Raw genomic sequence first — 144,179 nt, forward strand, 5'->3', positions numbered from 1 at the left:
AATTTCTTGAAGTATGTTCCACCATAAAATATATGGACATGCCAGAAGAGGTCTTAAGACTCAAACTTTTTCGATTCACCTTAAAGGACAAAGCAAAATATTGGTTTAACAATCTTAGGCCTTTTTCAATCACTTCTTGGGCAGAAATGCAACAAGAGTTTTTAAAGAAGTACTATCCGGTTTCTAAGACGAATGCCATGAGAACCTCAATTCGAGAATTTTCACATGGGGATGGAGAAACATTTCATGAGGCATGGGAATGCTTCAATGAATTGCTTAGGAAGTGTCCACATCATGACATGCCCAAATAGCAATTAGTTCAATATTTCTTTGAGAGCTTATCGGACAACTATAAGGGTATGGTTGATGCTTCCATGGGTGGCTCTTACATTAATAGGCATGAGGATGACGTGTGGCGTCTTTATGAAAGCATGAGTGAAAATTCTTTGCATAGAACACTATCATCCAAGAATAGTAGAAATTCACGAGGTAGGACGAGTGTAGGCTTACATCAAGTCGACCATTCAAATGAAATAGCCGTCAAAATGAAGTCTTTAGCTCAAAGGTTTGATCAATTTTTTATTAACCAAAACTCGGCGAACCAAGTATCTTCCTTTCCTGACCATTCTCATCGTGCATCAAATGAAATATGTATGACTTGTTCTAGTGTTCTTCATTCTACTTCTCATTGTCCTCATGGACAAGTGCATAATGAACCTAATGAACAAGTCAATACGAATTTTGTAAACCAAGGGAACAATCCTTATGGTACTCATTATAATCCAAGTTGGAGGAATCATCCGAATTTCTCTTAGAAAAACCAAGGAGAAGGCTTAAACCCTTCCCAAGGCAGTTTCCAAGGGAAATACATTCCACCTCCACTTCAAAACCAAGGATCCTAAGGTAATAGAACTTATCAATCACAAGGGAATTAATTTGCTAATTCTCATTTTCCCAACCAATCTTATTTCCAAGGAAACACTAGAAGTCCCGCCTTTGAAGAAAAAGTTTTAAATGCTTTGGGGACTCTTGAGGCTAACACACAATTACTTTATTCTCACTCTCAATCCATTGCTAAGCTAGAAACCCAAGTAGGGCAAATAACAAGCACTCTTAATGCAAGAGAGAAGGGAAAAATGCCCATTAATGCCCCACTTAAACAACAATGTGTTGTGGAAACCCATTCTTCATCGGAAGGGCATACCATTGAACATGTTAATGCGGTGACTACCTTGCGGAGTGGTAGAGTTGTGGACAATCAAGTTGAAATATCCAATGAAGAGAGTGAACCGGTGTAACCTCAAGTTGCCACCCGTCCCCGTTTCACATCCCATTCCTCCTTCATTGCATACACATGATCTTGCAAATGAGAAAGTTTTGAAAAATGTGTTTGAAAAAGAAGTTTTGAAAAATGATGTTGAAAAGGTTTTATTGAAAAATGATTTGAAAACTTCTTGTGTTAAAGAGAGTTCAAAAGAAAATTCTGAAAAAGTGTTTGAACCAAAGGTTCCATTTCCGAATGCCTTAAAATGATCCATTTCAAAAGACAAGTAAAAGGCAAAAACCAATGAAATCATGGAAATGTTTAGGCAAGTGAAAGTTAACCTTCCACTATTGGATGCAATCAAGCAAATTCTGGCTTATGCCAAATTCTTGAAAGACTTATGCACCAAAAAGCGGAAGAACAAGAGCCAAGCACCAAGATAAGTGGTTTTGACCGAGCAAGTAAGCTCAATTTTGCAACATAACACTCTTCCAAAGTTTAAGGACCCCGGTTCACCCACTACATCATGCATCATTGGTGATCATATCATTAATCGGGCACTTCTTGACTAAGGAGCAAGTGTTAACCTTCTTCCATATTCGGTCTATGTTAAATTGGGCCTAGGTGAATTAAAACCGACATCGGTAGTTTTGCAACTTGCCGACCGATCCATTAAGAAGCCTAGGGGTGTCATTGAGGATGTTTTGATCAAGATTGATAAATTCTTCTTCCCGGTTGATTTGGTTGTCATTGACACGGAACTGGTTTCCAATCTTAAGAGCCAAATTCCTGTTATCCTTGGCAGTCCTTTCTTGGCAACCGCTAATGCCAACATCTATTGTAGGACGGGGTTAATGAAGATTTCATTTAGCCACATGAAGGTGAAGTTGAATATCTTTAATCCCACACCCAATTCATTTGACAAATATGAAGGAGAAGTCAATGTTGTAGAAAAATGTCATGATCTTCATTGCCAAGGAAATGAGCTTTTGTGTAAAACCAAAACTTCCAAAGGATCATCTTCAACCTTGCATTCTAAAATTCTTGTTTCAAACTCTTGCTTTGAAAGGGCATGGAAGCCCAAAGGTTTTAATTGCATAGACAAAGGATCAAAAGCTTCTTTTGAGCTTAATCCAACAAGTTCTTCAAAGGACCATTTGTTGGGAGGAGTTCAAAGCATTTATTACCCCAACAAAGAGGGGATGCATCACAAGATCTTTGACCCGGGCTAAAAGAGCCCAACATCTTGCTAGAGACATTAAAGACTAGCAAAGGCATTCGTAGGGTGTCAAAACCCTATTCCCCCCCCCCCCCCCCCATCCATTTCTATCTTTCATTTTGTTTCTTGCGAAGTCTAGATACTTGTTTTAGGTTCACATGCATTGAAAGGAACTTTGGTGAGGATTGCATAAGCTTTTATGTCATAATTGAGCATTTAGCAAAGTTCGATCGATCTCACATTGGAGTTCGATCTATCGAACTGTGGATTGCACTCAACACTTAGAAAAATTTTCGACCTGCATCCACCTGTATCCAAAATCAGCTCTCAGTCCCATCGTTCGAACTCATTCTTAAATCGATCAGATATCTTCAATCGATCTCAAGACTCAACACTTAGAAAAAAATTTGAGCCTGCATAAACCTGCATATTTCAGCTCTCTGTCCCATCATTAGAATTCAATTCAAGATCGATCTGAAAATTTTCGATCGATCCAACATTAAGGTTGGATTGATCTCAAGTTCCAGCACTTAGCCAATTTTTGAACCAACAACCTGTGTATTATTACCTCTGTCTGATCGATCGAAGGCTTGTTCCGATCGATCATATTTCTTTCATTTCACAATTTTGACTTTAATTTGACTTTTCAACTTTTCAAAAATCCAAAAATATTTTCCTTTTTATTTTATTCTATTTTCACTCTCATTTTATTTTGTTTTAATTTTTAACAAGTTTTCAAAAATTCAAAAACTATTTTAATTTATTTAGTTTTTAATTAATTAAATTCAAAAAAAAAAATCCAAAAATGCTTTGAACGGAGTTCATCAAAGTTCGATCGATCACAACTCATCTTCGATCGATCGAACTAGTCGGGAAATGTTTTTAAAAACATATCCAAGGGTCTTAAGATCGATCTCACTCACCAAACCCTAGCCTCTCGTCCCTCTTCACTGTGAATCATCTCTCCTAGCTCCGACAACTCCTCCAGCGAGATCCAAACATCTCGAATCTCAGTTCATCTCCATCCTCTTCATCTCAATTCATCTCAGTTCATTCTCCATTCTCTCGCTCTCTTGAGGTAAGATCCGAGACATCCTTCCCTAGATTGGAACTCTCGTGTATCAATACTCATTTTAAATGTCGTAATCATGTTGAATCTTCCATTCTCAAAGCTTTAGCATCCATGTCTATATATATATGTGTGTGTGTGTGTGTGTATGTGTGCATAGATTTTGAAGATTTTGTTAGATTTGGGTTTTTGGGCCACGTTTGGAGTGCATTTAGGCTTGATTTGTGTTGTTGGAGGGCCCACGAACTCACTCGTGTGGGCCCCATGCTTCAAAAGTCACAGATATGTGACTGTTAGGTTTCATCGTCGCACTGTTCGATCGATCGAATAAATTTATGATCGATCGAATATTTGTGATCGATCCAACTCAACCTTCGATCGATCCAACTTTTGTGATCGATCTTATTTCTTTTTCTGATCAATCGAATTTCACAGATCTCATATGCACACTCCATTCATCTTATCTTATGTTCATGCTACCTTATATATGCCCAATGCCTGTGATATTCCACATTGGATGCATTTTATACTCACATTGTTTAGCATAATTTATATTCTGCCACTTGCATAGGATCATGCAATATTTTGTTTTGTCTATCTTACATGACATACATGTTTCTATATTGTGCTTTATATTCTATATGTGCAGGCACTAACTTTTCAATTTCTATTTGCAAACTATGGCTCGCGTTAAGACTGTAGCGCGTAGACACCATTACAGCACCAGACGCAGACTTGACGACGGGGCCAGTCCATCTCATGTCCGTGATCCTAGTCCCGACCACACACAGAGGAGAGTTCGACAGCAGACTGGGGAGATTGCGCAACCCTCTCATATAGAGGAGCCATTACACCCTACTCCACCCCAGTCGCCAGCTCATCCAGCATTCACTCCATCACCATCTCCACCGCATAGAGGCGCTGAGCAGCCAGCTCCACCTGTTCAGCCAGCTCATCTATAGCGCGATAGGCTCGCGCCTAGATATGCACACATAACTATCGAGCATGAGTCAGTATTCTACACCGCATTCTTCTCCAGATCAGTGCTGACTTGATCTGTCTATCAGGACATCATTCAACGGGGCCTCTCAGCTATTCTTGCCCCAGTCACAGAGCTGATCTACCCGCGACTGGTACAGTTGTTCTACCAGAACCTCCGACCATCGCCGCGCACTACAACCGAGCTCATCACCTCTATCGATGGCCATAAGATCACCATTACAGTGGATACTCTGGCCCGTTCGACTCGCTGTCCACATCGGTGCATGCCAGAGCTTCAGGAGACCTATCCCAGGCTCCACAAGCCTTCTTACGCCGATATGGCGATTTTTCTCATAGGTCACCATGCAGGTGGCGAGAACTTCGCCACCCAGACATTCTTGCTGGATGATTGTGGTTTACAGATTCGGTGCTCTACCGAAACATATACATGGCGGGACACAAGATTCAGAGACGGGGCGACTATTTAGCAGCCCTGTACGCCTTCTATACCGACCACTGGGTATCTATTCCTGCACTTATCTGAAGCATGATGAGGAAGCTCTACGATGAATACGTCAACAAGAAGGCGCCCGAAAGGGCCAAATCTCTTCCATTCAGCCACCTCATCACCCAGATTCTCATTGACAAGCGCTATCCCATCCACCCGCAGGAGGATCCCGAGAGAGGTTCCTGTCACTTCCGCAAGAAGGACTGGGACAAGAGCTACAAAGCTATTATCACTCGCCTGCAGATCCATGCCTTACTGGCGGCTGCAGAGCTGGAGTTAGAGGAGGAGGCGGCAGCACAGGCAGCCCCGACACCAACAGAGCCAGCAACAGCAGCTCCCGCAGCAGACGATGCACCAGTCGATCCAGCTGCCGAGCATGATGACATTAATATAGACATTGACTTAGAGCACTCAGCGGATGATGCAGCTCAGCATTCTCCAGCCGGGTCACCTATCCACGAGCAGGAGCAAACCCAGGAGCTGTCTTCTGACTCATCCATACCAAACTTGACTCCCGGCTTTAGAGTGCGTCTGCAGACGCTCGAGGACGCTGTTGTTGCCATCAGAGCTGACCTCACTGCCCACAGAGCGGAGTTCGCTACCTTCTGCACGGATGTCACAGCTATGTTCAGAGATCTATCCCGAGTCATCCGCAGCGCCAGACCTGCCCGTCCTACCTCATCTTCCTGAGCTCCCACTCCTTTCTATCTTATGACCCCTCTCTCCTTTTGATACTTTATTATTGTCACTGTATTATTTTTACAGCCGGTCTGTCGGCTTTGATATTTTTGTTGTAACTGCACTTTCTCTATTTTATATATCTATTTTTGCTATGGATATCATATGATTGTATTCTCATATCTGTATGTTTGACTCCATCAGGTGCATCACAGTGACTTCAGTGAGAGAGTGCTACCCAATTTTTAGGACCACCCTTATACCTCTCTAATTTCGTTATCTGTTTATCCCATTTACACTTACATGTTCACTGTACACTGATTATCCCATTTTGTTATCTGATAAGTTTATCCAAGTGCCAATTTTCAGGACCACAGTTCATCCCAAGTTTGGGGGGGCCAAGCCACCCACTTCGGATACTTCAGTCCCGATCATTCTTGTTTAGTTGCACTGGTATACTCTTTCTTTTATTCTCTTGCACATTGAGGACATTGTGCCATTTAAGTTTGGGGGGAATGGTGCTCTACAGTGATATTTTTAAATTCAAACTTTTAGCATGACTCGTGTATTTGAGGGATATTTCTATGATTGGTCCATACCTAGCTATGATTTTAATCTTTTGAGGACTATATTGCTTAAAATTTAAAAATTGCTTGACTTGAGAGTCCAATACTCCTTGTATGCCTTATGAATGCCATTTAGGAGTAAATTTTTTGAAGGATTGATATCTTGCTTGCACTTGTGGTCTACATCATCCTGATTTTGTGATTGTTTTGAGATTCATTCTAGGATTCTACACTAGCACAAGCGCACACTAGCATTCATTTGTGGGGTATACGCTTTGTTGATTATTGAATTGGCTATATCCCAATTGGGCTAGTAGTGCATTGAAAACTTTCATTCTTGATAAAGGTGGATAACAACCCCTTTTCACTAAGTAGCCGGGATTCTAGCCTCATCAAGCACTGAACTTCTCGCGCCGAAAGGTGGAGGGCCCAAACTCTAGGTTAATAATTGAATTTGTTTAATAAAAAAAACAAAAAAAAAAAAGTAAAAGCAATAAAAAGTGAGGACTTCTCCCAAAAGGTGAGAAGTGGGAAATGATTAGATGGTTGTTGTCTTGATTTGAGCTTGTAAGTTCGTAGGGGTATTTGAACACCTAGTGCCCTAAAGCCATCTGGTTTGGGAGTCACTGACCTAATGCTCAATCTCATGAATCGCTAGAAAGCTTAATAGATCAATACATTACACTATGCTTCCATCTTTGATCCTCTAAAAAAAAAAATTTGAGTGAAAAGAATAAGCACGCCTAGAACAATAAAGCTTTAATAAAAGGTCCACTTTTTGTCTTGATGATTGGTACTAGATTTGTATGCTAATTTGAGGGTAAGGATGTGATTAATTCTTTAGTTGGCTAAGATAGCAACACATTGATGCCGGTCCACTCAAGAGTTGTTTTGATTTGCATAATCATTTTCTTGATGTGTGAAGGACCATACTTGCTTGCTTGATGTTGAGATTTTGGGGGATTGCTTGGAAAGGGTTGAAAAATTGCATACTTGAGGTAGTTTTCTCCCAATGCTTGTTTGTAATATTGGTACCTCTTTTGAAAAAATGAGCTTAATGTTTGTGGATAGCATTTCTGGAAACCCTCACGAGACTTCACTCGTCCACTAGGGGTAACCTAGGGGTTTAAAAGGCTTGTTGCATATGCTAAATGTAATCGTGTTCCCTACGAAAGTGGCATTATCCATTTATTGTTTTCTAGATTCATACTTGTATAGTTGTTCATTTCATTCCTTTACTTCCTAGTTCATTGCTAGGGACTAGCAATATTTAAGTTTGGGGGTGTGATAAGCACTGAAAAGTGCGTATTTAAACCCCTTAAGCTTAGGCATTCTAGTAACTTTATCTATCTTACTTTACCGTTTTAGATTGATTTCGTATTATTTTCATTTTCAGGCACTTATCCCGAAAATAAGCTAACTCAGCCAAATAAGAGCTTAATTGATGCAATTCTGAGATTAAACAAACAAATGAGCAAAGTAGAGGAAGAAAGAAGCAAAATGAAGTAAAGCAGCAAGTTCAATTGATCCAAGTCCAAGGTTCGATTGATCGAACATAGATCGATCTCAGCACTTCAAGATAGATCTAAACCTTGACCCAAAGCACTTAAGTCCAAAAGTTCAATCGATCCAACATCATTCTTCGATTGATCGAACACCTTTGTCATTATCCAAATGATTGATCTTATCCATAGTTGTCCACCCACTAACCACCTTTGTCCTTTTTCCAAAAATATCTCCCAAAATATCTCAGATTTATCTTTTTCCCAAAAAAGCTCAGCCAGTTGGATTGATCCAGCCTCAGTTTGATCGATCTCAGCCAATTCGATCGATCCAAGTCCAAGGTTCGATCGATCGAACTTCCTCCAAGTGCAAAAAGTTAAAATTCCAGCTCATTGAAAGTTGTCCTTTATCCAATCATTAGAGAATATTGTGTGCACGACCCTAGCTCATTTGGGGAGTGATTTTAACCTACCTATATAAGGATAAGGATTGCATTTTAGTGAAGGGATAAATAGAGACACATAGAGGAGATAGAGACCAAGACTTGAATTTTTTTTACCATCTCTAAGGAAGCTTGGAGAAGAAGGCTAGAGACACCATTGGAGATCTTCATCAACAAGGACCAAACCTCTTCCATGGAGTTAGCCCTTGAGGGTTGGAGCATCCTCACCATGAGTGGCTAGACATCCTCTTGGGGCTAGAGTTAGCCCCAAGCATGCTTTCTATATCTTAATCTTGTGTATTATTGAGGGATTAGGGTTGTAATTAATGTTTTGACACATTGATATATATAGATCTTGTTTAATCAATGATTTGTGTGGTTTAATGCTTCCAATTGATCATTTCATTCTATTCATATGTCTATGTATGCTAAAATTGATGTTCATGTTATTGTCTCTAGATTTTGTGTTGTTGATGCATGTCTATGTGTATTGATGCCATGGATTTAGAGATTGTCAAAACATAGTGCTTAAAGGAATGCTATTATGATTCTCTTGATGGTTCATACTTATTCCTTGATGGATTGTGCCTCTTCCGTAGTTTACTTTCATACTAGTAGTTTAGATATAGTGTAGTTGTAGTGTGAGGACAATCCATGCTTGTTGTTTGATGTTCCAAGCTTTTGAATACAAGTAGTATATGTCTCTAATCTTGTGTTGTACTTGGATTGTGAGCCTAATGAAAGGATTAATGACTTGTTTTGATTTATTGTGCCTTTCATATGTTTTTTAGACAATATATGCTTCATTACTTAGATATATTGTGCCTTTCACATGACGTTTAGACAATACATGCTTAAATAGTCATCCTTGCTTGTTGAATCAACCAAATACACACACCAATATTACAACACTCTAATTGCCCTCATTAATCACTTGTCAATAATATAGAAATGCATTACTTGGTGGTGATCTCTAAACCCCAAGACTCTTCTCTCTCTTACTTACTCTCCATTACATTCAATCACTTAGTCTAATTTAGTTGCTCTCTAATCTAATCAACCAACCAATCAATTATTTGATCACTCGACCTACTAACCCTAATAGCGATTCCACAATCAACTCCGACATTGCTCAATCCCCACAATCCCTTGGGACGATCCCTAATCACTCTTGCTACATTAGTAGTAGTGTTGGTAGTGGTTTTTATAAATTTAAACTTGACCCAAAAGGCTTTCCTTGAACCGCACATTCACTACATCAATTTTGGCGTGTATCGAGCGGCCACAAACAAGTCGTCAGTTTCCTTTCATCCACGGTCTTGAAAATAAAGTTCATAATGAGCGGCCTTGCACTTGACAAGGTAATGTATTTCAAAGACTTAGTTGGATTATTATGAAACTCAATCTCTTTATCCTTTTTGTCAACTTCCACATTGATCACTCTCTTCTCATTTGCTAAGGTTGCCGCAATGACTTCATGCTCAATATTACAAGGAATGTCCTCATAAATTGGAATGGCCATTAGCGAACTTGCCACTTCTTCTGCTTCTTGATAAGAAAGAGTACTTGCGATTGGAGGAAGAGGTTCTTTTGAATTTTTTCATAGCGGGAAGTCTAAGATGGCCACGGAATCCATTAGAGAATTCACTTCATATATGGAGCTTTCAATGTCAAATGCATCCATATTGAAGTGAGAGAGGCATGCCTCAAAAGGATCTTTGGAAAGAATGGAAGGAATGGCTTCTTCAATAAGTTCATCAAAGACATTCACCATAAAACACTCGCCTTCATCAATGGGATGTTGGTTCGTGTTGAACACATTAAGCTTAACCATTATATTGCCAAAAGAGATGTCCATAATGCCGGACCTAAAATTGATTGTCGCATTAGCAGTGGCAAGGAATGGTCTTCCTAAGATTATTGGAATGTAAGTGGTAGGATTGGGAACCGACTCAGTGTCAAGCACAACAAAATCAACCGAAAAATAGAATTTGTCAACTTTGATGAGGATGTCCTCAACAATTCCCTTTGGTTGTTTTGTAGACCTATCGGCGATTTGAATAACTACTGAAGTTGGCTTAAGGTTTCCCAAACCTAATTGAAGATACATGGAGTAAAGAATAACGTTAACACTAGCCCTTAAGTCAAGAAGAGCCCTTTTGACCTCATGGTTCCCTATGGTACAAGAGATGGTTGGCGCGTAAGGGTCTTTGAACTTAGGTGGGGTGTTAAGCTTAATGATAGAGCTCACTTGCTCCGTGAGAAGCACTTTCTTTGGGCTTGGTCCCTTGTTCTTCCTCTTTTGAGTACACAAGTCCTTCAAGAACTTGGCATATGGTGGAATTTGTTGAATAACATCAAGAAGAGGAAGGTTGATTTTAACTTGTTTAAAAACTTCCATCATGTTATAGATTTTTCCTTCTTGCCTCGAAAATAGAGTAGAGTTTAAAGCTTGAGGAAATAGAGCTTTTGGTTCATAAGGCTTCTCTACATGGGAGGAAGATGATGATGATGGAATTTACTCATTAATGTGACCATTTGTCCCTAGTGAAGTAGGAATGGAATTGGGAATGGTAAATGGGCTAACACTTGGTTGTATCGGAACGCTTACTTCACTAGGTCTCTCAACTTTGTTATCAATTTTTCTCCCACTCCTCAAGGTGGAAATGGAATATGCCTTTTGGTTAAGCTTGGGTTGAATAGGTCATTTCCCTTTCATTGATTAAGCCATATACCCTATTTGGGCTTCAAGTTTTGCAATTGATTGGGAATACGAATGAAACACTTGATTTTCCTTTCGAAGAGCACCCAAAGCTTCTAAAACCTTGCCCTCAAAAGTGGGATTTCTAGGAGGCTCTTGAGGTGGATGAGAGTAAAATTGATGATTTGAAGATTGAGGATTGGAGTATTGATTCACATTTGGAGGAGGATAAGATGGAGAGAGGTATGCTTAAGAGTTTGTATTTCGGAGGTGGGGAGGCACATACTTTTCTTGAGAATTTTTATGAAGAGGTGGAATGATCCTTCATTTCTCCAAGAAAAGCTAGGATCACTCCATCCGGAATTGTAGGAATCAGAATTTGGATTACTCCCTTGATGAATGAAAGCGGCATTGACTTGTTCTTGCTCGAAAAACTTTGTCCAAGAGGACAATTGGAAGTATTGTGAGTATCACTAAAGCAAGTCATGCACATCACACTTTGAGAATGGAAAAAATTGGATGTTTGAATTGTCGGGTTTTGGCTTGAAAGGAATTTATCAAACCTTTGAGTCAAATTTTTTACCTCGGCGGCAATTCCCATGGAACTCTCTACTTGAGAAAGATTGGAGGTTTTCTTCCCTTTGCTATTCAAATTTTGGCCCAATCGAGACGATAAAGAACGATGCATTGAATTTTCGCTCATGTGATCAAAAAGATGCCACACATCATCTTCATTTTTGTCCAAATAGGCTCCTCCACATGAAGCATCAACCGTATCTTTTTGGGTATCGGATAAGCTTTCATAGAAGCAGCAAACTAATTGCCACTTTGGAATGTCGTGATGTAGACACTTCCTTAGCAAATCGTTTAAACGCTCCCATGCTTCATGCAAAGGTTCTCCCTCTTTTTGGGAGAATTCACGGATAGAAATACTCATAGCATCGGTTCTACTTGCGGGGTAAAAAAATTTTAGGAATTCACATTGCAGTTGAGTCCAAGATGTGATTGAATTTACCCTCAAGTTATTGAACCAATATTTAGCCTTTTCCCGAAGAGTGAAAGACAAAAGCTTCATTTTTAAGACTTCTTCCAGAAGGTCCGTGATTTTTACGGTTGAACAAACTTCCAAAAACTCATCCAAATGTTTATGTGGTTCTTCATTGTTCACCCCATAGAAAACGGGGCACATTTGAATGGTTGCGGGCTTGATTTCATAATGGGTTACCCGAAAGTTTTGCAACCGGATGCATGTTGGTGCATTGTATTCATTGGGAGTGTAGTGATCTCGAAGAGATAATTAAGGATTTGGGGGATACACTACATGATCTTGAGGATGGATTTGTATTATTGGATGTTGTTGCATTTGATTGGGTTGTGGAAACACATTAGGATGGGGAATTCTTAAGGGTGGATGCACACCTTGAAGATGATGCCCATTAAGAGAGTGATACTCACCTAGATTATCCATATGCCCTAGATCTTAGAATTAGTTTCCCATTAAGTGTGGGATAGTTAAGAATAGGAAGAATTCTCCTAGAAACAACAAACCACAACAACAATTCACCACCTCCACATACGATGTTCCCATACTCCCATGTTATATCAATGCACAAAATTAAATTGCCTCCACACGGGCTGATGCTTTCTATTAAGAAAGTAATAGCCTCCTTTTGGGCTTATGCTTGGACAAGAATTTAAACAATGTGATAGCCTTGACAAGGACTATCTCACAAGCATGTAGAGAATTAAACAATTATAGTAAAAGGAATTCAAGGAAGCTCACGAAAGTCTATAGCAACAACGTCACAATGGTGCCAAGACCCAATGATTGCTCCTCTTCCTTTCAAGTACCTAATTAAACAAGAGGGATTTGTAAGAAAATAGTAATTTAAAGAAAAAAATCAAATTAGCCCTAATGCCTAATTCAATTCCAACTAAACCGTCAATCCTCGGCAACGGCACCAAAATTATGATGCGACCCGAGCGTGTGCACAAAATAATGCACAACACTTTGGTTTTCGAAATGGTATCAAGCGGGCATCATAGTTTACATTTATAAACCACTAGACACTTATACTACGTAGTATGAAGTGATAAGAGATCGTCCCAAGAGATTGAACACGTGTTGGAATTAAACTTGATTTTAGTGCTAATGAGATTGCACAAGAGATAAAGAGAGAAAGAGAGAGTTGAGAGAAAAAGAGTTTGGTGAAGTGATTAAATAAATTGCAATGCTAGTAAATTAAATTAAATTAAACTAAGAATTAAAGAGATAGAAAGAGAGTCTTAGGGTTAGGATTCACCACTAAACTCATGCAATTAACCATATGCTTTCAATTAATGGGGAATTCATTAGTGTAATTAAAGATGTGGTCACATTATCATCACAAATCACAATTGTAAGCATAGATTATAAACATCAAGAATGAATTGTCGACCTAATGACAATTAAACTAAAGTGTAGAACCAATTCAAGACTACGTCATAACCCACCATACACATTCACAAATGTATCCTATAAGAGCACACATCATTCAAGAAGATAATACTAATTGTAATTAGAAGTATGGATTAACATAATCAAGCACAAATTGCCTACTTTACTATAGTTAACTAATGACAATAAGCTAATTTGTAGAATAACCCATCAAGATTAAGCCTTTATCCATCAAATTAATTGACAATTGTATCAACTAAGCATCATGCTATGGCCATCACTAAACACAACTAAAAGGAGTATCTAGTGTAGAATATAATTCTAAAGTAATCACACATAGATATGCAATTTTCATATCGAATCAATGGAAGAATTAATTTCCAATCATCTAATGAAGACTAAAATACCTAATTAATCATATATAGACATACAATCAACTAGAGATTTTAATGGAAGAATTTATCAATACAAGCCCAAATTTATCAAATCAAGCATGTATATATAAAGAAATCACAAAGCCATACAGTTAATTACAACATATTAATTCCCCAAGAAAAGAAATACAAAAGTTTAGGTTACATGAATTTAGGGCTCATCCAAGCCCTAAGTGAAGAACTAGCTCATGGAGGACATGATCATGGTGTCAACAAGCTCCATCTCCATCTTTTGGCTCCTTCTTCTTCTTCTTTCCATTGTAGACAGAGAGTCTGTAAAACTTCTTGAAACCCTAACTTTTTCTTTTTCCAGAGAGAACGTAATATCACGGTACAGAAAATAAAACTTAATAATCAAATCATCAAAAACTCCCTCTACAATGGGTCTTTGTTTTTCCTTTAATACTCACATTATTGGAGGCCCATAGTTCACAAATAAGCCCTCACAAGAAAATCCCGTAGCCAAGTAAAAGCTAAATCCCACAATACTGCCAGGGGCTGGGGGATCGATCCCCCAGCCTTGGGGATCGATCCTTAGGGGGTATTTTTTTGCACCTTTCTGCCAATAGTGGGGGATCCATCCTCTATCGATCCCCCAGTGCTAGAAATCTCTTTTAAGCTCCGTTTAACTCTATTTTGGCCCCAGCCTTAATCGGTTTGTTTCTTGATCGTTGGGAACATCCTCAAAGGCCTGAAAAAAGGTAGAATTGACCGCTTTTGAAGGATAAGTGCACTATACGAATAATGGGCTGCGGCCTCTTTTTGCCATTTTCTAAGCTTTTTCCGATTGTCTTTGCTTGTCTCCAAAAAGGCTTTAATGAACCAAAATTAGTCCGTTTGAACTTTATTGACCTGAAAATGACAAAAATATATATTAAAACTAAAATATGAAAATAAGATAGATATAAGGACTAAAATACCCTAGTTTAGGTGCTGAAATATGCAACATTTAAGCACTCATCACGCCCCCAAACTTAGATATTGCTAGTCCCTAGCAATGAACTACAGTATGAAAATGAAACAAACATATATACAACTATGAACTAATGAAGCAAATAAAGATAACACCTCTTTCGTAGGGATCACGGTTGTATTTAGCATATGCAATAAGCCTTTTAAACCCCTAGGTTACCCCTAGTGAACGAGTGAAGTCTCGTGAGGGTTTCCAGAAATGGTACCCACAAACATCAACAGCTCTTTCTTACTTGAGAAGCAACGACACATATCAAACAAGTGTTGAAAATAGACTACTTCAAGTATGCAAATTTCTGCCATTTCTAAGCTACTCTCAACATTTCAACATTATGTAAGCAAAAGTGGTACTCCACACATCAAGCAAGTTAATCATGCAAATTGAATCAATTCTATCATCCTTTTTGAGTGAACCGGCATCAAAATGTGTTGCTATCATAGCAAATCAAAGTAACGGCATAGCCTTACCCTCAAACTAGCATACAGATATAGTACCAATCATCAAGACATTGAATGAACCTTGTTATTCAATCAAACATTTCTTTTTTTTTTTATTGATGTCATTTTTTTTTTTTTAATATGTATGACCATGTGCAATGTCCAAGTTTATTAAGCTCTCTAATCACCCCATGTAACAAGCGTTGAGCCAACGACTCCCAAACCAGATGGTCTTAGGGCGTTAAGTGTAAAGACACTCCTAAGGGCGTAATGACTCGAAATGCCTAGGCTATGAACTCAAACTAATCATACATCTTACATTTTTTCCTTCTCTTCCTTTTTAATCAGTTGACATATTGAAAGAATGCAGTTTTAATCAGTGGGCACCCCTCCTGAGTTCAATGGAGGTGACCAACCTAGACCATCGGCCTCATTAATCACCCATAGATCTCGTCCAGGTAAGTATGTTATACCATATGCCTTCAACTCATTATATACACCTCTCCAAATAACTCCCACTTATGTTTTCCCGATGTGGGACAAGTGAAAACATTACAATTTGCAACAATCGATTTATGCCACATGGAGAGTTGTGGGAGCCTAGTTTTGTGGTTGGTCTAATTGTCTCCCACTTCTGAGAATTTTTGGATGCTTAGAGCCAATTTCTATCAAGTTTTTTCAGCACATGAATGACTATGTTTATTGTTCTAGTGTAGAGACTTTGAATAAGGTGGTTGTGACTCTGTGTGGGTCTAAGCTTGTTATTGAGACTCAGCACATAGTTACCAAGTTGAAAGAATGGTTTCAACCAAGTGGGGTTACTTAAAAGTACTTGATTTTTGGGTTTTGTGAAGTGGGTGATTTCATTGAGGGCTTCTAAAGTTTGGAATTTGATGGTTGATGAAGGGTTCGGGGTTGATATTGAGATGCTTGAGAAAATGATGGAGACCCTTTTCAACAAAGCATTGAAGCTTATGACGACCAAATTGTGATCAATTGGATGTGTAAAAAATTAAGGTCGAGCAAGCTCGTTTGGTGTTCGAAGAAATGCATAAGAGAGGGATTGAAGCTAATAATTTGACATTGGGGTCATTTTGATGTAGTTTGAATGAGTATGTCGAAACAACGGCCTATAGTTGTAAGGTCATTCTTGAGCTCAAATCAAGGATTTTTTGTCATCTTTCCATTTATACCAATTTCATTTTCAGATCCTTATCCTACTAGGACGTATTTACATCATTTTAGTAAGACGGTGTCGGAAATCGATAATCAACTTTCTATCCTTCAAGAGTAAGAAAACAGCTTAAATGGAGCAATGTTGAACAAAAGACAATTTTCTTTTTACAAAAATAACAAATATGAAAACTTAAATATCAATTGAAAGTATTTCTAAATTAAGTTTCATTTCCTCATAAAAATGCATTTTGACAAAATAAATAAATAAATCTAGTTAGTAATAATAATTGATGGATTTCAGTCCATGACACCATGATCACATTTATATTTGATTGGAGGCCGAAATATCCATACTGGGCCTTATATATTTATAGCCCCACCCATTAACAATATATAATAAACTTGGACTTTAACTATTTGGGCAGGCGCAGGCCCCAACTACCATAAATTAAAATTATGACGTAGGCTCCACTACTTGAGTAGACCTTAGGCAGGCACCCTTCTTGAGTGCAATGGAGGTCACCAACCTAGACCATAGGCCTTATTGATCACCCATTGATCCCATTCAGGTAAGTATGTTGTCACATAGGCTTTCAACTTAATATATAAGTCTCTTTAAACACCTCACATTTATGTTTTCCCGATGTAAGACTTCAGAACCAATCATTATCCCACGAGTGTTTGTTTCCAATGCATAGGTTAGTCTGGTTATATCTCAGAAGGCATACTTTATTGTAAACATAATTGGGTAGACGGTTGAAACAATGATGGAGACCCTTTTGTGATACCCCTAGACTCCGAGACTGAGTTGATTAGGCCAAGGCCCAAACCCGAGGGAATATCAAACAACTAATATTTTAAAACGAACACAGAATATAATAATGAAAGAATTAAATAACAAAGCTGAAAGAATTATTAATTATAAATCCTCCAATTGATAATGAAAAATAATAATCCGATTCTCTAAAACCTCTAAAAGTACAGGACCCCTAAACAAAAGTCCCAACTGAACTGAATAATTGAAAATAAATATAACTAGAACATAAAGAGAAGTCCTATGTAAGTAGATGAATGAGAGACTGTCCCCCACAAGCACGATCAAGCTCTAAGGCTGGAACTAACCTGTACTTGAAAAGAATAAAAAAGTGGGTCAGGCCCACGAACAACTTCTAATTTAACTGCAATCCATACAGTGACCCGATACGCAGATACACCCTAGATACCTCATAATATCTATCTAGTCCATACATATATATATATATATCCACACTAAGGGACATTCACTGGACTACAATAGGGGTCTCAACCTGAATAGAAGACAACATTCAAAAACGCACCCAAAGGTGGGCATGAGTACCTAGACCTAACAGGGTACTCCTCAACCTATCATAGCCAGCTACGCATCCACTGCATATACGCACCCTAACCAACGAGCCTGAGACTTAACCATATCTCGTGGTACCATAACCATATATCTAAAGTCCATCCAAAACCACAGTATGTTATTCAATTATTCATTGAGTAGACATACAACATGCAATCCAGTTAGTTACTCAACTTATTCAGTTGATATGACTTAACTACAACCAACAAATCCACGAGGTTATTCAACTTAGTCAGTTGATCTGACTTAAACACAAATAGGATTCAATATTTTACAATCCATTCCTTTAATCCGATAGGTCAGGTCTTAGCGTTTTGAGCTAAACCATCCCTAGTATGCCACCGTCCCATACCAGTGCATACAGTCCTCCACATCCATGTAAATTATACAACATAAATAATAGTTCAACAATTTACAATCCAAAACCATTATCTAGATAATTGCATAATAGTGTTTAAATATTTTAGCAATTAAAATTTCAGCGTTAATCCATGTAATTGCATAAAAGAATTTAATATTTCAACAATTAACATCCAGAGCATGCATAGATCAAATCTAACAAATAAATAACCCTATCATGCATTCAATATAAGATTTATAATCATACTATATCCCATTAAATTGCTAAAAGTAAATTAAGCAATTAATTTCCTTCCTTCCGTTAACAGCATGCACAGTTATATATTTTTCTACTGTTCCATCCTTTAGCATAGAGACATAAACTATGCAATAAGAGGATTTAATAACACTTGAAATTGGAATTAAGAACTCCAGTATACTCACAACATAGTTCAAAAAAAATTAAAATCATCCAAACAACGCCCAGAAAAGTCCAGAAAACATCATCGTGAGAAAGCCTGCTCTTAAACTTGTAGAGCAGGCTCCAAACAAGAATGGAGCAGGCTCCAAAACTTCTTGGATCTGACTCTAGAGGGGTGGAGCCGGCTCTACATCCTCTAGAGCCAGCTCTACTCTTGGGGGGAGTTGGCTCCCACTTCCATGGAGCCGGTTCTTTCCCTTTCTGAGAGCCTGAACCTCCTCTGGCCTTCTGCTTCGTCTCTGGCCGCTTCCACCCCTTCTGTTCTTGGTAAAAACTGAACCTAAGGGTCTAAATTTCATCTTATATCATCCTAGTTATTTATTTAAAATGGTTTGCATTAAAAAGAACCATACAAACTATTACTAATTTAACATGCTTACGATTAAACACTGAGATACAATTTTAACAACAGATTCCAGTCAAAACTAAACACATACCGGCTAATATTCTAACATATATTAAACATGCAAAATATATTTAATGTCCAATTAAAGTCCTAGAGATCATCTAGGTGTGCACAGAACACAAGCCAACGAGAGAGAGAAAGAAAAGAACTTACCTCTGATTTCAGTTATGAAATCCCAGCGTCGTCTCTAAATTTTCGGCAACCACTGAATACCTTCAAGCCTCCCATGGTTCTAGTTTAATCCACAACAACACTCTCTTGGTCCTCTCTGTTTTTCTCCTTGACAACCCTTACGGTGCCTCCGTTCTCTCAACCCTCTATTTTATGTGAATAGAACTATGTTTATGTTTATAAAACCCTAAACCATCGTAATATTATATTTATAGGCTTAGAACATTAAAACCCTAATCCACGTATAATTTGAGACAGAGCCCTAATGTAAATCCTAGTCGGCCACAACATGCATTCTAAAAGAAAAAAAATCCTACTGTTTAACACTATTACTATTACTAATTTAATACATTATAACTGTTACTAATTTAATCTAATTACACAAATTAAATCCAATAAAATATTTAATTAAACTAAGTTACAAATTAAAATTAATAACACTAAAGTAATCCAATCAAAGAAAATACAAAAGACACTTAAATCAAACAATTCAATCAAAGAAAACAAGAAATCAATTAATGCAATTTAAATACATAATTAAACAACTAAAACAAATAAATAATTAAAGCCATTAAACAATTAAACTAATAAGCAACTAGTCACACAAAAATGCAATAAAACAATAATTAAAATGCTGAGACTATCCTGAAACTCCAAAGCACGTGTGCGACGATCAACATAACTCTTCTGCCGACTCTGCGTAGTGCGCATGAAATTCCAAATAAAAGCAATCTTCTCAGAAGCATCCTTGATGAACTCTGGACCCAAGAATCTGCTCTCACCAACCTCCATCCAACAAACAGGCAATCGACACAATCAACCGTACAATGCCTCAAATGGTGCTATCCCAATAGTCTTCTGAAAACTATTATTATATACAAACTCCATAAGTGGCAATAATCCTCCCAGTGCCCTTGAAATCAATAACACACGATCGAAGCATATCCTCCATGATCTGATTAACTCTCTCAGTCTGCCCATCAGTTTGAGGATGATAAGCAGTGCTAAGATACAATTCTATACCCAAAGCCTGCTGAAAGCTCTTCCAAAATCCGGACACAAAGCTCAAATCCCTGCCCAATATAATAGACAACGAAATTCCATGCAGCTTTACAATCTCGGTAATGTAAAGTGTAACAACTCGAACCCGGAGGCCCGAACCGTTAGCCGGGTCCTGACTCAAACCCGAGGTCACCTAGGTCAAACTCATCATTTCTAGCATCAAGCGTCACCTTTTGGGTCATCATTAAGTTTTCATAAGGGCTTAAAACAAATCCCCAAGAGTCGAGAGTAGATAACCAAAGAGGAAGAAGCAAAGTGGACCAAACAGGTGCACTTCGGTCGACCGAAGTAGAGCTTCGATCGGCCGAAGCAAGCCTTCCAGAACCGATCAACCGAAACCCCATTTCGGTCGACCAAAAAGAGAGATCCTAAGAGTACAAAGATGGTTCGGTCGACCGAACCCTATTTCGGTCGACCGAAATAAGAGATCCCGAGAGTATAAAGAAGAATCGGTCGACCAAAGTGCCATTTTGGTAGACCGAAATGTCTCCGCCGAGCCTGGAACCTGCTTCTATGACACTGCACTTGTGCAGCTATGGAGGAACTTGAATGGGAACTTTAAAATGATCTAAACTTGCTTTAAACATTCAGAAAATGCATCATAATCTAATCATGGATAAAATACCAACCCTTGATCCATTTACAACATCATTCAATTCAATTACATGGAATTTATAGATAGTCTTTGCAAATGACTTAATTTATAGCAATTAAGAAATCTAGGTGCATAGCAAATTTTTGAGGCCAAGACGGCTAGCTTAGAATACATTTCTCAAAATGGAGCTTTTACAAAAGAATGGCCTATCCCAAAAGTAACGAAATGATCTTCTAGCAACTCTTAAGCTTGCGGTGGATTGTCATCTGCCAACCCTTTGCCATTTTTGGAAAAATGTTAAGTATAATGGGGTGAGCAATTTGCTCAGTAGGTGGTACCTAAGACACACCTCTTGTGTCCCCGTGAATCCATACAAAGAAAGGAGCAATAGGGATAGGGATCATAGTATGTCGGGAAATAAAACATGATATCCAGTTTCAACATGGACAATATGGTGCAATGAAGTGCAATGCATGTCGATATCGCTCCCCATTTTCGTCATTCAAATCCATCACTTTTCAAAACGCTAATGTAACCCCCTTTGGTACCCTCTCAGCGCCGAGAGAAGGATTGGCTACTGTCCCTAACCGTTGTACCTCCGCAGCATCATTATGGGGCCCAGATAGCTCAACCACACTAGGGCAATCTCTCTAGTTCTCTCTAGGTTACATTAACCTTCTAGCCCTTTGGTGACTCCGCGGCGACCGGGTTTTTCATAAAAACATTTCAATAAAAACTTCATTCCAAAAATTCCCCTTTTCTTTTCAAAGCACTTATTCCCATTTTCTTCCCAATGCTATGCATGAATGCTACATGCCATGAGATTCTCCATTCTACAGCATGTTCAAAATTGAAACTTTACAATATGTTATACAAGAACTTCTAAAGAAATTACCACATCTTTACATTCAATCCTAGTCTAGCATAGTAAGCATAGACAACTAGAATTTATCACATACAAGTAAGCAATTGCAAGTATTATCAATTAAGCACATGGTCACATACCTCATTTACAACACATTATTCATCTTGGAAGAATATTAACAAAATCAACATGCAAATCAACAAATTGAGAGGAAAATTCACAAAAGAACAAGAAGTTCTATGGATTAGAAACCCGTACCTCAAAATTAAGCAAAACCCTTGAAATGGGTTAAGAATTTTGAAATTCAAAGGGAGCACCAAATCTGAAATTATTGGTACTTACGCGTAGAGCTCGTCGTGCTCTCCGTTTTGCCGCAAACGACCCTCAAAAATTCAAAGTATTGAAGATGGGATCTAACTTCAAAGTTTTAATTGAAAAAGAAAAAGAAAAAACAAGCTTGAGAGAAGGAAAGAAAGACTAGCGGGAGAGAGAGGAAAAAATGAGAGACCAACATGGTCTCTTGGCCTTAAGTGGCTTAGTGGTAGGTTCCACCCATTTTCTTTTCTTTCCCCTTTTTCTTTTGTGTCAATTTTACACCACATACATCTATAAATGCACATTTAACATGAAATCACTTAAAACATAATAAATAAAAATAATTACGATGTAAATGGACCCAACCAAAATACCCGTACGCGACAATACCGGTAACGGGTCCCACACGGGATCGTTTGGCCCGAAAAACGGAAAAAATGCAAAAATAATCAACCCTGTGTTCCCAAGAGTCTTGGACTCAATGGAATGCCCCAACCAACCATCCGACATACCCGGCACACCACCCGATGTCCGGTACTCGAAACGTAAAAGGACAAAAATACCCTTGCATCAACGAAAAATTCCAAAAATTAGAAAATGGAAAAAATTGAAACAATCACATAAAGTCTCGCCAACTGCTCCAAAGTGAAGTCAGTGCGAATAGGCAAAAAATGAGCTGATTTAGTCAACCTATCCACGATGACCCAAATGGAATTGTGATCCTTGAATGAATTAGGCAATCCCTCCACAAAATCCATAGAAATGCTCTCCCATATCCACTTTGGTATAGGTAGTGGCTGTAGAGCTCCTGGCGGCCGCTGATGATCAATCTTGACCATCTGACAAGTACTACATCGAGAGACAAAAATGGCAATGTCCTTTTACATACCTGCCCACCAAAACTGTCGCTTCATATCCTGATACATTTTGTCGCCCCCTGAATGAACAGAAAAGTCTGAGTGGTGAGTCTCAGTCATCACATCCTTCCTCAAATCATCAGCAAAAGGTACCATTAACTGTCCTTTGTACCTCAAACCTCCATCTGTCCCAACATAGTAAAAAGGAACCTCCCCGGAAGCTATCTCTGCAACTTTATCAATACACTGCTGATCCGTGAGTTGTGACTTCAAAACCTTGTGAATGATAAAAGGTGTAACTACCATACAAGCCATAAAATCATTCAATAACTCATCCACCATCCTCAAAGCATTCCACTCAGTAGTGAATAGAGCAGAAAGACTAGCGACGGGTCACCACATTCGCTTTTCCTCTGTATAGAGAAGTGATAGTCTTTCACAAACTCTAACCATCTATGTTGTCTCATATTCAGCTCCCGCTAAGTGAATAAATACTGCAAACTCTTGTGATCACTAAATAATCTGAAGGACTCGCCCAACAAATAATGCCTCCAAATACATAAGGCAAAGACCACAGCTGCCAACTCCAAATCATGTTTTGGATAATTAAACTCGTGAGGCTTAAGCCTACGAGATCCATACAAAATCGGTCACTTCTCCTGCATCAAAACACATCCAAGACCCTGCAATGAAGCATCTGTGTAGATAAGATACTCTATCCCGCTCTGTGGGGTAGACAAAACCGATGCAGAAGTTAATTTAGTCTTCAACTCATCAAAAGCTTTCTGACAATGATCATCCCATACGAACCGTACACCCTTTTTAGTCTAATGAGTGAGTGGTCCGGCTATCTTTGAGAACCCCTGGATGAACCTCCAATAATATCCTATCAATCCGAGGAAACTTCGAATCTCGATAGGTGAAGTAGAATGTCCCCACTCAACCACTGCAAAAACCTTGGTTGGATTTACCGCTATTTCTCTTTCTAATAACACGTGACCCAGAAACTTCACTTCCCACTGCCAAAATTCACATTTTTCAACTTTGGAGTATAATTGGCGCTCACGAAGCGTCTGCAAGACAATCCGAAGATGTCTAGCCTGATCGTCCTCCGACTTAGAATAAATCAAAATGTCATCTATGAAGACAATGACAAATTGATCTATCATAACAATTAACTTGGGTATGGTAGTGCGATAACCAATCCATCCCAAGTATCACGTCATAAGTGTGCATGTCTAGAACCAAAAGATTGGCTAAAAATCTGAGTCTACCAATATCTAGTGTCACAGGCCCATCACTCTCATATAGAATGGTTGTACTGCCTAAAGGCGTAGAAATACCCTGAGGTCTACTACATACCCGCGTCGTTATCCCAGATACAGCAATAAAAGATCTAGCTACAAATGAGTGTGTAGCACCCATATTAAATAAAACACGACCTTTTGAACCATGAATAAGAAACATACCCTCAACAGCCTGAGGTGCCTAAATATCCTGCAGCATGGGGCTGAAAACCCTACCGTAATACAACTATTGCAGTGCCTGTCCATGAGGCTACGGCAGCACTGGTAAAGCCAGATATGTCTATCCCTGAATCTGTGGAACCTGTGAAGTGGGTAAAGGTACCGATGCCCTCTGTCCCTGCTGCACATGATGTCCCTGTCCCTGTCTTGCTTTAAGACACTACCTGGAAATGTGACTATACTCTCCACAAGCATAGCAACTACCCTAGAAAGTACCAAATGGCTTCCTCTATCGGTTAGCCTGTGGCTGACCCTGTCTTGCCTGTGGTCTCCCATTCTGCTGTCACTGAATAGGTGCCCCATCCCTGTAAGCATCCGAACCACCCTTATGCTTCTTCCAAGACTGATGTCCTTGGAATTTGCCTTTATCATTCTATTGGTGTTCGTTGCTATTCCCTTTCTCAGCTAACTGATTAGCAGAGTCTCTGTCACCCCGCTTCTCACCCTTGGCCTGTCTGAAGTCCACGGTCAACTGATACTGCTGTAGAGTAGCGTCTACCACCAGAGCATATGTAGTATAAGCTGGATTACCTGTAATAGCTCTTCTGATAGACCACGTCAGTCCCTTAATGAAATTATTTTGCTTCTTCTCCTCTGTATCCACCTCCTCTAGAGCAAAAAGAGATAAGCGCGTGAACTGCTGCTCATACTCTACCACTGTCAGGTTCCCCTGCTGCAAATTAAGAAACTCAGTCTTTATAGCTGCCCTGACTGCATAAGGAAAGTACTTCTCATCAAAGCGAGTACTGAACTAATCATAAGTTAATGGCATCCTCTCCTCTACGGTGGTAACTGACTCCCACCACTATAGTTCATCCCCAACCAACTTGAAGGTAGCAAGCATCTGCTTCTGAACCTACGTGCACTGAACCAGGTGAAGATGTCGCTCCATATCCTTTTTTCACTGATGAGCTACTTTTGCATCGACGGAGCCTGAAAAATCAGGTGGGCTCCCCTTTGTGAAAGAACTCCTAGCCTTCTCCCAAGTATCAGTCTGAAAAACCGGTGCGGTATCGGTGTCGGCTGTACCGGAGGCTAATTCTGAAGTGCAGCCGTTACCCCTGCTTCTATAGCCCGAGTAATAAGGTCGTTGATGTGAAGAGGATACTTTAGATCTCCTCCCTGATCCTGAGTCTACTAACTTCCTCCTACTCCTCCCGAAACTAACCATCCTCATACTGAAACCCAGGCATTTGCTGCTCTTCCTCCATTCGCTGACCCCGCAGGCGTTCTAGTTGCCTACGTGCCACTCTCCTCTGTCGACTGTTCATCTGTCCTCTTCTAGCGTTGACCATGCTGTTAACATATAAAGACAAACATTAGTATAAGGTTAAACAAACCGTAAAGGAATACAATGAATCCTAAACTTAAGCTCTAATCAAGAGAAAACGCTACGCGAAAGTCTTAATACAGAACATCCTAGAGACACTTGAACCTCGAGTGCTCTGATACCAACTGTGATACCCCTTGACTCCGAGACTGGATTAATAAGGCCCAGGCCCAAACCCAAGAGAATATCAAACAATTAATATTTTAAAACGAACACAGAATATAAAAATGAAAGAATTAAATAACAAAGCTGAAAGAATTATTAAATATAAATCCTCCAATCGATAATGAAAAATAATAATCCGATTCTCTAAAACCTCCAAAAGTACAACTTGGGAATCCATCTAGTGGACCCCTGAACAAAAGTCCCAACTGAACTGAATAATTGAAAATAAATCAAACTAGAACATAAAGAGCAGTCCTACGTAAGCCGATGAATGAGAGACTGTCCCCCATGAGCACGATCAAGCTCTAAGGTTGGAACCATCCTGAATCTGAAAAGAATAAAAGAGTGGGTCAGGCCCACGAACAAGTTCTAATTTAACTACAATCCATATAGTGACCCGATACGCAGATACACCCTAGATACCTCACAATATCTATTTAGTCCATACATATATATATCCACACTAAAGGACATTCACTGGACTACAATAGGGGTTTCAACCTAAATAGAAGGCAACATGCGAAAACGCACCCAAAGGTGAGCATGAGTACCTAAACTTAACAGGGTACACCTCAACCTATCATAGCAAGATACGCATCCACTGCATATACGCACGCTAACCAAAGAGCCTGAGACTCAAGCTTATCTCGTGGTACCATAACCATATATCTAAAGTCCGTCCAAAACCAGAGTATGTCATTCAATTATTTATTAAGCTGACATACAACATACAATCCAGTTAGTCACTCAACTTATTCAGTTGATACGACTTAACTACAACCAACTAATCCACGAGGTTATTCAACTTAGTCAGTTGATCTAACTTAAACACAAATAGGATTCAATATTTTACAATCCATTCCTTTAATCCGATAGGTCAGGTCTTAGCGCTTTGAGCTAAACCATCCCTAGTATGCCACCGTCCCATACCAGTGCATACAATCCTCCACATCCATGTAAATTATACAACATAAATAATAGTTCAGCAATTTACAATCCAAAACCATGATCCAGATAATTGCAGAATAGTATTTAAATATTTCAGCAATTAAAATTCCAGCGTTAATCCATGTAATTGCATAAAAGAATTTAATATTTCAACAATTAACATCTAGAGCATGCATAGATCAAATCTAACAAATAAATGACCCTATCATGCATTCAATATATGATTTATAATCATACTATATCCCATTAACTTGCTAAAATTAAATTAAGCAATTAGTTTCCTTTTTTCTGTTAACAGCATGCACAGTTGTATATTTTTCTACTATTCCATCCTTTAGCATAGAGACATGAACTATGCAATAAGAGGTTTTAATAACACTTGAAATTGGAATAAAGAACCCTAGTATACTCACAACATAGTTCAGAAAAAATTAAAATCATCCAAACGACGCCCAGAAAAGTCCAGAAAACATCATCGTGAGAAAGCTTGCTCTTAAACTTGTAGAACAGGCTCCAAAACTTCTTGGAGCTGGCTCTAGAGGGGTGGAGCTGGCTTTACATCCTCTAGATCCGGCTCTACTCTTGGGGGGAGCCAGCTCCCTCGTCCATGGAGCCGGCTCTCTCCCTCTCTGAGAGCCTGAACCTCCTCCGGCCTTCTGCTTTGTCTCTGGCCGCTTCTACCCCTTCTGTTCTTGGTAAAAATTGAACCTAAGGGTCTAAATTTCATCTTATATTATCCTAGTTATTTATTTAAAATAGTTTGCATTAAAAAGAACCATACAAACTATTACCGATTTGACATGCTTACGATTAAATACTAAGATACAATTTCAACAACAGATTCCAGTCAAAACTAAAAACATATGTAATACCCCTAATTTTAAAAAGGATATTCCTGGTATTTAATGGTATTTAATTTATTATTTAAGTGCATTTTATTTGATTATGTGTCATTATTTTTTTTTATTAGGTGCTTAATTGTTTTCTTTTGTGGTGATTTAATTTATTTAAATGATATTTATTTTTAGTTATTTGATTGGAATTACTTGTTAGTGTTTTAATTATTTAATTGGCATTGATGGTTTAAGTGTAATTGGTTTAATTATTCTATGTGTGTCTTATTTTATGTGTGTCTTATTTGGTTTAATTGGGCTTACTAATTATTATTTTGTTCAATTAGGTTATTTGTTAAGTATTTAATGGTGAATAGGGTAATTAGGTAAATACATCTAACTAAGGTTTTAATTACAGTATGAATTAGGGTTTTATATTATAGCCGTCGTAGGTTTCTACGTTAATTGGATGGGCCGGTTAGGATTGTGAGTTGGACTTAAATGAACCTAGGGTTTAGGAAAACTCTATAAGTATAAGGTAGACGTCTGTGTAGGGTTTTTTTTAAACAAAGCACACGTTTTGTGGAAGTGGAGAAGGAAAAACGCAGTTTTTCACATTCTGCCAAGGTTTGATCAGAGCTCCGATCCCGCTTCGTCCGTGGTCCGATCAAGCTGAATTTTGGAGGAAAGATTTAGGACTCAGTGACGCACAATCTGAACGGCGGAGATCAGAGTTTGACCTCGGCAACAGTGATTCGTACTCGTGAACAGTAACTAAGTCGCACAGGTTTTTTTTCGATTCTGCCCAGATTTCATCAAACATCCGATCCTGCTTCGTCCGTGGTCCGATCGAGATGAAATTTGGAGGATAGGTTCATGACTCAGTGACACACAATCTGAATGGTGGAGATCAGAGTTTGACCTCGGGAACAGTGATTCGTACTCATAAACAGTAATTGGGTCGCACAGGTTTTTTTTCCATTCTGCCCAAATTTCATCAAACATCCGATTCCGCTTCGTCCATGGTCCGATCGAGCTAAAATTTGGAGGATAGGTTCATGACTCAGTGTCGCATAATCTGAACGGTGGAGATCAGATTTTGAGTTCGAGAATAGTGTTTCGTACCCATGAACAGTAACCGGGTTTTGGAACTCACCGGGATTTTTTTTAAGAAGATGACGTTGAAACTTTGAACAAAAGTTTCTGAGGCAAGATTCTATCCTTACTCTTTCCCTTAGGCTTCATACTCTTTGCACTCTTAAATGATTCCAGGATTACTGAAGATTAAACCAAACTAAAATGATATCTGTTTTGCTATGAAACTGGTAGTTACAGTAGTGTTGTATGCTTGTTCAACCTAGACTAAGCATGTTTGTGGATGCATTGTGGTTCTGTGGTTCATGTTTTTCCTTACCACTGCTAGTATAAATTATTAGAAGGATGGGTCTAGATGATAACTATCTTAACTTCTGTAATAGCAACTGTTGGAACTTAAATACTAGGAGGATTTGAGTTTAACACTAGGTCGGTTTTGTGGAACACTATAATTTGAGCATGTCTACATACATACTGTGAATATTGTTTTGATGCTTACATTATCACAGTTAGTATCAACTATGGAGGTTAGGATTTTGTGATACATACCCTACATATCTGTATGTCATTTGTAAGGTGTTAAATGGAAGTTATAATTAATTTTATCTTTATATCAGACTAAAGGGAACAACTTAAATTGGGCATGTATATGTTGTTGTTGTGACCCTGTTTATCAATGCTTATTTTATCACTGCTAACATTGAATGTTGGATGTTGGAATTTAGTTGATATATACTTGATTTATTGGTATTATTGACTACTGGAGGATTGGAAAGTAGGCACCAGTATGGGACGGTAGCATACTAAGGATGGGTTTGGTTTTTAAAACAATACCATTACCCACCTACTTGGAATAAGGATGGGATTAACTAAAAGTTAAGTCCTGTGGATTTGTATTGTCATGGCAACTACTTGTTGAGCGGCAATACCAGGGATTTTGGATGGATTTTATATATGTACTGTTATGGTGCCTCGGTATGAGCTTGAGCCTTAGGACCGATGGCTAGGGAGCGTATATGCATCGGGATGTGTAGCTGGCTACGATGGTTGGAGGTGTATCCTGTTTAGGTATAGGTACATATACCCACTTCGTGTGTGTTTTAGCATGTTACCTCTATTCAGGTTGAGACCGGCCTGTAGTCCAGTGAGAGTTCTTTAGTGTGACTATATATATATTTATGGACTATTAGCAATTGTTGAATTGTTTAGGATGTACATGCGTATCGGGCCTCTATTTGGATTGTAGTAGTATAGAACTTGCGCGTGGGCCTGACCCACTTCTATTTTTCAGGTACACGACAGTTCCAGGCTTAGACGTGTTCGTGCTGAGCAGAGGTCTCTATTCACTCTTCCGACGATGTAGGGCTCTCTCTATAGTTTTATTTCTGGACGTTTATTACAGTTGTTCTATCTTCCGTTTGGATGTTTAATAGGGGTCCACTAGAGATGGATTCCCAAGTTGTAAACTGATGGAGTTTTGGAGTTTGGGTTTGATGGATTTTAATAATTACAATATTTTGGGGATTCTATTTTTAGTTCCTTCCAGCTTTAATTTCATTTCTTAATTTATTTTGTATTCCGTGTTCATTATAAAATATTAATTGTTTGATATTCCCTCGGGTTTGGGCCTGGGCCTGATCAACCCGTGTCTCGGATCCAAGGGGTATCACAACATACCAGCTAATATTCTAACATATATTAAACATGCAAAATATATTTAATGTCCAATTAAAGTCCTAGAGATCATCTAGGTGTGCACAGAACACAAGCCAACGAGAGAGAGAAAGAAAAGAACTTACCTGTGATTTCAGTTATGAAATCCCAGCGTCGTCTCTAAATTTTCGGCAACCACTGAATACCTTCAAGCCTCCTATGGTTCTGGTTTAATCCACAACAACACTCCCTTAGTCCTCTCTATTTTTCTCCTTGACAACCCTTACGGTGCCTCCGTTCTCTCAACGCTCTATTTTATGTGAATAGAACTATGTTTATGTTTGTAAAACCCTAAACCACCGTAATATTATATTTATCGGCTTAGAACATTAAAACCCTAAACCACGTATAATTTGAGACAGAGCCCTAATGTAAATCCTAGTCGGCCACAACATGCATTCTAAAAGAAAATAAACCCTACTGTTTAACACTATTACTATTACTAATTTAATACATTATAACTGTTACTAATTTAATCTAATTACACAAATTAAATCCAATAAAACATTTAATTAAACTAAGTTATACATTAAAATTAATCACACTAAAGTAATCCAATCAAAGAAAATACAAAAGACACTTAAATCAAACAATTCAATTAAAGAAAACAAGAAATCAATTAATGCAATTTAAATACATAATTAAACAACTAAATCAAATAAATAATTAAAACCATTAAACAATTAAACAAATAAGCAAATAGTCACACAAAAATGCAATAAAACAATAATCAAAATGCCGAGACTATCCTTTTAAAATTAGGGGTATTACACTTTTCGAGACTAATCAATTCACATTAAAGCTTTCTCAATCAATGAGGTCCAAAATGATTGATTATCTGGGTTTATCAACGTACTCGTAATCATTTGAAGAAGATATATATCAAGATATATATTAAAATATACCACATACAAATTCTATTACTCGATCTACTTAAACTTGTCAATAAAGTCAGATAACTAGTAGAATCTAGGACATGAGTTTGGCCAGAGTTGCAAAATTCCAGGAATGCAGCCAAGATGAACCCACGAGGAGTTCACCTTTAGTGGATCTACCAATCAAATATTTATGCAAAGGCTTTTCTAAGCAATCGTATAATATAATCACGGTCAGTCTTCTTGGAATGCAGCTAAGATGAACCCACGAGTAGTTCACATTTAATGGATCTACCAATCAAATATTTATGCAAAGTCTTTTCTAAGTAATCGTATAATATAATCACGGTGAGTCCACCTTTATGGAAGACGTAGTATCTTTATGCATTTACTGATTTGATTGTTGCAAATTGTAATGATTTCATTGAGGGCTTCTAAAGTTTGGAATTTGATGGTTGATGAAGGGTTTTGAGATGCTTGAGAAAATGATGGAGACCCTTTTAAAGAAGTATTAAAGCCTTTTCAATCAATAAGGACCAAATTGTGATCAATTGGATGTGTAAAAAAGCAAGGTCGGGCAATCTCGTTTGGTGTTCGAAGAAATGCATAAGAGATGGATTGAAGCTGATAATTTGACATTGGAGTTATTTTGATGTAATTTGTATGAGTATGTCGGAACAATGTCCTATAGTTGTAGGGTCGTTCTTGAGCTCAAACTTAAGGATTGGTACCAATTCCATTTTCAAATTCCTAACCTAATAGGAGTTTTATGGTCTATTATATTATTATCCTATCCTACTAGACTTCTTATGTTGTGAGTGACGAACTTAAAAATAAAAATAGCAGTCTCAAATTGATAAAATAAATAAATAAAAAATCTATTTAGTAATAATACTTATGGATTTCATTCTATGAGGCCCAAATCAGTAATAACAACCAACATAATCTCCATGCCAAGCTATATATATTTATAGCCCAACCCATTAACAATATAAAAAACTTGGAATTCAAATATTGTGTAGGGGCCGCGAACGCAGGCCCCCACTACCACAAATTATGACGTACCTATTAACAATATAAAAAACTTTAAATTCAAATATTGGGCAGGGGCCGCGCGGACGTAGGCCCCACTACCACAAATTATAATGTAGGCTCTACTACTTGAGTAGACCTTAGGCAGGCACCCCTCCTCAGTGCAATGGAGGTCACCAACCTAGACCATGGACCTTATCAATCGCCCATAGATCCCGTTCAAGTAAGTATGTTGAAACTTGTGCTTTCAACTCATTATATAAGCCTATCTACATAACTTCAATTTATGTTTTTTCGATGTGTGACAGCAGAAGCAACTACACATAGATGCAAATTTAAATAATACATCGAAAATTCACAAAGAGTGGGATACAACAACGCATACGCACCCCCCAGCACAACCAAACATTACACCTAACCCCAAGATAGATACAGACAGACCTTTTACCCTTCACGAGCTACAAGCCTTCTTTCTTTTTGTTCTTGTCAAGTACTAGTATGGTAGTATATTATAAAAGGTAAATGCATATATGATCTTTGTTAGCAATTAGGACATAAATAAATACCAGTCTTGAAGAAAGAAGGAATTTTTGATTATGTGTTTGGATAGGTATGGGATGAAGGATAAATAATTTTGACAGAGTGATATCTTTACTACGAAGCTCCTCGAGCAGATGTGCCATGTTTGAAAAAGATACCTTTGTTATGTAAAGTTTACTTAGTTTAGGACGTGGTCCTTGTATAATTGATTGACTTAAGTGTGTCAAGTCTTTTAACATGTTTTCAAATCAATAGAATAAGTGTTCATATTTTGTTGGATTAATTTTGTTAGATTTACAGTGACTATACTTGATGTGGGACACTAATGGTATTTTTTTTTTTTTTTTGGCATTTTGTTCTATTTTCCTCCTTGGTTGGTTTAATTTCAATGTTTGTGTGTTTATAAATGTTTCTCATTTTCTCTCACTAGACTATTACATATTCATCCATCAGTGTTTACTTATTAGAAACAAATTGTTGAAGAATAAAAATAAAATAAAATAAATAAATAAAGATCCACCGCATTCATGGAATGCAATGAGAATAACAATACTTCATAGGTATCATCTGACTCGATTTAAGACAAGGACGATCACAACTAAGAGCATTCGGTGTGGATCACATACATACTCTATCTACTTTTATAAAAGTAGAATGTCGCATCAACATTATTTAATAAATGGTGTGGTACATTTACCTCATTATCTATTTTATTATTATTTGTTTGAGCCATGTAAATTACAAATGAATATAGCTATTGTGAGGGAAAGAGAAAAGTGATCTAAAAACACTATAGAAAGGTTTAAATACTAGTTTATAAAACATATATATATTATTTATAGCATTATCCAAATGTGCAATTATCACGGGTGGGGACCACTGATTTGATACTCCACTTTTTACCTATACCATTTCCTTCTTTCTCTACTTTATGAAAATGTACTCCACTTTCTGATTTGATAACTCGTTTTAGGAATTTTGTAGCCATTATCAAAAAAAAATTCCCAAAACCCCTTTATTTCATTATAAAACAATTCTTTCCCTTTTTTTTTTTTTTTTTTCTCTTTGTCCAATGCTATGCATGAATGTCTCATATATCTCAATGTTGTACAAATAAAGAAATTCATGCTCATCAAATTAGTATTCAACAATATACATACTTTGTAACAAAAAATTCAAAAATTTATATTTCATGCTTTCTAATCACAAACTTAGCACTAAAGGCACAAAGGGCTTGAATAAATTAATAATTAAACATGCTTTATCATCATGTATATCAAGCAACACATAGTCATAACTTTGGCACAACATATACTTATAACATAGCATGAAATTTCTTCAAATCAAGCATGCTAATTACCAATTAAGAAGAGTAATTCATAAAAAAAAAACCCAAGAACATGTGAATTAGAACCCCTGTCTCACTTAGATGCAAAAATCCCCAAAGTGAGCCAAAAAATCAAAATCCCTAGAGTGCACCAAAATTGAAATTGCTTACACCCACTTGAAGATCTTGCCGTGCTCTTCGATTTGCCGCAAACGGCACCCAAAAACTCTCAGCGGTTGAAGATTAATCAAGATTTGAAGCTTTGGATGAAAAAGAAAAAAATGCGTGAGAGACAGAGAGAGATGGAAGAAGTGACGGTTTGGGTCATTACATAATTGAATTAATGGTGGGTCCCACAGGAAAAAGAAAATAAATATCTCATTTCGGCAGTGCATCTTTTTGCTTCTTTCATCAGATGCTACAATATATACATAAATCAAAATATATACTTATATATATATATATATATATATATATATACATATATATAATGCAACATAACCTAATCCAATAAACTGAAACATAAATCTTCAATTTGGTAAGTCTCCAATTAAATAATAAACTTCAAAAAAATGAAAAATGACGAAAATAAGAAACATTACACTTTTTCAATAAATGAGGACCAAAGGGATTGATGATTTTGGTTTGTGATCAATTGGATGTGTAAAAAAAGTAAGCTTGGGCAAGCTCATTTGGTGTTCGAAGAAATGCATAAGAGAGGGATTGAAACTGATAATTTGACGTTGGCATCGCTAATTTTTGGGCTACTGACAAATCCTAGAGTTAGAGAGGCTTATAAGATTGTGGAAGGGATTGAGAAAAAAGATATAAGTGTGTATTTCATGGATTGATCAATGGGCTTTTGAAGTTGAGAAGGGCAAGTGAAGCAACTAATCCAAAAAAAAAAAAGGGAAGGGCAAGTGAAGAAACAGCAAGTGTCATTACACACTGGAGCTTCGGATTCAACAATTATAATATCCACACTCTGCATAATCCCAAAGTCAAAACTACTCTACTTGTTGAAACATAAAGGTTACATTCATGTTTATTTCTTTGTAGATTAAAGGATAAATATTGATTGCAATTTGTAACACTATGCAAAATGTAGATTGTTTATTTAACTACACTTTGAATTTCTTGCTTTGATGGAGTTCATACATTTGATGGCTTTTTTGATGGCAACGCAAGCCACTTGGTAAACCTCAGCTAGAAACATGATGATTCGGGGTTACATCAAATACAGAAATCTGTATCTATCTATCTATACTATTTATAAAAGTGACAAAGTGTATAGAATTTTGATTTTTTCCATACATTTTTTACTTTCTTTTTTCTTTTTAATCAAAATATAGAATTTGAAAAGACCACACTCAATGACCTTTTCAATACAAAATTTACATTCCCACTCATTTTTTAAAAGATAACATACCTTTTCACTCCTTTTTAATTCATAGCCCAAAACTACAATCTGTCTCAATCTGTCTCACTTTCAAACTAGACACGAACCTTACTCGTCATGACAAGGTCATTTTGGAGGCACCCAGGAGATCCTGTACACGGATTCAATCACACATTGGTGAAACTGAGAGGATCTGTTGGGGTTTTGGCCATAGATTGAAGGTCGGACCAAGGAGGAAGGAAGAAGATTGCTTGTGGGTTGAACCAGGAGTAGTAGACAGTAGTTAAGGAGCCATCAGAAATATTAGAGAAACCAAAACTAAAACCAAAGGCAAGTTCTATTTCTTGCTCTTTTCCTTTGACCTGTGTTTTATGCATACCTAGATAACCTCCAGGATTAAATCGGGCTTTAAAAACTGTTATTTTATGCATGTTAATTCAGACTTTAAACTGTTTTATGTGTTGATTTAATTGAAATTGAATTATCATATAAATTGTTTCGTATTCTGTTTAAAATCTTGTAACGATGTGTACTGAGTTTACATGTTATTCTGGAGGTTATGGGACATAATTGGACCTCTAGGAACTTAAACTAAAGATTTTAGAGGGATGTTAACATCGTCAAAGACGAAGATGACGACAGGAAGCAAGGATAGAGCCGGCTCCCAAGGGGATGGAGCCGACTCCCTATTTTTCTTTGCCCAGGGCTCTCTGTGAGAAAGAGAGCCGGCTCCATGGTGAAGGGAGCCGGCTCCCTAAGGCACAGAGCCGGCTCCAAGGGTAGGGGAGCCGGCTCTCTTTGTGTGGGAGCTTGCTCTCCACTTTTGAGAGCAAGCTTTCTTGCTTAAGTATGTACTGGAGGTGGTTTCTGAGCACTATTTGGATGATTAGGGTTCCCGAACTATTTTGGGTTAATATGGAAGGTTCTAAATATTATTTCATGTTATATTAAAACCCCATATTGCATAATTTATATCTATATGTTAATGAATACAACAGTATGAAAGTTTAAACAATTTTGCATGCTGTTAACGGATATAAAGGATTTAATTGTTTCACTTTAATTTAGCAATTTAAAGGACTGTGACATGATTCTTAAATCTTGTAATTGATGCATAATATGATCATATACATATCAGATTTTTCTTATGCTTACTCTGGACTATGATTGATGAACTATTTATTTCTATTTCTATCAATTTTGGTGGATTATATGCACCGGTATGGGATGGTGGCATATTAGGTACAGATTAGATCAAAACGTTAATTCCTACCTATATTGGATTTTAATTAATGAATTGCTTATTCTATTTTGTCAATTATTGTATTTGTTTTTGGATTATATGCACCGGTATGGGACAGTGGCATATTAGGTATGTATTAGATCAAAACGCTAACTCCTACCTATTTTGAAATAGGGAATGGATTAACTATAAAGGTTAAGTCCTACCTATATTCATGTCAGGTCAACTAAAACAGTTGAATAACATATTGGATGTTTGTTTTTATATTCTGTATTAGGAAGGATATTATATATATATAATTATAGTATCGTGATATGAGCTTGAGTCTTAGGATCATGGTTAGAGTGCGTATATTGCTTAGGATAGATAATTGGACATAATTGATGTTCCCTGGTAGGTCTAGGTATACATGCCCACGTGATGTGTAATTTGCATGTTACCTTCTATTCAGGCTGAGATAGAACTATGGGCTAGCGAGCGTCCTATAGTGTGTACATATATATATATATATGGACTATTTAGCTATTGTTGAGTTATTTAGGATGTATCTGCGTATCGGGTCTTTATTTAGACTGTAGTAGAGTAGAACTTGTTTGTGGGCCTGACCCACCATCATTTTTCAGATATTCGTCAAGAGTAGGGGGATTGTTCGTACTGAGCAGGGATAATCTACTTCATTCTTCCGGATCGTCTATGTAGAAGTTCCCTTTGTGATTTCTGTATCTAGTGGTAGACCGTGATTCATTCAGTTTTGGTTTTTTCAGGGGTCTACATAGTATGGATTCCCGAATTATATAAGATAGAGGATTATTTGTATCAGAAGAATTTATTAATGAAAATTTATTCTGAGGTTTTATTAATGGATTATCATTTTGGTTTCTTTTAGTCATTTATTTATTCCTGTTATATATTTTGTACTCTATGTTCGATTATTGCCGATTCGTTTTTTATATTCTCGGGTATTCGGGCGTGGGCAGGCGAACCCGCATCCGAAAATCCGGGGGTATCACAGTAAAACACTCCAATAAACCAAGATTATTTCTAGCATAAAACACAACTTCTACTAGTGCCATGCATGTTAATGAAATGTAAATGCACCCCATTTCCAACTCGGTTTGAATCGGCCTAACCCACAACTTTGGAAAAACTCACTAGCTGACTTTACCGAGGCGAGATTGATGACTATCCCTGATTCCAATTCTGGCAACCGTTAAATGATATAGTATCAACTTTTTCACGCCCAAAGCTGGGCCGCGCTCCCTCTAGGTCAAGTTAGCCCCGGACTCGCGAAATCCGATTCATTTAAAAAAAAAAAAAAAACTCCCCATTTTAACAACAACCTTCCTTTTAAATTCCTTTTTAAAAAAAATTCTCCATCCTTGCCATGCTATGCAATGTATTACAACAACTATAATGTCAGTGTGCCAATTACTACACAATAAACATAGCAAGGCATTTCACAATAACCATCAATAATAGTCTTAACATGTTTTTCATCAAATCTTCATATAGAAACAATCCATCAATTATATACACATTGTCAAACAACCACACAACTAATCAAGCTTTTAACATTTAATACACTATTTCCTTTCACAAAACAACAAATTCACAATAGAAAAAAGAAGGGAAGCTAAAATTTACTCATTAAAAGTCAAAACTTAGCCATTAAGAGAACCCCTACCTCAATTAGAGTGCAATTCCTCAAAAAGCCCCAATTTCACCTCAAACCCTAAAATTTTGAAATCCAAAAATGGTGGCCAAATGGAGATTGGTTCCGATCAAATCGTAGATCTTGAAGAGCTCTCCGACTTGCCGCAAACGACACAACAAAACTCCCAACGATTAGAGAGAAATCAAGGTTTGAAATTATAGAAAGAAAAAGAAAAAGGGAAAGTTAAGAGGGGGAGAGAGCTAGCCGAGAGAGAGTAAGAGAAGGTGAGGTGAAAAATGCATACCAAATGGCTTTAAAGCCATTAAAAGTTATATGTGGGCCCCACCAAGAAAAAATCTCATTTTCTTTTAATTTTTATGCATATATATAATAACCAATTTTTTTTTCCATCACATAAAATAACATGTAAATAAGAATTCTATGCACAATTAACATTGCAAGAAATGAAACATAACCACAACATAGCACCCGTGCGCAACAACCACGGTAACGGGTCCCACTTGGGACCTTTAGGCCCGAAAAATGAAAAATGCCGAAATGACAACCATTACATTTCCAAGAGTCTTAAAATCAAGGAAACGCTCAAACCAGCTCTCTTGACACACCCAGCACACCCCACGGCATGCAAAATGAGAAAAGACGAAAATACCCCCTAAAATCAGAAAATTTTAGAAATTAGAAAATGATAAAATTCAGGAACATTACATAGCCCGCCAAAGTTGCAGCCCTACTAGTGGTGGAGTTGGTGAAAGATGGAATAGCTCAGAAGATAAAGTTTTCTTGGATGTTGTGCTAAATTTTCAAATAGTGAGTTTCATTCGGGATTTGAAGTGTGTTTGGAGGATGTTAGAGAATTGGATAAGAATGTGGAAAAGATTGTGGATGGTGATCTTGATAGCAGCCAAATCACTAAAGGTCAATCCAAATGCTGGTAAGCATTTAAAGTGAGATTATATAATTCTTTGATGCTAACTAGTTGTTGGCTAGTAGGATTGCTTAAAAGATTTTGCTTAAGGCTATACTTGGCCGGCATGAAATTAGAATTAGAATTGGAGAAAAGCAACTCAAAAAATTGAAGCAAAATTTTAACTAATTCCAATTCCAATTCCAATTCCATGCTGCAAATACAGCCCAAGTAAATTTATTGTTGTTTTACTTTTAGAGGGTAATGTAATACAGAAAAAATGAAAATGAAATACCGTTGTAGAACAATGGTCATCAAAATTCCTTGGCAAAAATGAATTAACATTAAATGGGGGTTTAACAAAACGTCTCTAATCTGATTTATTTCCTTTAGGTATTCTCTTTACTTGAGTTGTTATGAGAACAGCAACTACCAAAACATCTCACTTTTGTAATTTGAACATGTAACCAGAGGTAAAGCCAGGATATTATTTCAGAGGGGGCACAATGCACTTGTTAAAAAAAATAATAATAATAAATATGACAATATAATTTTTTTAAATCAAAAAGACAAATAAGAAAAAAATAGTTGTAAAATAATATACTAAATAAATACCGTAAAAAAATATAGTTGCAAATATAAGAATCAAAATATTAATTAATAATATTTTAATTAAAAACAATCACAAATGTCATCGATAAAAAGAAATAATTTTTAAAAAAAAAATAGAAAAATACATAATTATACATAAGTGAAAAAAGAAATTTTTTGAAAAAGGAAACAAAAATTAGAAAAGGAAAAATATATTGTATATTTGAAGAAGGGATATATGTCATTTTTTTTTTTTCAAAAGGAAATTAAAATAAATTTGAAAATTTGAGGGGGGCACTATTTAAAATTACCATATAAGTATATATATATACCAAAAATATATACCTATGTATAGTAAGTTGGAGCAAAGTGAGGGGGGACACATGCCCCCTCTGGGCCTTAATTGGCTCCGCCCCTTCATGTAACTGTGGTGATCAATTTTTACCAAGTGTATGCTATGAAATCAACTGGGGGAAAGAGTGGAATCAATAGACTATGTTTAACTTTTTACCAAAATTGCCTTATTTGCTGAAGGACAGAAGTTTGAATATTTGTTCTTGATTCTCTATAAGCAAGGTTATTTTTTGTGCATGCTGTTCAAAAAGAAGATAAGGAACCCACATCTACTTACAAAATATCATGACGATAACATTCAATAAATAGCACGCATATCAATTTAGATGGTCTAAATTCATTTGAGTCTTTTTGATACTTTCAGCTTAGTTTTATTTATATAGCAGTATAGCACTGGCAATCTCAAGTGCAGCTGTGGATTAGCTCCACTAAATAGTAAACACATGAACCCACACACACAAAGAAAAAGAACATCTTTTTCCCTTTGGGTCCGTAACTCGTGTCCTCGTTGTTTGTTTTGCATAATTACTTTGATCTGATAATTGACTCTTGAAATACATGTTTATTAGCTTTTATTTGTGTATGGAACATTGTTTTCAAACCAGTCATTGACGCTGAAGCTTTACCATCAACTGATTCCCAAGTGCCAGAACAATCAAAACCCAACATCAAACTTTGGTTTCATTCGTTGTCACTTATTTTTATATGTTTTAGCCCAAAGCATAATAGATCATGGCCTTTATATGTTTGTAACCTAACCCAAAAGAAGCAAATCTAGGGCAAAAACTCAACCCATATAAAAAACTTGGAATAAAGATTGGGCAGGGGCCAATGCAAGCCCCCACTACCACAAATTATGATGTAGGCTCCACTACTTGAGTAGACCTTAGGCGGGCACCCCTCCTGAGTGCAATGGAGGTCACCACCCTAGACTATAGGCATTATTGATCACCCATTAATCCTGTCCAGGTAAGTATGTTGTTCCTTAGGCTTTCAACTTAATATATAGGACTCTTCAGATACCTCACATTTATGTTTTCCAAATGTAGGACTATAGAACCAAACATTATCCCACCAGTGTTTGTTGCCAATGCATAGGATAGTGTGGTTATGTCTCAGTAAGCATACTTAAGCTACTGCAAACAGAATTGAATAGACCGTTGAGACAATAATGGAGACCCTTTTCAGACCAATCAATTCGGTGAAGCATTGAAGCTTTTTCAATCAATGAGGACCAAAATGATTGATGATTTGGGTTTATCAACATACTTGTAATCATTTGAAGAAAATATATATATATATCAATTTATCGTGGTTAGATAAAATAGACCACATACAAGTCTTATTATAGGATCCACTTAAACCTGTCAATAAAGTCAAATAACTAGTAAAATGTAGGACATGAGTTTGGCCAGAGTTATGGAATTCTAGGAATGCATCCAAGATGAACCCACGAGGAGTTCACATTTAGTGGACCTACCCATCAGATATTTGTGCAAAGATTTTCCTAAGCAACCGCATAATATGATCACGGTCAGTCCACCTTTATGAAAGACGTAGTGTCTTTATACATTTAGTCATTTATCATGTTTATATAAAATAGAAAGATACATTTTTCGAATTGAGAAGATTGTGAAGGTGTAATGGGTATGGATATATATATTAAAGTTATAAAGTTTTTTTAAAAAAAAGCAAGTGGGCCCCACTAATGTATTAAAAACACCACAAAGGGCATAAGGACAATTCACAGACCAATTTCTCTCTCTCTCTGCGTCTCTGTCCAGAAGCTTCCCTTTCTTTTCTTTTCTTTTTCTTTTCCAATTTCAAGCTTTGATTCCTCCTCCCATACTTAGAATTTTTGGTTGCTATTTGTAGCAAATCGAAGAGCACGGCGAGCTCTACGTGTGAGTACCAACAATTTTAGTTTTGGTGCACTCTAAGGAGTTCGAAATTCTAGGGCTTTTGGGCTCAAATTGGGGGTTTTCATCAATTTGAGGTAGGGGTGTTCTATTCTACAATTTCTTGGCCTTTGGTGAATTTTTCCCCTTAAATTTGATCCTAAGCATGCTAAATTTTAATTACTTAGCTTGTTGTTGTTATAGTTATGTGTAATTACAATGATAATTGTATTCTATGTGTTATTTGAGTTCATATACATGTCTATTTTCATTACGGTAAATGAGCATGCTTAGTGATTGATGTGTTGTATGTTCCATGATTATTTATTTATTTATTTATTTATTGTCTTGAAGAAAAATGGGTGCTATGGTTATAAATAAATAAATAAAAGAAATGAATGTTTAGAAATTTTCATTAAATTGTGATGATGATGTAAACGGAAATGTGTGAAAACATATAGTTAAATTAATGATTTGAAGTATGAAGCATTCATGCATCCATTGGGAAAGAGAAAGGGGGAAAAATAATTGTTAGAACAAATAAAATTGTTTTGGGGAAATATTTTCTAAAAGTGTTGCGAAAACCGGACGCCTAGGAGGCGCCTAGTGGTCCGTGATGTTGGTGTAGTCTAAAAGGGAATGTAGTTGAGTTAACTAGGCCGGATGCGACGCCTTGGAGGTGCCTTGTGGTCATGGATAGTTAACCAACCTTCCTTTCGTGACGCCATGGAGGTGCCTTGGGTCGGACTACATTAACGGTTTGGTTGTTGAAACGGAATTGTTTTGGAAATGGAGAGTGACATTTGCATAACATTGCACTTCATGACATTGTGGTAAATTTGTGATTGGTTGATATTTGTTATATACTTGTTATTGTGGTTGAGAATGTGTGTTTTCCAATGGCATGATCCCGTTCACTTTTTATCTATTCATTGTATGGATTCACGGGGGCATAAGAAGTATGTTTTAGACACTTCCTACTGAGCTTATATTCACCCCCTTATTTTTAACATTTTTTTAGGATATGGAAAAGAGGTGGCGGACGACGGTCCACCACAAGTTTAGATGAGCTTGAAGACCCATTCTATTTTGTTATCTTTTGTATTAGACTCTAGTATTTTGTAAATGTAATATTAACTACCTTGTGGCACTTTAGTTTAATTAGTATAATGTTGTAAGCTATGGACTTTTAATTCTAGCTACATTTTATGGACTGTAATTTGATGTAACTTAGGTGGGTTCCATGTTTGGATGAGATGGAAGAACAGGACTTTTGTATGTATATAACCATTTTGGGAATGTAGTATAATATCTGAATTGTGCATTGGGACAGGATAAGTTAGATTTAAGGCCCAGTGAGGCCATTGCATTTATTTTTTTGTATTTCAACAGGTTGTTGAGGGACATTTTCTGCGGAGGTCATGCCAAAATTTTTATAGATTTTTATTATTATTTTGGTATCTTTTCGGGTCGTTACAAATTTGGTATCAGAGCGATGGTTCGAATACCATTAGGACGACGGGTAGAGGCCTACCTAGGATTGCATGGGGAGTTGAGTTATTTTCTTTCTTGTTTAATTGCTTACGTGATTGCATGCTTATATGTTTATGTGTTAAGGTGTTTAATTATTTGAAAGGCATTCTTAATTGTTTAAATGCTTATATCATTACGTGTTAAATGGTTAATGTTGTTGTATATTATTATGATTATGTTTATCCTTAGTTGGGTATTTTGGAAGTATGGAAGGTTTTTATGTGTTTCCATTCTTGTCAAGTCATTTGTGTGAGGACTCCGTTCTCGTGCGTATTTTAGTGTCATCGTAATTGATCTGTTTCCTTTTCTTATAGCTTCATGGCAACACAAAGGGATCCCGGGGAAAGTTCTAGCTCCAATCCCATGGAAAGGGATCAGGAGCAAGTTGAGGAAGATATTTTATTGCGTGATTTGGTCCCACCAAGAGAGGGACAAGCGAGGGGGACCGTTGATCCACCCTTTTAGATAAATAGGGAGCAGTTGAGGTTAGCCGTTCAGGAGGTTATTTTTTATGCATATCGACCGACAGGTGCGTCATCGTCACAGTTTGTGCCACCACCGGCACCACCACCACCACCTCCAAAGAAAAATGAGTTAGAAGATACTCTTTACCACATTGCAAAGTTTGTGAAATTAATGCCAACTTTGTTTGAGGGCGGTCCAGATCCGCTTATTGCGGATAGTTTCATGGATAGGGTGGAGAAGCATATTAATACCATGAATTTGGCAACGGATAAGTTGAAGATTACATTGGCTACTTACAATTTTGTAGGCGATGCTGAGATTTGGTGAAAGACCGTTTCTCACACCCATAATCTGGATACTATGACATATGCTACTTTCAAGAAGTTGTACTTGAGAAGTACTTTCCGGCGGCTAAGCGGAGGGAACTAAAGAAGGAGTTTGATGGGTTGAAGCAAGGAAACATGACAGTTACAGAGTATGAAAACAAGTTTACATCACTTTTGAGGTTTGCACCGGGAATTGTTAATGATGAAGAAGGAAAGATAAAGAAATTTGTTGATGGCCTTGATCTTACCATTAAGCCAATTGTAGCTGCTTCAGAACCGACAGAGTATGCAAAAGCAGTGCGAAAGGCTTTAGTGGTTGAGGCTGAGAGCAAGGACAACAAGGCTATCAGGGAGTCCTACAAGCACAACAGGGGTATGAGTACTTTCTCCGAGGGTCAATCAAGTAAGAAGTAGAAGCATGAGCAGTCAGGGTTTAGGGGACAGCAGCCAGTCAAATCTGCACCCACAGCTTTAGTGTCCATGGGGTCTTCTAGACCGAATGTTACTTGTTTCAGATGCGGGCAGTTGGGACATTACAATTCCCAATGCACTCAGACTCAGGTAGCTCAGGTGATTTATTTCAAGTGTGGGCAGCCAGGGCATCACAAGTCCCAGTGTACTCAGATTCAGGTGGCGTCTGGTGGATGTTTCGGGTGTGGCCAGCAGGGCCATAAGGTGAAAGATTGTCCACAGCGGGGCAGTGGTTTGGGCAAAGGTGGAGGTTCACAGCAGAGGCAGATGCAGTCTACCACAGTTCAATCAGGGTTTCGACCACCACCACTACCTCAGCCGTCTCAACCAGCTATGTCAGCCCAGAGTTCTCGACCTGGTAGAGGAGCTTCTTCGAGTACACCTACTCAGCAGTCTGGCTATCAGGCAGGCAGTTCTCAGGGGCAGAGGACCCAGGGTCGCGTGTTTGCACTCACTCCAACCGAGTCACCATCCAGTCCTTCAGTTGTCAGGGGTATGTTTCTTGTGTCCCATTCGTGGGCTCATTTATTGTTTGATTCCGGTGCTTCTTATTCATTCATTGCTTCATCATTTGCACCGGCATTGGGTTTGGAGGTCAGTCAGTTAGACAGACCGCTTTGTGTTGACACGCCTATCTGGGGTTCAGTTGCTCTTAGTAGAGTTTGTAGGAGTTGTTCCATCACAATTGCCGGACGTGTTCTTGAGTTCGATCTCATCCTTCTCGAGATGACGGAATTTGACGTCATTCTTGGGATGGACTGGTTATCATCCTTCAGAGCTGTCATTGATTGTTTCAGGGGCAGAGTTTCAGTGTGTACCCCGGATGGGGATTGTTTCTGTTTTGTGGGAGATCGGTGTGATCCTCTCACTCATTCATTTTATGGTGTTAGGGGTCGAGATCGGCAGACATTCTTCTTGGCTAGTCTTCTCGCCGATGATGACGTTGAGTTTTACAGGGTTGATTATCCAGCGGTTGTGCGTGACTTTCTAGATGTATTTCCAGAGGACTTTACTAAGTTGCCTCCACACCGAAAGGTGAAATTTGCTATTGATTTGATGCCTGGTACCGCGCCAATCTCTATGGCACTGTATCATATGGCACCAATTGAATTAGAAGAATTAAAAAAGTAACTTGATGATTTGAGAGTGAAAGGCTTTATAAGACTGAGTGTGTCACCGTGGGGTGCACCGGTCTTGTTCGCTAAGAAGAAAGATGGTTCTCTGAGGTTGTGCATTGATTACCGAAAGTTAAATCATGCCACCATCAAAAACAAGTATCCTTTACCAAGGATAGATGATTTATTTGATCAGTTGAGGGGAGCCAGTTGTTTTTCAAAGATTAACTTGAGGTTAGGCTATTATCAGTTACGGGTTAGAGAGGAGGATATTCCAAAGACCACATTCCGTACATGGTATGGACATTACGAGTTTCTTGTTATGCCTTTTGGTTTAACCAATGCGCCGGCGGCATTCATAGATTTAATGAACCGTGTCTTCCACGATTACTTGGATCAGTTTGTGGTAGTTTTCGTGGATGATATTCTTGTGTATTCACGGACTCGGGATGAGCACGAGGTCCATTTGGGTATAGTGTTGCAGATTCTACGGGAGCACCGTTTGTATGCCAAGTATGAAAAGTGTGAGTTTTGGCTACAAGAGGTGAAATTTTTGGGACATGTTGTCTCGGAAGGTGGGGTTTCAGTTGATCCTTCAAAAATAGAGGCAGTTTTGAGTTGGGAGCAACCCAAGAATGTCTTTGAGATCTGGAGTTTCCTTGGCCTAGCAGGTTATTATCGGAGATTTGTGAAGGATTTTTCCCGTTTGGTAGCTCCTATAACCAGATTGACCAAGAAAAGGATCAAGTTTGCATGGAATGAGGCCTATGAGTTATCCTTTCAAGAGTTGAAAACAAGGTTGACTACGGCTCCGGTGTTGGTGATACCTGAGCGTGGTTTGGGTTATGTGATCTATTGTGACACCTCACGTGATGGTTTGGGTTATGTACTGATGCAAGATGATAGAGTAGTGGCTTATGGGTCTCGACAGTTGAAGACTCACGAGCTTAACTACCCTACTCATGACTTAGAGTTAGCGGCAGTTGTATTTGCTTTGAAGTGTTGGAGACACTATTTGTATGGTGAGAGATTTGAGGTGTTCTCGGACCACAAGAGTCTCAAGTACCTTTTCTCCCAAAAGGACTTGAACAACAGACAGAGGTGATGGGTTGAATTCTTAGAAGACTACAACTTTGATTTACAGTATCATCCTGGCAAGGCAAATGTGGTAGCTGATGCTTTAAGCCAGAAATCTCGTGGGACTTTGGCTAGTTTAGCCATTCGAAAATGGAAGATGCTGAAAGATTTGGCTGAAATGGGATTGTATTGCTTTGAGGATGATGATGGCAGTGAGCCAGCATTCTTGTTTAGTCTCGTGGCTCAACCCACTCTTGTTAGACTGGTGATTGAGTCACAGAGACAGGATTCAGATTTAGATGTCATTTACACTTTGATCTCCAGTGGCGAGACCATGAAGGATTGGACCTTACATGCAGATGGAGGTCTACGATTTAAGGGTTTGTTGGTTGTTCCTACAGTTTGTCGTGAGGACGTCTTACGGGAGTTTCATACTTTCCGCTTTGTAGTTCATCCGGGTGGTACCAAAATGTATCACAATCTGAGACGTCAGTATTGATGGAATGGAATGAAGAAAGATGTTGCACAGTTTGTAGCTAAGTGCCTTACCTGTCAGCAGGTGAAGGCCGAGCACCAGAGACCAGCTGGTTTATTGCAGCCGTTGCCGGTAGCGCAGTGGAAATGGGAGGAGATTGCAATGGATTTTGTAACAGATCTTCCTAGGTCACCGAGGGGAAATGAAGCCGTATGGGTCATTATCGATAGATTGACCAAGATGGCTCACTTCTTGCCTATTAAGGCAACAGATGACGCAGAGGCACTTGGTGTACTTTATGTGAAAGAGATTGTGAGATTGCACGAAGTTCCAGTGGTTATTGTATCGGATAGGGATGCTAAGTTCACCTCGAAGTTCTAGGAAGGACTTAAAGCAGCGTTTAGCTCAACGTTGCACCTTAGTACTGCATTTCATCCACAGACGGACGACCAGTCGGAGCGTACCATCCAGATCTTAGAGGATATGCTTCGAGCCTGTGTACTTGACTTGGGTGGTAGTTGGGAGGATCACCTTCCACTTATTGAGTTTGCCTACAACAACAGTTATCAGGCGAGTATTCAGATGGTTCCATTTGAGGCGTTGTATGGTAGACCTTATAGGTCTCCTATTTGTTGGACTGAGGTGGGCGAGACAGCCGCCTTAGGACCAGACATTGTATTCGAGACTACCGAGAAAATTAAGTTAATTAGACAGAGATTGCTTACAGCTTAGAGCCGACAGAAGAGTTATGCAGATAGGCAGAGACGACCGTTATCCTTTGAGGTGGGAAACCATGTTTTTCTTTAGGTTTCTCCAATGAAGGGGTTGATGAGGTCCGGGAAGAGTGGCAAGTTGTCGCCACGATTTATTGGACCTTTTGAGATCTTGGACCGCATAGGAGAGGTTACTTACAGACTAGCATTGCCACCACAAATGGACAGGGTTCATAATGTCTTTCATGTGTCGATGCTACGAAAGTACAAGCCAGATCCGTCTCACATTTTGAGTTGGTTTGATGTGGACATTGATGAGGATGTTTCCTATGAGGAGGGACCAATTCAGATCCTTGACACACAATAGAAGGTGTTGAGGAAAATGACGATACCGTTGGTAAAGGTTCTTTGGAGGCATCATGGAGTTGAGGAGGCTACTTAGGAGCTCGAATAGGAGGTTATCTCCAAGTATCCAGAGTTGTTTTCTCCCTCAAGTATGGCCTGATTTCGGGGACGAAATCTTTTAAAGTTAGGGAGAATGTAATATATATATATATATATATATATATATATATATATATATATATATATATTAAAGTTATAAAGTTTTTTAAAAAAAAAAAAAAAAAAGCAAATGGGCCCCACTAATGTATTAAAAACACTACAAAGGGCATAAGGCCATTTCACAGACCAATTTCTCTCTCTCTCTGCGTCTCTGTCCAGAAGCTTCCCTTTCTTTTCTTTTCTTTTTCTTTTCCAATTTCAAGCTTTGATTCCTCCTCCCATACTTAGAATTTTTGGTTGCTATTTGTAGCAAATCAAAGAGCACGGCGAGCTCTACGTGTGAGTACCAACAATTTCAGTTTTGGTGCACTCTAGGGAGTTCGAAATTCTAGGGCTTTTGGGCTCAAATTGGGGGTTTTCATCAATTTGAGGTAGGGGTGTTCTATTCTACAATTTCTTGGCCTTTGGTGGATTTTTCCCCTTAAATTTGATCCTAAGCATGCTAAATTTTAATTACTTAGCTTGTTGTTGTTATAGTTATGTGTAATTACAATGATAATTGTATTCTATGTGTTATTTGAGTTCATATACATGTCTATTTTCATTACGGTAAATGAGCATGCTTAGTGATTGATGTGTTGTATGTTCCATGATTATTTATTTATTTATTTATTTATTTATTTATTTATTTATTGTCTTGAAGAAAAATGGGTGCTATGGTTATAAATAAATAAATAAAATAAATGAATGTTTAGAAATTTTTATTAAATTGTGATGATGATGTAAACGGAAATGTGTGAAAACATATAGTTAAATTAATGATTTGAAGTATGAAGCATTCATGCATCTATTGGGAAAGAGAAAGGGGGAAAATAATTATTAGAACAAATAAAATTGTTTTGGGGAAAATATTTTCTAAAAGTGTTGCAAAAACCGGACGCCTAGGAGGCGCCTAGTGGTCCGTGATGTTGGTGTAGTCTAGAAGGGAATGTAGTTGAGTTAACTAGGCTAGATGCGACGCCTTGGAGGTGCCTTGTGGTCGTGGATAGTTAACTAGCCTTCCTTTCGTGATGCCATGGAGGTGCCTTGGGTCGAACTACACTAACGGTTTGGTTGTTGAAACGGAATTGTTTCGGAAATGGAGAGTGACATTTGCATAACATTGCACTTCATGACATTGTGGTAAATTTGTGATTGGTTGATATTTGTTATATACTCGTTATTGTGGTTGAGAATGTGTGTTTTTCAATGGCATGATCCCGTTCACTTTTTATCTATTCATTGTATGGATTCACGGGGACATAAGAAGTGTGTCTTAGACACTTCCTACTGAGCTTATGCTCACCCCCTTATTTTTAACATTTTTTCAGGATATGGAAAAGAGGTGGCGGACGACGGTCCACCACAGGTTTAGATGAGCTTGAAGACCCATTCTATTTTGTTATCTTTTGTATTAGACTCTAGTATTTTGTAAATGTAATATTAACTACTTTGTGACACTTTAGTTTAATTAGTATAATGTTGTAAGCTATGGACTTTTAATTCTAGCTACATTTTATGGACTGTAATTTGATGTAACTTAAGTGGGTTCCATGTTTGGATGAGATGGAGGAACAGGACTTCTGTATGTATATAACCATTTTGGGAATGTAGTATAATATCTGAATTGTGCGTTGGAACAGGATAAGTTAGATTTAAGGCCCAGTGAGACCATTGCATTTATTTTTTTGTATTTCAACAGGTTGTTGAGGGACATTTTCTGCGGAGGTCATGCCAAAATTTTATAGATTTTTATTATTATTTTGGTATCTTTTCGGGTCGTTACAGAAGTTAAGATATGTGAATGGGGACATTAGCCCACCACTGGCATTGTCGTGTAATGCAGACATTACCACCACTGGCATTGTCGTGTAATGCAATGTGCCCCCACAACCCTATCTCACATTCTACATCCACAAATATGCGTTGAACAAAATGTACTAGAATATATAAAATATGCAAATTTATGGAGCAACTTTTAAAGATCAACACACTTTATAAAGTTGTCACAACAATCTCTCAGGCTATATATGTTTATGAAAGAATCAAATGTCTGATACAAAAGCCTTAATATTCTCGTAATAAAAATGGTACTTATGTGTGTACATATATAGCCACCAATGTTAAAAAATAAAGCTAGACTTATTAAATTCAGTACACAACTTAGCCATATCCAATTTTTCCTACATTCTTTAAATTGATGTCTAAGTATATAATTAATATTTTCCGGTGTTTAAATATTAGATGTGCACATTTTGCAATTTTTACCACTTTTTCCAAGAGTGTTTTATTATTATTATTATTATTTATTATTTTCTTTGGCATTATGTGGCAATGCAAAAAGTCTGGTGTCGCAATTTTTCAAACTAATCTGCATATGCATCTCCCATTTTGCTGAGGGGTTTTGGGGCACTCTGTTTTGCTTTGTTCATAAAGAGGGCACTGTAAGGAAATTGTTGAAATATAAAATGGATGATATGTATGTTTATATATGTATGTAATATGGATTGAGGAGAGAAAGATGATGGCCTTGTAGAAAAAGAGGCCATAGATTGCACCATTTTTCTTATTGCAGTTCGGTCTAACATTGGTGAAGCTTATCTTATCACCTTGAAGTGTCCATAGGATAGCTAAGCAAGCTAAATTTTAATTTATTTTTTAAAATGAATGGAAAATTTTCATGTTACAACAAATTACAAAAGGACTCACGGGTACATTCTCATTTGTAAGTTTGAGTTTTCAAAATTCAAAAAAGGGGTGGATTCACAATGAGGATTTTTCATAATAGAGTAATTATAACAAAATATAAACACCTTTAGTTACTTAATTTAAATGGAGCAATGTTGAACATTAATCAAATTTCTTTTTACCAAAAATAATAAATACAAAATCTTAAATATCAATTCGTAGGTCCAAACCCATATAACCAAAACAGGAAGACTGGGCCTTATTATATAATCCAACCCATAAACGGTATATAGGAAATACCCTGGGCTTTGTCTATAGTCTTAACACATAAACAAAACTGTTTAAAAGACTTGGTCTTTAATAATTGGACAGGGGCTGTAACGACCTAGAAAGACACCAAAACAATAATAATAAAATATATAAAAATTTCAGCATGATCTATGCAAAAAAAGTCCCTCTACAACCTGTTGAAATACAAAAAATAATGCAATGGTCTCACTGGCCTTAAAACTAACCTATCATGTCCCAATGCACAATACAATTATTATATTACACTCCCAAAATGATTACATTCATATAAAAAGTCTCGTTCCTCCATCTCATCCAAATAAGGAACACACTTTAGTTACATCAAGTTATAGTCCATAAAAGATAGCTAAAATTTTAAAGTCCATAACTTTCAACATTACACCAATTAAATTAAAGTTTTACAGAATAGTTAAGATTACATTTACAAAATATTAGAGTTCTAATATAAAAGATAGCAAAATAAAATAAGTCTCCAATCACGTCTAAACTTGTGCTGGATCGTCGTCCGCCACCTCTTTTCCGTGTCCTGAAAAATGTTAAAAAATAATGGGGTGAGCATAAGCTCAATACGAAGTGTCTAAGACACACTTCTTATATCCCCGTGAATCCCACACAAAAAATGGATAAAAAGTGACGGGGTCATACCATGGGGAAAACATAATCTTAATCACAACAACAAGCATAGTATAAATAACATCCAATCACAAATTTCCCACATGTACCATGAAGTGCAATGTCATGCCTACGCCACTCCCCATTTCCGAAACAATTCTGTTTCAACAACCAAACAGTTAGTGTAATCCGACCCAAGGTACCTCCAAGGCGTCACGAAAAGAACGTTGGTTAACTATCCACGACCACAAGGCACCTCCAAGGTGTTGCATCCGGCCTAGTTTACTCAACTACTTTCCCTTCTAGACTACACCAACATCACGGACCACTAGGCGCCTCCTAGGCGTTTAGTTTTCGCAACACTTTTAGAAAATATTTTTCCCCAAAATAATTTCGTTTGTTCTAAAAATATTTTTCCCCTTTCTCTTTCCCAATGAATGCATGAATGCTTGTGCTTCAATTTATCAACCCAACCACATAACTTTCACACATACTATACAAGGCAAATTTATAAACTACATGATAGAGCTCTCAATTAATATTAACTTTGCATAACTAGCATGTAAAATATATATTCAATTTCATATAAACATGTAAGCATGCTAAATCATCGTCAAACAATTAACAAGTAGTCACATACATTCCATGCTCATTATTTAAACAAATCTTTGCAAGAATTAGCACTAATTAAACATGTTAGGCATCACTTTAAGCTAGAAACTCACAAAAATACAAGAATTCATGCATTAGAACACCCCTACCTCAAATTTGATGAAAACCCCCAATTTGAGCCCAAGAACCCTAGAATTTTGAAATCCCTAGAGTGCACCAAAACTGAAATTACTGGTACTCACACGTAGATCTCGCCGTACTCTTTGATTTACCGCAAAAGACTCCCAAAAACTCTAAGTGGTTAAAGAGCAATCAAGGATAGAAGTTGAAGAAGAAAAAGAGAATTTTTTTTTTTCTTTTCCAACAAGAGATGCTAGTCGTGGATCTGCCGAATGGTAATGGTTTAGCCATTACCTTTGTTATAATTCATGTGGGTCCCACCATTTATTTTATTTTCTTTTATAATAACTTTAATAACATAAACATATATATATATATGTGTGTGTATATATATAAAACAACTCAAAACATTACAGGGGCCGCGCGAACGCAGGGCTCCACTGCCACAAATTATGACGTAGGCTCTACTACTTGAGTAGACCTTAGACAGGCACCCCTCATTGGCTTTCAACTCATTATATAGGCCTGTCAAGATAACTCCAACTTATGTTTTCATGATGTGGGACAAGAGAACATCATGACGGATCACTTCACTTATGTAAACTTAGGCCCCATTTGGCTTGCGTTTTGTTAATATTGTTTTTGTTTTTGGACTGCTACAGTGTCGATTTTGACAACAAAAGCATGCTTGGTGCAGTCTTGTTTTATTTTACACAGTGTTAAAACACTTCGTGAACAGTGACCCAAAACCAAAACACCAAAAAGTTATTTTTTCTTATTTTAACAGTTGTTCATGACCTAAAACCATAATAATAGCGAAACACGACCCAACATTTCCACAGCAAAATTTCATTCCCAAACGTGCTTTCGATTTTTTTTCAAAACACTTTTACAACAAAAACACTGTTTCTGTTTTAGCTAAAAATAAAACGCTTAAAATAAAGCGCATGCCAAACGGGCCCTTACCCTTTGTTATCGTCAAATACTAATACAAAAGCAAGCTTAAAGAAATGATGGAGAGACCCTTGAAGATATGTTGAATGCATATCTTCTTCTTATCTTGGTTGGTTGGGGCTTCTAAAGTTTGGAATTTGATGGTTGATGAAGGGTTCCAAGCGGATACTGAGATGGTTGAAAAAATGATGGAGAAACCCTTTTCAAGACTAATCAATTCGACAAAGCATTCAGGTTTTTTCAATCAATGAGGATAAAAAGGATGGATAATTTGTGTCTATCATCATACTGGGTTGTGATCAATTGGATGTGTAAAAAAAGAGAGCTTAAGCAAGCTCATTTTGTGTTCGAAGAAATGCATAAGAGAGGGATTGAATTGGATAATTTGACATCGGGGTCATATTGACAAAGGCTAGTAGAGTTAAAGAGGCTTATAAGATTGTGGAATGGATTAAGAAACTAGATATAAGTGTGTATCATGGATTAATCAAGGGGCTTTTGAAGTTGAGAGGCATCTCAAGTGTTTAGAGAGATGATAAAAGAGAGGCTACAATGCATACATATGTAGTATAATGTTACTGCAAGGGCATCAAGGGAAGAGAGGGAGGAAGGGATCAGACCCACTACTGAATTTTGACACCATTTTTGTTGGCGGTTTAGTGAAGGCAGGGAAGTCTTTAGAAGCAACAAAGTATGTGGAGAGAGGACTTTAGGTTCCTAAGTTTGATTAAAATAGATTTTTGCATCATTATTCAAATGAAGAAGCGGTGATCATGTTTGAAGAGGTAGGGAAGAAATTGGGAGAAGTTGGGTTGATTGATTTAGCAGACACTTTTGCGAAATATGGGGAGAAAATGGCAACTAGAGATAGGAGGAGAAATAGGGCAATTGAACCTCTCCGATGAAATAGCCATAACGCAGTTGATAAATGTTGTTTCATGAATTCCTTTCTTTGTTTGATTATTTCTTGAAAAAACATGTGTTTGTTGTCTACTAATTGGTTGTTAAGGTCCAAACATTGAGAAGGGTAGTAGTACAGAGTTCACTAGTGGTGGAGTTGGTGAAAGATCGAACAGCTCAAAAGATAAAGTTTTCTCGGATGCTATTGCTGAATTTTCAGATAGTGGGTTGCATACAGGATCTGAAGGGCGTTTGGAGGGTGTTAGACAATTGGATAAGAATGTGGAAAAGAGGTCAATGCAAATGCTGGTAAGTATCTAATGAGATTAGATAATTCTTTGATGCTAACTAGTTGTTGGATAGTGCAATTATGGCTTATTGCCGATTGCTTAAAAGATTTTGCTTAAGTAAATTTATTGTTATTTTACTTTTACAGGGGAATGTAATACAGAAACAATGAAACTGAATTACCATTGTAGAACAATGAATTGATGACATAAAATGGTTTAACAAAACCACCTCTAATGTGATTTATTTCCCTTAGATATTCTCTTCACTTGAGTTGTTATGAGAACTACTTCTCACTTTTGTACTTTGAACATGTAATGGTGATCAATTTTGACTAGGTGTATGCTATGAAATCAATGGGGGAAAGAGTGGAATGGTGGTAAATTGATAATTAAATAAATAATTTATGCAAATATTTCCAAATAGGATTTACAAAATAAATTTGATTGATAGGGCAGAAGTTTGGGAATCAGTAAAGTATGTTTGAGTGTTGACGTGGAGCTTGATGAGCTGAAAGACAGATGATCAGATTGAGAGGAGCGTGCTTTAGGATACCTAAACATGGACTTTACAAGTAGCCAAGTAAGGGAAAGGTTTAGATGGTTAGGCTTACTGAAAAAATCCTTTCAATGGCGTCTACCAAGACTAGTGCTTTTAGTTTTCTTGAAGGTGAAGGGAAAGACAAAAGGGGCATGGAGGATTGTTTTCAATCCAGTAAGATGCACCGGCTGTTGTTGATGCGGGAGCTTTACCATCAACCGATTCCCTAGCGCAAGAAAAATCAAAAAAACGCAACCCAGAAAAGCCAAAGTCTGCTACAACCAAGGGACACCATTGCAAAAAATCATATGCTTTTGAGGCTCGTCATTTATGATATTGGTTGAATCTGAAGCTTTTACAAGCTGGGTGGTCTTGATCTCTTACTAATGTTCTTGAATGAGTCACAAAGGAGAAAGAAATGAAGAGTTCATCGCCGAGGTAACAAACTGGAGCACGTAATTCAGAATGATGAAACTGCATCTGCGCCCACTGATCTGGCTGCGGGGAAGGAATGGAACTCTCCAGCAAGAAATCCAACTGACAATAAGAAAGGTAGAAAATAAAGGGAAAACCATACTTGGTTACTTTTGTAGAGATATTGATAGTTGTGCAATCTTAATCTACCACAACTATTAGTGGTCACTTATTTTTATATGTTTAGCATTCGTGGATAAACTGAAAGCCATACCTTTTGGTGGTCGTCGTCCTACCATGAGCTTAAGAGTATGCATTACTGCGAGGGCCAAGAGTTTTACATTTATAGAAGCCTCTACTACCTTTCACTATAAATATAGCTAGGGCGAGTAGGGATCGTCCCTAGGGATTGTGAGGATCGAACAAGCAATGCAATCGTTATTAGGGCTAGTAGGTCGAGTGATCAAACAATTGGTTGGTTGGTTGATTAGAGAACAACTAAATTAAACTAAGTGATAACAAAGAATGCAATTAAGAGTAAGTAAGAGAGAGAGAAATCTTGGGGTTTAGAGATCACCACCAAGCAATGCATTTCTATATCATTGACAAGTGATTAATGAGGGCAAATGGTGTGTTATAATATTGGTGTGTGTGTGTTTAGTTGATTTAATAAACAAGGATGACTAGTTAAGCATGTATTGTCTAAACATCATGTGAAAGGCACAATATATCTAAGCAATGAAGCATATATTGTCTAAACAACATGTGAGAGGCACAATAGATCAAAACAAGTCATTAATCATTTCATTAAGCTCACAATCCAAATACAACACAAGGATAGAGACATATGCTACTTGCATTCAAAAGCTTGGATCATCAAACAACAAGCATAGATTGTCCTCCCATTTAACACTACACTACAACTACACTACATCTACACTACTAGCATGAAAATAAACTAGGGGATAGGCACAATCCATCAAGGAATAAGTATAAACCATCAAGAGAATCACAAGAGCATTTCTTTAAGCACTATGTTTTGACAATCTCTAAATCTATAGCATCAATACACATAGACATGCATCAATAACACAAAATCTAGAGACAAGCACATGAACATCTATTCTAGCATACATGGACATATGGATAGAATGAAATGATCAATTGGAAGCATTAAACCACATAAATCATTGAATAAAGAAGATCTATATATATCAAAGTATCAAAACATTACTTACAACACTAATCCCTCAATAATACACAAGATTAAGATATAGAAAGCATGTTTGGGGCTAACTCTAGCCCCAAGAAGATGTCTAGCCACTCATGATGATTTTGCTCCAACCCTCAAGGGCTAACTCCATGGTGAAAATCTGCTCCTTGGTTGATGAAGAGTCTCCAATGGTGTCTCTAGCCTCCTCCTCTATGCTTCCTCTCCAAGAGATGATATGAAAATGATATATGGCTCTCCTTGTAAAAAGTAATCATTATCCTTATATAGGTAGGTCAAAATGACACCCAAAATGAGCTGGGGTCGTGCACATAATATTCCCTAATGATTGGATAAAGGATAACTTTCAATGAGATGGAACTTTAACTTTTTCGTACTGGAGGGAGTTCGATCGATCGAACCTTGGACTTGGATCGATCGAACTGGCTGAGATCTATCGAACTTAAGCTGGATCGATCCAAGTGGTTGAGCTTTTTTGGGAAAAGACAAATTCGAGATATTTTGAGAAGATATTTTTGGGAAACGTACAAAAGTAGTTAGTGGGTGGTATAGCTGTGGATAGGATCAATCATTTGAATAAAGACAAAAGTGTTCAATCGATCGAAGGGTGGTGTTGGATCGATCGAACTTTTGGGACTTTATGCTTATGGGCCAAGGCTTGGATCTATCTTGAAGTGCTGAGATCGATCATTGTTCGGTCGATCGAACCTTGAACTTGGATCGATCGAACTTTGCTACTTGTCACCTTTGGCTTCATTTGCTTCCTTCTTTCTCCACTTTGCTCTTTTCTTTGTTTAATCCCAGAATTGCTTCAATTAAGCTCTTATTTGGCTGAGTTAGCTTATTTTCGGGATAAGTGCCTGAAAATGAAAATAATACGAAATCAATCTAAAATGGTAAAGTAAGATAGATAAAGGTGCTAGAATGCTTAAGCTTAAGGGGTTTAAATACGCACTTTTCAGTGCTCATCACTTTTTATTCGAAGTAGCATACAATTGATATGCTTGTAACCTAACCTAAAAAAAGCACAAGGAAATCTAGGGCAAACATTGAAACTAAACCCATATATAAACTACATAAATACTTAGACTAAAAATTGGGAAGGGGCCGCGCGAACGCAGGCCCCCACTACCATAAATTATGACTTACGCTCCATTACTTGAGTAGAACTTAGGCAGGCACCCCTCTTTGAGTGCAATGGAGGTCACCAACCTAGACCATAGGCCTCATTGATCGCCCATTGATCCCATCTAGGTAAGTATATTGTCCCTTAGGCTTTTAACTTAATATATAGGACTCTTTAGATACCTCACATTTATGTTTCCCCGATGTGGGACTACAAAACCAAACATTATCCCACAGTGTTTGTTGCCAATGTATAGGTTAGTGTGGTTATGTCTCAGAAGGCATACTTAAGCTATTGCAAATAGAATTGGATATACGGTTGAGACAATGATGGAGACCCTTTTCAAGACTAATCAATTCTATAAAGCTTTTTCAATCAATGAGGACCAAAATGATTGATGATTTGGGTTTATCAACGACTTGTAATCATTTGGATGTGTAAAAAAAAAAGTATGGTTGGGCAAGCTCATTTGGTGTTTGAAAAAATGCATAAGAGAGGGATTGAAGCAGATAATTTGACATTGGGGTCACTAATTTGTGGGCTATTGACAAAGGCTCGAGTAAGAGAGGCTTATAAGATTATGAAAGGGAATGAGAAACCATATATAAGTGTATGTTTCATAGATTGTGATCAAAGGGCTTTTGAAGTTGAGAAGGGCAAGTGAAGTTACTGGCGGTTTAGTAAAGGCATGGAAGTTTTTAGAAGCAACAAAATATGTGGAGAGAGTGATGAATAATTCCTAGGTTTGATTACAATAGATTTTTGCATTATTATTCAAACGAGGAACGGGGGATTATGTTTAAGGAGGTGGCGAAGAAATTAAGAGAGGTTTGGTTGTTTGATTTAGCATAATGTAACGACCCGAACCCGTAGGTCCGAACCATTAGCCGGGTCCTTAACCAAACCCGAGGTCAACTAGGGACAATACCATTCTTTCCTACGTCAATACATATTATACATGTCATTCCAGGTTGATAAAAAATATAAGTAATAATAAATAAATAAATAAATAATAATAAAATGAAATTATAGCTACAAAGTATGTCAAAACAGTCTACTAAGCCATCGAACCCTGTGGAGGAACATCGTCCGCCACTTGCCATACATGTCCTGAAAAATTTTAAATATAAAGGGTGAGCAAATTGCTCAGTAAGTGGTGCCTAAGACACACCTCTTGTAACCCCGTGAATCTAAATAATGAATAGGAACAGAGGATATGGGTCATACTATGCCGGGAAAGAATACATCATTAATTCCAATTCCAAAATAACAATGCCGTGCCATGATATGTGATGTCATGAATGTCACTCCCCATTTTCAAAATCCAAATCCATCACTTTTTAAACTGTTAATATAACCCATCCGTTAGTGACTCCGCGGCCACACGATGGAAGGACCGTTGATACCTCTGCGGTGTCATTTAGGCCCAGATAGCTCAACCACGCTAGTGCGATCTCTCTAGTTCCCTCTAGGTTATATTAACACTACGGCTTTTTGGTAGCGCCGCGGCGACCGGGTTTTTCACAAAACCATTTCATCAAATCTTTTTCCCAAAAATCCCCTTTTTCCATTTCAAAACAATTCTTTCCATTTTCCTTGCCCAATGCTATGCACGAATACATCATGATTTTGAACAATATCATAAAGGGGAATCACATACCGTACGAGTCATGTGTTCACAATATAGCAAGCTTTGTAAGAAATTTCTAATAATAACCAACATGTCTCTATAATGAAAATTTAGCAAATCAAACACAATAGACATAGAAATTCACCACTTAAAAATGCTTTCTCATACAACATCAATTAATTCACATAATTACATGCTTTAATTCAAAAGAAAAATTCTAGAAATATATCTCAAGCTTTCTAATCACAAAATTCATCACTTATAACGCAATAGACATGAAAATATCATCATTTAAACATAGTTCTTCATCACATATCAACTTAGCATGCAAATACATCTCATATACAATACATAGCAAATTTTACATGAAATATATACAAAATTAATCATATAATAACACAAATTAGAAGGACTTGACTCACAAAAATCCAAGAGATTATGGATTAGAAACCCCTACCTTGATTTTAGGCAAAACCCCCCAAATTAATGCCCTAGATCTCAAAATTCCCAAGTGCACCAAACTAGAAATTGCTCCAATCAACTTGTAGATCTCGCCGTGAGCTTCAATTTACCGCAAACGACACTCAAAAATACCAAGTATTGAAGGAGAGACCAAGAATTAAAGCCTTGAAGTGAAAAAAAGAAAAAATGAAAGTTTGAGAAGGAGAGAGAGACCAGCGGGAATGAGAGAAAAGGGAAATAAATGAGACCAAAATTGTCTCTTTCTCTCTCTTAAAACATAGATGTGGGCCCCACAAATTTTCTTTTATTTTTCCTTTTTCCTTTACTTTCATTTTACACCACATATATACATATATATATATCACCAAACCATAACCACATATCACATTAAATAAAATAAATATAATGCAGTTTGACCCAACTAAAATCCCCATATGCAACAATTCCGGTAGCGGGTCCCACGCGGGACTGTTTGATCCGAAAAACGAAAAAATGCAAAACTGACTAACCTTGCATTTCAATGAGTCCTGAACTCAATGAAATGCCCCAACTAGCTTTCGGACACAATCGACACTCTCCACGATGTCCGGTACGTAAAATGGCAAAAGACGAAAATACCCCTTGCTGCAACAAAATATTCAGAAAAAAAAAAAAAAAAAAAAAAAAAAAAAAAAAAAAGAGACCAAAATTTGGAAACATCACAATCTACCCTCCTTAAAGAAATTTCGTCCTCGAAATCTACCCTCCTTATGAAGAAGGCCCACAGCCACACACTCTCCTCCAAAAACACCTCACAAAACATCGAGACAATGAACCCACCGACATTATTGCCTTTGATACCGAACGTCACCAAGCAATCACACATCACTACCATCAAAACCCTATGCGATTGGCCATCTCTCCCTTCATCATAACACATGACCAACTAAACCTTACGCCTGACTCAAAACGGATATCAGTCTATTCTACACAGTCACAAAAGGCTCCAAAACCTGGGAAAATGACGCTTGTCAAACCACCGAAAAAAAAAGACAATATCTAACATCAACACATCCTTTAAAGGACATACCAAACCCCAAACAAGAAATCCTGTCTTTCTCTCAATCAATCTCAACTCTAACCTACACATCCCTGGCAGACCAAACACTTGCTATCTAGTACGTAGCTACACCACCACATAACCATACCAACAACTACAAATCACACTATATGACAATCATTGTACTTAACAACCTCAAGATGATTAAACAATGAGTCCCCCAATGACTACATAAACATTAGTCACCAAATTAATAAAACGAACCATCCTATACCCAAGACACAAATCCTCAAAACAAGATCTTCAATAATCAATGATCGTAACACAAACCCTTTATCGGACACTTGGTGCTACCTAACACACTTCATCACCCGAGATCAACCACCGAAATCCACACTGTAACATAGCCACAACATACAATGCTATTCTCATTATCCCTGGTTAACCAAAACAATAATGGACCTTTGACCCGACATCGTGCTAAAGATGGACTAACTCAGGAAAAATTGTTAGCCAGGCCGTTATCATCATCGATCCAATCTCAACACAGATATCGTTCCTGTCGTCAGGTTTAAACCTCAAACACAACCCCACATAGTTCTCAAAGCAACCACGAAATCCACTCTCTCAACAATCCATCGTTCTACATAACCTCAATAACTATACAGTCACATATTTATCATCATAATCTCAATCATACCTCAACAATATAACTATAACAAACAAAATGACAAGGCACCAAATGTCTCAATCATCGATCAGCATCTAAGCTTCCTCACCTTCTCATAATACCCATATAAAGTAAATAACTCCATAACACCATTCGATTCAATTATAACCTCGTTAAAACACACAATACGACTATCTCTTGTCTGAAACCTCAAAACTAAAGCCAATCATTCTCATTATTCCTCAATAGAATCCCATAATCCATCTCTAGCTGCATAAGACAATATCAACACATGTCCTCAAAACACTGTTACAATCAATCACCTATAAAAACATCCAAATACATGAGTCACCTCACATCACCTAATCATTCCTAATTTTTCATTCATAACAAATTCCTTGCCGCCACCACCAGTACTAGACACTGAAAACATAAAATCCTCATTCGACAACTCGTGCCTCACATAGCACTAGTCAAAACAACACTCAAAATGTGCACTATAGAAACCAAAGACTAAACCTCCCTCTGAGGGAGTAAATTGACTCCTTTTAACCGAAGCTTCTTCCGATGAACCCTAACAACAGAACAAACCACACACAGGTCCATCCTTCCACGGTGCGCACAACTCCTAATTGGAGAACAAGACTCATGACAACCGAAGTCCATGCCAGGACTAGAACAAACGGAAAGGGTAACGAACCCCACTCTAACAAGAGTCCGACGACTCACACCTAAATGCACCCGATAACTTGTAACACGCTACTCATCCTTTGTCCAACCATGGGCACCCGATCTCACCTGAGATGAATTGAACTCCTTATACACAAGGAGAAGAACCAACTTGGAACACATACGGGACCACGAACACCAATCTAAGCGACATCGCCATTATCGGACCATCCTACACAATCAATATAAAAACCTCGCACACACTTCTCCGCAACACTATGCTAACCAAAACTAATCAGATAAAAGCACCAATGCCCACAACATACTAACACTAGGAACCATCACCGTACGTTGGACATCGCGTCCCATCCTACCCAAAAATCTCCCAATGAGAAATTCTATGCAATACAATGACACATGATCACCGGTTATACAATTGTTTCAACTGTCACACAATCCATCACCTACCTGACAACACACAGCAAACAACTTGTAATTTCCAAACTGCATTTGGATCCTACCTTAAACCACTCTGCTCATCAGCACTAAGCATCACACTATAACACCATAACACCTCTACTGCCACTCATTCCAACCACAATTCTATCCTATCATCCAACCGGACCATCAAGCCACTACTAAAAGATCTCTCTTCGAATATCCTTAAGACAATATTATCGTAACAAAAGAACAAGCATTATTCTCGATACTCCCCATAATGATCACTGCATACTACTAGAAAAGAACCTCAATACCGATAAATCCTAAAAACAAAAATGAGCATAAAACCCAGAATACTCAACACCCAACTGTTACCTCAATACCATCAATGATGCCATCAATCATTAACGTTTAACCGACAACTTAATCCACTCTTTCTAAGGTGATCTACGTGCCTAAATGAGAAAACCTCATACTCCAGGTTCAACGTCACTACCTCCCTTCCTCACTGTTCCTTAGAACACTCTTGACCCCGATAAAATCAAATGGGGCTACCAACTAACCTACAAAATCAACCTCGTCCCAATCACTCCAATCATTAGTTTATCTCTTCGAATCCTCAAACAACAAGCACTATCTCCTGATACGCCAGATGCAATCTGAAATACAACCCGAATCCGCAGCTTTCATATTCTAGAACATAATTCATTTGATAATATAATACTCACCAACTATCACTTCATCCATAAACAACCAAACACTCCAATGACCTCATACTTCCTACCTTATTATGTAACCCTACCCTACACAGCGAAAACTAACCACCATACCTCACCTCGAGACCTTCTAAACAGCTACGCCAACCCAAAACCCCGTTCATCGACTGAGCCATGCAACCGACTCATTGAGAGTTGATTACCCGTAACACGCTCTTGTAACTATCCAAAATAAGAATCACTCCTCGACAAACCAACCTCTAGAACAGACTCCTGCAAGACCATGAAATGATCTATATTCCGCAAACGGATATAAATTACCGTGGACCTACATAATCCAACAAGTTCCCACGATAGTCAAAACCAACACACTTCCTTAAGCCATTTCAAAATGCTTAAAATACATCTTTGCAGTCCATAGACTACATTTGTGATTCAAATAACCCCCCATTACACCTAGCATAACCGGTTAGAAAAGAACCTCCATACTAAATCGTGATCTAAGTCGCAAACACAGACCACCTAAGGTCATACCGACACCCTCACTCGTACACTTAACCCCCATGGTCACCAGAACCCATACACCGACACATGAAACTCATACACAATAAGGGAACCTTGCCATGAAATATGAACCTATTTTAAAGTCATGCTCTAAGCACCGCACAAAATGCAACTAAGAAGATTAGGATGACTACACGCCAAATAGCTCAATCCACGAGCTAGAAGACCACGTCATTAGTTCGACAAGAACCGGCACCCAAACAACCCTGGAGCAACCGAGCACCTCACCTACTCAAGTTAAACATAACCCTCAATGCCGTGGCAAGTACCCCACCGTACTAGCAACCATCCCAGTGCTTAACCGTATAACCACATAAGGATATGGACATACATATATACAAAATAAATGAAACCCACAATACTACACGAAACACATTAGCATATACCATGCTCATTACTTGTCACATTACTATCTAAATTAGAACTGCACACACCGTGCTTACCACTTTTCATCACTATGTTCCTCATATACGATCAGCATGTTTTCCTTTTCTTTCACATTTCATTTACACAGTTAGATCATCTAATTATTCCTCGTACATGACCATGTAACATAAACTTTAGCATATAAATATATAAACATGTAAACAAATAGCAAGGAAGCATGTCCTTCAAAACTGTAAGCATATAAACATGTAAACAAGTAGACAGTTAAGCATGCTTTTCAAATAACAAAACATTTTAGCAAGTAGTCACACAAATAATGCAAATGACTTCCCACATAGCCCTAGGTAGCCCTCTACCTGTCGTCCTAATGGTTTTTGAAGCATAACTCTGATACCAAATTTGTAACGACCCGAACCCGTAGGTCCAAACCATTAGCCGATCCTTAACCGAACTCGAGGTCAACTAGGAACAACACTATTCTTTCCTACGTTAATACATATTATACGTGTCATTCCAGTTTGATAAAAAATATAAGTAATAATAAATAAATAATAATAAAAAATGAGATTATAGCTACAAAGTATGTCAAAACAGTCTACTAACCTATCGAACCCTGTGGAGGAGCATCGTCCGCCACTTGCCATCCATGTCCTGAAAAATACTAAATATAAAGGGTGAGCAAATTGCTCAGTAGGTGGTGCCTAAGACACACCTCTTGTAACCCCGTGAATCGAAATAATGAATAGGAACAGAGGATAGGGGTCATATTATGCCGGGAAAGAATACATCATTAATTCCAATTCCAAAATAACATTGCCGTTCCATGATATGTGATGCCATGAATGTCACTCCCCATTTTCAAAATCCAAATCCATCACTTTTCAAACTGTTAATATAACCCGTCCGTCGGTGATTCCACGGTTACACGAGGGAAGGATTGGCTATTATCCCTGACCGTTTGTACCTCCGCGGCGTCATTTAAGGCCTAGATAGCTCAACCACACTAAGGCAATCTCTCTAGTTCCCTATAGGTTATATTAACACCACGGCCCTTTGGTAGCTCCGCGGCGACCGGGTTTTTCACAAAACCATTTTATCAAATCTTTTTCCCAAAAATCCCCTTTTTCCACTTCAAAACAATTCTTTCCCTTTTCCTTGCCCAATGATATGCATGAATACATCATGATTTTTAACAATATCATAAAGGGGAATCACATATCGTACAAGTCATGTGTTCACAATATAGCAAGCTTTATAGGAAATTTTTAATAATAACCAACATGTCTCTATAATGAACATTTAGCAAATCAAACACAATAAACATATAAATTCACCGCTTAAACATGTTTTCTCATACAATATCAATTAATTCACATAATTACATGTTTTAATTCAAAAGAAAAATTCTAGAAATATATCTCAAACCTTCTAATCACAAAATTCATCACTTATAATGCAATAGGCATGAAAACATCATCATTTAAAGATAGTTCTTCATCACATATCAACTTAGCATGCAAATACATCTCATATACAACACATAGCAAATTTTACATGAAATATATACAAAATTAATCATATAATAACATAAATTAGGAGGAATTGACTCACAAAAATCTAAGAGATTATGTATTAGAAACCTCTACCTTAATATTATGCAAAACCCCCAAATTAATGCCCTAGATCTCAAAATTCCCAAGTGCACCGAACTAGAAATTGCTTCAATCAACTTGTAGATCTTGCCGTGAGCTTCAATTTGCCGTAAACGGCACTCAAAAATACCAAGTATTGAAGGAGAGACCAAGAATTAAAGCCTTGAAGTGAAAAAAAGAAAAAATGAAAGTTTGAGAAGCAGAGAGAGAGACCAGTGGGAATGGGAGAAAAGGGAAAGAAATGAGACCAAACATGTCTCTTTCTCTCTCTCAAAACGTAGATGTGGGCCCCACAAATTTTCTTTTATTTTTCCTTTTTCCTCTACTTTCATTTACACCACATATATATACATATATATATATATATCACCATACCATAACCACATATCACATTAAATAAAATAAATATAATGCAATTGGACCCAACTAAAATCCCCGTATGCAACAATTCCGGTAGCGGGTCCCACGTGGGACTGTCCGATCCGAAAAACGGAAAAATGCAAAAATGACTAACCTTGCATTTCAATGAGTCCTGAACTTAATGAAATGCCCCAACCAGCTCTCAGACACAACCGACACACTCCACGGTGTCCAGTACGTAAAACGACAAAAAACGAAAATGCCCCTTGCTGCAACAAAATTTTCGAAAAAAAGAAAAATGACCAAAATTTGGAAACATCACACATAAATATTTGCGAGATATGGGGAGAAAATGGCAACTAGAGATAGGAGGAGAAACAGGGCAATTGAACAATGTGAAGAGCTTCCAGGTACCTAATTATGGTAATTATGGGTGGGACTATGATGCTTCTAATGGATCAATGTTTATAGATTTATGTTTATGCTGGAGCAGGGGAGTAACATGTTCTTCAAGTTATACTTTGCAAGATCCCAAAGTCTATTGGAACTACTCTGTAGGTTGAAACCTAAAGGTTACATTCATGTGTATTTCTTTGCAGATTAAATGAAAATTGATTGCAATTTGTAAGACTACGCAAAATATAGATTGTTTATTCAAGTGCACTTTGAATTTCTTGCTTTGATGGAGTTCATACATTTGATGGCTCTTTTGATGGCATTGCATGCCTCTTGGTAAACCTCAACTAGAAACATGATGATTTGGGGCACATCAAAATAGAAATCTATATATATATTTATCTATACTTTGTATAAAAATGACAAAGTGTATACAATTTTGATTTTTTATGTACATTTTTTACTCTCTTTTTTCTTTCTAATCAAAATATTGAATTTGAAGAGACCACACTCAATGAACTTTCCAATATAAAATTTACATTCCCACTCATTTTTTAAAAGATAACACATATTTCACTCCTTTTTAATGCATAGTCCAAAACTGCAACAATTCGAACCATCTCTCAATCTGTCTCACTTTCAAACTAGACACGAACCTTAATTGTCATGACAAGGTCATTTTGGAGGCACCCTGGGATAATAAATCGAGATGCAGACATGAACCTTACTTGTCATGAGTTTGCCTTTTTACTTCTCAGTTTAATGGGCAGACTAAAGAAGGTCCTAAAACCAAAGCTCGTGTACCTCAGTGTTATCTCATCTAGCTTTCAAAAGTGATGGAGAGGGTTTGAATCTCCGTAGGGATAAAAGAAAAAGCAGGCCCTAAAACCAAAGGCCGTATAGCCTAGTGATATCTCATTTACCTCTCAAAGGGGATGCCGTAGGGATAAAAAAAATAGCAGGCCCTAAAAGCTGGCTGGCTTCAGACAGCAAACAACTATAATACAGGAATTGGAATTTTATGGAGTCTCCCTCACTTTGCTTTCTATTATGTATTGAACAGAGATCCCATCTAGAATATCTGCATGGCCTTGTGTGAAGTGAAAGAATTTCTTTTAGGAAGGATTTAGAAACTATGAAGAACCGATATGACAACATTATAATGAGATTGAGATTTTTTTTTTTTTTTTTTTTTCCAGGAAAAAAAAAATAAGCCCTTGGTCTTTTCTTTTTTATTTGGCAATTTGAGGGAAAACTTGAACTAATATAGGGCAAGGGCCGCACGAACGCAAGCCCCCACTGCCACAAATTATGACATAGGCTCTACCACTTGGATAGACCTTAGACGGGCACCCCTCCTAAGTGCAATGAAAGTCACCAATCTAGGCCATGGGCCTTCTTGATCACCCATTGACCCTATCCAGGTAAGTATGTTGTACCATATGCTTTCAATTTGTTATATAGAGCTCTCCATGTAACTCCTACTTGTGTTTTCCCGATGCGGGACTATAACGACCCTAAACTACTACCAATTATAAAATAAAATAAAAATTCAACATAACCTCTGCTAAAAAGGGGTCCTACAACAACCTGCTTAAATGCAAAAAAAAAATGTAATAACCTCTCTTGGGCCTTCAAGACTTATCCAACCTGTCCCAACACACAATACAAATAAAAATAATGCATTCCCTAAAACAACAACATCAACAACCTCCTCGAGATGCCCATCATCATCATCCCATTCAACACAATATATTTACACAGTCTCACTTCCCTTTAAAATACTAACAAGAGTTATAGTTTACAATACATGACCATGGCTTGTAAAATGTGTACACTTTACTATGGTTTTGAGACTTTACAAAAGTGTAGCAAATATACAAAAGATAGCAAAAATATATTCCTAGTCCTCCTTAAGTTTGTGATGGTTCAGTGTCCACAACTTCTTTTCCGAGTCCTGAAAAAAAAATGTTAAATGAAATAGGGTGAGCAAATTGCTCAGTAGGTGGTGCCTAAGGCACACCTCTTGTGGCCCCGTGAATCCAAACATTGAATAAAACAATAGGGAGTGGGGTCATGCTAAGCCAGGAAAAAATATAATATAAATCCCAAGTTCAAAACAAGCAAATGCCATGCCATGGATGCAATGCCATGTATGTCACTCCCCATTTTCAGAAACATCCATCACTTCATAAACTGTTAATATAACCCATCCTTTGGTGACTCCGCAGCGACATGAGAGTAGGGTTGGCTATTGTCCCTGACCCTTGGTAACCCCGCGGCATCATTTGGGGCTCAGTTAGCTCAACCACACTAAGGTATTTTTTTCCTAGTTCTCTCTAGGTTACATTAACACACCGGCCCTTTGTTGACTCCTCGGCGACCGGGTTTTCTCAAAACCGTTTTATCAAAATTACCCCCAAAAATCCATTTTTCATCATTTTCAAATTACTTTGCCCTTTTTTCTTTCATGCCCAATGCTATGGATGTATGTCACATGCTTTACCATTTCTAAGGAATTAAAGAAATTTCTACTACACAATTTAGCATGCATCCAAATAGTCATTTTAGCAAGATAATAAACATTTAGGCATGAAAATTAACACTTTAGCATATTTTTCACATAATTCCATCAACACACATAGCATAGATTTCAATTACAACAATTATATCATTTTTCAAGGAAAATCAATTTAAATAAGGCATGTTTCTTATACTATTTAATAAATACACATAATTAACATGCTTCCTCCTAATAATTTCTAACAAGTTAATAATCATCATAGGCATGAAAATTTAACATTTAAGCATGTTCTACATACAAGTCAAGTAATACACATAATCATGTTATCCATACACACATATATATCATTAACAAGGCATCTAACTCAAATTAAACATGCTACATAACAATTATTGGAAGAAAACTCACAAAGGAACAAGAAATTGGGCATTAGAGACCCCTACCTCAATTTAAGCCAAAACCCCCAAATCAAATGCCCTAGATCTCGAAATTCCCAAGTGCACTAAACTAGGAATTGCTCCAATCAACTTGTAGGCCTTGCCGTGAGCTTTAATTTACCGCAAACGGCATTCAAAAATACCAAGAAATGAGGAAGAAATTGAAGTTTTGTTGTTGAAGAAAGAAAAAAGAAAAATGAGAAGAACTGGAAGAAGTATACTGCCGGGGAGAGGATAACAGAACAAAGAGCAAATGTGGTCTCATGACCACTTAAAAAAAATTGTGGGTCCCACCCATTTTTATTTTATTTTTCCTTTTTCTTTTATTTTCATTTTACACCACATATATATATATGCACACATTAAATAATTTCACACCTTATATAACACATTAAATAAAATAAATATGATGCAAATGGACCCAACCAATATCCCCATATGCAACAATTCCGGCAGTGGGTCCCACATGGGACCTTCTGGCCCGAAAAACTGAAAAATGCAAAAATGATCACCTTTGCATTTCAAAGAGTTCTAGACTCAACAACTCTCGGACATAACCGGCACACTCCGCAGTGTCCGGTACAAAAAATGTGAAAAAAGGAAAATGCCCTTACTTCGACAAAATTTCCGGAAGAATGAAAAATGGCAAAAATTTGGAAACATCACAGGGACTGCGGAAATGAACATTCAGTACGCATGGACAGTTAACGTGGTGGTCTGATGAGGAATAGTTAAGCAGTTGATATAATCTGAACTGGATAGATTGGAGAGTGTGTTGAAGAGTTTGTGATCGATTTCTGCCACATTTAATACCATGGCATTTCGTAATCATTTTCCTTTTGATGGAGAGTTGTGGCAGCCTAGTTTTGTGGTTGGTCGAATTGTCTCCCACTTCTAGGATTTTTTGGATGCTCAGAGGCAATTGGATCCAGATTAGACTACCTCTAGCCCCACTACAATTCATTCCGTTCATGAATGGAAGCCTCCTAGAAAGGGAGTCATTAAAAGCTTTGATTTGGCTTGTAAAAGCATTTACTAATACAAGAAGTAATGAGACATAAAACATACATCGTTTGATTTTGATTTCTGAAGTTCGGATGAAGATCAGTTGAAGAAGTGGTGTATTTGTACAGTGATTCGACTTCCTCTACTGTAAGAGATTGCAGTCAAAGACCGGGGGATGTTAATCTAGTGTTTTATTCATGTAGTGTGGCTCCAGTAATTATCCAAACTTTGTTGGTTGACATTAGGAATTAGCTCATTTGATATAGACTCTTAGATTCTCTCCACTTTTCTAATCCTAGAAGTTGATCAAGATTGTAATGTTTGATTTTTTGCAATGAAATCTCTCTTTGAAAAAAGACAAAAAATTAAATGGAGGGAGTTGAAAAATAGGAATTACAACTTAGACTTTAGATATTGGACAGGGGCCGCGCGAACGCAGGCCCCCACTACCACAAATTATGACGTAGGCTCCACCACTTGGGTAGACCTTAGGCAGACACCCCTCCTGAGTGCAATGGAGGTCACCAACCTAGACCATGGGCCTTTTTGATCACCCATTGATCCCGTCCAGGTAAGTAGGTTGTGAATTTGGCTTTCAACTTAATATATAGGACTCCCCAGAAAACTCACATTTATGTTTTTCCAATGTGGGACTACAGAGAAGCAAACATTACACAACATCAGTACATAAACTTCACCTCACCCTCCCGAGGTAAGCTTACCTTTGGTATTATCAAATGATACAAAAGCTGAATGCATATCTTCTTATCTTGCTAATGGTTAAGACATAACTTGTTTTCAAAAAAATCTCCAAAAAATATCAGTCTTGCAGAACCCTTTAGAAGGAAATGCAAGAAGTGCCGTCATTTGCACTTATCAGCCCTGCAGTCATGTCAGATTATCTCTCGCCCTAATATAATTCATCGTCTTCATCGATGGCAGCCTCCTAGAGAGGGAGTTATTAAATGCAAAGTTTAGGCTGCTTTCTACCCCTTGCCCCATATTTCGGGTGGTGGGGTGGTGCAGCGTTTCCGAAATCTTTTGTTTGCACAAACCGATTTTTGGACACGTTAATATGGCTTCAGTCAAGTATGTATTGAGAATCACACTTGTTGTAAATGCTGTTGTTGGGGAGAATCCAGGGCCTTTGGAGATTGAAAGCTGTGTTGTTTGTTTGATATTCGCTTTAGCCATTCGGAGCTTTGCCTTTGCTTCTATTAGCCATGTCTTGAGAATTTGCAATATTGGGCATAATCTGTGATAGAGAGTAGAACTTGGGCCACTACTACAAACTATGACGTAAGATCCACTACTTGAGTAGACCTTAAGCGGGCACCCCTCCTGAGTGCAATAGAGGTCACCAACTTAGACCATGAGCCTCATTGATCACCCATTGATTCCGTCCAGGTAAGTATTTTGTACCATATGCCTTCAACTCGTTATATACACCTCTCCACATTTCTTCCACTTATGTTTTCCCGATGTGGGACAAGTGAAAACATTACAATTTGCAACAATCAATTTATGCCACATCTAATACCATGGAGAGTTGTGGGAGCCTAGTTTTGTGGTTGGTCCGATTATCTCCCACTTCTGAGAATTTTTGGATGCTGAGAGCCAATTTGTGTTCGAGTTTTTTCATCAGATGAATGACTATGGTTGTTGTTACAGTATAGAGACTTTGAATAAGGTGGTTGTGGCTGTGTGATTGTGTGTGGGTCTAAGCTTGTTATTGAAGCTTAGCACATAGTTACACATAGTTACCAAGTTGAAAGAATGGTTTCAGAAAATGATGGAGACCCTTTTCAAGAAAGCATTGAAGCTTTTTCAATCAATGAGGACCAAATTGTGATCAATTGGATGCGTAAAAAAGCAAGGTCGGGCAAGCTCATTTGGTGTTCGAAGAAATGCATACGAGAGGGATTGAAGCTGCTAATTTGACATTGGGGTTGTTTTGATGTAGTTTGTATTAGTTTGTCAGAACAACGGCCTACAGTTGTATGGTCGTTCTTGAGTTCAAACTCAAGGATTTTTCATCGGTGCCAATTCCATTGTCAGATTCCTATCCTACTAGGAGATATTTACGTTTTAGTGAAACGGGTCGGAAAATTTTTTAAACTAAGATGGAGTATTTATTGGAATCCATTTTTGTAGGGCCTACAACCTTATATTATGATAATGGATGAGAATAATTAATATTAATTAATAAGTTTTAAATTAATCTATTATATTATTAAATCGTGAGGACATCCAGTGAACCAGTGCTATATGCACGAGGCAAAGAAGAGGTTCCTTGAGCATTTGAGATGGTGCTAGGATCTATTAAAGAGGGGAGGGACGAACTTAAAAATAAAATTAGCAGTTTCAAATTGATAATCAACTTTAAGAGAACAATTTGGTGAACTGTTGGAGAAAAAAATGATTTGGATTTGAAAGGGCGAACAACCCTGCTGGAGAAAAAAAAAAAAAAAAAAAAAAAAAGGAGATGACAAGAACACAGCTTTCTTCATGCCACGTTTTGGCTTAAATGGAGCAATGTTGAACACTAACAAGACAATTTTCTTTTTACAAAAATAATAAATATGAGATATCAATTGAAATTACTTCTAAATTAAGTTTCATCTCCTCATAATATTTGATCTGAGGCCCAAATCAGTAATCATAACAAATATAATCTCCATTCCGGGCCTTATATATTTATAGCCCAACCCAATAACAATATAAAAAACTTAAACTTTAAATATTGGGCAAGGCCGCGCGAACACAGGCCCCCACTACCACAAATTATGACGTAGGCTCCACTACTTGAGTAGACCTTAGGCGGGCACCCCTCCAGAGTGCAATGGATCTCACCAACCTAGACCATGGACCTTATTGATCTCCCATAGATCCCATCCAGGTAAGTATGTTGAAATTTGTGCTTTCAATTCATTATATAGGCATGTCTACATAATTCCAATTTACGTTTTTTTTTATGTGGGACAACAGAAGCAAACATTACACCCAAACCCAAGATAAATATGGACCGACCTTTTTTACCCTTCACGAGCTATAAGCCCTAGTGTTTCTTTTTGTTCTTGTCAAGTATAATATAAAAGGTGAATGCATATCTGATCTTTGTTAGGAATTAGGACATAAATAAATACCAGTCTTGTAGAGTTTGAAAATAAGGAACAAATGTTAAGGGAAATCAAAATTTTAGATTCTGAGTTTGGCTAGGTATGGGATGGAGGAGAAATAATTTTGACAGAATGATATCTTTGTTATGGAGCTCCTCGAGCTGGTGTGTCGTGTTTGAAAAAGATACCTTTATTATGCAAAGTTTATTTACATTAGGACATGAATGCGGATTAATCATGTCCTTGTAGAATTGATTGGACAAGTCTGTCAAGTCTTTTAACATGTTTTCAAATCAAATAGAATAAATGTTCACATTTTGTTGGATTAATTTCATTAGATTTAAGGTGACAACATTTGTTGTGGGACAGTAGTATTTATTTTTTTTTTTTTTTTTGGGCATTTTGTTCTGCTTTCCTCTCTGGGTTGGTTGAATTCCAATGTTTTGTGTGTTTATAAATGTTTCTTATTTTCTCTCACTAGCCTATTAGGGCCTGTTTGGCAAGTGTTTTGTTTTGTTTTAGACCTGCTACAGTAGCCCTTTTGAAGCCCAAAACATGTTTGGCTGGGTTTATTGCGTTTGAAACAGTTGCAAAACAGAATCAAATTTGGGCTCAAAAGATGAAACACCATTTTGGTGTTTTTTGTTGCTTCCGGTTGTATTTGCATTGCAGCGGAAGAAGCAAATCCTTCATTTAACTGTAGCGGAGGCAACAATTGAAAGGAGGTATAAAAGGAAAACTTGCAACAATCCTAGGGTTTGGTTTGCTGCGTTGTGGTCTAGCGATCTTGGCAATTCTTGGCGACAACTGAACAACTGCTATTTGTTTTCCTTTGCTGCTATCTTCGACGATCTCAACAGGTTTGAACTTTGTTTGAATATTTCAGTTTTTCTTTTCTTTTTTTTCTGTTTTGCGGTAATCTACAATTTGAGTTTTTTTTTATTTGTTTTTTTTTTTTCTTGCAATTGATGGGTCGCAAGGTTTGGTGATTTGTTTGTATTTCATGATTTTTTTTTTTTAATATCTAATTAACATACATGAACATAGATTGGAAAACGATAGAAGAAAAAAAATCAAACGTAGTAGAATTTTTAGACCTGCAAATTTCTGATTAGATTTTACAGAAACAAGACCTAAAGAAAACTCGGTAATGTCTATTCGAACGTATTGTTCAATTTGATTTTTAGAATTTTTTGAGGATTCATTGATTTAGGTAATTTTTGGGCACAGGGTGGTAATTTAGGTAATTCATTGATTTAGGTAATTTTTAGGTAATTTAGGTAATGTCTCTTCGAACGTATTGTTATATTAACATTGTTAAAATTCTTTTCTCAGATCAACAATGGAGTTTAACTATTTTATTTTTTTTGGGGCACGGGGTGGAAAAGAGTTTCCTGTATAACCAGATGCTAGCTCCAGAACACAATAGTCACTCTTTGTTTAGGTAATTTTTGTTTTATTTTCATCTTCCATAGAGAATTCAATCATCAGCAGGTTTTTTTGCATCCATATCCTCAATTAAAATATTAACTCCATGGACAGAAAAAGTAATCTTATTCGGGGAAAATTAATATTCCTGACAAACTGCAGCATATATGGGCTTATAAGTTAGCACAACCAGCCAACTTCATCAACTAATTCATTACTTGGTATGATTGAAAGGTCAATGTCAAGAGCAATTTATGGATTTGAACTCCTCTTGCCTTCCTCTGAATAAGTGCCCAGACCTCCATAAGCAAATTATATCTTGTAGAATGGCTTACAAACTGAAGGTTGAACTCTAATATATAAAGTTCACCAGTTTTCCATCTTGAGTTTCAACATAATAAAATATTAGGAGATTAGGTCTTAAACAATTTGGACTGGTTGATGTTATTCAACTAATTCGTATAGAGGAAAGAATAGTGATCCGGATGGTCATCCAATTGGATGCTTCAAGATGGCTTCCAACTTCCAAAAACTAGTTTTTAGAAAGAACCTTTCAAAACTTGAGCCCAGAGAGAAGGTTGAAGTTTTTTAAGCATCCAAAATTTCTTTGCAAACAAAGACATGTCCATTCTTCCAAAATTTTAAAACCCCAGACCCCTTTCAAGGCTTTTCTTAGGAATTTCCTCCCATCTGACCCCATGAGACAAGCCATCACCTTTGTTGTTGCTCAACCAGAATTTGCAACTTTAGTACAAACAGCATTACATGATGTCACCAGAAATTTGATACGACTATAAATGAGAACATATCCAGTCCCATACTTCAATGCAAATCATGAAGTACTAATGTCACATTAGTTGTCCTTGAAACATCAAATTTGCTTTCGAAAAAATATTTATTTCAGATAATTGTTAGGAGCAATGCATATCATTACAAGATAAATTAGTAAGTTTAGCAATCCAGGTAGAATATAGCCTCTTTGCTAATCCAGTCACAGGTTCCAAATGAACCTTTTTGCATACAAGTTCACATAAATTGCAGGATCAGTGACAACTTGCAAGTTTCCTGACAACTATGAAATCTCCTATCAATTCTCGTATTTTATAGGTTCTTTCATCTCCATTCACTGCATCCCCAACCAAAAGTCTACACACGTCCATTTATGGGTCTGAGTTCCTTTTACAGTGATTGCGTGTTACAACAACAACCACCACCAAGCCTTTTCCCAATTACTTGGGGTTGGCTACATGAATCCCATGTTTCCATTCCCAATTACGGTGATTGCGAATTATATGTATAAGTTTGTATTTACTAAACATATGTAGTTCTCTGTTGGCTTGCATGAATATGGAAAAACTGAAAAGAACGAAAAAGGAACCAAACACCTTAATAAGCTAAAAGGACCTTTCATGTTTATCTTTTTTGTTCCCTTGAATCTTCTTAAGCAAAAATATATACAAATAGGGCAAACAATTGGACACAAGTGTACCCTTTTTTTAAATGTCTGAAGTAGATGTAGATGCAGTTGGACACAAGTGTCCGTTTAACCAGTGTTTAGAACGGATATCATTGATGGATACAAGTGTTCTAAGGATCAGAAAATTCAGTTCCAGAATTTTTGTGCCTGTGTCAGACGTGCATTGAACACTCCTAGACACATGAATTACACCCCATGAACATATTTATAATTGAAAAATAAATTTATTATTTTACTGAGACATTCTAAACACTTCCTGACACAAATCTTATGCAGAAAAAACACCTTTTAAAAACAACAGCAGTTTTCTTTAGAAAAATTGCCATATACACATGGAAATCACAAATCAAGTATGCAATGAACTCTTTTAAAAATAGGAAAAAAAACAATCGTGGTGACTAAAGTACAACAAGAGGGTAGTAATATTATCATCGATTGAATAATGGAAGAACTTATAGGGCTTTGAGTTATTGAAGTAATAGCATGAGTTATTGAATAATAGCATGAGTTATTGAAGTAATATATATTATTTTTGTTGTTATTAATTATAGTGTTGTTATTAATTTGTTAGATGGATATGAATGTTGAGAATGTGGAACAATGTGGTGAATATCTGACAATTGAAGAAGAAGGGGTGGCTGAAGTTACGAAAGATGAAAAAGTGTTATGGGATAACTCACTTACTGAAAAATTCTATAATATTATGGAGGAACAAGTTAGGGCTGGCAATCATACTAACACAACATTTAATCCAAAAGGTTGGACTACTATAGTAAAAGAAATGAAGGTTCAAACAGGGATAAAATTTGACAAAACCCAACTTCGGAATAAGTTTAACCAATTGAGGACAATTTATATCGAGTTTAAGAAATTGTTATCGGAGACTGGCGTGGGATATAACCATGAGACGGGCATGGTTATAGTTGAGGAAGAGAGATGGGGCAGGTTGAGCAAGGTTAGTAATTTAATTATTAGTCATAAATAAATAATAAAATATCGTATATTATTTGTTATGAGGTTAATATTGTAACAAAATTTTGTAGGTTATTAAGGATACAAATAAGTTTCATAGACATGGATATAAGCATTTTGACAAGATGTCGACTATATTTGGGGACACATATGCAACAGGAATGCATGCCCACCCCTCCACTACAGCACCCCCCCACAATCATTTTGCCCACTCCCAATGATGACGATGATGAGGAAGAGGGTTGTCATGTCAGTCCCCCACCTTTACGTAAAGGTAAGAAAGCCAAAAGAGATAGTTTATCTCCCAGTATGGCTGCACTCTTGTCAGGCATGGATGAGAATTCTGCGAGGAGAACTGAGAGAATGAAAGCTGCAATAGAGAAAGCAATTAAAGCATCTTCTACTTCTACTCATGTATCTTCATGTGAGAAAGGAGATGATGAAGTTCTCTCTCCCTCTAAAAAGGATAAAGATGATGAAATGTTTGAAGCCTGCATGCTCCTTTTACAAAAAATACCTGGAATTGAGATGGCCCAATTTGCTAAGGTATCGAAGTTGTTACATGATTCTGAGAAATGGCAGAAATTTTTTCTCAGTTCTCCTGAGGAGATAAGAATTGGTTGGGCACTGAATGTTTGAGTCTTTCTTTATGGATGATTGTGTTTTGTTGTTTGTTTAGCTTATTACTATCTCACATTTGGATGACTGTAATAACTAAATACTTTTATTTCTTGGATGACTGTACTGCTATTATTTAAATGTTTTTCTTATTAAGTTAAATGTTTTACTTATTAACTTAAATATTTTATTTATTACTTAAATGTTAAGCTTATTAACTCAAATGCTTTGTTTATTATTTAAATATTTTGTTTATTATTTAATTGTTTTGCTTATTAACTTAAATGCTTTGCTTCTATTAAATCTTTAAATAGGGCAATGGATATGTGGAACCATATAAGAAGAATAATTCAATTTTATGACGATGAGGAGGACAATGAGAGTGTCTTAATATTTGCTACTCTTTTAGAAGAGCAGAACTTCTATCAAAAGAGGCGTTGTAGGGATTCCATTTTACAAGGGGAAACGTATGTTATGGAGATTTTAAACGGGCACAGAGAAAGATGTAATGAAAATTTTAGGATGTACCCTGAAGTTTTTAGAACATTGTGTAGTACCCTGAAAGGTATAGGGCTGAAAGATTCTAAATTTTTAACTGTTTATGAACAAGTGGCAATCTTTTTGCTCACTTTATCTCATAATCAAAGGAATCGTGTTGTAGCTGAGAGATTTCAACACTCCACTGAAACCATTTCCAGACACTTCCATGCTGTGTTACATGTAGTATGTCAGTTGGGCACCCATATCATTGCCCCTCCTGATTTTTTTGTGATTCCGAATAAGATTAGAGAGTCTTCTAGGTTTTTCCCTTACTTCAAGAATTGCGTGGGAGCTATAGATGGAACCCACATTCCTGCAACTCTGCCAGCAAGTACACAACTTCCATTTCATGGTAGAAAGGGTTATACCACACAAAATGTAATGGTTGTATGTGACTTTGACATGAGGTTCACATATGTGCTAGCTGGGTGGGAAGGCTCCGCTAATGATTCGAGAATCCTAAAGGAGTGTATTGAGAATGAGGCAATGAACTTTCCAGCTCCACCAGCAGGTAATATTATCTTACAAATTCACTTAATATATGGTTAGTTTATCATACTGTATATATCTTTATGTATTTTAAACATGGCAGGTAAGTATTATTTGGTGGACTCAGGATATGTCAACAAGCCTGGTTATTTGGCCCCATTTCGAGGTCATACTTACCACTTTCAGGAATATCGTAGGACTAGACAACCTCGTGGTCGGGAGGAAGTGTTCAATCATAGGCATTCATCTTTGAGAAATATAATTGAGCGATGCTTTGGGTTGTTGAAGATGAGATTCGCTATTTTGAGGGCAATGCCTCCTTATAAGTTTTCAACACAAGTATTGATTGTAATGGCTTGTTGCACATTACACAATTTCATCAGAAATCAGCATCAGTCTGATGATTTATTTTATAGTAACAATCCTCCTCAAAGTGATGGTGAAGATGATGAGATTGTTGAGCATGTGCCTTCGGCTCAGCTTCGAGAAATGGAACAGTTGCGTAATACTATTGCTGATCGAATTTGGAATTCTCTTTAGCACTTTTGATCCTTCTGAAAGTGATGGTATATTTTTTCTTTTATATGTCATATATTTGTTGCTATTGTAAGCTTGTAATATATATATGTAATATAAATCATTTTTGCAAATATATAATTCAACTTAAATGCTATTATTGCAGATATGAAGTGTGTTGATGCTCTCTTAAAGGCCACATGTGCTGTTATGAAGATGATGTGTCGTTGCCATTGTCATCCACTTTATGAACTTCTTATCAATTTTTACTGACAACTATGTATTGTTAATGCTTTGTTCCAAACATTTTATGTACAACTTAAACTTGTTTAATTTGTTGGTTGAATATTTAAAGACTTGTAAATGGTATACACTCTATTTCAATTATGCTTTCAGTTGGGTTTGTTTTTATTTTAATGTTGTGTTGGACTATACAGGTAACAGGATAATAAAATTGAAGCAGGTTATTGCAAAGAACTTGTAAATAGGTTATTGCTAATTTTTTTTACAAATGTTGACTCTCATGTAGTATAGTAAAATGTGACTAGAAATGTTTTTATTTTTAATGTTGTGTTGGACTATACATGTATAATGATAATAAAATTGAGGTGAGTTATTGCAAACAACTTGTAAATAGGTTATTGAAAAATTTTATATATATATATATATATATATATATATATATATATGTTTGTGGGTTCAAATTTCTCCATATCTATTAAAAATATGATAATTATTTATAAATATACATAAAATTTATAAAAACAAATAAAAAACAAGGATAACCAAACATGTTTTTTTTTTTTTTACAACAGTTGGACTGACCAAACATGTTTTGTTTTCGAAAATTTTGAAACGCATGATTTACCAAACATGTTTTGTTTTCGAAAATTTTGAAACGCATGATTTACCAAACATGTTTTGTTTTCAAAAATTTTGAAACGCATGATTTACCAAACATGTTTTGCATGTTTTTGCTTTCGACATTTTCACAGCAAAACATCGTTCCCAAACGAGCTTCCGAATTTTTTCCAAAACACTCCTACAGCAAAAACACTGTTTCCGTTTTAGCTAAAAACAAAACGCCAAAAACAAAGCACATGCCAAACGGGCCCTTACATATTCATCAATCAGTGTTTACTTCTTAGAAACAAATTGTTGAAGAATGAAAATAAAAAAATTAAGAAGATCCACCCCATTCATGGAATGCAATGAGAATACCAATAATTCATATGTGCAACCACCATCTGATGTGACTCGATTAAAGACAAGGACGACCACAACTAAGTATCACACATGATATTACCAAAGATATTGTTTTTTCGTCTCAAAATTTCTTTTTCTCCAACTCAAATGAATTAAGTTCAAAAAATTACCACTAATAAGATAAAATCTTACGAGCCTAATGAAATTTATTGAATAGACCGCATCAAAAGTTGTAAGTGTACCTTTCTCACCTTTCAAAATACTATAATATAAGATCAGAGGTTAAGTTCTTATAAAGACACAATGGTATTGTGAGTTTCGAATGGTGAGTTCATCTATAGCAAGATGATTGAGGCATTCTTTTGCATCAAAACACAAAGAAAACATTGACAACTTCAGTCCTTCGCCAATGGTCCTGAACTTATCTAGTGTTGTTGCCTCTCTGGATTGCTAATGAATATATAACCAAGTCCAGTTCACCGCAAATTAAAGACCCCAATTCAGGATGGCAAAATATTTCACCCCATCGGATACCCACTCCATCCCGTCCTGTTTAAAATGATTATGAGGGTGGTTAAATGGTTTTGGGGCGAAAATGAGAGTCAGGATTAAAAACCCGCATGGTAATGAGGTGAGATGGGAAAGGTCACCCCACCCCGCCCCATTTACAATGATAAATATAATTTTGTCCTTATAATTTATTTTATTTTGAATAACATTACATATATATTAAGCAAATTCTAATTTATTCTACTTCAATCACTAAATTAAATATATACCTCATTTGTATTATTCTTATTTGAGAACTTTATTTATTATTTTGGTGTTCCTACAATAAAATTAAGTCTCAACTTAAATTGAGAAAGTTAAATCTTGTTTGTATCCGCATAAGAGAAAAAGAATTATTACCATAGTTAAAATCTTCTGCCCTGCTCATTTAATAAACGATTTTTTACGGGAGTGGAGGTACATGTAAATAGGGAGGTGATGGAGATTGTATTTAAAACCCCAGCGGGAGCGGGGGCAGGTAACCCCGCCCCGTTTATAGTGCATTTTTACAAAATTGTCCTTACATGTTATAAAATATTATTAAATTGCATAACTATATGTATAATATATTCACTTCTAAAAGTGAAACCCTCTATTCCCTCGCAGCATAGAGAAAAAACATAATCGTTGTGCATCAAACATCTGATCATGCTTTAAATTGTTATAATTGTGTTGAAACTTTATTAAATTATTAGGTTGAAAAATATCATGGCTGTGTTGATTTTATTAAAAATGAATTGAAATTTAAAAAATGTTATACGGAGCGGGGCAGGGGCTAATATGGCGGGGCGTGATGGGGATGGGAGAGGGGGTTGAAAATTAAACAGGTATGGGGGTAAAAAATTTGATCGGGGATGGGGATAGGGAATGAGATCCCCGCCCCACCCCATTGCCATTCCTAGATATGGTTGACGTTCCCTAGACTGTCCCGTTACCATCCCTACACCGGATCCGACACTATTTTTGCCCTAATTGTAACCATTTTTTATTTTTATTTATTATATTACCGATTCCAAAAATATTGATTTCATTTTTATTTTTTATTTTATTAAATGTGCCGGGTATCATGCTCCAAAAGGCAAAAGCAAACAATGCAAGGAAAAATGTCATGTGGGATTTTAGGTTAGTGAAGTCCGGAGTAAAGGGAGGCATTATAACTAATGGGAATTCCATTTTGGGGCTTCTACTTTGCTAACACTCGACTGCAATGGAAAACATAAACTCACAGGAACAAAATAGTAGTCATCACAGAGTTCAGCATATTTGTTATTTATCTATAAACTGAAAGAGAAAAATATATAAGTTGGAAATTTGACCCAACAAAGTTTGAGTAGGATAACAAAAAGGCCTTATTAGTCCTCTTCCTTTGTCATTGACCCCAAGCTTGCGAATGTATATACACGTTAAAATTATACAGAGGAAGAAAATTTCAAAAGTGCATCTTATTCTTCTTGGAGGAAGCCGTGTTTCTGAAGATCAAGAATAGTTTTTCACCCAGGAACGGGTTCTCAAGGAAAATAATCTCCTCCGCTGGAATATATTGAAAAATGAGGTGGAAAGGGTAAAGAGAATGAGTTTAGAAACGCAGCCAGTAAGTTCTACGTCGGAACCAGTTATAGTCAGGTAAAAGCACAATCGGTCCCCTGGCTGCAATTGCAATGTCCTGCAACAACCAAAGACATAAAAGACCAAAGGTTAGAGACCATGTTGAAGGAATCTTACTATCAATGAGACCCCGGAGCTAGTTAAAACCTACAAAGACTGTTTACAGGACAAATGGCTTCAGATGGGAACTAAAAGTCACGTTAATATCTTTACCAAATTTATGCCTGTGCCACGAATCGATAGATAATAACATTAAACGTCAAAATTAGGTGATTCGTAGGGCATACAATTTGCTAAAAGTTGCCTTTGAGCAGCTTTCTTGCAAAAGAGGTTCCGAAAGATTCATACCAGTTATAATAATCCTTCTCAATGGTAACAAAGGGAGTATTTCCTAGTTATCACATGAAAAAACTGTATTCTCATTATTCATTCACTAATTTTATTCAAGAAAATCCCCAAAACATAGCATATGTCCATGCAAAAGCATTGGTTCTCCAAGGCTTACAACTATAAGTGGACTACATTACTTTTGTGTTCTATGGGCAAAGAAAACAGAAACAATATGAATGGTGTAATTGCTTTTGTTGTGATTCAATAATCTCGTGTCATGAAAACAGAAGTGGATTAGAAAAGTTTGCCCAAGATTGACAATGAGAATCACTTTCATTTTATAAAATTCATTTCTGAAAGTGGGTATAGGTTTAACCATAAGCACTGCAGCTTACACCATACTTAAACCTACTGAATGAAGCACAATGGTCAACAGTGTAACAGAAAGAATTTAAGCCTTACCTGGTCAAATATAAAACGGTTTGCAACACGTTTGATGGTGCTGGCATTGACAGCATCAATCCTGGCAAATAATTCAGCGAACGAGATACGTCGGCCATATGTAAGTAGCTGCAGAAGAAAGCACTTCAAATAAGTCAAATGCTTGGCAGGATTTTGTAAAACGTCCACACATCTGTGCCAACTGCCAACAGTATGGGTTAAAGCAAAAGAAGGAAACCCCACCATGGCATTGATGCATCTTCAATCCGTATTTGTTTATGCACCCAGCAATTACACAGTGCTGGTGGTGGTTTTGCACCCATTTACTAACTCATATCAGATAGCCAGTCCACGGAAGGGTGTGTTTCTAGATGTTTGATGTGTCAGTCACCTTCGGACTGTCTAGAAAGGAACCAAAAAGTAGGGGGCTATCGGACCGCTTTCCCTCTAAACAACCCCACCCCCCACCCCGCGCGCACAGGGGTTGGTTATTGAAATGCCTAATTTAAATATCCACTCACAAAAATTGGGAAACAACAAAGACCAAGGATAACAACCAACATTTGATGGCCTATAATTAATTTCATAGAAGAAATGGTCCAGATAAGACCAGAATAGCAAGAAAAAGTTCATGCAATCAAATCTAAATGATAGACAAAAGGCTCTTTTAGGTTGGGATGAGATACATGACTTCATCCTAGCTTTACTGGAATCTAAAGCTAGTCCAGCCATGAAAGAAAGCATAATCTACTGACAAATAACGTAGTGACTCAAAAAGCAAATGCAGACAATGAGAAAGGCCCCTGTATCCATGATGCAGATAAAATCTATATAGTCTCAATTTGGGAAAAAAATAATGCACCTGACGTCCAATGTCTTCAGCTACAGGGCTGGTTCCGTCAATGTTGAGAAGCAATGTAGATTTAAGCTGTAAATAGCACACCGATAAGCAATAGAACTATGGAAACAAGTGCTCAACTGTAGAATAAAATATTAAATATAGATAGTGTTGGAATATTAACTCTCTCCAACTAGCTCTAATACCAGTTGTTGGGAATGTATTAACTCCCTCCAACAAGCTTTGTTACCAGTTGTTGGGAATTAAATCCACCTTCATTCAAGCACAGCGGAAGCATATTATCACACAACCATCAAACATGTATATTTGAAGATACATCATACACCAATCAAGCACAACATAATATTTAATGTGGTTCACCGAATCCTCTACGGCAACGTCCACGTAGAGAAGAACTTTCACTATATATGAATCAAGCAGAGAATATTACTACAATAGAGAATGCACTTACTACCACACACTCAACCCACCATTGGTGTTCTATCACTCACTCTCGGCCACCAATTTCAATGAAGGCTGCATACTCTTCTACCTTGCACCCACACTCTCCTCTCCTCACATCACTCACCCAAACCCTTGTTCTTCTCTACCTTCTCCACCCAACTCCACCTCTATTTACAGTCTTCAACCCATTCCTACTTGAACAAGGATTCCCACACCTTGTCTAAGAAGAAGTTACCAAATCAATCACAACTCTAAAAATAGAAACCTAATGAGAGACAACTTGCTCCACAAGTCTAAAATCTCTAGGAAAGAACGTCTTCTATTTAAGGAAGCAAATCCACAACTCATCAGGAAAGTGTGCCTAGTCTACAATAGTGCGACTGGTAAGACTGCTTCCGCACTCCACAATCTTCAAGAATTTGAGACACATCCAAACAGAAATAACATGAAGCCCCATCCCACTTTGCTAAGAAGTAGTTCTCTCACTTTAGCTGATGTAAAATTATGAAGCTCAACTAGGGAATAGTTAATGCTTCACATAATGGAATTTGCAATGAAGAACACCAAAGACATATCAAAATGAATAGAACAATGAAAACTGTAAGGTCCATAGAAAGTCAAACAAATAGTTGATTCACCAAGGAAAATAAGCAGCCTGGGAAAGCTATCTTATGTTCCAAAGTAAACAATCAAGATAAGCAAGATGTTAGAAATTTAGCCTCAATAAATGACTTTGGCAAAGAGGAATTTGACCTAGGAACCTTGATTTTACTGCCTACAGGTAAGATGCCACACCGGTAGCTTTTTTCTTCTCTTTTTTTTTTATTATTATTTTTTTTTTTTTTTTTGGTGTGGGACAAAAACTCAGAAAGGGAAGGGGATGAAAAAAGAAAAAGAAAAGAAAAAAGAAGCCACTCAGAACACGAGCATGAAGTTCTTTAGCGTTCGCTTTAGCACTTCCCAACAATAAAATATTGGTGTCAGCATCAGTTTAGGACATGCAATAAGGCATGAAAACCTGGCAAAATTAGAATGGCTAAAATTTATTGCAACTTGATTAAAAATGAGTAAGCTCCTCTAACTATGACAACAAACACTTGAGGAAATTTTACTAGCTGATGATTACTAGAAAACTTCAAGCAATAGTAACTTACAAGTTTACAACCATGATAATGCATGTTTCTGTGATAATAGCTGAAAATCTGACCTGTATACACCACACCACATGACATTCTCTTTCTACCATTTTTCTTCCAATATAATCACTACTTTACTGAAACTAAAAAGTTTATTTTTTAATTTTCTCAATTCTAATCCAAGAAAAACCAACCTTAAAAATCATGAATAGCTAACATATCAGACAAGCAATAACATAAAGAAATGCAGCGATATATTAGGGAAAAAAAAGAAGAGAAAAAGAAATGCTATAATACCATTATCATGATTCTAATACAAGTATACCAAAATTGTTTATGATCACACATTAATTTTTTTATATGTACGATCACACTCAATAATCACAATAAAGCATCATAAAACAACTAGAAACCATTGTAATTTTTCAATCTTAACCATCAAACTGATCACCTAGAAAACATAAAACACATCTAAAGTGTTGAGTCTTTTAATACATGCCCACAAGACCACAACATAGCAAAGTCAATATCAAAAGTAAACTCCAATAGGACAAATTGTAAATCTTTAGGACATCTTTTGGAGTTTATGGGTAGTTTGAAATTATAGTGTCGCTTTGGCTGTCTTTGTATTTCTTTGGGAGCGCGCCCTTTTTGAGGGCCACTTAATGAAATCTTACTTATCATTAAAAAAATAAAAAATAAATAAAAATAAAAAATAAAAAATAAAAAGTACACTCTATATATCACCAGCAATGCTCATGTGTTGAGATAGAAAATATAGCACAGTTAAATAGAAAACAAGAAAGGATTAGATGAAGGCCTATTCTGGTTTAACTATGACACAGTCACAAGAAGGAGCACAAATACCTGATTACGAGCACGAGTAACATCATCTTCTGAAACTCGGTAACATAACTTACTTAGCTCATACATTATTGCAAAAGCTAAATCATCCAAACAGTCCGGCTGACAAGAAAAACAAAAAAACCGAAAAGGTAATAAGAAGAAAACACAGTTAAATCTTAGAACCTCTTTCTTGAAGAAATGACGGTGCAGAGATAAACGAAAATAGTTCCCACCAGAATGAGAGGTCAAGTGCTCAATAAAAAAAAATAATAATAAAAATTGCTTGTTGACAAATAGAGATGAAAAGATCCAACTACCGAGATTAATTGTGGCAACTTGTGAGGTCCACATGCATATAAAGTAAAGGAAGGTTTAAGATGAGAATATAGTCAAATCATCTGATGGGCATATGAAATAAAAAAATGCCAGAAAACTTTGGAAATGAAGCAGCAGATGATCTCCATCCACAAAAAACAAGGCAATGGGAAGTTGGGCACCCAATGTAGCATGACCTAAAGCTTCCTCAAACTTTTCAAAACCTATTGTCAAGTGTCAACTAATTCCATTTCCTGATTCACCAAAATTCAAGCAAGGCGAAACCTTGAGAAATTTACAAGACTCAGATAAATGTGTTGGCTTAAAGTTCCATAAGCTTCCATCAAAGCATTCATGAGAAGGTAGAAGTAGCGTCCATTAGAGATAAAATGAGAGAAACTAACTAAAATGGTCTAGTGATATGTAGCAAAAGTGAATAATTATACCAGCAGAAAAAACATGGCCCACATTGAGGGTAATGCTAAAAAAAAAAAAAAAGGAATAGGAATAGCGAAATTAACGTAAATTAGATAATATGGAAAGACAGCGTGTGGTTTACTAGAGTAATGTCCTAGGAAAGGGCACAATGGCGAACCAAAACTCATGTAGCCTACACCAAATTGTTGGGATAACACCATGTTGAGTTGAGTTATGAATTTCATAATATTGTAAAATAAGGAGAAAGGAAAGCACCCTTCAGATATAATCATACTACAAAATTAATAAGTAAAATTTCTTTCAATCAGGCAATATGGCATACTCAGTGACCTCACCTTGGCAACAGCGTAGACACCGAATAGGCCTGTGTCTTTATAGTTGGTGTTAAAAGCCATCATGCTCTCAGCTATTTCATTGATGGCCACCCTCTGTACAAGCTCTGGACTGTTCACAGTTACCAAACCAATGCAGTTAGTGTCACAAATCTGTTCACAGTTACCAAACCAATGCAGTTAGGGTCACAAATAGGTCACATATGCTGGCCCTTCATTACTTATTGGATGCCTCTCTTCCCGGTACCTATATTTTTATTTATGCAACAAATTCTTTCTGAAAGGTAGAATAAGGAATGGCAGTAGACCATACTTCCTGCCAGTTGCAAAAACACAAAGGTGCATATGTTCTAATGAAGAATCTATGATATGGCCAAAAGCTCATAATACTGATCTCAGAAGCTTAAAAGTAAAAGAGATGGGAAAAGAAGAAGAAACTGACCCCGCATGTTTCCCTCCCCCTGCTTTTTTGTCCCATGCACCCAGCATAGATTGCATGACCATTAGGGCTACGGAATCTGGATCTGTCCATGATGCTCCATTAAATGCAACCGCAAACTGAGCAAGAGGAAGGTCATCATCTTGGATCCGAACCTGAATTTTCAAAGAACAATTACCCGAAACGTTCAAAGTACAGGTATCATGAATACTTGGCACATACACATAATAATGGACTATAAGCCACTTAAATTCTACACACTCACCTCAGAACCAGTGAATATTGCGGGTTCATCTTTAACCAACTGAGATGTAGTGATGGGATTAGCTGATAGCTTCGTAAAGAGCTTCTTCACTTGCTCAACAATATCTTCATGGTTAACAGCTCCAGCAGCAGAAATTACCTGAAGCCAAATCCAAAAACAAAAAACCTTGTAAAAATCTCTCAAAGCTACTATTTCAATGAGGAGCTCATTGAAATTAACAATTGATAACTAACACAAGTACACAACCAGTAACATATTAATTCGTAGTGTGCCATTATATTATAGGATCCACTCAAGTACCATTCTATGAGCGGCATAGTGTGTTGAAATGTAATTTTGAATATGTTCTTTTGTAATTGTCTTGATGTTGCCAGCTGGTCCAAGAATGGTTCTACCCAAAGGTGTGTGCTGGAATGCAGTAGCATGTAAATGGTCAAATATTACTTCCTCGGCATGCCCTTCCACCTGCAAGAAAATTCCAGAAGATAACATGAATTTAGATTAAATCTATAATCACACTGTTCTTTTAACATAATCATGCAGCACAATCAAACTAAATCACACAGCACAAATGTAAAGACAACTTCATTCTTCTCAATCTTCCAAAAAAAAAAGTATATAAGAACACTTTTACCATGATGTTAGTTGTCAATATGTAGATAAACACAAGACTACACCCCAAAAAAATAAAAAAAATGAATGCATCCATTGAATAGAAAACTGCTATGGTAAAGTATTTTCTCTTTTCTCACTTATCAAAAAAAAAGTATTTTAACTTTTACAGTATATACAGATAATATGTTCCATTTAAACTGCTATTGTATTGAATGAATGTGAGGTATGGCTTTTTTTTAACTGGAGTAACCTGTACTATCTAGGCAAGAATGTAATTCTTCTTCTTCAAAATCTTCCCCTCTCCAAAATCTTCTTCTCCTCCTTTCTACCTCTCTTTTTATACTTTCCGTCACATCTATCTTTTCAACCACCATCCCTTGCAAGACAGCCCATTTGTACAAGGCTTCTAAGAATTTCCTGCATCAGTTTGGTATCAACATCAACCTTGACTTCAGATTATTAAACTATATAAACAAACTTCATAGCGGTTCAATACTTCAACCTACACAAACATACTCCCTCCGTCCCACAAAAAGTGTCCCTTTCTGGAAACCTAACTTTTTAAGTGTGTAAATTTTAATTTTTCTATATTATAGAAAAATTTCCAAATATACCCTTTTATGGTGCGACCACATAACTTTAATTGGTTTTATAACTTCAAGGCAATGAGGGTAAAATAGGAATATTTTTAAAAATAGTACATTGGATTTTGAATTGGGACAATTATTTTTTTTTTTTTGATAAGTAAAAATAACATAAATAAAGGCGTTCAAAAGGGAACGCGTCCCAATTACAAAAGTGGAACCGGGACCTTAGTCCCAAAGAATCCAAGAAAGTAATTAAATCATCATAAGAAGAACAAAAGCTCCTCTTCACATAATTGAAAAGAAAACGAAGAATGTAAAGTTTGACCATTGCCGTGGACGACTCTTTCCCTTCGAACATTCTACTATTTCTCTCCTTCCAAATGCACCACCATACACAATGTGGTACAATTCTCCAGAAATCGCGAATATCTCTTCTCACTCGACAACCTCTCCAAACATTGAATTAACTCCTTAGTAGATCGTGGCATAACCCAACACATACCAAACAACCCAACAATAAGATTCCAACAGTTAGTCGCCACAGGGCAATGCAAAAGGAGGTGATCAACGGACTCCTCATCATCCTTGCATAGACAACAACGATTAACGATACAATTGCCCCTTTTTTCTCAAATTATCAATTGTCAGAATCTTTCCCCACACAGCAGTCCAAACAAAGAAAGCCACCCTAGTTGGAGCCATAGACCGCCAAATAGTTTTCCACGGGAAGTCTCGATTAACAAAATTTGACAAACATAAGAACAAAAATCTAACTTCGAAGCGACCATGGGAAGAAGGAGCCCAAATTAAAACATCATTACCTCTGCCAACGCCCTCCTGCCGATACAGAAGATCCAGGAAAACACATACCTCGTCCATCTCCCAATCCTAAAAAGAGCGCCGAAAATGCATATCCCACATAATCCCGCTGCTATCAAGCCGATAACAATGAACTAAGTAGGCGTGTTTATCAACACCAATACTAAATAATCTACGAAATGTACGAGAAAGTGGCTGATCCCCACACCAGAGATCTTCCCAAAACCGAATGCAACGACCATCACGGAGTTTGAATCTGATATAAGCCGAAAAAACATCTCATCCCTTCCGAATAGCCTTCCACATCCCTACTCCTCCCACCAGGGTAACCGGACGTGTAGACCAACCTCCAGCCTCTTCCCCATACCGACAAGAGACTAACCTGCGCCATAGACGATGTCTTTCTCTCCCATATCTCCATAACCATTTACCCAGGAGAGCTTGATTGAAAGGAACTAAATGTCTTATTCCAAGTCCACCCAATTTCCCGAGGCTTACAAACTTCCTCCCATCTGACAAGGTAGTACTTGAACTCATCGCCCTTTCCTCCCCAAAGGAAATCTCTTTGAATTTTTTCAATCTTCTCTGCAACGGAACAAGGGACTTGGAACATAGAAAGAAAATAAGTGAGAAGGCTCGATAACGTACTCTTGATAAGAGTAACTTTACCCCATTTTGACAAATATTGTTTCTTCCAACCTGCCAATCTCTTCGCATACCTGTCAATCACGGAATCCCAACTCCCCACTAACCTTGAAAAGACCCCTAGGGGCAAACCCAAATAAGGAGTAGGGAAATAACTCACCCTGCATCCAAGGACTGCAGCTAAAGAGGAAATATCCTGAACACTGAGACAAGCACACTCTTAGCCACATGGACCTTTAGCCCAGAAACTGCCTAAAAACAGGTCAATACACACCTCAAGTATCGAAGTTGAGACACATCAGCATCACAGAAAACCAAGGTATCATCTGCAAAGAGTAAATGAGAAATCTCCATCTGATGGACTAAAGCTCTACCCACCCTGAAACCCTTTATAAAGCCAAGGTCCTCTGCCCTCTGCATAAGTCTACTTAACCCCTTCATAACAACAAGAAAAAGGAAAGATGACAAAGGAATCCTTGTCTTATAACCCTAGAGCAGCCAAAGAAACCAACGGGAGAACCATTCACAAGAACTGAAAACTTGACAGACGAAAGACAGGTCTCAATCCACTTTCTCCATTTACTTCCAAACCCCATTCTTTGTAACAAATATAGGAGGAAATTCCATGATCATGATCATATGCTTTCTCAATTATTTTGGGACAGCCAAAAATGGAAAGGTGGACACTTTTTGTGGGACGGAGGGAGTATTTTAGATGAAATACAGATATCTATTACATGCGAATATTGTTTCTCATGAGTGATCGAGTGCTCAAATGTGACGCATTTTAGCACCTAAGCGAAGGTATTTTAGTCCATTCATCTATCTTTATTTTCCCGTTTTAGTACTTATTTGTGTTTTTGTCTATTTCAGGTCAATAAGGTTCAAAAGAGCTAAAAATGATTTATTACAACATTTTTTGAGTCAAGCAAAAGTTCCGAGAAGATTTCAAAAAAATCCAAAAAAAGGTCAAAAGTGCAGAATTTCGCCACCAGTGGATTTGGATCGATCAATCGATCGAAGCTTTTCTTCGATCGATCGAAAATATTTTGGATCGACCGAAAATACACTGGCAGCGAGTTGTCTTATTCCCGTGCGCCCGAACTCTACCCATAGTTGTTAAAGGCTCAAGGCGCACAAAAGCGCAAAGGCCTCCTAGAGCCTGAGGCGCAAGGCGAGGCGCGCGCCTGACTGAAGCAAGGCGCACATTGAAAAAAAAAAAAAAAAAAAATTCTATATATAAAGATGCAAAAGTCAACTAAATCAATTACTTAAGTTCAATATTCAACATAATGATACCAAAGCCAACTAAATCAAGTACTTGAGTTCAACAGTAAATAATTAAACATATTAATATAAAGATGCAAAAGTCAACTAATGAGAATTATGAGATAAAACTAAAACAAACATAGACAACAAAATACTAGGCATCTTTTAAAATACAAACTACATTCAAATTCAAGATAGCAAAATAAATTCATGTCAATTATTGGTGTTGTAACAAAATAAACCAGATTTCAATTAGCAAAAAAAACCAGATTTTAATTAGCAAAACCAGATTTCATGTCAATTAGCAAAACCAGATTTCAATTTCAAAGCAATTTTAACATTTCAATTTAAAAAAAAAAATACAGAGCTGCAGTCCAATTCCAAACTTCCAGTTCAGTTCATAAAAAAAAAAAATGTCTGCAGTCCAGTTCCAAAACCGGATTTCAATTTCAAAGCAATATTAACATTTCAAATTTTAAAAAAAAATACAGAGCTGCAGTCCAATTCCAAACTTCCAGTTCAGTTCATAAAAAAAAGAGAAAGAAAAGAAGACACAGAGCTGCAATCCAATTCCAAACTTCCAGTTCAGTTAAGACTGTGCACAGAGAAAGTTTGCTATAAAGAAGAGAAAGAAAAGAAGAAGAAGAAGAACAAGAAGAAGAAGAAGAAGAAGAAGATGAATCTGCAGAAGAAGAGAGAAGAATCTGCCGAAGAAGAGAGAAAAAAAAAGGGAGGAGAAGAAGAAGAAGAGCGAAGAATTCGCTGAAGAAGAGAGAAAAAAAGAGAGAAGAAAAAAAGGGAAGAAAAAGAGAGAAGAAGAAGAAGAAGAGAGAAAAAAAGAGAGTAGAATCGGTAGAAGAAGAGAGAAGAATCTGCCCAAGAGAGAGAAAAGAAGAGAGAAGGAGGAGAGAAAAAAAGAGAGAAGAAGAAGAGAACAGTGACTTACCTGGATTCGGATCGTGATTCGTGAGAGAAAGTCGGCAGATTCAGATCGTGTCTTTGCTTCAAGCCTTCAAATTGCGCCTTTGTCTTTCTCTTTGCTTCAAAGTTTCTCTGGCCGATTCACTTCACTTTTACACTTTCCTTTTGCTTTTATTTTATTCTTTTCTTTTAGTAAAGTTGTCTAAAAAGTATAATAAACAAATAATAAATAATAAACAAACAGCAAATAATAAACTAATAACAAAATACTAACAAATAAAAGGAGGCGCACTTTTTTTATGCCCGAGGCCTCTCGCCTCTTATGTAAAGGCGCACGCCTGTTCAAAGGGCAACGCCTTATGCATACAAAGGCGCATGACTTGCGCCTGTAGGCGCCTTGCGCCTCGGGCGCGCGCCTTCGGCGCTTTTAACAACTATGACTCTACCTACCACATAGTTGCGGGATTAGATATTTTAGGGGCTTATTTTTTGACTTGTTCACTACTCCAAGGACCTTGTATAAAGGGGGAATTGAATCATTTTGTAAAAAATCTTTTGTCTTCAATTTTATTTCATTGTAATTTTATTTTGGACAAACTACAATGAGTCTTTTTTTTACAATGTGTTCCCCTGAGGTTTGATCCATTTTACAAAGACCTCCCCTGCATACAAAAATTTGTACTTTCTGTCAGAAAAATTAGTTGAAGAGACCAAAATGCCCATCAACTGAGTGTAAAGACTCTGTTACCCTTATAGTTTTCATTAAATAACAAAAAAGAACCTTGTTTTAATGGACAGAAATACCCTTCTCTCCTACCCTTTCTCTTTCTCCACCTACCCAAAAAGCAGCTTCCATTGAAGCCAGCACCGAAGCTGTTTGAACCAAACTGAAACCCCATTGAAGATCATATCCAATCCAAGACCGAGATAATGACTCAATCGAAGCTTCTTGCCACTCCAACCGAGACCCAATAGGAAAGCCTCATAGCTATCTGATATATATAGATACACACACATACAAAAACAATGGGTTTTATACACAGAGCTATATATATATATATATATATACACACACATACAGTGAGCCAAATACAGAGAGCAATATATATATACTCACTCGACGGCAAAAAGGGGGTTCGATTCGTATTCTTTCCTTTGTAACGGGTACCAAACCCCGATTTGATCACATTTAGCTTGCTTGGGTGAGAAATTGAGCAAGGAGTAAATAAGCTAACCCAGATCGCTATTCTAAATCCCACCGATGAGATGTTAGTTGCCTCCTTAAGCAGTTGTATATATACATGACTGAGAATTAACCCTAAAAATCCAGAGAACCATAAAAGATGGTTGGGCAACGACGGCGATGAGGTTTGGGGTTAACGTCGAGATTGATCTCGCTGTGGCGGCAACAATGCTATGATGCTGGTCTGGTGGAGACGGCGTGATAATGTTGGTTTGGGGTTAATGTCGAGATTGATCTGGACGATGGTGACGAGATTTGGGAAATCGTGCTTGCTGATCGCATAGTTGGGATTGGATTCGCGTTGTGCACGAAGGCATTAGAGGGACGATTAGGGCTTTGATTTGGTCCTTTTTCGGTACACACAGGTTAGCTCTTCTATATCAAGCTTTTGCTCAATCTTCTACGGTTTGGATCATTTAAGCTCTGTACTCATCTTCGGTTGGGTTGCTAAAGCATCTGATCATCAATGGAGCTCACTCTCTGTCGGTGTGTGTGTGTATATATATATATATATATATTCAAGCAATGGACACCAATCTTCGAACTCGCCGGAGCTGTTGGGTCTTCAATAGCGTGGCTTCAGTGTCTTCAATGGTATGCATCAGTTTGACCTTTAATGGAGCTCACTGTTGGTTCGTCTCTGAAGCTCACTGGTTTTGGGTCTTCAATGGAGTTGCTCAGAACACGCCGGATTAAATGGGCGTTGCCGCTCGGAGCTCGCCGGTTTTAATGGACGCTCCTGTTTTGTCTCTGACGGTGACATTTTGGCCTCGCCGACGACCTGAATTTTGCTGGCCCGTGGTTCAGTTTGAGATGGGCAACGTAGTGGTGGTGGTAGGAGGTTGAGTGATGGTTGCGATTTGAGGGTAAGGTGGGTGGTGGCGATTTTTGGGGGTGGTTTGGTGGGAGGAGGGGCCGTGGTTGGGGCAGTAAGAGGAGGAATAGAGGGAACGGATAGAGGAGAGAGAAAATAGGATTGGAGGAAGAGAAAAGAAAAGGTGTCATAGGCAAAATGGTCCTTTGTTATTTTCAAATATTTTAAACTTTTTTTACAATATAATAATAAGGGTAGTTGAGTAAATTCATCTAAAAAACCCTCAAATTTGTCATAGGGGAGGTCTTTGCAAAAAAGAGGCAAACCTTTGGTTTACTTGCAATTACATCAAACCTCGGGGGAGGTCATTGTAGTTTGCCCTTTATTTTATTTTTCTCTCTAGAAAAGTTAGAGATTAGAATGAGAAGAAAAGAGAACAGTGGAGGCACCAAAAACACATCTCAACATCTAGACACTCTCTCTCTCTAGAATTCAACAAAGAAGAAGAGGAAGAAGATGGAGCCATGTTTGGGGATTGCCCTCGAGGGTTCCAAGATCACACCCACCTCTCCCATGATTAGCTAGACTTCTCCTTGGGGCTTGGATGAGCCCCAAGTTTGTAATCTAGACCTCTTATCTCTTTCATACTTTTTAGGGAATAATATCTTGTTATTAGTGTTTTAGCCTTGTAAATTTAATGAATCTTGGGTTCTCCTTCGATTTTTATGGATTAATTCTTTCTATTGATTCTCTATGTGATTACATGTTGTCTTATGTGTGATTATTTGGGAATTGATCTCTACACTAATTTTTATATATTAATTACATGTCTATGTGTGGTTCATTGAGAATCTAGTGATGGCTAAACATGGTTTTTATTAGATGGGTTTGTCAATTAATTTGATAGATTATTCTTATACTTGATGGGTTGTTCTACAATTTAATTCATGCTTGTAGGTAGGTAGACAATCTATACTTGATTTGATATTACAAACCTTATTATTGCAAATTCCATGATTCTCTCGATTAATGTGTGCTACAATTGTGACTAGTTTGATGGGTCATGCTTAGAATTGATGGGTTGTTCTACACTTAGTTTTGTCGATTAGGTAGGCAATTCATTATTGAATTTGATGGTCCATGCTTAATATTGCAATTGGTAATCGCATTTTGTTCACAAGAAGGTTTTCCCCAAATTAGTTGAAAGTGTGTGGTTTGGTGAACAAGCTTGGTGGCAATTCCAATGGACCCAAGACCTCACTTCTCATCTCTTAAATCCCTAACTCAACTTATTTTATTTTAATTGCATTTTAATTTCCTTGCATCTTAGTTTAATCAACCAATCTCTCTCTTTGCAATCAATTGGTACATTAGAGTCGAATTTAAATTCCAACACGTATAATCTTTGTGGAAGATCCCTATTCGCTATGCTTCATTAGTTGTAATAGTGGTTTTATAAATGTAAATTTGACTAGAAAAGCTTCATAAACCACATTCATATTTTGACCTTGCGAAGCGACCTCTCGCATTACAAAGTTCGTTTTCTAAACACTTAGAAAAGGGCTCGTCAATGAGGTTTATAAATAGTTCTTTGCTCAAACTTGGGAGTCAACCTTCAACCAGTCCAAAATCTAAGCTCCAAGAAATCATTGATGACTTAAAGCAACTCTCTCCACATGAAACTGATGGCAGTTATTCATCTACGATGCTAAATCAATGAGAATATAGATCTCAAATTCAATTTCTAGGAGTTCCCGATCTATCTCCATCTCCTTCGCATACTTTTGTTCCTTCTGGATTCCACCCAAATCCCCGTAAACCAAATATTCAAGGTTCCGCCTAATAGGACATGCACTCCACAACCTTACATGTAGAAGATTTCTATTGTTCCCCTCAAAAAGAATCTACCTATTTAGAAAGTATAAAAACTCGTACGAATTTTGATAGAAGTTTCAAGGTCAAGACACCAGAATTCCATGGGAGATATTATCTAGATGCTTACCTAGACTGGGATGCTGACGGTGACGGTCACATTCTATAGATGGCATCAATCTATCAGAGCCACTGAAAGCCTAATTTGCTACCACAGAACTCAAAGGTGCTGTACTTCTTTGGTGGAGGTGAAATGAAAATATCCAACAACAACTAGGTTAGATTCCAATTATTTTCTGGGGTGTCCTGAAAATACCATGCATAGGAAGTAAGTTCCAACAGAATAAATGAAGCACCTTGCAAAACAATTTCATCAAATTCAACAAGGACAGAGCGTGGTTGAAATGCAGATTTGGAGAAAGAAGTGTGCTGCGAGAAAGGATAAAATTATAAATGATTACATTTGTTACACGTTAAAGAATTAACCAATGGAAATAAAAATGAGAGTAAATCAACTAAGATAGATGGTTCGTGCATAGAAAACACCAATAAGTGCATCAATAGGAAGTTATTTGAGCCACATTGAAGATAAAGATAGATGAAGGGAAAACCAAAATTAGCATGTGTTGAGATAGTAAAGAAATATATTGGAGAGTTTCATTTAACTTAAGTTATGACATTATATAGAATAGAATGACCAAACATGATTATTGTAATTGACACCCAATAATTGGGATAACTCTTTATTGAGTTGAGTTGATTTCACATGGTTTCTTGATTGTCACGTTATAGTCATCTATTAGATTGTCACCAAGATTTCAATGGGTTGTCACCAAATTATCAATGGAACTTGTAACATGCTAGGTTGTGTCCTAATTATCAATGGGTTGACACCTACTTGTAAACTCCTTGGCTACGCTACATATATAGTGTTGTAGTGTTTCATTGTAAGTTGTTAGTGTGTTGGATTTAGGGCTGTAATGTCATTTTAAGCTGATATGGTATATAATTGATGCCGATCATTATCATCCTTACTTTCATCCCATATGAATGAGATCAGCCACATAAATTCTTGTTCCCCATTCTTTTTAAAAGGAATTTTTCTTGTTATATTTGATCGGTGTGGGAGTTTTAATTTTCTCAATTGGAGTAACCAATTGTGTAATTCCTATAGGTACCTAGGAGAGAATCTTTCTCATTCTTTCTTCTTTATATTTCCTTTTTTCCCTTCAATTACTTTATCTCTTAGAATTCTTTCTCTCCAAAGATATTGTCTGTTTTCCATCACTTTGGCACCACTCCATGCATCTGTCTCACCAAACCATCTTCCTTCGCAAACACAAGTGTTTACCTTGTTGACATTGTACATAATACCTATATCAGCGGAAAAATGATAAAAGATTACCCACCATCAGAACTTGGAGACTACAACAAATTTAAGAATCCATAATATTACTCGATGAAAGTGTGCAATCCACCAACATTCCTATATCTCACAGTTCACTTAAAAAAACAGCATCCCTATATCTCACAGTTAATTTGATCTCTGTTGTTACATCACAACCCGCAATTAATTACATGGTTGCACACCCAATATGTGATGACACCACTTACCAACCTTGAGTCTTGGATGAACTTCATTATGGCCTACTGTCTCACTTAAATCTTTCCCTCCTTGTATACATGATAGATAAAGTCTATTTTGGTTTTTTTTTTCTTTTTTCGAAATATCCTTCACAAATTACGGTTATACTTAATATCCACCGAAGAGAACAAAGAATGGTAATATTGCAATCACAAATCCCAACAGAATGTACTATTATAACAACTGAATACTCTAACCCAAACTGTTTTTTTAAACTCTTAGTTGCATTCCACACTGTGAAAATCATAAATTATTGTAACTTCTTAATCATTTTCTTTATTTACTAGCTGAAACTCAAGCACTCACTTTGCCTTGAACCATCCATCTTATAGGAAGTACCACCAGGCTACGCCACATGGTACAGTAACTTCTACCACAATGCACTATTAGAATAACCATATACTCTAGTCCAAATTCAAGAATCATTTTTTTTATAAATTAGTAAGTCAACAAGTTCAAAACAATTAAAACATGACATTAAGAACCTCCAGACTCGCATACCTCTTCCATTTCTCGAAGAATCACGTTGCGCTCACGATTAATTCGATCCTCCTCAAACACAGAATTCTGCAATATATCCGCAAGAATGTCAAGCGCCTTCGGCGCATCCTTGTCCATGACCTTGGCGTAATAGGTCGTCTGTTCCCTCGAAGTGTACGCGTTCAAATGCCCTCCCATGTTCTCAATTTCCTCCTCCAAAACCCTAACCGGCCTCTTCTCAGTCCCCTTAAAAATCATGTGCTCCAGAAAATGCGCCACCCCATTGGTGTCGTCGGTCTCAAACCGACTCCCGGCGTCGATCCAGACCCCGACGGTGGCGGTGTGGCCGGCGAGATTGGACTCGGTGGCGACTCGGAGGCCGTTCGGGAGAGTAGTAATTCGAGTCTGGGGTGATGACAGTATGGATGTGTGATCGGCGAGGACGGGCTTCGGTGAGGCGTACCGGAGGAACCGATGGTCGGGGTTCTCGAGGCGTTTGACCTTTGATTTGACGGATCCGGCGAGGCGGTCGTAGATCATGGCGTCAGGGGGAGGCGGAGACGGCGGTGCGGCGGGAGCATCGGCGGTGGCGAGAGCTTGGGAGGCGGATCGGGAGGGTTGGGTGAGAAAGGGCGGAGTAAGTGATACTGACGGTTTTCGAGAGCAGCGAGAGAGGTTGAGGAGATGGCGAGTCGCCATGGGCTAGGGTTTGTGATCGTATGCTGTTTGAATTTCGCAATTTAGCTGCAGATTGTGTGTATAGAGACTAGAGAGAGACAGCAGTGGAGATGATGGTGGGAAGAGAGGGACAGAGAGAGAATTGGTTCCTCTGCAATGGTTTAATGCCACGTGATTCATAGGTTTGTCACCCTCCCAACAGAATGCGGTCAATGGACTCAATGGGAAAAAAAAAAAAAAAAATCAATAATAAACATATGGAATACATGATAAATTCTTCATGGGCCTGGGCCGTTAGCAACGACAACTTATTCATGGACCAAAGTGGGCCTGGGCTATAGCACATGCCATGGTGTTGTGGGAGTTTTGTGTGGGACTCGATAATATTTTATCGTTCTAATTTTGAGTCCGTTTGAGCCCCCAATGAATACGCTGACAAGCTCAATAGATCCAAGGTGCTCTATGATAAGAAAATTTTAAGACCTGAATTTTGAGTGTGTAAATTTTCAGAAGTAATGTATATCCCATTTTAAGTAGTGCTTATAGTTTTTAATTTTTAATTTTATTATCAAATGTACTTAAGTGAATAATAGTTTAATACATTAAGAATTAAGTGCTGGATTGAGTAACTGTATTAAAAAGTTCCATCATTGATGTAATCGAGAAAATATTGACTAATACATCCGTCGATCAAATTTAAAAATGACAAATGTGGAAAATGTGAGAGGAGGCGCGACCTTCATTACATAACATCACCATGACTTCGGTAGTGGGACTCACAAAATCTTTAGAATTCGAAGAATGTATATTTTATTCATAATGTTTTTTTTTCAAGTGCGAAAATGATTCTAATCACCACAGGGCATTCATCCTAGCGGCATAACCTTCTTATTCTCCAAAAGGAGAGGAGGAATTTGAGTCCGGATGTGAACAAAAGAGTGTGTATTTGTTTATCATTTGGAAAAGAAAAAAAAAAAAAATATATATATATATATATATATATATATATATATATATATGATTCTAATCTTTTCAAAAGAATCATAATCAATTTCTAATCACTCTAATATAATTAAAATTGTGTCCTCGAAGCAGTAGAAAAACTCATGCAATTTCATAGATGCACTTGGACTTTAGCTTTAATGTCGGCATGATTTTAATATCCTTGTAGCCAAAGTCTTCGTTTTCAAAGATTACAAAAAAGTTTGTTTTTGGGTAGGTACATTGGAGTCAAAGAGCAAAGATGATCACTCAAACTTTGTTGGGTTAGGCTAGCCGACCAAACAAACAAATCCACAAAACAAATAAACTTTATTTTGAATAGCTCCTTGTTTGGATCCACCCAAACTTATTACTATTCCGACTTGGTTTATTTATCTCTGCACTCATCTTAGACAGTGACATGCAAGTTTTGAAAAATAAATCTCAAAATTCATGATAAATAATTCTTAAGAACTTTTTATTATATTTTACTTTACTTTGCTACTTTATTAATCGATAATAAAGGGAGAGAGAGAGTCGGTACAAAGCTTGAAGACGGCCCGAATAAAAATTTGAGCCTAACATTTGAGTGAGACTAGCAGAACCACGCAACTGGTTTGACTTAGTGAAAGGAAGTGTTTGGCAATGCTGCATAAACTGTGTTTGTTAAATGAGAAACATAATATGAATTCCAGGGAATATTTTTTATTTTTCCAGTGTTTGGTAAGGAGTAAATGGGTACATTTCAGAAGCAATTACTGCACAGTCTGGAGAAGGGCCTCCTCAACTACCTTCATTTTCATTTGGGTAAAAATCAAACTAATATTTGCCAATTACTTTTATATATATATATATATATAGACCTTAGCTACTCTAATTTTTTGTTCTTCCTCGTTCTTGTTGTCATGAAGTTGTCACTTCCTTTAAATGACTCCATTTATGATAAGATCATTTTATAAGAAACTACTCGGATTAATTTCATAAAATCTCTATTATTTTTAAATTTTGATTATAAAATCCTAACTTATTTTTTAAAATTTCTTATACTTTAAAAAGTAATCAAATTACTCCAATATTCGTGTCTAACCCATTAACCCGAATGTGAAATGACAAACCTTACTATTTAATAATAAATTTAAAACTAAAAATTATTATTTTTAAATTACAAAAATAATTTAGAAAAAGGAGGTAGAGAGAGTGTGATACCCCTCGATTCTAGAGTCACGAGTGATCAAGTCCGAACACAGATTCGAGAAATACCAAACAATTAATATGTAATTGAACACGGAATACAAAAAATGAATTAATAAATAAAATGATAAAAGCTGAAAAGAATTCTAAATATGAAAATCCTCAAAAATTATAGATTAATATAATTTAAACTTTCCAATATCCGTACAACTTGGGAATCCATCTAGTGGACCCTTAATAACCCCATATAAAAGTACAATACAAAACCAAAATCAAAAACTAAAATAAGAACAGAAATCCTACGTAGTCGGAGGAGTAAGTGATTGTATCTGCTCAGCATGATCAAACTCTAAGCTTGAAGCTGGCGAACACCTAGAAAAAAAAGAGTGGGTCAGGCCCACTAGTAAGTTTCATCCCACTACAATCTATACAGAAACCCGATACGTAAATACATCCTAGATAGCTCAGCAATAACTAAAGTAGTCCATATAGATATAAATATACACTATAAGACATTCACGAGCCTATAGTGTAGTCTCAGCCTGAATAGAAGGTACCATGTAAACCACACATCACGGTGTGCATGTATACCTAAACCTACCAGGGAACATCAATTATATCTAGTTACTCATCCTAGGCGATATACGCACCCTAATCATGATCCTGAGACTCAAGCTCATATCACGGTACTATAATCATATATATAAATCCTTCCTAATACAGAATATAAAACAAACATCCAATATGTCGTTCAACTGTTTTAGTTGACAATACATGAATCCATGTAGGATTTAACTCTGTTAGTTAATCCATTCCATATATAAGAATAAGTAGGAATTAGTATTTTGATCTAATCCATCTCTAATATGCCACCGTCTGGTGCATATAATGCATATGATCCATAAATGATGCAACACTCATCTAAACATCAAATGTATCCAGAAACAATCATAATAGAAGTCAGATATATGCAAGATACTATTATGTATCCAGTATATGATTATAATCATACAACCTCCGTTTAAATTGCTAGAGTAAAAATAAACAATTTAAATCATCCATATCCATATAATTGACAAAACAGAAATTATAATAGTTCATCAATTAACATCCATAACATGATATAATGATAATCAGAATTATAAACTGAGCACATTATACTTAAATTCCAAAATTATGTTCACACTAGTCCATTTAATTTGCTAAACAATAACTAGCAATTAAATCTTTCACAATCCTTGACAGCATGCAAATTTATATTTAAATTTCATGACGTCCATTTAATCCTCAATTATAAATCCAATGCATGATATAATAATACTCAGAAGTATAAACCGAGCACATTATATGAAATCCCAAAAGTACTTTCATACTAGTCCATTTAATCTGCTCAAACAAAACTAGCAACTAAAACTTCCACAACTTCTAACAGCATACAATTTGGTATTTAAATTTCATGATGCCAATTACCATAGCATAAACCAATAATCCTGGGTCTTTAATATGTTTTATTCATCATTTAAAAACCCCCAAACAAGTTTCAGAATTACACTTTAGCCCCTACAGTCTGAAAATACCCAAAAATACACCCGTAGGGTTGTTCCAGCAAAGGAGTCACCTCTAGAGCCGGCTCTCCCTCATGGAGAGTCAGCTCTTTCACCTAGGGAGCCGGCTCTCTCCCTAAGAGCCGTGCTACGCTCCTCCTGTTCATCTTCTTCGCCTCCGGCGAAGTTCAAAGCCCTTGTATTGATTTTTATTAAAATTTTTAGGGTTCAATCTAAGACCCAAAAGTTTCAGAAACTCCTTAAATTCCAATATGAATTGCTAACAAAATTTAAAACATAATTTATAACAATTTATGCACAAAACAGTTTCAGATAAACAAAACATACAATAGTTTACAGTTTTATTTAACATGCATAAAACATCCATTTTAAAGTTTAATTTAACTCCTAAAGACTATATAACATGCACAGAACACAGGTTTAAGGGAAGGAGTTAGAATAAAACTTGTCTTCGGTTTCAGTTTTGAAACCTTAAACCACCGTTAAACCACTGTCTTTGAGTTCCAGCAAATCCCAAGATTGTTCTCCTCCTCTGTTCACTGTTCTCCTCCTCTGTTGCCTCTTGGTTCAACCCACGAGCAACACCCTTTCTTTACTCCTTGAGCCTCTCTGTTTTTCTCTCAAGCCTCTCTCTGTTTTCTCTCCAATTTCTCTCTATACGTGAATAGGTTTTCCCATTGTAGACCGACGTTCTGTTCTTTATATAGGCTTTAACTAAAAACCTAATTCCACTTATATTAAGTGACGGCAACCTACACTAAATAAAACTAGTCGGCCACCCTAATTACATAACATAAAACCCTAAACTATATACGACATATATAATTTATAAACAACTAATCCACCTAAGCATACATGGAATTAAAACAAATAAATCATATAAGCAATTAAATAAAACAAAAACAATTAACCAATTAATTTAATTAAATAACCAATTAACCAAATAATGCAATTAAATACACAATTAAACAATTAAATCAAATAAATACTAAAACAATTAAGCAAATAAGCAAATAATTAAACAAAAATGCAATAAAACAATAATTAAAATGCCGAGACTATCCTTTTAAAATTAAGAGTATTATAGAGAGGGGGAGATGGTAAAGAAAATAATTAAAGGGTATTTTTGTAATTAAAAATTATATTTTTATTTTTAAATTTAACATTAAATAGTAAGTTTAAATTTGTCATTTCACAGCCAAGTTAACAGACACGGATATTGGGTCAATTTGATCAATTTTTATAGTATAAGGAGTTTTCTAAAATAGGATGGACATTTATAATAAAAAATTGAAAGTAGTAAGAGTTTTATGAAATTAGACCTATATACAAATATATAGTACTAATTTTGTCATACGGTCCAACTTAAAAAAATTCCATTTAGGTTATCTACAACTGTTTCATAATGGGCTAAATTTTAATATTGGCACTCATAAAAGTGTCATTCCTCAAGAAAATTTCTTAACGAAGAGTCAAAAATTTTTTTTTTTTTTTTTCATTGGCAAATGACTCACGCACCCACTATGCTTCTTTGGAAACTCAAACCCTCACCACCGCAAAATTACAATAAAAATTCACTTTTGCCCCCTTTCACACAATTTCTTGAGTCCCTCCCTAAAAGCAGACATTGTATTTTTGGTAGAGAGAAAAATACTTATGTTTGGAACTAATCCTTTTGAAATTTGGTTGTAGAAAAGAAAAAGAAAAAATTTAATTTAATTTGAAATGAAATTTCCTTTGTGTATTTGAAATAAATTAAAATTAAAATATTAAAAGATTGATCAAATAGGGTAAAATTGTAAATTCTAATTATGCTATGTTCGGTTGCATTGAAATTGAAATTGAAAAAAAAAAAAAAAAAAAAATAGTTTAAACATGGAATTGGTGCCTTTTGAAATTTTTTTCAAATTCCAATACCGTGCAACCGAACATAATCAGGTGAATTTCAAATTCCATAAAATCTAACTATTTTCATAGAGGGTAAAAAAACTATTTTCATAGCATTTTAAACACTACATTTTGGAATTTGAAATTAAGTCAAATCCAATTCGTTTTCTAATTATATTTGTTCCAAGTTAACATGATAAAAATCAACTTCCAAACAAAAAACATAATAAAAATTAAATGAACAATGAAAAAGGTCTCTAAGGGCTGTTTGGTGTCTATTCCCAAGTGTTCTGTATTGCTTCTGGGCCACTACAGTAACCTATTTTGAGTCTACAACATGTTTGGCCCGCTTTATTTTGTTCCCAACAGTAGCAATACACTTTCAATATTTGGCCCAAAAGCTAGAACAACAATTTTGAGTTCTGTGTTGTTCCAAGCCCCCTTTTTTTTCATTGTAGCGGGGATAATAATAAATTTTTTTTAGGGCAAATCAGTTTAGCCTCCCAATTAGGGATGGCAACGGGGCGGGTTTGGAGTAGGTTTGGCTAAACCCGTCCCCGCCCCGTCTGTTTAGTGACAAATCCATACCCGTCCCGTGCCCCAGGACGGGTTGAATTATCAAGTCCATCCCCGCCCCCGTTAGGAGATGACAATACCCGTGCCCGCCCCGTTAACATTTTTTTTTCTTCCTTTTTTGACTACTAGAATAACATATACATTAATCCATTGGCATATGCGGTTACCCATGTCTTCCATAGTACTGAAAATTAAGGAAAAAAAAAAACCAAACAAACAAATAAACAATTTACCTTTGGCGTATTCATCAAATTAGCAAGAGAAAAAAAATTCAACCAAACTCCCAGAAAAATCAGTACCAAAATATTATATGTAGAATCAGCAATTGAAAAAATAAGAACAAACCTAAATCGACTCAAAAAGCACTAACAAAGTCGTCGCTAGTATCTCTCCCTCTCTCATGAATTGTGAAATGGTAAATTGAGTCCAGACAACAACTGATCGACTAAAAAGTAATGGATTTTCTTCTTACCAATCTCTCTCATACTCTACTCCTTCGTCATAAGACAAACCCACCACTATTCACCACCACAACCCTCTTTCTCCTCAACTTTCTCCATTAACAAAACCCAGATCTTCTCTCTAACTCGTGTTGCGCAAGTCACCCAAGCCTCAAGTACGCATGAAAAACTTAAAGAGAATCAAGAGATCTTACCAGAGATTTAAATGAATCATTGATCTCAACTGCCTAAGTGGACCGAGAGTTTGGTTTTTGGGTAAGATGCGCCGACCCCTGTGTTGTGAACTTACGGAGGTGGAGGCACTGCTACTATGCATTAGGGTTATAACTTATATAGAGTAACTAATGATATGTATGTGTATATATATATATATTAAAATTTAAAGAATTGTATATAACGGGGCGGGGCGGATATGAATCAGAACCCGTCCCCGCCCCGTGACCCACAGCAGGTACAAAAAATGTATCCGTACCCGCCCCGACGGTATAAAATTTGTTTCCATATCCCGATATTACCGGGGCGGGACAGAGCGGTAAAAATTGCCATCCCTACTCCTAATTGCCTCCGTCTCTATTCTTGTTCTCAACTCTATAACTTGCTCCATCTCTCTCTCTCTGCAACTGCAAACACAAAATCTACAAGGATCAGAAGTTCAAAACCCGCATCCATCTCTATTCTCGTTCTCAACTCTGAACTTGCCCTAATCGCCTCCCAATGGCGATTTCACGCCAAATCATTTTAGCCTCCCAGTCACCTCCATCTCTATTCTCGTTCTCAACTTTAAACTTGCCCTAATCGCCTCCCAGTGGCGATTTCACGGCAAATCATTTCACCCTCCCAATCGCCTCCATCTTTATTCTCGTTCTCAACTCTGAACTTGCCCTAATTGCCTCCCTAATCGCCTCCCAGTGGCGATTTCACGGCAAATCATTTCAGCCTCCCAATTGCCTCCATCTCTATTCTCGTTCTCAACTCTAAACTTGCCCTAATTTCAAATCAAAATAAACTTTGAACTTGCCCTTTCTCTCTCTCTCTGCAAATGCAAACTACAAAATATACAAGAATCAGTTGCCCTCTCTCTCCCTCTCTGCAACCGCAAACTACAAAATCTACAAGAATGGGTTTCATTTCAGCTTGAAAACCTATATCGGCATATCAAAACCCATATCAGCATATCATTTCAGATTGTTTAAAAAATCAAAACCCATATCTTTCGATTTCCATCAACCGCTGTTCCAGTGTGTATGGGTTTCTTTTTGTGTGTATGGGTTTCCTTTTCTTTGTGTGTATGGGTTTCCGCTATTCCAGTGTGTATGGGTTTCCTTGTGTGTATGGGTCTCAACTCTCAAGCTTGCCCCCTCTCTCTCTACAACTACTAACTTGTGTGTATAGGTATTGTTTTAATTTTTTTTCTAAATCAACTAATCAAGCTTTGTAATTCTTGTTTTGCAAACTAATCAAGCTCTGTCATTAATTTAATTTAATCATCCAAAAAAAAAAAATTTAATTTTTATTCCAAAATTCTCACTCCAAATTTTCGTCCCAAACATGTTTTGTTCTCATTTCAGAACACCATACTACAAAATACTTGTTCTGTTCTAGGCTAAAACAAAACACTACAATGCACAACACTTCCTAAATAGGCCCTAAGTACAACACTTGTTGAATTCAACTGTGGTCATCACTCACGCATGTAATTAGTAATTAGGCTAAAGTACAGCCACACCCCTGAGGTTTGGCAAAAAGACATTCAGAAGAAACTTACCTATTTTTTGGATAAAGACAACTCCTGAAGGTTCAAAAATGGATAAAGACACCCATTTACATGAGAAATTGATCAAATTACCCTTTGACCGTTTATGAGACTTTTTTAACTTTACAATTTAATAAATTGAACCAATCTACCCTCATGAACAATTTATAAATAATAATAATAATAATAAAAGTAAAAAAAAAAAAAAAAAAAAAATTATACTGTTTACTTTTTCTTTTCTTTTCTTTTTTTTGTCCCAATTTCTTAAAAATGTAGACGTCTAAAATGATTTTTTGATCCAATACATATATTTCAAATAAATTATATTTTGTTTTTACTTCTTTTCTTTTTCTTTTTTTATTTTTAAATTAAGATGCTTAATTCTTTCATCTAAAAAAATTAAAGCAATCTCTTTTCTTTAAAAATAAAAAATATGGTACCAGTATAACTTTATGTATCTTAAATTATATATCAAATATTATGCATTTCCCAACATAAAAGGGGAAAATAATAATAATAAAAACAAAGAGGCAAAAAATAATAATAAAACAAAGGGAAAAAAAAAAAAAAAAAACAAAGGCATGCATAAAGTTAAGATGCATAAAGTTATACTGGTACCTATTTTCTTTTATATTGGAAAATACACAATATTTTATATATAATTTAAGATACATAAAATTATACTGGTACCATATTTTTTTATTTTTAAGGAAAAGAGATTGGTTTAATTTTTTTACATGAAAGAATTAAGCATCTTAATTTTAAAATAAAAAAGAAAAAGAAAAGAAGTAATAACAAAATATAATTTATTTGAAATATATGTATTGGATCAAAAAATCATTTTTAAGAAGTTGGAACATTTATAAAGTAATAAAGTTTTTTTTTACTTTTTTTTTTTTTTTTTTTTATGCATAAATTGTTCATAAGGGTAGATTGGTTCAATTTATTAAATTGTAAAGTTAAAGAAGTTTCCTAAACGGTTGAAAGGTAATTTGGTCAATTTTCATATAAAGGGGTATCTTTGTCCATTTTTGAAAATTTAGGGAGTATTTTTGTAAAAAAAAAAAAATAGGTAAGTTTCCTCTTAGTGGCCTTTTGTCAAATCTCAAGGGGTGTAGATGTACTTTACCCTAATAATTACATAGCATGGGATTGCGAACCTTTTTTTATTTAATTATTTAGAGATATATAAGAATCAAATCACATGAGTAAAAAAACTCCTACCTTTTACAAATGTAACTTATACGATCATCCTATTTTTTGTATCAAATAGAATATTGGCAGTATAGGTCAAGGTCAAAGTTGCGGTATTGGTATCCGTTGCGGTGTAATGAATTCGAACAAAATCAGTATAAATTGGTCAAATTACATATCAAAATTAAAAAGAAATCGCTACCGATACATCGCGTATTGAACCATACAATGGACCACGAATGGAATATAACCTGAAAATGATCAGCATTTTGGCATTTTAGTATATGGGAATGAGCACAGACAAAAAAAGATATTTAAGTGAAACATATCTTTCTTGGGGCCATTTGAGCGAGTTTAGGATCAAGTTTTCATATTATTTGAACTTCGTAAGGTTTTATGATTTTGGATGTCTATCTATATATGTGTGTGTGTATATATATATGTGTGTGTGTATATATGTATATATATCTATATATGTGTATGTAGATGTGTATATATAATCTCACAGCTTTGGCTTTGGATGGTAAAAAATCTCAAAAATCCTGACCGTCTTTGGAACAGCGAAATGCACTCTCACGAATACACGTGCTTCCCATTTTTTGTTACCTCTCTCTCCATCTCTCTCTCTACCCCTCACATTCGTTTTGCTTCCATGCATGGAATTCTTCTCTGACTACAACACACAAAACAATATAGTGTATATATATATATATATTTAGAGAGAGAAAGAGACTTGGGTTATGGTTTTTGTTTTGATTGTTTATCTGCTAGTCTTGTTCAAGGCCATCAATAGCGACCCATCTCATCAAAGTTTGTTTCTACTCATCAAAATCTTCCAATTTTGAATATTCAAGAGAGTACGCAGAAATGGAATTGAAAGGATCAGTGTCTCTTTTTGTTTTGGCTCTAATTTTGTCCACTTCAATTCTCTGCTTCACGCACTCATTCAAAAACCAAGAGACTTCGTGATCTGTGTTGAACCCACTTACCAGATTTGGGATTCTCAGCTTTTGTTGCTCTGATCTGTGTTTGTTTTGAATTCTTCTCTTTATTCACAATTTGGGTATTTTTGACGGATCAAAAATCAACAAATGTGACATTGTTTGTTGCAAGATTTGAGCTCACATATGGTTCACTGATCTAGTTTCCTGTGTTGGGTTGCTCTGGTTTTGAGTGATCAATCAAACCCTAATCTATGGAAGGAGACCAAAAGTTTAGGTTTGTGTGCAAGTTGTGCAACAAGAGGTGTCCAAGTGGGAAGTCCTTGGGGGGTCACATGAGGTCTCATGCCATTGCAAATTCTGGTGGATCAAAAGAAAAAGTTGAACCCACTACGAAAAAAGATGAGTCAGGGTTTGGGTTTGGTGAGCAATCTGGTTATGGGCTTAGAGAGAATCCCAAAAAGACATGGAGGGCTGTGGATTCAAGCTTCCCTTTGCAGGAAGAGAAGGTATGCAAACAATGTGGTAAAGGGTTTCAATCATTGAAAGCTTTGTGTGGTCACATGGCATGTCACTCAGAGAAGGATAGAGTTGTCAATGGTGATTGTTCTTGGAGCAGTGAGAATCAGAAGCTAGTAATGGATAGTCAGTCAGATACCGAGGCCAAGGCTGCTCTGAGGCGACGAAAGAGGTACAAGAGAAGGGTGGTGACATGTTCATCTGTTTCTGATGTTGAGCATGAACAAGAAGAGTTGGCTATGTGTTTGATGATGCTGTCTAGGGATTCTGGGAAAACGGGTGGTGTGAATTCGGTCACGGAGTCTTCAGATAACAATTCTGTCGTTTTAGAGACTAAATCATCATCTATTGATATGAGGATTGGCAAGAAGGAAGGTTTGAATTGTGTCTATAATGGTGAGGGGCCTGTGGAGGATAAGAAACTGAGAGATACGAAGTTAAAGTCCGGTGTTTCGGATGATGAGCTCGTTCAATTTGAGAATTCTGGTTTTGGGTGTTCTAGGAATGGAGTTAACAAGGTTGAATCAGATCTATCTGTTGACGGGTTCTGAGAAATGACGAATACAGGAAGCCTAAAGTGGATGTTGGAAGTAGATTTAAGGGGTGTGATGTTGAATTGGGGAAGAAGGGTTTAAACACACTCAAATGTATGGAAGCTGAACTCACTGAAGGAATGAAGGTTTTGATTAAGGATAAAGGATCCGATGAAGCCGGCTTAGCTTCAAATTCGGTGAAAAATGATTCAAGGAAGAGGTTAAAGAATGGTTCTTATAATTCTGAATTATGTGGAGAATATTGTAAGAAAAAAAGACATGGTTTTTCGTTTTCCAGTGTCGAAGTATGCAAGAATGCTCAAAAGAGAAGCAAATTCGAGTCTTGTCCTAACAAGGATCCAATTTCTCAAGATATACCTTGCAATGCTGAGAGAAATTCTAAGTTGAAGAAAAGCAAAGGACATGTGTGCCCAATTTGCCTCAAAGTCTTTAAGTCAGGCCAAGCTTTAGGCGGTCACAAGAGAGTTCATTTAACTGGAGGTTCTGAAGACAAAAGCAATCAGAAACAAGTAATCAAGCAGGAGCTTCCTAAGGTTTCTGATCTAATCGATCTTAATCTTCCTGCTCCAATGGAGGATGAGGTAGATGAGCTTGCTCGGTTCATGCCATACTAGGTTTGAAGCAGATACAAGCATTGGCTGCATTTGAGGCCAATATCTACACGTTAACGTTCCATGAAGATGCTCGAGTGTATGGACAAGTTAGCTGGTGGATACCGGTTCACATTTTGCCCAGATTCAAAGGATGTTATGGAGGTAACAGTTGCACTGCTACTTCTAACTGTAAGAACTAGACCTTGCATATATAATGTTTCTATTTAATCCCATTTTTGTGTGCTCCAAGATTATGCCTCCATTTTTTAAAATTTTAAGTTCTCAGATCCTATTTCAGTTTGAAGCATTGACATAGTTCAATTGTTTTGATTCTTATCCACTCACTTCTTATAAACTGTAGTATTGATTTCAGTGACCTTCAAATCGAATTTCTGGTTTTCTTTCTCATCTTTTGAAGACCTTAAATTTACTTGCCTTAGAAACAAGTTTAGGATCAATGATTTGAAGTTAAATTCTTATGCTGCAGTCGAATATTGTTAGTTAGTTTCAAATTTAATTTTACATTCTTATGATGCACTCGAATATTGTTAGTTTCAAATTTAATTTTACGTCCACATACTTGAATCAAAATCTCCGTTATTAATCTTTTTCTGAAGAGTGTTGGGATATTACTCTGCTGAAATTATATTGCCCAAGTAATCTATTTTTACATACTTTTTTTAGTTCATACATATAGAAAAATGTCTAGGATTGGCTGCCAAAAGCTGTACTTTTTCAAAGTTGGTTCCACACACATTTAGTTGGTAAATTGGCCATGAGAATATAAAAGGGTGTTCGAGGGAGGCTCGTGGCTTAGGATAAGAAATTTGCTTTCTGGTTTTCGGGTAATTTGTTGTTGAAGGAGAAGTTCTTCGAGGGGGTTCAACCACCAAATTCGAAGATTTGATAGGATTAGTTTGGGGAATTATGAGAAATCATAGCGAGTCGATTTCAAAGCTTTTTATTGTTTAAGATGGAATGTGAGCTCAAGGTGGTTGTGTAGTCACCTACCATTAAACATGATGACAATCCATCTTAACAGCTATTTGTATCTGTATCTTCTTATTCTTTCTTACTCTTCTTCACAGTGCCAGAGTTGATGCATACCTCATACCACATAAGATCTAGGAACTACTCATAGATCACAGACACTCCTATTCATTTACATAGAATTAAGGGATGGTTTAGAAAAGCTTGATTAGGGTTTTGTAATTTTAGTCTTTAACGGTGTTTAATCGTCGCCTGCCTGATCTTGTCACGTAGGTAAGAATATATCTATTTAAGTGAGTCCTATCACTACGTATCATTGTTTAATTAATGGGTGATACTATGTCATTAATATTCCTGACGCATATAATTTTTCTCCTTGATTAGATCGAGAGACTACCAAATTAGTAGTAGTTCCGTGGATTATAATTAATGGATGGTTTTGAAAAGCTTGATTAGGGTTTTGTAATTTTAGTCCTAACGTTGTTTAATTGTTGCCTGATCTTGTCACGTAGGTAAAAATGTATCTATTTCAGTGAATCATATCATTACGTATGAGTGTTTAATTAGTGGGTGATACTATGTCATCGGTACCCCTGACGCATTAAAGTTTTTCTCCTTGATTAGATCCAGAGACTACCAAATTAGAGGGAGTTTTGTTGATTTGGTACCTAAAGCACTTTTTTAGCAAAATTTTAGCGTCCATCTTTGATGAAATGATAGGCACTGTATTAGACTATTATGAGGCTTAGAAAGTGTTGAAAGACACGATAGAAAGTGACACATGTCTTTGAACCTTTGTTGAATGCTGTTGTTTTATTTGTTCAAGTGGTTGGGACTTGTAACAACCCCTTTTTTTTTTTTTTCTATTTTTTCTTTTTTTCTTTTGTGAAAAAGGAACATGAAGATTGGTTTTCATGTTCTTGTGAAACTTTTGGTTGCTCTAATTTGCTTTTCTAAAACGAAAGTTCACTCTGATCTTATAAAATTAGGTAGTAGACAGATAATTGAGAAAACAATTTTGGTGCATTTTAATTCGCGTGTGTTAACTGATATTATAAAACCAAAAGACCAGTAAAATGCTACTGATACAGTGAGTTTCTGATTAAATTCATTGCATTTTATTATTAGCTAGCTTGCACATTAGTCTCTCATAACACTCAAACTTGGATATAAATACCAAAAATTAATTGTTAAAAAGGATCATAAGATGAGTTGGCATATAGTGGACCGAAAATTTTCTAGGCCCTTACTTTTTAAAAAGAGGTCAGAAGTTCAGCCTTAATAAAGGCATGTGTACATAAGAATCAACTAAGAAAAAGAAAAAAAAGGTTATTATATGGATTTGTGCACGTGTAAAAAAAATTTAATTCTCAATAAAAGAGATACATTCACCATAGGTATAACTTTTATGCTATGTACAATAGTATGGAATTGGCATTTTGAAATTAAAATCGAAGGAAAATTAGTTTATTTTTAAGTAATGAATATACTTCCTAGTTACAAATCTTACCGACACGTGGGAAAATATACATGATATCTTAATCCAATTGATCTTATTATATGACCATTTGTTTGACCACTGTTCTTAGGCTGGGCTTGATTGGGCCTACATAATTTGATTTCCTTTTTAAAACAATTTAGCCCTGTTAGGTTAGTGAAAGGCCCAATTTAGTTCAGCCCAGTTTCAGGTTATAAAGTGATTACCTAGATCTTTGTAAAATTAGTTGGCTGGTTGCATAAAGAAAAGAAATAATACAAATGGGGCCCAATAAATTGACTACTTGGTTACTTTGATCAATCGGATCGGGTCAGCAGAGCTCTATCAAGAGTCATAGCCGATTGCTGTGATTGAGATGGGCTAGTGGACTTTTCAAGAGATTGTTTTCGATTGAGAGACTGTTATGCACTGTGGTCCAAAATTCAGGCCCAGATTCCGTCATCTGGTCCAGCACCAGCACTGGGTCATACAGTTGGACTAGTCTGACTTATAGAGTATTTGTTATTTTATTTTTTATTTTTATACACTCATAGAAATTGATTTTTACTGGCCGTAATATCACCGGTTTAGAGTTTCAGCACCATTCTAGCTACTTTTGTATGGCACCAAGATGTTACTTCTATTCTCGCAAGTACTTGGTCAACTTAACTCCAGTGCACACCTTCGTTAACGCACTCCCCTCATGCGCTTACTAGTGTTGTAGTGGCCCTTACCCTCCCCTCACTTGGCTTGTACACTCACACACTAAGGCACTTAAGTTGGCAAGGAAATAACACTTCTATTACTTCAAAGAATGCTTTGTACAAGGCAAGCTCTTAAACTCTCGGCTCTCAAGACACACTCCAGGACTTGATGTCTACAAAATGAAGTCCCACTCCTATTTATAGGCATCCCCATCCCTAATGGACAGTTAGGATGCATTCTAACCTATGGTGGAGATCGATTCTCTAAAATCTTCTCACACTTTCTTCACACTTCTATATATATTTACAATATTCTAGAATTCTCAATACTACTCCACACAATTCTAGAGAATTTTAGAACCTTCCACACACTTCTACAATATACTACACATTTCTGCACATATCTGGAATCTTCCACACAACTCTAGACTACTCCGGAAGTGTGACGACCCTGGTTTTTAGGCCAGCATGTCCTGTGATGAATCGAAAATTTGACCCGATAACGGATCCAATATGCAGAAGCAAAAACAGAAAACAAGACTTTAAGAAGTCAAAGTGACCTTCCATGAGGTCATGGAACTCCATGTGAACTGATGCGGAAGCAAAAGGTCAAAATATGACAAATAAGCCCCCAGGGGCAAAATAGTCATTTTTGAAAAATATGGATTCGGGTGCCACCGAGCATACCGCTGGAAGGACAACGAAAAACTAATCAAGATGGGCTCAAGAATCGCATGATTCAGAGTCCGGGTGAAGGAGAAATGGCATGACGACGAAAAACGGACACTTAAAGCTTTAAGGGCAAACTAGTAATTATTCAGGAAGAACCGGGTGCAACCGAGCACACCGTTGGAAAGACAGCGAAAAATTGGTCAAGTTAAAAAAAAATTCACTTGAATCGGAGTCCGGACGAAGGAGAAAAGCCCAAAAGAAGAATTGATGTCGCGGCGGCCCGACGAGGGCCATGGAGCACACGGCGCCCATGCGCAAGCCCACCGGCGCGCATGCCGGGGCCCAAAGATATGGTTGGTGGCAGCCCTTGGCTGCTGCTACAATTTTTTTGATCTGCCAAGAACTGAGGCTTGAAACGGAGGTCAAGCTTTTCTGGAAAAACATGAAAAAGAAACCCCCCCTAAAATCGAGTTTTCTACCTGACTACGAGGACGGAATCGAAAAAAACTCACTGTGCGATCCCCAAAATGCCCCTAGATCATAACTGAACAAGAGGGTCATAAAACTGCTAAATGAAAACTGGAAGCTGAAACTTCACGAGGGATTTCCGGTACCAAGATGACATTTTCTGGAAAAACACGAATAAGAAACCCCCCCTAAAATCATGTTTTCTATTCAACCATGTCAAAAGAAGAAAATAAAACTGATGTGAAAGGTCCATAATGCCCCTAGATCAGAATATGCAAAAAAAATGCGAAATGAATTCACAAGAGGCTCAAAACACAAACGATAAAGTTTTCTCCGGAAACGACCATGCACGCAAACGTAACTTACCTATTTGGACGTGCTACAATGGTTCACGACTTAAAAATACCACCGATACAAAATCCGACCCCCCAACGGGTAAAAAGGTAAAAATGGAACTTGGAATGAAAACTCGGAATCCAAAAATACAAAACGGGATCAAATGACCGTTTGGCCCTTGGCCACACTTCAAATATGATTTATGAGACCGTATGAAAGAATGAGAATGGAATTTCCACACCCGATGCAACCATGGTGAAGCAATGACTTGCGATTTTTCAAGATTTTCACAATATTTCATGAAGTTAAAAAGTACATAAAATACAATATAATGTTTATTGGCCTCCGGCCTCATCTCATACATATCAAATACATTGAAAGAAGTGTGCTTAAGTACACATTACATACCTGGAATCAAATATACATATTTTGACATACAAGTCTACAAAATGACATTTCATGCTAACATTCGCATAAAATGGAAACTTGAAAGCTACACGACATCCAAGGAATGCTAGGCGTTATGAACCAAGTCTTCGTACCTGATATATGCCCCAGTATCGTAGGGGTGAGTAACATAAAGCTACTCGTAGGAGATAAGCATGCATCGACCTAGCATTTTACAAATTTATCACCATAAGGTGAAACATATTAAAGGGGTTTATGCCACCTAACGTCTATATCGAAATGAGACTCAGGGAGCATCCTAAGCTACCTTAGAGTGTTTCTAGCATAAATCACATCATCTATGCCATTTAAACAATATGGAAGCACGTTATACAAAGCAACAAGATATAGGTTCTTAAAGGTATTAACTTGCAATCTCGAATATAGAAACAACTAAAGTGATCATGTCACCTAACGTCTATGTTCTAAATAAGTCTAAGGAATCATCCTAGGCCATGCTGAACAATCAAACCGCAATTTACAACTTCAATACAATCTAACCACATAAAAGCATATTATACAAGGCAACAAAATACAATTTCTTAAAGCTATCAGCTTGAAATCTAAAGCACGAAAACAACAGAAGTGGGTCATGCCACCTAACGTCTAAGTTATAAATGAATCAATATGATCAATCATAAGCTTTGTTAGAACGTCAAAACACAATTTTCAATATCGATGCAATTTAACCAACATTGGAACTTCCAATACAACGCATAAAGCACAATTTCTTAAAGTTAACATCATGTAACTTAAAATGGAACGACAAATAAGAAACAACAAGTTACAACATCATCTAGTTATCAACTTGAAAATGAAATGCGAAATCAAACAAAGTGGATACTCAGACGTCACGCTGGATCAGACTGACAACATAGTTACTTTAGGGTTACTAACCTATGGGTAACCTCCCTATGTGCGCACTAGACCATATAGAGGGACTATCCCCCGTACTAGAACCACGTCCTAGCCATAGTCAAACAACGACATCCCCAAGTTTCCAAAATTAACAAGTTGTGCAACAACGCATATATCAACAGGAATATGCAAGATAATCAACTATCTACTAAGCATAATGAAATTTGGAAACCTATACAATACATGCTCTAAATCCACAACTAATATGATATGATGAATGTCGAATCTTCAGTGTGCGATTCGTTACACGCTATGCATGAAAGATGTTAAATACGAAATGTGCAAATCATTACACAAGGCAACAATATATTCAATAAGAAAAACATATTATCACGAATACAAACATAGCAACTATGTTATCCAATGTTCAAAACATAACCAAATAAATATACAACAAGTCTAAGTCCATGATTTGAATATAGAAACCACTTCTAAAACACAACTAGATCATGGAGCAAATTGATAGAATTTAAATAGATAAACACAATTAAATTCTCTAGATTCCGATTCAATTCCAAATAACCTTAATTTAATACATGTTAAAGGACATGGCATGGTCATCACCTATATCCATTCTAAAACTCAATTAGGTTGTTGGAACAACAAAGTAGAACTTTAATTAAATCATGCTAATTTAATTACCACGGTTCTAAAACAACTTCTAATAGTCCCAAATTAATATATACTAGTAAACAAGTCATGGCCAATACAAATATCAAGTTAAAACCTTAATTAAGCTAATGGGACCACAAAATAGATTTTAATTAATTCTTTTAATTAAAATCTCTTGATTTTCAAACTTAACCAAATGCTCTCAAATTAACCTATGTTGGAAAACATGCCAAGGACTAATGTAATATCACATTACAAGTTTATTTCATTCAATTTACGACCATGTGAATTAAACCTTCACTAAAGTTAAATATAAAACAAAAGTTGCAATTCTCATGCAATAAATCCCAATTTAGTACATGTGAACAACCATACCAAAACTTAATTTTCTAGCATGCTACAATACAATTTCAAATTGTATATCACCATGAGGATTAAATCTTAAACATGGAATTTAATTAAATAAAAGGTTTCAAAACCTAACCGAATATTCTAAATCAAATATATGTGAAACTATATGGCATGTAAATCAAGAATATCAAATCGGAATTTAAATAGAGTGAATAGTACACTCGGGGCAAATTAATTAATAATTACTAATTTTCAAAACACCTCCAATCACTTTCAAATTCAACTATGTTGGAGAGCATGCTAAGGCCTAATTTAATATGCTAACATATATTGATTTTAAGTTAGTTAAGGCCATGTGAATTAATCTTTCACCTAAGATAAATATTAAATAAAATCTTTAATACTTATTCAAATGTTCCAATTTTAATACACGACAATGAACATATCAAGGGGTAATATAAAATCACGCTACATGTTTAAACCAAGTCATGAGCAACTGGAAAAATTGGATCCCGTACAAGAAAAATAAATAATAAAATCTCTAGATTTTATATTTAATCATGCAAACAAGTAGTATAAGCATCACAAGTATGCTATATAACAAGAATTTAAACCTAGAACATCTCCTACCTCAATTTGAGATGAAAATCCCAAAGGCCCACCAAAATAGAACGACTCCGAATCTGACGAAACTACTAGGTTTTGTCGGGGACAACGCCGTGAACATAACCCCCATGAAAGCCCCATCAAAATCATAACTTGACCTCAAAACCAAACTCAAGAAATGGTCAAAACTGAATTCTAATAAGGGGGAAAGGTAGAGCATGGCGAGGAGAACAACAAACATTTAGGCCGAAGACTTTCCATCAAGGAAAAGTGAACCAAAAGAGGAGAGAGAAGATGGCAGCACCCCTTGGGCTGCCATGGGAGCTCCAGGTCGTGCATGAAGAGGGGAGAAGATGAAAAATGAAATATCTCACCCCCCTTTTATAGAAATCTCAAAAAGTGCCCTGAACGGGCCTTATCGGGTCTGAAAAAGTAAAATTTGAGCTGATGCGCTCAAATGGCAAAACTTTATGAACAAAAAAGATTCAAAATGATAAAATATAAACAATGGAAGAAACGGCATCAAAAACTGAGTCCTGAGCAGAAAGTTATGCTCAAAACAAATTTGGCGCAAACCGGGGCTAGAAACCCTGAAATTGGAAAACATCGATCAGGAGGAAATTCCAAGAGTACACAACTTGACGAAATGTGAAGATGAATCCCGTACGAGGATCCAAGCTCAAACAAGACATTTTACAATAACTTTCATTAATTGCATAATGGCCCCTCTAAAAAGTGAAAACTGCACTTATGGCCCAAAATAAAAATATCTTCCAAAAATATTTTCTTAAAAACCCCTGAAATAAAATATCTTCAAAAGATATTTACGAAAAACACCCCAAGAAAAGAAAATAATTTCAAAGAACTTTGCATCCATGCCCCTATGGACACCGGGAGCAACCAGAGTACTTTCTTGCAAAAGTAAAGATACGTATTTCGTGGAAACCACTCAAGATGGAGATACATGAAGTCAAAAACCAACTCCGAACACAAGAAGTGTGGTTACGCCAACAAAGTGTCAAACTTGGAAAAGACAAAATAGGGAAAAGGACGAAATAGGGAAAATGACGAAAAGTGAATAGTGTCGAAAAACGAAAAATGTGAAAATGACTCGGTCCTCAAAGGAAGTTGTCAATCCACGGAAAAGAGTTTCAGCAACCAATTCCGAGCACTCGAGATGACATTAAGCGACACAAAACAGAGCTTAGAAAGGAAAATTAAACGAAAAAATTTCATTCGTAAAATTTCAGGAAAAAGGAAAGGAAGGCAAATGACTGGGTCGTTACAGGAAGACTCTAGAAACTCCAATGCCATACAGTTGCTATACAGCGTCCTACTCAGCGCCTGTGTGGCGTAACCTCCATAGGCGAGGCGTTACATTCTCCCCCACCCATTTCCGTAACGCCCTCGTCACGGTTTCTTCAGCTGACCCAGCCTATCGCGGGTCATCAGCACTTGTACATATGTCCTTGGCCCAAATGTACGCGCACCCTTCGGGAGATGTGAGGTCCTCACGAGCTCCATCGTGTTGACTGCCACCTCTGGACTCTCTTTCCTGCCCATGAGTGGGACCATACATGCGGCTTTACCTTCCTCGCCTTCAAGTATCATTAACGCACCAAGGCATGGTAGTGGCACGGTGTTGTTCCTGTCCATGAACTCCAACCCTAGCACTATGTCGTGGTCGTCCATCTTTGCAACCTGGAAGTCGGCCTTGCCCTTCCACATTTGCACGCATAGCTCCACCTCCTTGCACACTCTGCTCACACGTGTCTCCTCGGAGTTGACGGCCTTGATCTAGCCCTCCGTCTTGCGCATTTCCAAGCCAAGTTGCTACGCCTCCTTCTGGGTAATAAAGTTGTGTGTGGCGCCAGTGTCCACCAACGCTTATACGGCTTTGCCACCAACCTGCGCATCCATATAGCGCACCCCGGTTATTTTCTTCGCCTTGCCCTTCTTCTTGGTGTCATGCGCTATTCTACTCAGCATCTGCATAGCCCATATGCACCTATCTTCATCGCTGTCCGTATCGTCCATCTTGCCTTTGCCCTTATCATTTACAAAGGCGCTCATGGTCTTCTTATTGGGGCATTGTCGCAATATGTGCAGCCCATCGCACAAGTAGCACTTCGGCTCCCATTTGCCCTTGTCGTGGTGCTCCCCTTTGCCACTAGCCTTGGACCTCTGTCCATGGTCTTTGCCCTTGTCATGGCGTGGGCGTCTCTTCTCATCGTTGTGCTCATCATTCCTGGACTTGGGCGAGCCCTTTTCTTGAAGCGCCAGTCCCCCTACCTTTGCCGTGGTCCCTCCTAGGAGACGTGGCCCTCTTGTTATCGCGCCTAAAGTCTTTAAAGCGTTCCGCTATAGCTATGGCGGATGCCAAGTCTCTAGGCTCCCTCTTCTTAAGCTCCGTGGCCACCCAAGACTGCAACCTATCTATGAATAAGCACATGTGTTACCGCTCCAGCATCTCTGGGATCTCCAACATCAAATTGGAGTACTCCTTTACATACTCTCTTATGCTGCCCTTCTGCTTCAGGCACCTTAAATTGATCATGGCGAGGTCCTCAACGCATTCAGGGTAGAACTACCTCTTGAGCTGTCTCTTGAACTCCTCCCATATGTCAACCGCTCCTGCGCCCTTACCGATGAAGCGCTGCCTCCACCATAGAGCGGCGGTGTCTGTGAGGTACATGGTACTTGTCTGCACATTCTCCTCATCATCCTCGATCTCCATGCACTTGAAGTACCGCTCTATGTGCTAGAAAAAATTGTCAATCTGGCGCGTATTCCTTGCCCCATCGTACTCTTTGGGCTCCGACGCTTTCTTCTTCCTTGGCTTGACCACGACCTTGCGCGCCTGGGAGAACTCCTTCTTACACTCGGCAATCTCCACTTACAAGTCGTCTACTCGATCATGCAAGTCCCTTTCCTTCTCTCGCGCCTTGATCGCCATGTTGTCGATCAGCTCTAGAGCTTTGCAATCTTTTTCTCGAGCCTATTGGACTTGGTCTCCGTGTAGACCAAATATGTGGCGAGCTTCTCCTCTAAGCTCTGCTCTAAGATATGGACATGGTGGTCTCATTCGCTAGCCGTGTCTACTCCAATAAAGCTCCCTTGACGAACCTACTCTGATACCAACTGTTATGGGCTTAGAGTTTCAGCACCACTCTAGATACTCCCGTGCGGCACCAAGAAGTTGCTTCTATTCTCGCAAGTACTTGATCAGCCTAACTCCCGTACACACTTTCGCCAACGCACTCCCCTCGTGCGCTTACTAGTGTTGTAGTGGCCCTTACCTTCTCCTCACTTAGTTTGTACACTCACACACATTAAGGCACTTAAGTTGGCAAGAAAAGAACACTTCTATTACTTCAAAGAATACTTTGTACAAGGCTAACTCTCAAACTTTCTACAAGGCTCTTAAGACACATTCCAAGACTTGATGTTTACAAAATGAAGTCCCAGTCCTATTTATTGACAGCCATATCCCTAATGGACGGCTAGGTTGCATTCTAACCTATGGTTGAGATCGATTCTCTAGAATCTTCTCTCATTTTCTTCACACTTCCATATATATCTTCAACATTTTAGAATTCTCCATACTATTTCACACAATTTTGGAGAATTCTAGAACCTTCCACACACACTTCTACAATATACTACACATTTCTACACATATCTAGAATCATCTACATAACTCTAGACTACTCCAGAAGACTCTAGAAACTCTAATGCCATGCAGCGTCCTACCCAGCGCCTGCATGGTGTAACCTCTATAGGCGGGTCATGATAGTAAGCTTGAAATTTTCCCTCATTAACCTTACTAAATAAAAAATACAAGACAAAAATAAAAATAATATATATATATTTTCGTTAGGAAAAAAAAAAAAGAAGTTAATTTCACTGATACTTGTTTAGCTTTGGTCAAATATCACACTAAAACACCTTTTGAAAATTATTATTACTCACTTGCAAAGGTTTGATCCGTTTTTCACTCATATCCCAAAAGTTACTTTTCAATTATGTCAGACCACTTTTACAGTTATTGTTACCCCCTTGACTTTGCAAAATCCCTTTTAACCCTAAAAAATTAATTAAAAGACCAAAATACCCATGCCTTCTCCCAAATTAATTAATCCATATATATACAGTGTGTGTGTGAGAGAGAGAGAGAGAGAGAGAGAAAGCTTCTTTATTTTCCCTCTGTCCTTCCTAATTTTCCCAAGCCAAGAATGTATATATATTTTCGTTTAAAAAAATTTAAAATAATGAAATGTCCTAAGATAATTCTTACTATTATCCTTAAGCATAAATAGAAAATATCAATCGCAACCGCACGTTATAAAGAAATTGTAACTAAATTTGTGAATTTTGGATGGTAATTCTGAGATTGATTGTTGACACCACCTATGTGCCAAGGAACCGCAGACTCAAGTACTGCATTTGAGAGAATGGAAAACTTCGTATTATAATAAAAAAAATACTTTAAAATAGTTTGATTACTTGGTGTGGTGTAGATGAGATGCCACTTATTTATAGACTAAGGGCCTTAGAATAAATGATGCTGAAGAATTCTAGAATTGAAATTTATAATGGTTCAAAAGATTATTTATATAATGCTAGACAAATTTGTTGTGCGCCTGTCTGACATAACATAACCATATGGATATTAAAGCAAGAAATATGATTTCACATCTCACATTTTAATTATTGAGTTTAAATAATCGAGTTGGGAAGTGTCTTGAGCTCTTAATGGTAGGTAACACCACTTTAATAATTTATGTTTTTGAGTCGGATGTGAATTGTCTGGTTTGTAACAGTGATATTATAAGGTGTCAATTTGACACCGAATAAAGAATTGAATCGACTTTGACAATCAAGCTTTTGCTATCTAAATTAAAAACTTAAATTATTGAGTGATGCAACATACCGACCCATTTTTACAAGTCCAAAACAGTACTCCGTGATCGAATTCTCATATGTTCACCACAAATTCTCTTTAATTCATAATTCACAAATTCTCATTAAACAACTATATTATACATGAGTTGATTACAAAAATAATATAAAAGAAAATGTTAGATCTACAGGGCTCTGAATTTAGTAGCTCTCAAGTCTTATTGTTGCTTCCAAAACTATTTTAAAGCATTTATTATCAACCTATAACTTTTTAATTCGCGAAAATTGCTCAAAAAATATGAATATGTTTATACAAACTTGCTTCCCTAATAGTTACAGTTTTTTTTTTTTTTTTAATCAAATGTAAACTCGCTTAGAGCATCTTTAAAAATGTGTTAAAAGATCATTTTGTGTAAAATATACAAAACATGACACGTAATTGATTGTTATTGACAGATATATTTTTACATAAAATGTATAAAATAATATAATTAGTCCAAATTTTTGTATAAATCTATCATGACATAGGCTAATACTATCTCATCTTTCGATAGAAGGTCAAGTTCAAGGTTCAAGCTTTGTGTGATTGTAGGATAAAAAGGAGAAAAAAAAAAATTAAAATGTATAATTAATTGAAGAATATGGAAAACATGAGTTTTTTGGTGTGATTACTTGACTCTCTAACCTTATCAGTTAGATTAAATAAGTTTGAGGTTCCTCTCCTCTCCTGAGTCTCCTCGTTAAGAAATCATGTGCAATTGTTCCATTGAATATATTAATTTTTTTAAAAACAAATGAAATAAGGCAATAACCATGGTTTATGATTTTTGCTGTGGACAAAAGTGCCCGGTAAAGTAACCATGGGCACTGAGGTGAAAGTGGTACCTTAATCTAGAAGAAAAATGTTTTTGTTTTCTAATAATATTATTTTTCTTTGAAAGTTAAAACAAATAAGCAACTCATTACCCATAAAATGGCCCTTAAATGGCTCGAATTCTCAGCTTTCTATTTAGAGAGAAAATATTATACTATCATGTGAATTTAGAAGTGACACACTATCATGTGAATTTAGAAGTGACACACACCCACCATCCATAACATGTCCTTAATAGAGCTTGAACTCTCAACATCTTATTTGGAGAGAAAATATCATTCCATCCGTGAATTTAGTAGCTCCTAATAGGACTCGAACTTTCAACTTCCTATCACCATCAGGCGCCTGTTGTCCAACTAGTTGTGCAAGTGAGTCCTTTGATATATAAAATATGAATGCTTTATTAAATAATTTACACTTAGATGCGCACCTAGTCTTAACACGTAAACTCCAAAGGACCTTTAAAGCCTTAGTGCGCCTTCAGCCTTTGAGAATAATCGTAATACCATTTTTTTTATGAAAATTGATGTTGACATGTTTATGAAAAGGTGCAACTAATTATGAAATCTAATACTTTTGGTCATGATTTGTTAAATCTACAATCCCGATCATTTGTTCCATTAAATTACCTTCAAGTGAAATTTAAAATCTCACAAGCCTAGTTAAAAAAAATAAAATAAAATTGAACTTTGGTGTTTCATGAAGCACAAAATTTTAAGATCGATTTCATTTAGGCACAAACAATTTATTAGGACCTACGTTCGCAAATATAGTCCACACTATACTCAATCGTATAAAAAGAAATGACTTACACGGATCCCATAAATAAGTCGGGACACTCCATTATGGGAAATCTAAAATCTCTTGTTCTTTCAAGTGCAGTTGTAAACTATATGGGGATCATCGCTCCACAAAGGGGTTCACCCATTGGGGGAGGTGATCGATACCAATGATGAGATTAGATAACAATGAGAATCACAGTTGTCCATGTTAATTGTTTTATTAGTAATTTAATCATGGTACCACCACAAACTGTTGGAAGAATTTTGAAATAAATAAAAGTGGGGGCAAGAACTAGTGGTATATGATTTTGCTGTGGGCAAAAAGTGTGTGTCGGGTAAAAGTAACCCGTAAACTCTGAGGTAAAAGTGGTATCGTAATCTGAAAGAAAAAAGGTTAAAAAGAGGAAGGGTAGACTGGAAAAAAACAAAAAAAGAAAAAGCAACGTCGGCAGAGAAAGAAGCAACATCGAATTCCACGCACTACAAATATACTCCGAAATATAAAACCATCCACACACACACACACACACACACACATATATATATATATATATATCACGCATGGCTTCAAAAAGTAGGTAGAAAGAAGATCTCGTGAACAAGTTCAAATTCTAATTGAATTGTTACATATAGTACACTACCATCATTTTAACAAAAATAGACAAGTCAAGGATCATCAAAGATAGCTAGAAAAATGATAGCCAACGCCTAACGAGCCATATACAAGAATATATATACATATATGTATATATATGTGCATATATCATTAACATGATCAGATAAATCTCAGCTCAATGCAAGAGTACTGCAGCCATGTGACCATCAATACCTGGCATGTTAGTCTGTATGTGAGACTTGGTTAGCTAGCCATTCTATACGTACATACATACATACATACATATATATATATATATATATATATATATATATATATATATGAACAAGAAAAAGAAACTCACATTTTGGGCTTGGAAACTGCGGTAATCATGGATAATGGTCTCATTAACAATGATGTAACACGAATTAATCTGCCTCATATTCCATAATCTTCTTCTTGGCCTGTACAATATTACAATATTACAAGGTTTAGTGGTTCAAATATTCAAACAGATAAAAACAAAATTAAAATATATGGACGGTGCAAGGTTTGAACTAGGAGCTAGCTAGAGTCCTTGAGTACAGCTTTGACAAAGTAGCTAGCAAAGCATGCAATCCAGAATCAAAATCATGTGGGACTTGCAGGCATCTATACACGCTTTATTCTATCAGAACCTGAGCAATGTTTTTCATGAGAAAATATATATATATATATATTCATGCCAGCAGATCAGTATAGCAGAAGATTTTTCTTCTTAGAATTTTGTTTTTTCCCTTGTTGTGTGTGTGTACACTGTGTGGAGGGGGGACGTGAGTGAATTTTTAGTCTCTTCTTTCAGAAAATGACACAACATGATCCAACTTGGTGATCAAAATTATTGAATGTCCTCCTGGTTTGCACAGAAAATATTGTAAAGTCCCAACAATTGCTAAACTTGTGCCAGTACAATGAAGTTGACACATCATTGCTAAGTGCATGTATATCACATTACACTTTTTTTTTTTTTTTATCAAGGTTAATATAATATATACATTTTTTTTTTTTTCAGATTTTATTCCTTCTAAATGACCGAATCGCCCTTACTTGGGGGTTCTTTTAAAGTAGCACTTGCTAGCATCAAATCTTCATAGTTGAATTCTACATATATATGGTTGAAGCCAAAAGTGTACGTTGAGAAGAAAGAGATACTATACTATGCTAATGGTAATGAACTTGCCATCAAAAGCATATATCAATCTTATGCATGACAAGTAAGTGAATACTAAATGGAATTTGTGTGATAAAGCAAGTTGAATCTTTTGGCACACACACAAGCAACCCACCCAAAAAGGTGTGGTTGGAAGCAATTCATGGAAAAGTGATTTCTAGAATGAACTTCCTAAATAAACTTTAAGCCCTAACTTTTGCATAAAATACTAGATTTTGTTCCATTTGACTAAAAATGCAAGTAGTTGTAATATATATGGTCTTTTCTGATTTAAATAAGTGCCAACCCTACACTTTGAGAGAGGTTAGGGGCTAATCTTAGATGTTTAAAATAGGTGTTCCAAAGAGAGATCACTCTTGGTCCACCTTCAAACTTTTTCCAAAAAGTGGCATCAGTAAAAAAAAAAAAAATTCTATTGGTCATTTACACATCATTAGTGATTGAAGTTACTTCCAAGTGCACCCTTTTTACACAAAGAGATGTTCAGATACTGAAATGATCAAATCATAGTCCAGAAAATAATACATGATGTTGATAAGTTTTCAACCAATAAGAACTACATGAATGCTCATGATGTAGATAAACTATACATGTCACAAGGAAACAATTAACAACCACATGTTAACATCACAACAAATACCTTTGGCCTACCATATCTATAACACCCATTATCAAGATCATTATGGATCACATGCTGCTATTGTACTGTTCTGAGGTAATCAACTGCTGGTAGACCTAATACAATTCACACTGGTGTGCTTACTTGTCTAAAGCATAGCCACAATATAAGAAAAAACACACACACTGCCGTGTGTCTACAAACAGATGCCTGAAATTTATTATGAGATAATACCAATCTTGTTTGTTTGTTTTTTTTTGGGTAAATAATCTTGTTTTTGTTATTTGTATCATGTGATAAAGATTGATCGATCCTATCTGAAGATTGCAATCTTTCAGAAACAAAGAACTTGTTTTGTGTTTGGGAAGGCATATTATATAAAGGATATATATCAGCAAAATTGCATATCACACCACACAAGTGTAAGCTTGAAGGATGATTTGATTCAGTGGACCACAATTTTAGTACAAGAATGACAATTTGTATTGATTGAATTCATGTGCTTCCTTAGCGCCATTCAAAGAAAAAAAAATAAAGTAGCTTTTAGACCTGAACACCAAAAGTATAATACTAGTAATCCTCATAGAATGAGTTAATCAACATCGAAATTGTAGGAGCTTTTCTGCTGCTACTACTAAATATTCTACTGGAAAATTTTCGTCTACCCAATTAATCAAACGCTCAATGAAGAATTTGTTGACACTTTTGCATCTTACATTGTCAATTTTAAGATGCCTCTTAAGGGCTGCTTTAACACATGTCTATGAAGCTTGAGTCTTAGCTCAATATATAAAAAGGGAATTAGGCCAGATAGCAAAACCTTGTGTAGAAATGGTTAAACGCACTTTAGATGTCATTATGAACTCTCTCTAAGATGATACCCTAGTTGGTTTTAGTGTACTAATTAGTACTAATGCTCTCTCTAAAATGATACTCTAGTTGTTACAAAATTGGGAAAGGATAAAAATATAAAATTGTGTGAATTTAAATTCTTTCCCTAAAATTGTGTGGATATTAAAATACCAGCATTTAAACTGAAATCAATTAATATAATGTGGGAAAGTCTGTACCATCTTTTTATTGGTTGCGCATTCCAGGAGGTACAATGTCCCCAAGCAGTCCTTCATCAGTGGGAAGATGAGTGTTAGGCTGAGACAACACACGAGATTCTCTTGCTTCACCACGGACTTGGTGTCTTTGTGATATGGTAGGAGAACCCTCTTGAGGAAATTGGAATCCTGGATAGTAAAACTGTGGGGCTGAAGGAGCTAACTGGCCTGCAAAGGCGGCAGCTTCGTGATTAATGAGTCCACCTCTGGGAAATCCAACGGTGTGGTGGCAGTGCTGGCCTTCATATGTTGTAATTACAATAGTTGGATCATCAGACGAGCGTTCAACCCTTTTCTTCACTGTGCATTTGCTATTTGTACAGCGATAGTAGCTCCTGCAAAATACCGAAGAGTGCATTCAATATTGCGTTTTTTCTATATTACCCCTTTACTAATATATCATGTGTGACAACTGTGAACTGGTAATTGAGAATTTATTTCCTCCACATCAAGTATATTTGTTGTTCCCAAAATGTTTACACCTTTGTTTTACTTAATGTTTAATCATTTTTCACCAATCTTCTTCTATCGCTCTAAGAGGTAAATCATAAATTTAATACTAAATTTGTGAATTTCATATATTCCCTGCATTGTAAAAATTAAAAAGAAAAGGATAAACTGATAAAAGGATATTTGATGCAGTTTGGTTAGACAACTACTTTTTCTAATTGGATAACAAAATTATGAAATAAAAACATGCTATTAATTTTACAGGAGAGACACTAAATTAAGCATGAAAAATTGAACCATCTGAAAATAAGCATCATAAACTGAATGCAAGATAAAAAATATTTTTCTAAAAAAACAGAAGTAGAATGCAAAAAACTATAGGTAATTTCTTTCTCCTTCAATGATTGGCAGCCTCTGGAAATTATACATTTCATGAATACTAAAAATGGTAATAGAGATAGAAATTAAGCTAGGACACATATTTAAACATCTAAAGAGGGAAATGATGAAAATGATTAGAGAAGACAATTCGGTCAACATTTTACGTTTGAAAGACTCCAAAAGTAAAAAAGAACTTGATGTAATCCAGAAATTAAAATTTCTTATTCATCTTCTATTATTTACAAAAAAAAAAAAAAAAACTTTGACAATTTCTTTTTTTCTTTTTAGTAGATGTCTTAATCAGAAGTGACTACAGACCTCGGAAATGGACTATTTTTAACTGCTTTCTGTCCATACTTCCGCCATCGGTAGCCATCTTCTAGATGATCAACTTCGCTTTTAGTCATGAATGCAAAACGTGGCTGCCGTATTCTCTTTTGCCCCTTCTTTCTAACCTTGCTCCTGCAAAATATAAAGCCTATGTATGAAAGCAAGTTTCTGATGAACAGATAAAAAAATTAAACAAATTAAGGCGCATCCAAGATACAAAAAAGCCAATAAATAGAACTGACAAGAGCTCATTATCATATATAGAAAATATATCCCCGTTGGATATATATAACCTGAAATTGTTTAGTGCCTGATTAATCGAAAACAAAGTGTTCATAAACACTTATTAAAATTATCTCAAAAATGGTATATATATGATTTATTGCAGTTAAATTTTTCTCTGAACTAATAATGAAAAGAGGAAACACATATGAAATAATTAATAGAAAGATAGATTATAAATTTCATAGACGAATGGTCAATTCTAGTCTAGGAAGTGAAGACTAGAAGAATAATCAATTTATAGATGCTAAGCTTAACTAGGTGCAACAAAGTTAGAGGACACGAAGTGCTAAACAAAATCATAACAGCTAGATATGCATACAGCTATATATTTACCCCAAGAATAAAAAATTATATATATGCAATACATTAACAAGACACACGCGCGTCTATTTTATTTTAATTTTAACCATGGCAAGTAAGTCACACCCCCAAATTTTGTCATTAACAGAGCTTTAATCCTCAGACCTTTCATTGTAGAAGGTAGATGAGATACCACTAAGCTATATAACACCTGGTGATTTAATGTTTAATCAATTAAGTCAGTTTACAAACATGAAAATTAACAAAAAAAAAATCTAATATTAGATTTCCTGAATGCACATGGAACAAGAACTGTGATTGGAGAAATAAAGGGACACATAAATGAAGTAAATTAATTAACCACTGATGATATACAAAGAAACAAACACAACTTGTTGCACTTCCAAATAAACATTGGCATAAGTGTACATGTCTTTATTCAATTAATAGATAGCACTTCATCAAATGTCACGATATATATTTCCATATATGATCTTCTTACCTGGTGATAATGAAAGCTTTTGCAAATGACAACAGTTATAGTACTAATTAAGCATGATCAATTTTCTTTTCTGGATAAAAAAAAATGCATTCACTGTGAGGAATTTAAAAGTGCCATCAAATATTATAGGAAAGAAATTAAAATGAAAAGTATATCACTTTCATTAAATGGAATATACTCATAGGGTAGACTAACTGCACTATTTTGCCCCTAAAGGACACACGGAAGCTTAAGCCAACTTTACAACTGGGTTGGGGGTTAAACTAGTAAATCAAAACCTAAACTATGAACTGACAACATAAATGACCTTTAAATTTATGCACCACAAAAAATGAAGAAGAAACCTACATGTAACTAACCAAACAGTTTATTTAAAGAAGCATTTTGTCAAACAACTTACAAACACAAATATATGCACTTATATATATACAGGTGGGTATATGCTTGTGCAAATGAAAAAGTGCTCCATTACACAAATCTATAAGCATACATATACATATACATATAACTATATATATATATATATGCATTATTCTAAAACCCCATGTATCATATCAACAAAAAGAACCAGCCAAAATATAAACATATTTTAGATATATTCTCTCACTTTTTTTTTTTCACTCTTGCATAACAAATATACTGTCATTTTATGTAATTTATGATAATATTAGCACCCAAAAAAGATAGAGCACGCCATTCCCGCCGCAATAACGGCTGAGTTCATGCCCACTGTTAGTATTAAAAAAAAGGCCCCTCTGTTTTGGTGAATTTTCTTTTTCAGACCCACAAATTTGGTTAGTAATGAAAATGCCTTCCAAATTTGACGCTTTCTAGAGAGAGTACGGACACGGAATAACACTTTACCTCGAGAACAAAAACAAATACTAATTCGATTTCATGATTTTATATATATTTCTTCAATTTTCTCCTGTCAAAATGACCATCAAAAACCGATTTATTACGACACTAAGCCACGGACACCACGAAGTACTCCACACGCAACCCACACTCACGCTGTCTCCGACGGCGGTTTCCCGCCGGAAGCGGTCGATTTCTCCGGCGGATCTTCGGAGGAGCTAGAAGACACAGACGGATTCGACATCGAAGCATCACCACCACAGGCAAGTCCGGTATGAACCGGCGGCGCAACAGCACTACTACTCTCCGGCATCAACGCTTGATTTTCCGCCAAATCCTCAGACCTCTCATCTTCCGCACCGATCCGATCAAGTCCTCCGAAACCGGCGGCTTCGCCTCCACTCCCCTCCGCCGTGTCCGGCTGAAGATTCCATCCGAATTCGCTCAACACGTTGCTCTCTCGATAGCTTCCGAAGAAGCCGAAGTTGTCCGAGTCACCACCACCGCCGAGTGTACTCCAGCTCGATTGAGCCGCCGAGAACTCCATCCCTGGATCGAGCTTGTCCTTGTCATCCATAATTCCGGCGACGATCTGTATATATAAATAGTTATATATATGTGCCGAGTAGTTTCAGCGAAGGGAGAATTTAGAGAGAGAAAGATTAGGGTTTAGGAGGTGAAGTGAGAGGAAGAGAGAGAAAGGACGCGCACGCGAAGTATGTTGTTTTTCATTTTTTGAACTTTTTAGAGAGAGAGAGAGAGAGAGAGAGGATTCGAAAGCTTTGTCCCGTCAATACATAACACATAAAATGAGAAAAACAGTGATAGAACGAGAATAATAATAAGAAAAGAGAGAAAATAGGAGAAATAATTTAAGATAATATAAAAAATTCGCCGTCAACCTTTAAATAGTACTACAACGGGAGAGGTTGATATTTAAGGAAATGGACTGAATGAGTGTGTCTACGCGCACAGGTTTGAGTGAGAGCTACACTCCAGCGATTCAGCAACAATATCCCACGTGGAACAGTGCCGGTTCGGTGGAGCGCTACTGAGAGAGATTGAATGGAAGGGACCTACAAGAGCCTGGATTCTTTGCGGTGTCACCGTGCGATACGGTCCTGCAGGAACAACTGTGATCACTCACACGTATAAACAATTATAATGGTCTAGCGTGATACATCACCCTACTGAATCGGGTCATGACTTACTGTTAGCCTATTGATACTTTTCTCCACAGGGACCTATATCATAAGGTGGCCTGACAAGATCCTTGACAACTACCGTGGGGCAAAGTGGCCGTCAAAAGTACATTGCATGTGACAGTTGCATTTTTCTAAAAGTAGTGATATTTACACCGAATACTTACAGTGAATTACCTAATCAAATAATTTTTAATTGGTTATTTATATCAAATACAACTAAGTGGAGGACTCCACTTCCTTATTTGTTGCATAATTGACCAATTAAAAGAATAAGTCTAGCCATTCACTGCAAGAATCGTTTTCCTTTTTCTAGTTAAATGAAAAATCAAATTGTGAGAAATCATTAGAGGAAAATAATGGGAAAATTATTGGAGCATCTTTGAAGCTTTAAAGACTATATGTGAAGACGGAATCGAATTTGAATATTTGGGATTTATTTATTTCCCCATTATAACTCATTAGACATACCTGATATCTCCTCATGTTAGAACCATGGATTTTACTTTTGCATATATATATAGGAGTGAGTTCTCTTAAGGTCAGCTCCTTAACCCTTCCACGCATGTGGGCCGCCGCGGGGGGGTGGGGGAGGGGGGGGTTGGGGGGATGGTTAAGCCTTGGCATGCCCAACACTAGGGCATGCATGGGGCAGGCCAATATGCTTACTCATGGGTATGCCTACTCCAAGGTGGTGGCTTCTGGCGATTCGCGGGCAACCCCATAGACAGTCAGCACATGCGCGTGCGACCCAAACCACGTACTTGGCATTGCATGCCTTGCACATATGAGCTCATGGGGCGTGCTAACTTGCATTAATTAAGCAAGATTGTGGGCTCTAGACAAGGTGTGTGGCAATCAGTTGTGACTTGACAGCCTTCATGGGCACAATGGTGGCCTGGGCATGGACGGACTTATGGTGCGGATGTGGTACTGACCATGCCCCAGCAGACCAAGGCGTAGGTTAGTGCATTGGGTAAAGATCACAATGCAAGTAAAGGGAAAGCTAGATTGGTTGGCTTTACTTAGATGGTGCAATGTATAAGTCATTACATGGCATGGTTAAGACAAGGGCTTGGCACAGACCTGCATAGCTTTAGTCAGTGGTGGTTTCAGCAGTTGGGAATGGTTGTTGGGCATTTCCCCCCACATGTGTAGCATGATTGAGTGGTGGGAATGTGCAACAACCACCTATATAAGGTGGCATGATCTAAAGCTTGACAACACACGACAATTGCATCAATTCCTCCCATTTATAAAGACATGGGCATGCGCTGAAAATATGGGCAAGTGCAGAGTAGCTTTCATAGCCTAAGTCACATAAAGCGGGAACGAGAGCGTGAGCAAATTCAAGAGCGAAAGCATGACAACGGCAAAACTATGTCATAAATAGTGAGAATTTGAGCGAGAACGCGTGAGAGTGGAAGTGCGCTCGAATCGTGAGAGCGACACATGTTAAGAAAAATTATGTGACTTAGTTCATAGCAATGTAACAATCTTGGAGTGGTCTAACACAACCCAATCAATTGGTAGTTAATGCTAGTAGACCCTAGGTAGATGAGGGTGTCATCCACCACCCGCCAATAGACCTTAGGTGGATGGGAGTGTCATCTACCACCCTCGTGGGTAGTTTGTAGGCAATTTTGAGAGTGTCTATATATAGCCTTTGATGGGTCTCCAACAAGCATGTGTGTTAATATTGTGAGCCTGTGCAGACATGGAGGGTTTTCTTTGTATTGACTGAATCATAGTGAAGGTTAAAGGCTTTAGCCTCTACAAATGTGTTGTGTCAATTTTGTGGCTATTCTGATTATATTTGTGTCTAAGTGAGAAGATAACTAAGTCAGATGAGAAGTTGTTTTTTGTTTTTTAACATCGAATTCGGATGGGAAAGCAATTGGGTATATATGGGTCGGGTGTTAGCACCACCTAATGGCTTAAGCTTTTGGGTTGAAACACGAAACACTTGACCCGTTACAATTGTTATCAGAGTCAAATCGAGTCTTTGATCCGGTGTCATGTTAAGCGCCCCACCCGGAGGCATTCAGGTCTTCACCCCGGATAAGTAGGGTGACCCGACAGCAACGAGAGTGTTGTGAGTTTGGGTGAAGGAGAACGTTATTAGGGGGACTTGCCCCACATTGAATTCGAAGATCTAAATGGGGAAGTGATTAGGTATATATGGGTTTGAAAATTTTGTTTTTTTAAAAATAAATTAAAATAGGTTAAAGATTAATCAGGTTGACATGATATGATTATAATATACTACGTAATTAATTAAATGGATCTAATCGGGAACTTAAGATTTTGATTATGTGGGTTGTAATTTATTGATACTTCTTTATCTTACAATGTAGAAAACAGAAAGTTCAAATTTTCATGGGAGTAAAAGTGTGTATAAGTTTCTTGCCCTGTAAAAAATAAAAATAAAGAGTTTATGTTATGAACAAAGAGCTAAAATTTTCCACACATAAAATGAAAAGAGGACCCTTTGTATCGCCAAAGTTGTGTCTGTCAATTAGTTTGGTTGGTGCATGCTCTTTTCTTTCGACCAAACAGAGAAAAAAGAAACCTTATTTTGGTTGATCTTTTAGAGAAATTAGATGCTGCAATATTTGAAAGGTAAGAGCATCTCCAATCATTGTGTATATATTTTTGTATAAATCTGATGTGTCAGAGTAGATTTACACAAAAAATTTGTATTACCTATTTTTAGCTCCAACGGTTGTTTTATACCTTTTGTGTAAAAAAATATCCCCCAATAACAACCAACCACGTGTCATATCCAAGGTTCTATATAACTTTTACAAACTTACTTGATTCATTTACTTTTTCACGATTAAACATCACGTCCCAATCCTCTTCAATTAGAAAAAAAAATAATAATTTCCTCCTATCTTATATTTCACTTTTTACAGAAACCAAAAACATGCAATAACAATTGCGATTGAATTGACTAATCACCAAAAAAGAAAAAAAAGAAAAAAAATTAGTATAACTGTATCAAACAAAAATTATATAAAATCGTGATTAAAATATATATCTAATATTTGGCTAGTACTATTTATCTCATTGGAATAGAATGTAAAAGGATAAAAAATCTAAAAAAACTCCAGAATCTACGGCGATGATTACAGAAGATAAGATGAAACGAAAGTGATGAATCAAGCTATTTTTATTAAAAAAAGAAAAAAAAATAAAAATAAAAGATGGTCGAACAATTCTTACCTTGCCGCCAGTTGCAGATTCTTCTCTATGGCACTCTAAAAGTGGAAAACAAAGAGCCGTAAAGAAATGAGAGAGAGAAAGAGAACCGCGAGTGGGAAAGAGAGAAGAGAGAGAAAATATGCTTACGTGGTTGTGTAAAAGGGTTGTGTAAAATACACAACCCTTTTACACATTGGTGATGTGGCAGTGTATTTTAACAAATTTCTGAAGATGAAAAAAATTTATAAATTATATGTGACAGTGTATATTTTACACAAAAATTTTTTTTAACATATCGATGGAAATGCTCTAAGTTTAACCTATTTTATATGTATATTGACCGGTGCCTAGACAAAAAGTGTGTCAACCCTGTATTACCTTTTCTTTTTCTTTTTTTGAAAGAAGAAGTAGAAAGAAAAATATTAAACACATTTTATTTTTTTTAAAAAATACTTTTTAAATAAGTAAAATGCAGTTATAAGAGTGAAATCTCCTCCGTTAGGATTTGGATTTTATCATGTGCACAATATTGTGTACACGAGGATTTTGGTCTCCTTTGTTCTTTAGAGAGGAAAGAAAATATCTAGTGTTTTCTAAACTCTACACACGGCCTAACAAATTCTAAGACCATCTGATCATGTCTGTTATGCAGTCAAATGTGTTAACTTCATTTGACTTTAGTTGCACTTTCACCTGTAATTCGCAAAATTATGTAATCCCAGACTATCTAATTAGGGATAATAATTTATGTTTTCAATATTTATACTGTTGTATATGAGTACAGTGATGGACCTAGAAAATTTTGTAAGGTGGGCGGCCTTTTAATTTGTGGGGACAAACTTATATAGTAGGTCTATTTTTGTAATTTCAATAGATTTTCTTTATAAATTTTCAAAAATTTAAAGTATAAAAACGCAAAAAAAAAATAATTCAGTTGGACGAATTGTAATTTTAATGGGGCATCTTCATAAATTCTAAAATATTTAAAGTATACAATGTACAAAAAAAATAAAAAAAATAAAAAAATCCAGTGGAAGCTAATTGTAATTTTAGTAAAAAAATCTTTATAAATTTTAAAATGTTCAGTAAAATCAAATGTGCCTAACTGATCTTATGTTGGGTCCGTACCTATATGAGTGTATTGATGTATCGGTTGATAGGAACGTGATATGATCTTAGTAACCTGTTAAATAAATTAATTAGTCAAACTCGAATTATTTGCGTGTCGTGTTGAATATTGCCATCCTGCTTTTGAACGAAATGGCTAGAGGTAAATAAACAAGTAAACTGATCCACAAAGTGCTAAAAATGTGAGAGATAGCTTCCAAAACACAATGAAATAGAGAGTGGTCCCTATGGTGTATAGGTAGATTTAATTGATGTGTAATATATATAGCCATGCACAGGCCTTATCGACGTGGGAGAATTGTGTCCTCTTATACAAATGAAAAAGCATCATACCAATGTCTTAGAATTCAATTCTACAAGAAACTCAATCGGTTAAGCACCATAAAGTGAAGGTTTTTTTATTTTTTATTTTTGTTGCACAAGGCATGTTTTTGGTTCAACTCTCCTTCTTGATATTAATTATGTGAGACTTTTCAAGACAAATTTGGAACACAATTTTTGTGAAATTGGCTCTGTCGTGTGGGAGGTTTCTGGATATTAATTATGTGAGACTTTTCAAGACATATTTGGAACACAATTTTTGTGAAATTGGCTCTGTCGTGTGGGAGGTTTCTGGATATTAATTATGTGAGACTTTCCAAGACATATTTGGAACACAATTTTTGTGAAATTGGCTCTGTCGTGTGGGAGGTTTCTGGATTTGCTTGCCGCTAAACAAGAGATTGTGGATGTGAACAATTTAGTGGACCACCTTTCAGTTGCTGAAGTCTGGCCTTTTTTATTTCATTTGATATTGTAGTGTAGATTGTATATAGTTTTGACAAATAATTCACACACTTGTTGAATATTTGGATTCTTAACTTTCATTTCTACCGCAAAAGAGATACTGTTAAATGAATAATACTTAACTACTCACCGTAAAAGAGATACTATTAAATGAATAATGCTTAGCTACTCATCAGTGAGTAGGGTGAAACTACTCACTCATATGTGGTCAAATAACAAAATAACACATCACATTTAATAATAAAATAATCCATACTTAAAAATACTATATACATTTATTCGATGGTTGATCCGAGAAAGCAAAAAATGTATGGATTATTTTATTATTAAAGGTGAAGTGTTATTTTGTTGTTGGACCACGTAGGGGTGAGTAACTTCACCTTACTCACCGGTGAGTAGTTAAGCATTGTCCCTATTAAATTATGGTCTTTAAATAGTGTAAATATGAAATAACTTTAAATAACCTAAAAACTTTATGCAATTTTTTTTGTGAAAATTCAGGTCATTTGTTAGCCGTGCTGAATTTTCAATTTAATACTTTTGCATACGTTGGATGGGTATTGCATGCATTTTCAATGAAAAATGTGTTGTATGAGTGTTACAATGTAATTTGAAAGTCCTTATTGTGGTTGGATCAATTATCTTTCAGTCCTAGACACTAGGGTAAGGACTTGGTGTGATACTAGATCAAAAATTGAGTCTGACAATACCACTTGTAACAAGTTGGATCGATGCTTGCCCTTTGACCAAAAAAAATTTAGTTCTTAAGTAATGCTGCATACCTCTCATATATGTATGGATCCAATGTGCAACAAGCTCCCTCTAACAGGACTGGTCTTACAAGAGGACTTGTCCCATGCACATTGAATCCGAATAGAGAAGTGAATAGATATATGGGTACGTTGGATGTTAGTTTCACCTGATATCTTAAGTTTTGTAGTCGGATCGCGAAGTATTCGGCCCGTTACAAGAAGTATCATAGTCAGACTTATTTCCTAATCCGGTGTCATGCCAAGTGCCCTATTCGAAAGGGTCCGAGTTAGCCACTCGGGTAAGCATGGTAGCCCGACCACAATAAGGGTGTTGCGAGTTTAGATATGACAGATCTAGATAAAAAAATAAATGGACATATATAGATTGAGTATTTACTCCACCTAATAAATGGATATATATAAATTGAGTATTTACTCCACCTAATAATTTTCAATGTAATTTTGAGGTTTTATAAAATTTGAGTGAAAATTTATGGACTTTGAAAAATTCAAGCAAAGGATATGTTGATCGAGTTTCTGACTAGTTTGATCAATGGTATATAAATAGGTCCAAAATTTAGACATACTCACCAAATAAAGTTCAGAAAATAATTAGTGTGAAGAATAAACAAAAGAAAAATGCCAAAAACTTTTGTAGACCCGATTAATTGCCGGATATTTGGCGTGTTATATATATATAGAAAGTGATATATAGAGAATCTTTTTTTCAATCAGTTAACTTAGGCGTCAAGCAAGCACGTTCTTTTCACGTGAATTTTTTCTTTTTAGACTGGGATTGTGGAGAAATGATCGTCTATGGTAAGTTGCACTGTCATGTATAGTATCTCCCTAATTAATTAATTGTGAAAATGCACAGCCACATTCCACACTACGAAAACTGGTTTATTATTTGAATTTTCTGACCAACCAAACATAACAACTTTAAAATTTTGTTTGGAAACTTGTAAAACTATTTGTAACATCATTACTTGAAGTATTCGGCTATTGGTAAAGGTGTCCCACATCAAATTTAGATGGAAAGTAAAATAAATATATTTGGGTTGAGTGTTAATTTTACCTAATAACTTAAGTTTTTGGGTCGAATTGCGAAGCATCTGACTCGTTACAATTGGTATTTGAGTCAGACCTAGTTATTCGGTGTAATGCCAAGTGTCCGACTCAGAGCAGTTTGGGTATGCCCCGAGTAAGTAGAGTGGCCCGATCGCAACGAGGCTGTTGTGAGTTCGGGTGAAAAATATTAGAAGTATCACGATTTGGATAGAATAGTATAATCCCTTGTTACAAAAGAGAGACTTGTCCCATGTCGAATTCGAATTCCCATGGATATAAACGGATTATATATATGTTACTCTCACCTAATAGCTTAAACTTTTGGGTTAGATTATGAATTACTCATCCGTTACAGTTGATATCAAAAGAGTGTATTAAGGAAATTTTAGTGTTTTTATAAATAAAAAAAATTTGGTCAAAATTGACAGACAACATATATTAGGGAGTAATTTGTACATATTTTTAAATGTTAGGGACTTATATGCATAAACTAAATATGATTGCTTTTTTTGCACATTTTTATGTATCAGGGTTTTATTTTATTTTATTTTATTTTATTTTGTGGCGCCACGTTATCTCATAATATAAATTCAAAGCACCGCCCACCCACTTGTTCCAATGTGAACTTAAATTCTCGAGTTTCTACTTTGAAAGATTAGAAAGTACCACAAAATTACAAGAAATTATTAAATAGTACTGAATTATTGATACTTGGTGGACTAGTTATCTCGAATTGAGAAAATGACCACACAATAGCGTATTAATATATTTCAAAGTGTCATAATCCAAAAGATTTTATTAAATTAGTCCACTAGGTATCAAATAGACCAAAATCATCTGATAATTTCTTATAAAATACATCTTTTGGTGATTAGCAATTCTATTTGTTAAATTAGTGTTATTCATTTTTCTCACCAAATTTCAATAGTTTTTATTTATTTATTTATTTTATCCTGAATATATTTATTTATTGAGAAGTACCAAGTTGATACCATTCATGTGAACAATCCCTATATCCCCCTTTCTTTGGGGCAACATGTGAACCCCCTTTTAAAACCAAAAGATGTGTTGAAGGGCAAAATGATGATGAAACAAAAAGCTGTCAAGTATTTTAAGGACGCTGATAACATATAAAATAAAATGAAAGATATGTAGCTGTATTAGCAAACAAACATACCCATATTTTATATATTCATAAACAATGGAAGATTAGAATCTCCTAGAATCATTTTAATTTAAATTTGGATTTTTTTTTAAAAAAAAATTATTGTGGGGTTCCAAATCTTATCATATAGCGTTTAAAATATATACCA

The 144,179-nt window shown here is 36.6% G+C and overlaps 3 protein-coding genes, 7 non-coding genes and 4 pseudogenes across 14 annotated transcripts; 3 read left to right on the plus strand and 11 right to left on the minus strand.

The window, feature by feature from the left end:
- Positions 1 to 202: 202 nt before the first annotated feature.
- LOC132297914 (small nucleolar RNA R71) lies at positions 203 to 301 on the minus strand (annotated as a pseudogene).
- Positions 302 to 4,981: 4,680 nt separating this feature from the next.
- LOC132296135 (putative pentatricopeptide repeat-containing protein At1g26500) lies at positions 4,982 to 55,684 on the plus strand (annotated as a pseudogene).
- LOC132297600 (U1 spliceosomal RNA) lies at positions 16,805 to 16,965 on the minus strand. Its single transcript, XR_009479304.1, has one exon. It is a non-coding gene; the product is annotated as a U1 spliceosomal RNA (small nuclear RNA).
- LOC132297590 (U1 spliceosomal RNA) lies at positions 32,452 to 32,611 on the minus strand. The gene has a single exon (XR_009479294.1). It is a non-coding gene; the product is annotated as a U1 spliceosomal RNA (small nuclear RNA).
- LOC132297592 (U1 spliceosomal RNA) lies at positions 41,236 to 41,390 on the minus strand. Its single transcript, XR_009479296.1, has one exon. It is a non-coding gene; the product is annotated as a U1 spliceosomal RNA (small nuclear RNA).
- Positions 55,685 to 58,797: 3,113 nt separating the features above from the next.
- On the minus strand, positions 58,798 to 58,959 carry LOC132297598 (U1 spliceosomal RNA). Its single transcript, XR_009479302.1, has one exon. It is a non-coding gene; the product is annotated as a U1 spliceosomal RNA (small nuclear RNA).
- Positions 58,960 to 69,081: 10,122 nt separating this feature from the next.
- Positions 69,082 to 69,241, minus strand: LOC132297573 (U1 spliceosomal RNA). Its single transcript, XR_009479277.1, has one exon. It is a non-coding gene; the product is annotated as a U1 spliceosomal RNA (small nuclear RNA).
- A 2,953-nt stretch (positions 69,242 to 72,194) lies between these two features.
- Positions 72,195 to 72,354, minus strand: LOC132297553 (U1 spliceosomal RNA). Its single transcript, XR_009479257.1, has one exon. It is a non-coding gene; the product is annotated as a U1 spliceosomal RNA (small nuclear RNA).
- A 697-nt stretch (positions 72,355 to 73,051) lies between these two features.
- LOC132297604 (U1 spliceosomal RNA) lies at positions 73,052 to 73,190 on the minus strand (annotated as a pseudogene).
- A 1,331-nt stretch (positions 73,191 to 74,521) lies between these two features.
- LOC132297588 (U1 spliceosomal RNA) lies at positions 74,522 to 74,682 on the minus strand. The gene has a single exon (XR_009479292.1). It is a non-coding gene; the product is annotated as a U1 spliceosomal RNA (small nuclear RNA).
- Positions 74,683 to 75,129: 447 nt separating this feature from the next.
- LOC132294803 (protein ALP1-like) lies at positions 75,130 to 81,345 on the plus strand. Of its 2 annotated transcripts, XM_059792803.1 has the most exons (5): positions 75,130 to 75,754; positions 76,230 to 76,338; positions 79,704 to 80,440; positions 80,522 to 80,984; positions 81,101 to 81,345. In XM_059792803.1, exons 2-4 carry the CDS (start codon positions 76,301 to 76,303, stop codon positions 80,956 to 80,958), a joined length of 1,212 nt encoding a protein of 403 aa, XP_059648786.1. In that variant the 5' UTR covers positions 75,130 to 75,754; positions 76,230 to 76,300; the 3' UTR covers positions 80,959 to 80,984; positions 81,101 to 81,345. The 2 variants fall into 2 exon arrangements, with proteins under 2 accessions (XP_059648786.1, XP_059648787.1); XM_059792804.1 differs by lacking the exon at positions 76,230 to 76,338 and having other exon boundaries at positions 75,133 to 75,754.
- A 2,583-nt stretch (positions 81,346 to 83,928) lies between these two features.
- LOC132294804 (probable mitochondrial-processing peptidase subunit beta, mitochondrial) lies at positions 83,929 to 101,905 on the minus strand. Its single transcript, XM_059792805.1, has 9 exons — positions 101,071 to 101,905; positions 90,440 to 90,604; positions 90,140 to 90,277; positions 89,878 to 90,029; positions 89,439 to 89,547; positions 88,372 to 88,470; positions 85,928 to 85,993; positions 85,087 to 85,194; positions 83,929 to 84,352 (listed from the first exon to the last, which is right to left on the minus strand). Exons 1-9 carry the CDS (start codon positions 101,746 to 101,748, stop codon positions 84,266 to 84,268), a joined length of 1,602 nt encoding a protein of 533 aa, XP_059648788.1. The 5' UTR covers positions 101,749 to 101,905; the 3' UTR covers positions 83,929 to 84,265.
- A 9,970-nt stretch (positions 101,906 to 111,875) lies between these two features.
- On the plus strand, positions 111,876 to 114,297 carry LOC132286817 (uncharacterized; annotated as a pseudogene).
- A 13,328-nt stretch (positions 114,298 to 127,625) lies between these two features.
- On the minus strand, positions 127,626 to 135,542 carry LOC132294806 (probable WRKY transcription factor 57). 4 transcript variants are annotated; one of them, XR_009478214.1, is made up of 5 exons: positions 134,876 to 135,542; positions 132,764 to 132,907; positions 131,576 to 131,949; positions 129,041 to 129,140; positions 127,626 to 127,644 (listed from the first exon to the last, which is right to left on the minus strand). XR_009478214.1 is itself a non-coding variant. In XM_059792806.1 (4 exons), exons 1-3 carry the CDS (start codon positions 135,295 to 135,297, stop codon positions 131,583 to 131,585), a joined length of 933 nt encoding a protein of 310 aa, XP_059648789.1. In that variant the 5' UTR covers positions 135,298 to 135,542; the 3' UTR covers positions 128,661 to 129,140; positions 131,576 to 131,582. The 4 variants fall into 4 exon arrangements, 1 of the variants encoding a protein (XP_059648789.1); XR_009478213.1 differs by lacking the exon at positions 127,626 to 127,644 and adding an exon at positions 128,661 to 128,910; XR_009478212.1 differs by lacking the exon at positions 127,626 to 127,644 and adding an exon at positions 128,661 to 128,923.
- Positions 135,543 to 144,179: the final 8,637 nt, after the last annotated feature.

This window comes from Cornus florida, unplaced genomic scaffold (genome assembly GCF_030987335.1).
Source record: "Cornus florida cultivar Cherokee Brave unplaced genomic scaffold, ASM3098733v1 CherokeeBrave_3.0.0_Hap2_Chr02, whole genome shotgun sequence".
In the NCBI taxonomy this organism is placed as follows: domain Eukaryota; kingdom Viridiplantae; phylum Streptophyta; class Magnoliopsida; order Cornales; family Cornaceae; genus Cornus; species Cornus florida.

Coding starts and splice junctions, on each gene's coding strand:
- LOC132294806 (XM_059792806.1), bottom strand. CDS start 135,297: ATGGATGACAAGGACAAGCTCGATCCAGGGATGGAGTTCTCGGCGGCT. Junction 132,908..134,875: donor AAACCGCCGTCGGAGACAGC/GTGAGTGTGGGT, acceptor TATATTTTGCAG/GAGCAAGGTTAGAAAGAAGG. Junction 131,950..132,763: donor AAAAATAGTCCATTTCCGAG/GTCTGTAGTCAC, acceptor GGTATTTTGCAG/GAGCTACTATCGCTGTACAA.
- LOC132294803 (XM_059792803.1), top strand. CDS start 76,301: ATGCTAGCTCCAGAACACAATAGTCACTCTTTGTTTAG. Junction 76,339..79,703: donor AATAGTCACTCTTTGTTTAG/GTAATTTTTGTT, acceptor ATCTTTAAATAG/GGCAATGGATATGTGGAACC. Junction 80,441..80,521: donor CTTTCCAGCTCCACCAGCAG/GTAATATTATCT, acceptor TAAACATGGCAG/GTAAGTATTATTTGGTGGAC.
- LOC132294804 (XM_059792805.1), bottom strand. CDS start 101,748: ATGGCGACTCGCCATCTCCTCAACCTCTCTCGCTGCTCTCGAAAACCG. Junction 89,548..89,877: donor GGGGGAGGGAAACATGCGGG/GTCAGTTTCTTC, acceptor AACTGTGAACAG/TCCAGAGCTTGTACAGAGGG. Junction 85,195..85,927: donor CTGAAGACATTGGACGTCAG/GTGCATTATTTT, acceptor TTTCTTCTGCAG/CTACTTACATATGGCCGACG.